General features: G+C 43.5%; 6 protein-coding genes across 12 annotated transcripts in view; 4 read left to right on the forward strand and 2 right to left on the reverse strand.

Moving 5' to 3' along the window:
* Nucleotides 1-11075: 11075 nt before the first annotated feature.
* On the reverse strand, nt 11076-15249 carry LOC306922185 (rheacalcin-1-like; the record flags this gene model as incomplete). The annotated part of the gene is made up of 7 exons (XM_079499581.1): nt 11076-11632; nt 11888-11987; nt 13038-13163; nt 13612-13703; nt 14000-14038; nt 14737-14799; nt 15186-15249. The coding sequence occupies 7 exons, from the start codon at nt 15247-15249 to the stop codon at nt 11559-11561; spliced, it is 558 nt and encodes a 185-aa protein (XP_079355707.1). The 3' UTR covers nt 11076-11558.
* Nucleotides 15250-18558: 3309 nt separating this feature from the next.
* On the reverse strand, nt 18559-25306 carry LOC306922213 (von Willebrand factor A domain-containing protein 2-like). Of its 2 annotated transcripts, XM_079499619.1 has the most exons (5): nt 25180-25291; nt 22025-22098; nt 20750-20883; nt 20050-20159; nt 18559-19101 (listed from the first exon to the last, which is right to left on the reverse strand). In XM_079499619.1, exons 3-5 carry the CDS (start codon nt 20855-20857, stop codon nt 18906-18908), a joined length of 414 nt encoding a protein of 137 aa, XP_079355745.1. In that variant the 5' UTR covers nt 20858-20883; nt 22025-22098; nt 25180-25291; the 3' UTR covers nt 18559-18905. The 2 variants fall into 2 exon arrangements, with proteins under 2 accessions (XP_079355745.1, XP_079355744.1); XM_079499618.1 differs by lacking the exon at nt 22025-22098 and having other exon boundaries at nt 25180-25306.
* On the forward strand, nt 25065-31688 carry LOC306922199 (uncharacterized protein). Its single transcript, XM_079499596.1, has 4 exons — nt 25065-25571; nt 26186-26271; nt 28097-28226; nt 30050-31688. The coding sequence occupies exons 1-4, from the start codon at nt 25256-25258 to the stop codon at nt 31480-31482; spliced, it is 1965 nt and encodes a 654-aa protein (XP_079355722.1). The 5' UTR covers nt 25065-25255; the 3' UTR covers nt 31483-31688.
* Nucleotides 31689-33360: 1672 nt separating this feature from the next.
* On the forward strand, nt 33361-47005 carry LOC306922316 (uncharacterized protein). 3 transcript variants are annotated; one of them, XR_013789896.1, is made up of 5 exons: nt 33361-33956; nt 36077-36213; nt 37118-37229; nt 41922-43666; nt 46870-47005. XR_013789896.1 is itself a non-coding variant. In XM_079499820.1 (5 exons), exons 1-5 carry the CDS (start codon nt 33638-33640, stop codon nt 42962-42964), a joined length of 1575 nt encoding a protein of 524 aa, XP_079355946.1. In that variant the 5' UTR covers nt 33361-33637; the 3' UTR covers nt 42965-43847. The 3 variants fall into 3 exon arrangements, 2 of the variants coding, with proteins under 2 accessions (XP_079355946.1, XP_079355945.1); XM_079499820.1 differs by lacking the exon at nt 46870-47005 and having other exon boundaries at nt 36077-36105; nt 36142-36213; nt 41922-43847; XM_079499819.1 differs by lacking the exon at nt 46870-47005 and having other exon boundaries at nt 41922-43847.
* Nucleotides 47006-49723: 2718 nt separating this feature from the next.
* LOC306922198 (uncharacterized protein) lies at nt 49724-83161 on the forward strand. Of its 3 annotated transcripts, XR_013789886.1 has the most exons (10): nt 49724-50410; nt 59478-59566; nt 61128-61236; nt 61887-62062; nt 72221-72320; nt 72793-72908; nt 78604-79075; nt 80561-80782; nt 81391-83086; nt 83118-83161. XR_013789886.1 is itself a non-coding variant. In XM_079499594.1 (9 exons), the coding sequence occupies exons 1-9, from the start codon at nt 50092-50094 to the stop codon at nt 81999-82001; spliced, it is 2214 nt and encodes a 737-aa protein (XP_079355720.1). In that variant the 5' UTR covers nt 49724-50091; the 3' UTR covers nt 82002-83161. The 3 variants fall into 3 exon arrangements, 2 of the variants coding, with proteins under 2 accessions (XP_079355720.1, XP_079355721.1); XM_079499594.1 differs by having other exon boundaries at nt 81391-83161; XM_079499595.1 differs by having other exon boundaries at nt 72799-72908; nt 81391-83161.
* Nucleotides 83162-87560: 4399 nt separating this feature from the next.
* LOC306922204 (uncharacterized protein) overlaps nt 87561-144179 on the forward strand; it is a 104389-nt gene continuing 47770 nt past the window's right edge. For both annotated transcript variants that reach the window (XM_079499606.1, XM_079499607.1), the window contains exons 1-12: nt 87561-87795; nt 100108-100153; nt 105840-105999; nt 107434-107488; nt 107831-107912; nt 112196-112311; nt 114043-114211; nt 124170-124312; nt 130677-130757; nt 132074-132139; nt 141045-141107; nt 141278-141430. In XM_079499606.1, coding sequence (XP_079355732.1) covers nt 87766-87795; nt 100108-100153; nt 105840-105999; nt 107434-107488; nt 107831-107912; nt 112196-112311; nt 114043-114211; nt 124170-124312; nt 130677-130757; nt 132074-132139; nt 141045-141107; nt 141278-141430 — 1164 coding nt within the window. In that variant the 5' untranslated portion in view covers nt 87561-87765. The remainder of the gene's footprint in view (nt 87796-100107; nt 100154-105839; nt 106000-107433; nt 107489-107830; nt 107913-112195; nt 112312-114042; nt 114212-124169; nt 124313-130676; nt 130758-132073; nt 132140-141044; nt 141108-141277; nt 141431-144179) is intronic.

A 144179-nucleotide genomic window follows, 5' to 3' on the forward strand; every position in this document is an offset into this window, starting at 1 on the left:
CCTCCCATCCACTTGCATTGCATTGCGTCTCGGTTATTTATATATCTATGCTCAAACCGACTGGAAGTGTGTAGGGCGAGTGGCGAGGAGCTAGTTTCAAAAAGGGCCCTAGGCAGGCCATTGCCATGGTAGGCTCCTTTCCTTGCTAACAATGAGTGAGACGTGCATCTGCTGCATGGTGTCTGGAGGTTGCAACAAATCAGACCACTTGACCTGGTCACTTTTCAAGGTTCAAATTTTAAAAACAGCAAAAGTAACAGATCGACAAGCTCAAAACGCTGCAATGCTTGATGGTACGTGATCTTACTTTATGGGTGTTGACGACAGATGACATCTATCTGAAGGAGCTGTCCATGGAGGAACACGTCCCCGACAGGGATTTGTTGTGACGCCATCGCGATCTGGGCTCGAAGTATATCCCAACAGGGCTGGTCATTTTGACCTACAAAACAAAAATGGTGATTAATTATATGTCTGGTTGACCCTCTGCTATCGCGTTGGGTCTCACTACGCCTCTTAGCCATTATAAAATACCCAGTACAATTATTACTGACCGCCGTTAAATCGATGGTCATAGATGCCCATGTTAGTGGCATGGAGTGCCCCCTGCATATTAAGCGTTGTCGCTACATGCATTGGCGGGTTAGCCGTCAGGTATGCTATGATTTGGTTGACGCAATTATTCACCGTATTCCAGTCAGCTGCCGCCATTCTGTTGGTAAAATAGAGAACCTTTGTTATTTTTTACTTTGAGGTAAATGTGAGGGGACCTCTAGGCATGCCATTGCCATGGTAGGTTCCTCTCCTTGCTATTGATTGATTGATTGAAAATGTTATTAACAGTTTGCAGAATTACAGTACATTTCAAGCACAAACTCAATACAAAGGCTGTTAACTGTGAGTGGACGACCCAATTAAGCATTACACTTGTTTACAACAGGGTCCACCATGTTCAATTCATCAAAACATTTAGAGACGTACAAATAGACACTTCTATATAGACAAAGAACAGTACAGGAATTCATCATAATGGAGGTAAAAAAGGAAAAGAAACATATACAGTGAGGGGGAAAAGGGGGGGGGGGGGGGGGGGGGGGGGGCGGTGGGGGGGATTCAGATTTTACGGGGGCCAGTTTCGAATTGCAGCCATCCGTAGGTGCCCTTTGAGAGCGGTTTTGAAGGAGTCAAGGGATTCGCATGTCTTAATGACTGTTGGTAGGGCGTTCCACATTTTGGTGGCATAGGAGCGAAAAGAATTTAGTCCCTTGTTTGTGCCGAATCTGGGTTGAACATGATTCGTTGCACTCCCTCTGGTGTTGTGGGTGTGGACTTCGTTAACATTAAGGAAGTATCTACACAGGTACATGGGTATCTTGGTGGAGTATCGAATCTTGTGGACCAGACCCATTGCAAGATGCTGTACTCTGTCGCCGACCCTAAGCCATGCCAGTCTGTCAAAGTGGGCAGGGGTGAGGTGGGTTCGGGGGGTGAGGCCAAGTAGGAGCCTGACCAGTTTGTTTTGGGAGGTCTGGAGCCTAGTTTTAAGGGCCTTTGCTAACAATGAGTGAGACGTGCATCTGCTGCATGGTGTCTGGAGGTTGCAACAAATCAGACCACTTGACCTGGTCACTTTTCAAGGTTAAAAATTTTAAAAACAGCAAAAGTAACAGATCGACAAGCTCAAAACGCTGCAATGCTTGATGGTACGTGATCTTACTTTATGGGTGTTGAGGACAGATGACATCTATCTGAAGGAGCTGTCCATGGAGGAACACGTCCCCGACAGGGATTTGTTGTGACGCCATCGCGATCTGGGCTCGAAGTATATCCCAATAGGGCTGGTCATTTTGACCTACAAAACAAAAATGGTGATTCATTATATGTCTGGTTGACCCTCCGCTATCGCGTTGGGTCTCACTACGCCTCTTAGCCATTATAAAATACCCTTAATGATTACTGACCGCCGTTATGTCGATGGTCATAGATGCCCATGTTAGTGGCATGGAGTGCCCCTGCATAGTAAGCGTTGTCGCTATATGCATTGGCGGGTTAGCCGTCAGGTATGCTATGATTTGGTTGACGCAATTATTCACCGTATTCCAGTCAGCTGCCGCCATTCTGTTGGTAAAATAGAGAACCTTTGTTATTACACAAGAAATTATGTTTTTGAGTGGTGCAACCACTCCAACAAACAGCAATGTCCGTGTTCACCTACCTATGTGTTCATGGTGTCTGGAGGTTGCAACAAATCAGACCACTTGACCTGGTCACTTTTCAAGGTTCAAATTTTAAAAACAGCAAAAGTAACAGATCGACAAGCTCAAAACGCTGCAATGCTTGATGGTACGTGATCTTACTTTATGGGTGTTGTTGACAGATGACATCTATCTGATCGAGCAGTGCTTGGATCCGGTGCCTGTGAGGGCCTAGTGCTGACACTGCCGCGGTCTGGGTTCAAAGTGAATTCCAATGCTGCTGGTCACCTACAAATGACAAAAATGGTGATTAATTATATGTCTGGTTGCACAGGCACTCCATCTAATGTTTTCATAGCATGAAAATCACTGTTAATTAATCGAGTTAACGGTACACTCCCAATAGGGGGGAGGGGAGGAGAGGCGGTTGATGTCTTTACAAGGTGCTTACACGCCCGCAGCCAATCAGAATCAAGTATTGGGACTAGCCGTTTTAGCTATTAAAAATGTAAAAGGGAGCGTCCCCATGTTCCCCACTCAACTAAAAAAGGTTCCATGTTACCCATTTAGCTATAAAGGTTCCATGTTCCCAGTTTACCTCTGGGAGAAGGTTTAAAAAGGTTTCCTATTTCCCAGGGTAGGAGACCCTCCGCTATCGCGTCGGGTCTCACTACGCCTCTTAGCCATTATAAAATACCCAGTACAATTATTACTGACCTTGACCATAGACATTGGCAGTGGTGCCAAGATGAGCGGAATGGGCTGCCTGTATCATGAGAGCCACTATTGCGTCATGGTTCCCCACTGGACCCATAAGCCTGTTGTACTTCAGGTAGGTCTGGATTTGGCCTACCAAATTCGTCACCGTGGCCCAGTGACCTCCAGCTGCTCCAGGTGGAGCTCTCCCTCCAAGTGGCGCTCTAGCGAATCTAGCTCTCACTGGAGCTGGCGCTCTAGCTCTAGCTCTCACTGGAGCTGGCGCTCTAGCTCTCACTGGAGCTGGCGCTCTAGCCCTAGCTCTCACTGGAGCTGGCGCTCTAGCTCTCACTGGAGCTGGCGCTCTAGCCCTAGCTCTCACTGGAGCTGGAGCTCTAGCTCTCACTGGAGCTGGCGCTCTAGCTCTCACTGGAGCTGGCGCTCTAGCTCTCACTGGAGCTGGCGCTCTAGCTCTCGCTGGAGCTGCCGGTCTAACGCCTCTCATTCTGTAAAATAGAGAACCTTTGTTATTACACAAGAAATTATGTTTTTGAGTGGTGCAACCACTCCAACAAACAGCAATGTCCGTGTTCACCTACCTACCATGGTAGGCTCCTCTCCTTGCTAACAATGAGTGAGACGTGCATCTGCTGCATGGTGTCTGGAGGTTGCAACAAATCAGACCACTTGACCTGGTCACTTTTCCAAGGTTCAAATTTTAAAAACAGCAAAAGTTACAGATCGACAAGCTCAAAACGCTGCAATGCTTGATGGTACGTGATCTTACTTTATGGGTGTTGTTGACAGATGACATCTATCTGATCGAGCAGTGCTTGGATCTGGTGCCCGTGAGGGCCTAGTGCTGACACTGCCGCGGTCTGGGTTCGAAGTGAATTCCAATGCTGCTGGTCACCTACAAATGACAAAAATGGTGATTAATTATATGTCTGGTTGCACTCTGTCACTGACAGGCACTCCATCTAATGTTTTCATAGCATGAAAATCACTGTTAATTAATCGAGTTAACGGTACACTCCCAATAGGGGGGAGGGGAGGAGAGGCGGTTGATGTCTTTACAAGGTGCTTACACGCCCGCAGCCAATCAGAATCAAGTATTGGGACTAGCCGTTTTAGCTATTAAAAATGTAAAAGGGAGCGTCCCCATGTTCCCCACTCAACTAAAAAAGGTTCCATGTTACCCATTTAGCTATAAAGGTTCCATGTTCCCAGTTTACCTCTGGGAGAAGGTTTAAAAAAGTTTCCTATTTCCCAGGGTAGGAGACCCTCCGCTATCGCGTTGGGTCTCACTACGCCTCTTAGCCATTATAAAATACCCGGTACAATAATTACTGACCTAAGTTATTGGCAACGGCACTGGTGCCCAGGTCAGTGGCAGTGGCTGCCAACGTCATAACAGTCACTAGCGTGTTATGGTTCGGCAACTGCTGGTTATTCTCCAGGTAGTGCAGGACTTGGCGGAGGCTCTCTGGCATCAGGTAGGGCCTTCGGTCGTTCCTCTCAAGATCCTCCACTACAAAAAGAAATGTAACCCAGGTCCAGAATATAGGTTAAAATGGGCTAAATCACCCTTTACAATAAATATATAAATACAATGGATTAAAATGGGCTAACTCATCTTCTATATGAATAAATAAATAACTGTTAAAAAGTCCTCAAGTGACAATTAATTAATTCAGTCATATCCCCTCACTACACTGAAATGTACACAGAAAACCCCCTCAGATCAGTTCATCCTATTTAGATGAAAGACATTGCCCAAACTGGTCTGAACGAGTGTCAATTGAGCCTGTTGCCTGTGTGCAGGGACAGCAGGTGAAACAAGTCCTAATCAATGAGAGAGAGCAGAGGGACAGCAGAGTGAGAACAGAGGAGAGCTGCAGACAGAGTGAAAAGCTAAACTTCTGTTTAAGAAAATATAGAATAATAAACGTCATTTGTGTGCAACAAAACACAGCATTAATGACATTAGCTGTTGTGAGGAGCAGCATTGAGTCATCTAAAGCAGCACTGATGTGCTGATTTCATTTGCAAACCCTGGTGAGTGACAAACAGTGTTTGATGCATTAGCTGCTAGGTGGCTAACATGAGTGAAGTCCCAGCACTGCTGTGACTAGTTTGTTTGTTCAAATGAAGAATTAAGTAATGCAACTGTAATTTACTGTTTGTTTGGTGTTCAGCTAAAAACGTTTTTGCACTAAGATGTATTATTTATTTTGGTAAAAAGAATGTTTACTCAATGTCATTAATTTTATTTGTAGTGTCTCACTCACAATTGCTGGACCCTGCAGTTACTAACTTTGAGTGTAAGGAATACAACCACCATCGGTGAGAGGAAGATTTATTTGATTTTGTTTTGTTTGGACTACTGTTGAATTGAATTGTAATTGTTACATTACTGTGTATTTGAAAGGTTGCTGTATTTATTTCCAATAAGTATTTGAAGTGAAACCGTATACAGAATTGTGTAAATTAAGGTATTGTTTTAGACATTAACACAGAGATGCCTCTGGCCTTGCTTTATGCAGGTCAGGTGTTTTGGTTTGGAAACGTTTGTTCTGATTCAGCCCGACTCTGGTCGGCCCAAGGATGGCGAGCTGACCGTGATTGGAAGAACCCAGAACCTGCTGAATTCTCCTTGGGACAGACCCAGAGCCGTAGCCTTGTTTCCCCCCCAGTGTGGTAGGAAATTGTCACACATACACTGCCCTGCAAGGAGCAGTGCAGTATTGGGCGGTGATACACACAGACTACACACACTAGAACTGGACATTGTCATACGCATACTCACTACACCATTCTGCCCTGTGAGGAACAGTGCAGAACTGGACAACACACACTCATACTAAAGTGTAGACACTTTGTGTCTTTTGGACTATTTCATAGCCACTAAGTGGTGTGTAAGGGTTTATTGTCAATTGATGTGTTTTTATTTATTGTCTTGGTTATTGAACTATGTGAAGTGACAGATCGACAAGCTCAAAACGCTGCAATGCTTGATGGTACGTGATCTTACTTTATGGGTGTTGACGACAGATGACATCTATCTGAAGGAGCTGTCCATGGAGGAACACGTCCCCGACAGGGATTTGTTGTATCGCCATCGCGATCTGGGCTCGAAGTATATCCCAATAGGGCTGGTCATTTTGACCTACAAAACAAAAATGGTGATTAATTATATGTCTGGTTGACCCTCCGCTATCGCGTTGGGTCTCACTACGCCTCTTAGCCATTATAAAATACCCAGTACAATTATTACTGACCGCCGTTAAATCGATGCTCATAGATGCCCATGTTAGTGGCATGGAGTGCCCCCTGCATAGTAAGCGTTGTCGCTATATGCATTGGCGGGTTAGCCGTCAGGTATGCTATGATTTGGTTGACGCAATTATTCACCGTATTCCAGTCAGCTGCCGCCATTCTGTTGTAAAATAGAGAACCTTTGTTATTTTTTACTTTGAGGTAAATGTGAGGGGACCTCTAGGCATGCCATAGCCATGGTAGGCTCCTCTCCTTGCTAACAATGAGTGAGACGTGCATCTGCTGCATGGTGTCTGGAGGTTGCAACAAATCAGACCACTTGACCTGGTCACTTTTCAAGGTTCAAATTTTAAAAACAGCAAAAGTAACAGATCATCAAGCTCGGGGGGGGAGTTGCACCACTCAGTTCACACGGGTGTGGTTTTTTAATGTACATGACTTAACACCACTGTCTTTATCATATAAGCCACTTTCAAGCAATTTTACTCAAAATGACTATCGGTGATCAGCAATTTACCGGCAAAACCGATCTTATAAACTATTTAAGTGGTATAAAAGCAGCTGCTACTGTTGCCGGTCATGAACGAACAAATTTTGACATGCATTAGTATACAGACTCCCATTTAATGGCATTTCTATCTCTGGGATTGTAAAATCAATGTTAATTATGTTACAGACCCATAAGGGTCCATTTGGTTCCAAACTATCATTTAGCTGGGGACCCCCTGGAACTCCCTCAAGGACCCCTGGGGGTCCCCAGACCCCACTTTGGGAACCACTGGTTTAGGCTAATTGTGCCGACTTTAATATTTCCTGTGTTTTGTCCATTATTGTTAAATTCAGTGTTGACGTGTAGGGGGCATTTAAGAAAATAAGGAACAAACTGCGTTCCTTATTGGTTCTATAGCGTGTGCCAACGTGTACGTCACCAAGAGGGGGGCGGCGTCTAAAAAGCTAGGGACGGCCCCCTGGTGGGCATTAAATTCTAGCCCGCATCACTCAGAATAGAATGACGGTGGTATGTTTTTATAAATATTGAGCTCGTTCTTGGCGATAACATAGTGAACAAACACCAGGATGGATAGAAAGAACGTCGGGCCCAAATACGTAACATTACAAGGACAAGGAAAATGTTGTGAACAAACACGGCTGTGCTTAGATACTTTGTTGAACGTTATGTCTCTGCGCCCGTGCGCCGATCCAAGTCATTCTACGTCTTTTTGTAAACTCGTCAATCTGGGTTCCTTGATGCTGTCTCCATGCTGGAAAGTTGAACATCTAATTCCGTTTTCTGGCTCATTTCCTCGACGCGACCTGCTGTGGCACTTATTTACTGAGCAAGTCTGCACCATTGTGAGGTCAGTTTAGAAAAAGAACGTATACAAGCATACGGATGGTCGCTCAATGTAAACAAACCAGACAAGCCAGCAAGTATGGCGGAAGCTACCACGTGACACATATGTTGACGCCCTCTCCAGGAGATTTTGTTACACCCTATAAGGGACGCATCATTTAATTCTCAAATAAGGGACTATTCTGTATTTTAAGGGACGGGGGCAACCCTAGCCAGAACGTAAAACTCTCGTCTCTTTATTTGCATTTAATCCATAAAAAAAAAATATATATATATATATATATATATATATATAGCCTATGCTACACGCACACACGTGCTTTTAGACAGCCTCCACACGGATCCGACGGAGTATTGGACTCGAGTCATGATGACTAGTCATTGATTTGACGACTTGCAACTCGACTTGGACTTAAGGGTAAAAACTTGAGACTCGACTTGACTTGGAAGACATGGTGGACCCTGTTGGAAACAAGTGTAATGCTTAATTGGGTCGTCCACTCACAGTTAACAGCCTTTGTATTGAGTTTGTGCTCGAAATGTACTGTAATTCTGCAAACTGTTAATCAATATTTCAATCAATCAGACAATGACTCCAGACTCGACTCGACTTGAGACAAGCTAACTCGGACAACTTAAGTAACCGGCCTGTCCGGCCATTCACTGTTATAAATGCAGGTTTCATGTTCTTGTTGGGTCAAATTGATAAACTGCGTGAGCCACGCATGTTTTACACAGTTGAACAATAAGCTTGTCCGTCGGGTGCAAACTTCCTTTCCTACTTTCCTCTTACCTGTCTTGTTTTATTGTTCCAAATAAATTATTCCATTTGAAAAGTCCTTAATTCAGCAACAGCTTCCAACAACAACAACAACGCTAATTTAAGTTGTGATCATCAAAAAAAAAGGAAAATAATCCACTTGTCCCATAGGCACAGCTGAACATGGGGAGTTGACGACGCGGTCGCGTTGTCTCTCTCACTCTATCGCCTGTAGTCAATTAAACATCGTTAAGCTTCCCAACGTCTTTAAACGGAGAGCGCCGAATTTGTTATGAATCGCATCCACCCAATCACAGCGCTCCGTGGAATGAGGTCTCGCAGGAACCCCGCCCCTCATTGGCTGATGTGGACCAATGGGAAACCGCAGGATTCCAAGGCTGATGATTGATTGATTCATTGATTGATTTTTTTTATTCAGTTAGTAGAATGCCTGGGTAGTGGGTACAGTTCAAACGAAAGTACAGGTCAATATAAAAGGATAAAAACCATCTAGGGTCCTTCATTTTAAATTCATCTGAACATTTAAAGATGTACAAATATACTTGTAATTGTATGGATAAAAATAAAAAAATAAATAATAATAATAATAATAACAAAAGGGAAAATGTGTACAATTTGAAAGAATCGCACCCGTGTGAAGTGAGGGTCGCAGCGGGCGCTAATATATTAAAGTCTAACTCATGTTGATTAGGTGATGTAAAACAAAAGGTGCCAACACAAACATTAAATTCCATTAACAATTAAGACAATGACGTAATGAGTTACATTATGACGCAAGTTTTCCCTTCATTGTCATTGGCGTTTATTAAACAAACATTGAACTACAGGGGCACTTTGGTGCACTTTCCACCAGATGGCAGACACGCTTGCTTGCTTGCTTCACATTACAATCGCATTTGTTTCACATATGCTGCTGTATTGTGAACTAGCTTGTGAATCCATACCGCCCCTGGCAGAGTCAGGTTAATTTAAGGGAAGTACAGTTCAATTGATACAGGGTCTGCTATAAGAGGATTTAAAACCCAAGAAAACCTATGGCTTGTTTCCATTGGGGTCCTTTATTCAATTCATCAGAGAATTAGAGAGTAGAGACTATAGGTTACTACTCAATAAAGTGAGTTGAACTTTGTATCTGCCTCTGCTGGCTTTGGGTCCTATATCTGTTTGGTGACTGAATTATTACTTGCAAGCAGAGCGCGCAAGTACTGCGATCGGCTGGGTATGTATGTCGGTGTTGTCCACCGACCGATAAGTATGTATGCATGTCGGTGTTGTCCACCGGCCAATAAGGGACCACCATTCTTGATGACGTAACTAAGGTATGTTTGGTGATCAGCTGGTTATGTATGTAGGTATGTATGTATGTAGCCTCGCGTTGCGATACTATACCGCTGCGCTGCACTGCGTGCCTCGGGCAATATGCATATGCATTAAGGGCAGATGAAGTCTGGCTGCGCCAGGCTAGTATACAGTATGTATGTATGTATCATGTATGTATGTTGGGGTAAAATGGTGGTCCCTTATTGGCTGTTGATGGTGACATAACTAAGGTACGTTTCAATGGGTCTAAAGCAGTGGTGTCAAACTCATTTTGGGCTGAGGGTCAAAAGGTCACTCAGGTGACTCATTGGTCAAAAGGTCACTTGATGTGGGCCAGAACAAGTTGCGGACACGTGTTCATACACATTTACACACACACACACGCGTGCACACGCACACACATATATATATATATATATAATGAAGTCTACAGCTACTTTAATTATTAACAAACGCAATAAGGAGCCCCAATAAAACGTTTGAAAGTAGAACAATTGAATTTTAAGTGAAGACATTTACATCTGCAAATGTGCACGCCCCGTTGGGCCCAGAGCCATAGAGTTACGCAAACTCCGTTCACTTCATGGGGCCAGTCCAATGGTGGCTCTTCTACATAGACTTCTATTGAGCATGGGGATAACCGGAAGTTTACGGAATGCATTGGAGTCTATGGGCTCGCGCGAGTACATGAACCACGTGACCGGGCTGTATCGCAACTCTTCTATTAGATGGCTCTGGTTGGGCCCATCTAGGGCCCAGGTAGAACCCACTTAAAGCCTATTAGCCAGGCTACTTAAAGCCCACACGGGCAGCCCAAGTGTGAACCATCTGGTGCCCACTGCCATTTCCATTTGGGTCCCATATAGTTAGCCCACCTGGCTCCCATATAGCCCACCTCTAAACCATATGGGACATTAGTTAGTAGCATTACTTGCGTGCTCTGCTTACGCACTACAAAAAAAGCCTACTTGTGTGCAAGGCGCAAGTTGGCACCTCGACAGAGTGCAATTCTAGTTGTTTATTTTTTCTGAAAGCTTTCTGTTCTGCTAAACATGGTGAATCAGATATTGCAGGTTTGGGGTTTAGATGTGTAAAGAGGAGAACAGCTTCACCTCTCATCATTACACCACAAATCTACCTCATAACTTAGTAAAACAATGCAGTGAATTCCATCGTTCACAGTAAAACCTGTGAACAATAATAACACTCAAAGAGTGTTAATTTAACTCTCAGAATTACACAGGATTTTACTGTGCGAGTGGAGTTTGTGACCTTTTGCTTTCAGTGGTTTATAAAACCACAGAATGCAAAAGTGTAAAGTTAAGACATACTGTTGACAAAGAATTAATTTAGAAATAATCCTGCTTTGCACACACAATTAGCCATTAAAACATTTATTAAATCATGTATGGGTCTCATAAAAATACATTGAGAGAAGAAAGTGCAATCTAATTAGGACAAAGACATAGATCAACCTCATGACCTTAAAAAAGAATTTACATTCAAACGAGAGCAACACTTGAAAATTGAAAAACAAGAAACAATAGAGGGTATGCGCATGCATAAAGTGAGTGGCAAAGTTAGTTTAATGTCGTTTAACGTCATTTAATACAATCGGATAGGACTTGTCTGTTTGGATGTATGGGCTGTCAAGGCCAGAAAGTAGTTTTTGCCACTCAGTAGGCGTTCCTGCATAACTTCCGGGTATGATGATGTCACGCGCATATACCCTCTTTACATTAATCAATCATGTCATTGTCTAGAGCAAATACAATCACAACGCATCATCATGAATGACATAAACAAGGCCAGCTACCGCTGGAGCTGTACTAGAAGCAATAGTGGTTGCAGTATAGCAATAGTAGTAGTATTAGTAGCAGCAGCATTAATAATAGTAGTAGTCAAAGTACAAGTACTTTGCACTGGTATCAACTCAGCAGTTGGACCTCAGCTCACAGATGAATGGGAATCGCATCTCGCAGCCATGATTAGACCATCCCTTGGACCCTGCAGAAAATCATCTTCATCATCATCATCGTAGTTATCATCACAAACAAGTACAATAAAACAGTATCATAACACAATAACGAAGGGGATAGTGTGTGAATATAGACCCTGAAAAGTGGTGATGTTTTTGTGAAATGAAATAGATTATTTCTGACCTGCAAAAGGGGGTATTCTTATAATAATCTGCTATTACAAGTAGTAGCAGCAGCAGCAGAAAACACTTTAATAAATAAGAAGAGGAGTCTCTTACTGTACCATCAGAGTTAAGCTGGAGACACTGGTAGTTCTCAGTGGAGGCCTCGGAGTCCCACTTGTTGTAGTCAAACAGCGATCCATCCTCCCACCTCCAAACACCCTGGACACAACATAAAACAATATAAAGTATGATTATGATCACCGAGTTTGCATTTGAGCTGTGTGTGTGGCATGCGAAGCCAGTTCAAGGGGAAAGGAGATCAAACAACAAATGATCTACATATTTACAGTGCGTGAGCATAGCAGCAGATGTATAGGCCTATGTGCATGATACATTGTATTAGCGTGCAAAAATGGCAGTGCGTTTCAACCACATAATCCACATAAGGTACACTGACACTGTATAATCCACCAGTAAGGTCCACGAGGGAGAGCAAAGAAAAAAATATTGGTGGAAAAATTACTCAATATAGAAATACTCTGTTACAAGTAAAAGCCCGGAATTCAAAATGTACTTGAGTAAAAGTCCAAAAGAATTTGTAAATGTACTTAAAGGTAGTCATTATGCAGAATGTCACTTTTCAAAATTTCAAACGTATGCAAATCTTTCGAAAATAGCAGATCTACAAGCTCACAAGCTTGTGAGTAACTAGTTACTAAAGTTTTCAAATAATTGTAGTCGAGTGAAAGTACAATATTTGCCTCTGAGATGTAGTGGAGTAGAAGTAAAAGCATTAGAAATTGGAAATACTCAAGTAAAGTACAAATACCATCAAACTGTACAGTACTTGAAGAGTACATACTAAGTTACTGTCCACCACTGCATTTATACATCATCGCTCATGTTATGAGCTTGCAGATGCGTTAGATTTGGCGTGCGACATTACGAGTGTAAATTAACTCCAATAGATGTTAGAGCCAGACGTGAATTCCTGGCTCTGGTAATCGTGAATCTTGGTAGAACAAAATGTGAATTAATTTAACAATGAATGTTTCCTGCTACTATCCACTGATGTGTATGCTGAGAAACATCACAACAAGCAGAAGCTATAGAGGTTACTCAGTTAGACTGAGGAAATACTTGCCATTAATATAGTGGTTTTAAAGGTTTCAATTGCTTGCCTGAGTCCCGTGGTGGGAGTTCTGGTCTGGTTTTGGTGAATATTAAGTAGTTACACTGTGTGGTGCGCATTTTGAACTTTGATCTAACCTGGAAGAAGTAGCCTCCCATCCAGGCCAGGCTGTGTCCTCCAGTCTGAGTCAGCCTCTGGAGGAAACGGTACTCCCACAAGCTGTGGACCGACGCAAGACTGGCCTCAAACCCTCCACAATAGTCCTGCAGAGAGAGAGAGAGAGAGAAAGTAAACTCCATGGTGTTAATTTAACTCTGAAAGTGTACAAATGGAACCACAGGTCCATTTAAAATCTCCCAAGAGTTAAATTAACAACAATGAGTTACATCATCCAAATGTTATATTGGAGAACATCATTAATTTGATTCAGTGGCTATAATCCAGTTATCATAGCAGTGTTTCAGTGATTCCACATCAGAAAGCAAAGTGTGGATATTAAAAGCAATTGTATTGTTGCTATTGTTAACCTTCTAACCCTAACTCTAACCCAAAATAAATAAGTGACTCCTGCTGAACATTTCTTCAACATTGCAATATGCAATATTTGACTGACAAATATAAAATAATAATAATAATAGTGCACACAATCATCCTGTGTTATCTACAGGTATAAACATTTTACTTTATTGATTTCTTGCTGTGGTGGTTTACCTCCGCACTGTTCCAGGTCTCTGGGCTGTTGACCAGGATGTAACAGTTACCACGGAAGCTATGCCAGCCGTCAAGACAGAAATCTAAACGTGCTGGAAAGACAATGAACAAAATAAATATAGAGAAAAAAAATCACACCTGTGTAAAGTGAGGGGCACTATATATACTATATAGTATCAGACAAAACAAACATGGACAAAACAAACATTAAACTGTGTCCATGTCAATGGCGTTTATAATGTTTGTTTAAGGAAAAACAAACATTAAACCTGTATATAGGAGGGGCTGCTAGAGCCTAGGCTAGCGCCCCTCAAAAATAACGCACGTGCCGGTCTGGTGTATAGGATATATAAACAGCTGATTTGAACCTTTGTATGAAAAATCTCACCTTGCAATAAGGCAGGAACAGCAGCCTCAGCTTCTTGTTCTGAAACACCACAGCAGGCAAAACAACATTGGCATGATAACGAACTAAGTGCCCTCTTTTTTAATAATAACACCTGCCCAAGGAGTTCATCGGATCATAATGTAATGGAACAACGAGCAGATCCTGAATATCAGCGCTTTAATCCTACCTATATCTCCACATAGTGGATAATATGAACATAAGTAGACAGACAGTAGGCCTATAGCAATTTAGAGCCTTCCTCAACTTAAACCCTATATATTTTATTGTATGTCAATAGCAAAAAATAGCCGATCTACAAGCTCACAATGTGTCGTAATTGTGATGCGTTGTGAGCTTGAAGATCGGCAATTTTTGACAGAATTCGCCTTTCTTCTCCAAATGTTTGTCTATTTTGCGGGGTATGGGTGTGTGTGGGGGGTGTCAAGTCATTATTTGAATACACTTTAATCAACCATAAAGTGTGATTGAATAACTTTTTTAATTCACATCCTTATCCATTATTCACTCAGAAGTTTGTTCCTGCTCTGTACCAAATAAAAATACTTTTCAGGATTTAACAAAGGTTTAGGATTTTTAAATCCCTGCACCTGGTCATAGCAGTGGGAAAAAAGAAAAATAATAATAATAATAATAAAAGAAAGAGGGTAGTTGCTGAGGAAACCTGATTGGTGCATACATTAGGCTATAGTAGAAGACAAGGACAGTTGGATACTGACCTGGGGCAGCCAGGGTCCCAAGATACACCTTGTGTTCCACAGCACGAGCCTCTAAAGGAGCAACTGAGGACACAAGAAGTCAAGTCATGTAAGTCACAAGAAGTCAAGTCATGTAATTAGTTGCACTGTTTTACCTTATTTATTTCATGATGACCAATATGAAGATTGAAAATGGATTATCGACTACAAAAATGGTGTCCATCCCAATAGCCCACAGCAATGCTGAGTCTGCTGGATTTGAATGTTTCTGCTAGACATGTCTACCTGCAGTACTGTTAACAAAGTATAGTCAACGTCTCTGAGAAAGGCCCCTTTAACCAAATAAACTCACATGCTTTATTCTTTTATATACTTTTCACAATGTTATTCTTCCCATAACTTGCATAATAGATGCCTGTACAAATCCATCTTTCTTTCTTTCTTTTCTTTCTTGTGCTTGCATGTCTTACCCATGGCAGACCTGACAGAGAACACCATACAGGCGAAGCAAGAGAAGAGCAGGAGAGACCTCATGATGATAATGAACGATGATGACCTGGAGTGAGGCGATGAGATCATTCGAAATTCATGATTCATGATGATAATGCTTATCAATTCATATAGCAAAAAATCTCACGTGTCAGATTGATGCATTAAGAGCTATAGTAGATTGGCTATTTTCGGTCTATTTGAAAATATTACAAATGTAAAAATGTTTGCTTCTAATGCATGCCCAAAATAGGGTTGAAAGTCAGGTTGAAAGTGATTAATGGGCCTGGGCCATGGCTCAGTGGTCCAGGCACCTTGGCTGGTAATCCAGTCTAGCAGTGTGCCGCGGGTTCGACTCCCGATCCCGACGGCCTTTACTGCATGTCTTCCCCCATCTCTCTCCCTATTTCCTGTCAGCCTACTGTCTGTCCCTCCATAAAAAAAATTAAAATAAAGGCAAAAGCCACAAAAAAAAAGAAAAAGAAAGTGATGAATGGAAAGTCTAAAAACCAAAGCGGTAGATCTCTTACCAGATTCAGATGAATATGAGCTCCTGTTGCTGTGGTATCGTATGGGCTTGTGATGGAGTGATGAATATGAGCTCCTGTTGCTGTGGTATCGTATGGGCTTGTGATGGAGTGATGAATATGAGCTCCTGTTGCTGTGGTATCGTATGGGCTTGTGATGGAGTGATGAATATGAGCTCCTGTTGCTGTGGTATCGTATGGGCTTGTGATGGAGTGATGAATATGAGCTCCTGTTGCTGTGGTATCGTATGGGCTTGTGATGGAGTGATGAATATGAGCTCCTGTTGCTGTGGTATCGTATGGGCTTGTGATGGAGTGATGAATATGAGCTCCTGTTGCTGTGGTATCGTATGGGCTTGTGATGGAGTGATGAATATGAGCTCCTGTTGCTGTGGTATCGTATGGGCTTGTGATGGAGTGATGTGAGGAGGCTGTTCTGCCCTTTAAATACACTTGAGCCACGTAATCACTTTATTAACGTACAATAAAACATGTTGGCCTTTGACTTGTGTGTCAATATTATGTTGCAGGAAAACAAATGGTGTCGCAACTCTGCACTCTCCCAAGGAACTTCATGTCAGAATATGTCAGTTAAAAGGGTGACATTTCCTGATTTTTACTCCGGACTGTGCACATAATTGTTTACAATTTAATGAAATGGAAACGTTTTGCCACATTATCGTGATAAGCAATAGATCAACTTTTGACCCGTAAATGTAACATTTGTGTGGAATACCATTAAACGTTTTAATGCAATTCCAGACAAATGTACCATGTTTTAATTAAAACATTTAGAAAACAAAGTTATAAAGCTTAAAAGTTTTTTTTTGTCTAGTCGATTTAGTTAAAGCTGCACTATATAACTTTCCTATTCTACCCCTGCCTGCTTGCTCAGGGAATGAATTGTATCTTGACATGCAGGTCAAAATCCATGTCAAACCAGAAACAGGATCACGTTTATCAAATAATACTCAAATATCACTAATGATATAGCTTTCAAGTGGCTGACATTATTCCTTTTTGTCCTGTGTGATCGTGAGCCAAGTTCATGGCTTTTTGTTCAGCAAGAATACGATCGATGTACAGATGAACAAGTGAAATGTCTGTCCTTTTTTGGGCGCCCAAACTAATTGAAGTTAATCCATGTGAATAAATTTGAATTCATATCTAAAAATTCTACCTCAGAATGGAATTTCCTATTAATAAGACAACACTTTCTTTATACATCTCCTGACAAACAGGCAGCAGTTCTCAAGAGTAAGAACAGTTGCGTATAAATTGAAACGTTAAAACGATCCTGCAGGCTTCTCCAGAAATAGCATGCCGGCGTGTCTTTGAGCAATACACTGAACCCCTAACTTCTCCCAATGAGCAGGTTGGCACTTTGCAGAGCTTGCCATGCGAGTACACATAATGCATACATACTGTAATAATAGTGTTTTGAATGGTGCTATTACACACTGTAGCCCTAAATGCAGTCCATTTACCATTATAAATACACAAAATGTAGCATTCAGTAGTTTTGTACTGGCTGTATTTTATTGCTTTCCAAAGAAAGAAGTGCACAGTTTGTATATGAAAATGCTGTACAAATATTGGCTTGACTTCCAAGAAAGGTTTAGGGTAGGGCAGATACTAAAGTAAAGGCTCTAAGGGTTTGAAAAGGAGTATTACACTGACTCAGTCAAGGAAGCTAGCAATTCCAACAAAGCACATAAAGGTCGCTAACACTTCCTTCAAAGAAGTCCATCTCAGTTCCTCCTCCACCCTCCAGTTACAGTATTGTATAATGACCGGGGTAGACATTTTGAATCTCCATAATTCAACTTCTTTTTTCTTTTTTTAAATAAATGAATGCCCTACAGTACATGTATCCAAGTACTGTAGGGCATTAAAGTAGCGAAAACAGCCAATCTACAATAAGCTCAAGTGTCATATTACTGCACTTGGCTTGTCATACTTCATGTTTATTTTATTCATAAAAGTATCAACTGTAGAGAAAGACTTTGGCACACATAGTGTAAGGTTTAGAAGCAGGTGCGTAGGCAAGTGTGCACATCAATGATACAATTCTTCAGGCTGGCCTGAAGGCGACCGAATCATTGACCTTTCTTAATAAATTATTCTCTTGCACCGAGCAGATAAACAGTGTGCAGGTGTATTTTTCTAAATCATCATATTTATAAAAGTATGAAATAGGGCATGAATGTTAAAACATTTAGCATTATAAAATAAAATAAAACATTCAAAGAATGATAAGTGATAACATTATAGTATGGAACGGAATACAGAAGTGTTGACGGATACTGTCGCCAGTTATCTTGATTTCTTTGTTGATGTCATAGAAAATAGTTTTTGTTATTGGAGAATTTACTCCAATAACAAACCATGGCTTAATAAAGAAATTAAACAAAGCCTACATCAAAAGAAAATAGCATACCGGTATTAGCATTTCTGGAGGGAGATCCAGCAAAAAGTGACAGATCTAGACAAGGAAATAAGTTGCATGATTAAGAAAGGGAAAAACAGACTATAAGAATGGAGAATATGAGGAATGGCAATGTGGGGGATGCTTGGAGGGGACTGAACGCAACGATGGGTATTGGGTAGGGGAAAAAAAGCAGCTCTTCAAAAAAAGTAGGTTCTATGGCCTTTAGCAATTCGCCCACTGGATGGCAGTCTCTCTAGGTCGTCCTCAGACGTTGCTTCCAGTCATCCCGGTTCTCCATACATCTGGCCAGCTCGTTGGTGCTCTACGCCACCTACATATACAGTATAATGTGGGACGTCCTCGTGACCGCGGTGACCGTGTGTTGGTTCTGATGTGGCTAATTTATATACTATGACGGTTGAGGAATAGTAATGACAAAATAACTTTCTCAAGTGGTCTTTATTACACGTATAAGTGGATGTTATTTGACAGATGTGCTCGTGGCAGGATCTTCAAGCAACATATTCCCGGTACTCGGGAATTATTTAACTCCAGAGGTATGTTTTCATATCTATTATACCAAAATCAGGAGAAGGATGTGATCCCTACCCTGAACCAGAACAAAAGAATGTTCCTGGCCAGCCCAGAATATGATTCAACCACATCTCATTCATTCCTACTTTGAGATGCTTCAAAACACCAGAGTAAAATCTTTGAGGCGAACAGAGTAGTACTAGTACATCTTACTCTGGATGATGGATCCCCACAGCAAACACGATAATCCCGCTCTTTCTGGCCAGGAAGGCAGAGTGCCGGATGTTGTCTTGGGAATATCCGTCGGTGAGGAGGAGGAGGATTCTGGGAATGTTGGGTCTTCCTCCAGGAAAGCCCTTCCTCAAGACATGGTACACCGCACTGCCTGCCTTAGTGCCTCCCCCTCTGGGCCAGGAAGAAAAACACCAGTGGAGCTTGTTGTGTGTACAGTATAACAATTATAAAAACTATAAACTATAGGACATTCTGAGGATACGATATATGATGAGGTGTTGGAGGAATTACAGCTTTCAGTTGTCTCCACAGATAAGAATTGCACTTACATAAAGTATAACAGGGACGTGCACACATAGGGCTTCAGCCCCTGCCCTTTTACCCGTCTGTAAAACAACTGCCCTTTCCAGACCACGAATGCAGCATTTACTATAGTGAAAGAAATGCAAATGCCACACGCCTTTCCATGCCATGCCGGGAAGGCAGAATTCAGGAGAATTCTTTTCCAAAGTCTCCTGAACGTGAACACAGTATTTTGCGTTGAACAAATTACTGCCTAGCCCCTTAGATAGCACATTATGTAGACTTAGATAGTATTTTAAACAGACTTATAGCTTGTTACGTAGACAGCTCTAGAATTGCACTTTATGTAGTCATAGCACTTTATAGTACACATGTATAATATATTATATAGTATAGTATGTATAGTTTACATAGATACTCCACTGTTACGTTCTTAGTCTAGGCATGATTCATGATAACTACTTTTTATATATGTGATGTATGCCATGCTTTTGTTATTGCTTAATGTAAGTCGCTCTGGATTAAGAGCGTCTGCTAAATGCCTAAATTGTAAATTGTAAATTGTAAATTGTTTAGAAATCCATGTCGTTACACACCGCATCTCCACTAGCTAAAGAGTGCTGGGTTGCGCCACCAAAAATAGCTGATCTACAAGCTTGCAACACGTCACGGCGCGACACGTTGTGAGCTTGTAGATCTGCTATTTTCGCATCCAAAAGTGCCCTCTTACAGGATTTTAGCCCATGCTGCCCCTCTAACACTCTCTGCACGTCCCTGAAGTATACGGAATGTTAGTGGTAAGAGATATACACAAACCTAAAATAGATCCTCTTGATGGCCTCCTTGGTCTCCTCTCGCGTGGGATAGTCACTCAGAGCAAACTCCAACTTGGTCTTGGAGCTGAACTGCATGAGGCCCACACGTACCTGAGAATGCAAAGGGACCACGAAACGCACCCGTGGAAAAAGTACTCAAATGTTTTACTTAAGTAAAAGTATCAATACTGCAATGTAGATGTAGCAGGCCTACTCCGCTACTAGTAGAAGGCATCAAAATGTACGTAAAGTACTAACAGTAAAGATACTCATATTGCAAAATGTGTACAAAATCTTTTGAAAATAGCAGATCTACAAGCAGATCTGTTATTTTCAAATGGCCGAAAAGTAAATAGGGTTGACGACGTGGTTAATGTATGTTTTCAAATCAAAATTAAAATCTCCAAAGTAACTAGTAACTAAAGTTAATGATGTAGCCTAGTGGAATAGAAGTACAAGTACTTTCCAAATACCTCAAAATTATACTTAAGTGCAGTATTTATGAAATGTACTTCGTTACTTTACACCACTGACGAAATGTGTGAATCCATGGTGAAGTGCATATTTTCACGCTTTTCTCATAAAACCTACAAACTATGTTGTACATAAAATAGGAATTAGGCTACCTGAGACGATAGCTAGGGTTCATGTGGTCAGACAGACGAGACATAACAGAGGGGGGGCGGGGGGGGACAAAGTACCCTGTCAGGATTGATATCCAGAACATCCATCAGTTTTCCAGCGAAGTGTTTGGCGCGCTCAAAGCTGCTTTTCCCCACACTGTACGAGCCGTCCAGGAGTATAAGCATGTCTATCACTGCTGAGCACTGGATTACTGGAGAGGACACACACGCACGCACGCACGTTTTTGTTCATTATTTGATTCCGCAAATTACAATACATTTGACAAGGAAACAAATATAAACGGGGTTGACAGTTCATGTTCCACTTAAGGATACACATGGCACCTCCTCCTCCACACAGACAAACTGCCTATAACAGCCGAAACAGAACAGTAATTGGCAAGTCGTTTGGCTTTTGCTCTTGGCTCTCGCTCTCACACACACACACACACACACACACACACACACACACACACACACACACACACACACACACACACACACACACACACACACACACACACACACACACACACACACACACACACACACACACACACACACACACACACACACACACACACACACACACACACACACACACGCCAATATTAGTCTAATCAGACCCCACACCATTACTGTAAATGTAAAAAGAAGCCTGCACACACCATCTTTAAATGCAAAAAGATACCTTATTGGATAAAATATAATTTTGAAACGTTGTTATATCCCCATGAAAGTATTTTCCTGCATTTCAAGGTTCAAGGTTATTTATTAGTATTTATTATTTATTATTTGAAGTATGCGATTGAAAATATTAGCCCCATAATAAAGGAAGATTTGTGTAAGAAAAATATTCTTCTTTGAATTATTCAAGATTTTCCTTTTGATTTACAAGCTCACAAGGCGGCACTGCATTGCGGCACATTGTGAATTTGTAGATTGTCTATTTTTGAATAGCTTAAGCATAAAATAGGCTAAAACTAAAGTAGTAAAACTGATTTAGATGCTACAGCATAATTAACACATTGTGCTGGGGACCATAGCTGGGGCCCTTCAAGGGCCCCTGGGGGCCACTCTGAGAACCCCTGCTGTAAATGGTGCATCAGCTACAACAAACAGGGAAGCTCAACGCAATCTCAACTGTCACAATGTTGCCCTACCAATGTTGCCCTACCAAAAAAGGAAAAAAGAAAAAGAAAAAACGACATCACTGTAGAGATACTGTGTAAACTGCTCACAAAGAACGAGTTGTTTATTCCATTATGAATGCTGTACTGTATGTCCCCTTTGAAACTATTCCCAGTTCTCTGCTATGGATAAGTTTGTCATAATAATAACAGGGTTCCTTACAGAAGTATTTCAAAGGGCCATGATGTGTGCAGGCACCACCAGAGCACCTCCCAGCAGCACTTCAGCACATATTCCTGTTAACAATTATTTCATGTTTTGAGGGGAAGGCGAGAGACCGTGTGTGTGTGTGTGTGTGTGTGTGTGTGTGTGTGTGTGTGTGTGTGTGTGTGTGTGTGTGTGTGTGTGTGTGTGTGTGTGTGTGTGTGTGTGTGTGTACGGTATCGGTATAGCATATAAGTCACCATATTCATAGAATTACCATATTCAGGAGCACCATCTCAATGTTGTTGCCTAGATGCCTAGATGTTGTATCACTGTGTGATACAATATGTGTGTCCTCGTAATCCGTCTCTGCAGTTCCTCTTATTGTCTCTCTGCAGCCGGTTCCCTCTGGTCTTCCATCTTTCATTAAACTGTTTAGACCTCCTCACACACTGACACAAGCACACGCACGCACGGCACGCACATGGAAGTAACACATTTTCTGAGTTCCGAGTTATGATGGAGTTAAATAAATACAAGTTAACTGCAGATGGAATGTTCGCATCTTTCTTTCATCCTCCACAAATACGAAATGCAATACATGGGTTGAACATGCATTAAGGTTGTGGGGGTTGGCATGGTTTAATTACATTTTAGTTATTGTTGGACACTGTTCGCTTTCTTTTAACTGGCCACGTAGGCCACTGGCCATGACAATATTCTTTAACTGGCCACGTAGGCCACTGGCCATGACAATATTCTTTAACTGGCCACGTAGGCCACTGGCCATGACAATATTCCCTCCAAATTTCTCAGAGACTCAGCCGTCTCCATAGCTCCAATCATCACCCACATAATAAACCTCTCCATCAAACAGGGACAGGTCCCTCGAGATTTTAAACTTGCTAAAATAACCCCCAGGCTGCACAAGAAAGGCAGCAAATGAAACCCCGTCAACTACCGCCCTATTTCTATTCTTAGCTCCATCTTGAAAGTGATGAAAAGAATTGTCTATGAACAGGTCGAAAAGTAGCTTGCCAATAAAAAAACGAATGTACGAATTCCAATCTGGCTTCAGAACATTCCCATTCCAGGGGTGCCTGCTGGCCTAGTGGTCCAGGCACATACTAGCACATACTGATTATGATTACTATATTTTTTTTTACCCAGGGTATCTGGGCTAAGCTCAAGAACTTGTTTCCAGCCAGGCCCTGCTCATAGAACACATTTCATCGTAGTGGTTCAATGCCTTGTTCAAGGGCACTTCAGCGGTGGTAATTTTAACGTGTCGGACCGCTGATTCGAACTGGCGACCTTCCGGTATCAAGACCGCTCCGCTATCCGTTCGGCCACCGCTGCCACGATCTACACACGGACAGTGTGTCGCGGGTTCGAGTCCCGATCCTGACGATCTTTGCTGCATGTCATTCCCTAGCCTGGGTTCCAGCCTCAATCGCTGCGTTCCATGAATCTAAAGACAGATTCAGATTCATGGAATGCAGCGATTCAGGCTGGAATCCAGGCTAGTCATTCCCAGTCTCTCTCTCCCTGTTTCCTGTCTCTCTCCACTAGGTCCTATAAATAAAGGAGAAAAGCCCCAAAAATATCGTTCAAAAAAAGAACATCCAATGACCCATTCCACTGACACATGCCTCCTCTACTTGCCTCCAAAAGGCTTTCGACACTGTAAACCACTCCATACTGATTCATAAGCTTAATGCAATCCTACCTGGAGGGGAAAGAACAGATGGTGGACGTGAACGGAACACTGTACCCCCCCTCCCAGTGAGCTGTGGCGTTCCACAAGGAAGCATACAAGGGCCTTTGTTCCTATATGTAAACGACATGACATCAGCTTGTGACTGCTGGTCTCGGACAGGAACAAACTGCAGGTTGTGAAGGCTGTCAGCTCTGAACTCGGTAGAATCAGCACCTGGCTCGCTGATATCAAACTAGCATTACACCTGGAAGCACTTAATACATTCTCTTTGGATCAAATAGTAAAGTGGGTGACAATAAATTATCACACACGAAAAGATGAAATTACCTACCTAGGTTCTATCCTGGAGGCAGATCTTTCCTAAAATGGCCACCAATGTAATCAAAAAAGTCAACCAAAGAACAAGATTCCTATACTAAACAAAAACACCTTGAAGACCCTAACAGGAGCCCTCATACAAGGTTTCTTCGACTATACATGCACACTTTGCACAGAGGTCTCTTGGTACCACAGCAGCACCTTCCCAAAACAAACTGGTCAGGCTATTACTTGGGCTTACTCCCAGAACCCACCTCACCCCTGCCCATTTTGATAGGCTGGAATGGCTTAGGTTTACGACAACTTGTACAACAACTTGCAACAAGGACAAGGATTACAGGTGGTATAATAATAGCCTACCTGGTTACCCAATGGCTAAGTTATAGAATATAAACAACAACATATGCAAGACAAGTACGGTACATATTTTCTAGACATAGGCCTATTTAATTTGGAGCATAGCCTATACTATAGCCAATCAGCATGTGAGTCATGTCAATGTCAAGCATGTATAATGTTGCAAAACTGTTCATTACAAAGCATGAACGAAATGAAAAATATAAATGAGTTAATAAAAGTTGACCAAATTGACCAAAAATATATATTTAACTTTTTTATTTTATTTTTGGTCACCAGGGGGGGCACTATCCTTTATAACTCTATGGTAGGTGGACTGGTCGGACAGGCAGTTCCCTGATAAATTACAGTCTTTACAGTACTTACACATTATACATCTTGTCTACATTTCACTGAATCAATTGTTATTCATAAAATCACAGGAAAATATTGGAATGCTACATTCAAGTGCCCTTGAGCAAGGCATTGAACCACTACCATGAAATGTTCTATGAGCAGGGCCTGGCTGTAAACAAGTATCTGATGCTTAGTCCAGTTACCCTGGGTAAATATAGTAACTTTGCTTTGCTTTGCTTTGCTTCAAAGATTATATTTGAAACAATCAACATTCTAGGTCGAAAGTGGTACGCACGTTTACAAGCATACTTACGGTAGACCCCGGAAGTAAACAGAAACGTAAGATCCACGAGATCTCGCTCTGAGAACAACAACAAACATCAGTTTGGATTGAAGCTATTGTTATAATTTTTATTGTATCAATATCACTGACTGTACCTACCATGTGACGATCATTTTGAATTAAAAAAAGAAAGCATCACAGCGGTGCAGCTAGGCTCCAGAGTCCAGCCACGAAGATGGCGATCAATACTACCAGTAATTATGCGAGTTTCCACAACCAGCTCGCGTCCATCATGGAGGTGCTGGCCAACGCCGCGGTGGCAGAGATCTGCCAGCTGGTGGACGATGGCTACGGCTCCCTGAGGCTGGAGATCAGCCGGACCCAGAGGGAGAACCTGGCCCTGAAGAGCAAGCTGAGGCTCATGGAGATCCGTGGAGCACGAGCCCCCGACAGGACAGCAGCAGCAGCAGCATCATCATCCACGAAGAGAACACCCACCACCACCCCCGTGCCCCCAACACTGGCGCTGATGGTCACCTGCACCAGGAAAGGTAAACTGTCTGTCACTACTGTCACTGTGTCACATCTCTCGATCTCCAGTGTTAAGCTTGCAAATGTTGCAAAACTGTTTCATGTCCTACGTGGGATTCGATCCTCTTGTAAACTATTGTAATACCTATCCGACACAGGTCTTGAGGGTTCTCAAACTTTTTAATTTCAAGGACCCCCAGTATGGCATTTGACTTTTGGCCATGATATCTCCCATTTGTTCTTAGAGTTTCAGACCCTAACTAATAGTTAGGATAAATGGAACCTCACCGAGGTCTACAGGTAAATTATTGATAGTTAGTAACTATCAATAAATTACTCGTGGGCCCCTCTGAAACCCCCTCAAGGACCCTCATGGGTGACAGGGGTCCCCGGCCCAGACAACACATTGAGAACAAATGGTCCAAATGTCTCAATAACATAGTACGGAGATCACTGCACATGTACTAATATTGTATTACATATGTACTCTTGAGTTGTATCATTAAAATAAATTTAATGAAGAAGACTACACTGTGATTTTTTGTTGTAGTATTAGTCGACAAAATCAACACTGCTTGTTGGGACATTGTTTCTCATTTCATTAATTCACAATGATGTCCCTTCTTATGTCCAGACCATGTTGGAGGAAAACATCCCGCCACTCCGAAAACAGCTGGAAGATCGTCCACACTGGAGAACTCTGGCTCTCACATGCCAAGGGTTAGTGCTGTGATAACATTGTCTCTGTAATATGGTTAAAACAGTCTCTTTATGCTTTACTCTAGCTTTCTCCCCCAAATATTTTTTTGCTTCACATGATGCAGATCTTGTAAATAATTCACCAGCACTTGAATCTTTGTAGAATTATTGATCTGCTGTAAGCAGTTTGATGTACATGCATATACCCTGCTCGGTTTATCACGACACGGTGCTGATCGTTGCTGTCAGGCACAAACCGTGTATCTCCGTATTTCATCTTTTTATGTTTTTTATGTGCATTTATATAGTGCCTTTATCCAAGGCGCTTTACATAGTGTGCATTACATTCACCCATTCACACACACATTCATACACCTTGCTCAAGGACACTTCGACACTAACTCTGGGGGAGCCCAGGTTCGAACTGGCAACCTTGCGGTTACCATCCAGCCACTTTACCCCTGAGCCACCGCCGCCCTACTTTGTCATATGACAGTGTGTGACAAAGTGTTACATCCCAAATGCGTTGTGAGCTTGTATTTGCCTATTTTTTTAATGAACCAATTTAACATAAACTATACGAATAACAGTTTAAGTCCAAACTTTATTTTGACTCCTCCACGAAAAGGCCTAGTTGTCCTGACCCCTTATCCATCATTTATACATTATGGATAATTAGTGTGGACTTAAACTGTTATTCGTCTATAGTACTCAGTGACCTGGCCAAAATAGGGTGGTGAGGTTAAATGTGGTTAGGTTTTGAAATAATAATAACAAGAGCTTCATTGGAACCATTGGAATACCTTTCCTGATTTCCTGATATATAATGCTTTTGGACATGCAAGGCCCGATAGCAACAATATGATAATACATGTAGCACTTGTGGTTGTGAAATGTGCAATAAAAATAAATTGGATTGGATATACAGGGCCTTACTACGAATATTGTGGGAAAAGTTCATTTTCTTCCGTAATATAATTCAAAAAGTGAAACTTTGACTCTGGAATTGATAAAACAGTGATGATTTGTGACCATGTTATCTGAATGGTGTGTTCACACTGGAGTCAACACAGCCATCTAGTTGCCATCAAGCTGTCGCGCCGCAGCACTGGCACAGCCATCTACCAGGATATTTTAGAGCACTTTGTGCTTCAGTATGTTGATGCTTTATGGAGATGCTGATTTTCTTTTCCAGCTCGATTTTGCACCTGCCCACAGTGACAGTGCCAAAACTACTACTAATTAGTGTGTGTAGTGACCATGGTATTACTGTGCTTAACTGACCAGCCAACTGGCCTGACCTGAACCCCACAGAGAATCTATGTTTAATTGTCAAGAGGAAGGTGTGAGACACTAGATTCAACAATACAAATGTTAAACTCATTTGTTGCTATCAAAGCAAATCTGGGCTTCCATAACACCTCAACAGTGCCACAGGCTTGTGACCTCGATGCCACGCCCCATTGGTGAAATAATGTGTTGAAAAGTAGCCCAGACCACGTATGCATACCGAGTGCATTACATTAACATACATTTCAGATGGTCAACATTTCTGTATTGTATACATGTTTTTTAGTGGTCTCATATTTTTATTTTGAGATAGGATTGTTTGATTTTCATGAGCTGTATGCCATCAAGATTAAACCCAAAAAGGTTTTCACTTTATGCGCAATGAATCTAGAATACATGAAGGTTTCACTTTTTGAATTATATTACGGAAGAAAATGAACTTTTCCATGATATTCTAATTTTTTGCATAAAGAAATTCATAATCATATTCACAGTTTTACACAGACGGAAAAGCCCATATTACCACATTGACACTGATGTCTGTGTGTGGTGTCAGTCTGTGGTTGTTGCAGGCGCTCCAGTGAATCCAGATGTGATGGTGATCAAGGAGGAGAGGAGGCTGGAAGATGAGCCCAGCGGCTGCAGCGTGGCAGAAGACCGGCACAGGACACCACCTGGTAGCAGCAGTACGTGTCGTATAGCCAAAGTCAAAGTCGTACGATTAGTCACAGACGTTACCGCAGTGACATTTGTTCTCCGCATTTGACCCATCTCGTGGAGCGGTGAGCCGCAGCGTGCACCACGCTCGGGAATCATTAGTTGATTTGACCCCCAATCCAACCCATTGATTCTGAGTGCCAAGCATTGGAGGCATTGGGTCCCATTTTTACAGTCTTTGGTATGACCCGGCCGGGGATCGAACCCCGACCTCCCAGTTTCAGGGCGGACACTCTAACCACAAGGCCACTGTCTGATCATATATCTGGATATATCGGCCATTATTTCACTTATTTGAAGACATTGGTGTCGGCAATTACGTAGCCGAGGTGTCGTTTCCAAAAATATTTTAACAGTTAATCAAACTAATTGATTTAATTGATTATAAATAATATCAATTTGAATAAAATAAGCGATTTGGCAAACATAGCCGATCTACAAGCTCACGCATTGCAATGCTATGCATTTTATGCAATGCTATGCACTTTTATATCGGCCATTTCACTGTTTTTATTTATTGATCAGAAATCATCGAAATTGTTTCATTAAAAAAAAAAAAAAAAACATGATTCTCAATAAATCAGTAATGGACCGAATAATAAATCATAAAGAAGATAATAGATATTTGCAGCATTAAATCAGGGATTCCTCCTAAGTGAACTCATCAGTAGTTCCAATACAATTATGTGAGACGGGGCGGCAGTGGCTCAGGGGTAGAGTGGCTGGATGGTAACCGCAAGGTTGCCAGTACGAAACCCGGGTTCCCCCAGAGTTGGTGTCGAAGTGTCCTTGAGCAAGACACTGAACCCCTAATTGCTCTCCGCTGATTGGTGCCTTGCCTGGTTTCCGCCGCCATCGGTGCATGAATGTGTGTGTGAATGGGTGAATGTAATGCACAATTTATGTAAAGCACCTTGGATAGAGACGCTATATAAATGCACCATTTACCATTTATTTTACATTTAGACATAATTGTCTATCGTCATCCAAATGCTATTTTAGAGAACTATGATGGCTGATGGACCTGACAGTAGTGTTAGGAGAGGTATTTATGTAAAAAGGATATTTCTTATTTAAATGCAGTGCTGTATACTTGCAGTAATATTGAATAAAGTCAAGTTACATTAATACAGTTATAAGACACGCTAAGACAATGTAGTGTGCCATGGCAAAGTCCCACCCTCACAAAAAGGCTGATGTTAAAGTGGAATTCCACTGACATTTTAATTTAATAATTTTCAAGTGGAGACATAGCTGGTAAGGTTATTACATTTGTATAATTCTTTTGTGGTCAGAGTATGGTGGACAAAGCTATTTCTGCACAGGACTAGTAGGAGCGGTATGAGCAAATTTGTAATGACACTCCTAATGGTATTTTGAGTTCTGGGTTCAATTATTGTCATATGCCTACACTTAACTTTAAAAAAACATCCTTTGTAATGCAGCAAGCTGGAGCGTGTGCAGCAGGTCTGGACTGTAACTGGCTCAATTACTATCATGAACCATTTAAAATAAAATACAAGAGACCCAGAATTGCATTCCCCTTTGATAGTAAGACACAGATGTCTCCCCAGCCAAAAATAGCTGATCACTCACTTTGCGACGTGTTGTGAGCCTGTAGATCAGATACTTTCACTGAATGTTCGCCTATTATGACATGCCCAGAATAGCAATTCTACGGTTCATGTGGTGAACATCCACCACAGAATATCTGAATGTAAATCAAGTGGATTTCCATCATTATGACACACTTTTTTTCAATCTTTTCTTGTTTCCCTCTTGTTCTCTTCAGTTGGACTTCTGAAGGCCGATGCGACCCCAAGCATCAGTGAAACAGAAATGCCCAGAATTAGCCTCTCCGGGCAGTATGAAACGGAGGACTTCACCGAACCCCTGCCTCAACAACGACGAGTTGCGGCAGAGGACGACGATGACAATGATGGCCTGAAAGCTCAGAAGGCCGACAGCGGGTACGACACCGATATACAGCAAACACAACAGCCGGACCGAAACTGTAGACTACTAACAAGGGACTCTGCTCCAAGCTGCGCAGTGTACGGTGGCAGAGCCAGTGAAGTAGCAGACCTGTCGACGTCGCAGCAAGGCGTGGGAGATGTGGTTCTGTGTGACTCGTTCTCTGTCGATGCCATCGCCGCGGAGTCGGGAAGTAGCACAGGGACTGATGCACAGATTCCACTGGCAAAAGCATGTGATACAGACGTGCCAACGCTTAAGACCAAAACTAACGGTTTGTATGGCGCACTGCCGCCGTCTCTAGTGGCAGACTGGAAAGTAGAGGAAGGCACCACAGCTGTTAAAATAGAGGCAGACACGCTGTCGTCTTGGTCAGACGGGAGCACTTTTAGCACCGGCCTGTCCTTAGTTCCCCTTCAGAGAAATGACAGGGACGACATGCAGATGATTCATAGTAAATTAGTGAGTGACAATGATAACAGCCTGTCCTCGCCAAGTCACCACAGAGAAAACGACTCGTCCGGGAGTAGAAACAGCGAGCTGGACACCGGTGGCTTTGACTCCTCTTCCTTCGACGACCTGTTCTCGTCCCCAGAGGTGGCCAGGTCTCTGACGGCTCCTCACAAAGACGCGGACGAGGACGGACCGGAGGAGCGCCTGCCGCCGCCGCAGTCGTCGTCCACGTTTCCGTTCCTGTCCACCTTCGGGAACCCGTCTACCTCCTCCTCCGCCGCCGCCTCCTCTGACTGCCTAGCTGCCACCGCCAACTTTCGCAACCCTTCCTCCTCCGACTCCAGATTCAGGCCGTTCGTCATGGCCAACCCGGAGCATGTGTTTAGCTGCCAGCAGTGTGGGAGGCTCTTCACCAACACCAGGGACCTGCTGGTGCACCAGAGGTCCCACGCCGGGGAGAGACTCTTCCACTGCCCTGTCTGCAGGAAGCCCTTCCTGCACCTGCACCAGCTCAAGACGCACCAGCGTGTCCACACGGGGGAGAAGCCGTTCAGCTGCACGCAGTGCGGCAAGCGCTTCTCCCAGTCCAGCCACATCAAGAGGCACATGAGCGTCCACACGGGCGAGAAGAGGTACAGCTGCGGCCTGTGCGGCAAGCGCTTCTCCCAGTCGTGCAGTCTGAAGGTCCATCAGGCCGTTCACACGGGAGAGAGACCCTATAGCTGCACGCAGTGCGGCAAGAGCTTCTCCGTGCTCGGAAACCTGGTCAGACACCAAAGTGTTCACATCAGGAAGTGAAACCAAGGGACATACTAATATTGTAACAAAAATGGGTTCTACATTATTGATATTGAGTCTTATGCAAGTGTAATGTGTATTAAGTCATTAGAGGTCCTTTATCATCTCTGTTCATATTATAGGGAATGTTTTATGTGTGCCGTCTTTGCTAAATAATGTGTGCTGTTGCAAATGACAAATGTATTTATATGAAATAAAATGCTATTTCAAACATTTACAGTTGTACTTTTTAGGTGCCACAGTTGATGAATAATTGGGATTTCCAGTCAGTGGCGTATCCAGGAATTACGTTTTGGGCAGACAAGATGTGTTAATTGTCGTCTCCTCGCGCACAATCGTAGCACTAAAGGTTTTCAAAGAGATATACCTGCCAGACAGTAGGATACAAAGGCTGAAAGGCATGCATTTACATTCCAATGGGTGATTGAGGGTTGCGCTCTACCGCAACGGCCAATCAGCTGTCCATTAATAGTTCTCAGGTCTTGTTTTTGCCTTTTTTTTCCTCATTGTATGGATTTTGGCCAGGCCAGAAATGGATTTGGACAGGCGGATGCCTGCCCTCGCCTTATTGTAGATACGCCTCTGTTTCCAGTCGTACTTTTGTGTATATTTAAATTCTTATTGCGTTACATTACAATAATGCAGATAAACCTGTAGGTTTCATGGATTTTAACCTGGATCTCACATGAAAGACTTATATCGCTCTTTAAGAGTAAATCCCTTTTAGCCTGGGGAGATATTGTGCTTATGATCTTCAGGCAATATCAATTGTCAACCAGTGTCAAGTGTACCGAGCAATCTTCGTTCCTACTCTCACCTATGGTCATGAAGTGTGGGTCATGACCGAAAGAATAAGGTTCGCGAATACAAGCGGCCGAAATGAGTTTTCTTCGGCGGGTGGCTGGCATCTCCCTTAGAGATAGTGTGAGAAGTTCAGTCACACGAGAGAGACTCGGAGTAGAACCGCTGCTCCTTCGCCTGGAAAGGAGCCAGCTTAGGTGGTTCGGGCATCTGGTTAGGATGCTTCTCGGGCGTCTCCCTAGGGAGGTCCTCGAAGCACATCCCACTGGGAGGAGACCCCGGGGCAGACCAAGGCGCAGTTGGAGGAAACACATTGACTCACTGGCCTTGGAACGTCTCGGGATCCCCCAGGAGGAAGTCACTAATGTTGCTCTGGAGAGGGAAGTCTGGAGCACTCTGGTGGAGCTGTTGCCCCTGTGACCCGACTACGGATAAGCGGTTGAAGATGGATGGATGGAACCAGTATGTGGAAAGGAAAGGAGCCAGCTTAGGTCGTTCGGGCATCTGGTAAGGATGCCTCTCGAGCATCTCTCTAGCTAGACAGGTCCTCGATTCACGGCCCACTGGAAGGAGACCCCCAGCAGACCAAGGATCAGATTCAGATGGAGGGATTTTAGCTCCAAAATGCCCCCCCACCCCGACTACGGATAAGCAGTTGGAGATGGATGGATGAACCAGTAAGTGTCCTACCAAAAATATAGTTCTTTAGAGAATCAGATGTAGTTCGTTATGTAGTTGTTTTGCTATCCTCTACCATGCAATTAAAATAATTATTAGCCTATATAATTTGATATACGTTCAAGAAAGATATGTGTGAACTGTTCATTGTGTGAAATGTACCCAGAGACAATTAATGCAGCTTGCTGCACTTATTTTGGAATTGCACCCACACTAACAAGTTTTGGAAGCATGTATCTCGGTATATTGTTGATAATATTGACTCTGACTTTATGTTTACAATCGCCGTCTTTATTGGCAAAATGTACCAGTTGCTGCACTACTTGACTTGGAATGATGCTGAATAACAAACTGACGTCATCAGACGGCGACTTGTCTCGCACCCCCGAGAAGCGCCGCCAACCAGCCAGCCAACCAACCAACCAAGCAAGCAAGCATCCAACCACAACAACACACAGACAGACAACAGATCTGCAAGCAGGTCGACACATCAATCACTGCACACCGATCAGCTTTATTGTTACATGTAGATCATCCGTGTCTGGGGCCGTCCGCCGTCCCGTCCGCGCACGCCAAGCCAACAACAACAACAACCAGTGTATATGTGTGTAGTGTCTGTGTGCTGCGCACTGTACGTGCATGCTGCACATGAACAGAAGTAGTGCTGGTGGTGGTAATGTCTCTGATGATGGCGGACTGTGTTGGCTTCCAGGCGCAGATCGCCTCCATCATCGAGATCCTGGCCAACTCGGCGGTGGTGGAGATCTGTAAGCTGGTGGACGACGGCTACGCGGCGCTGCGCTCCCAGATGGACCAGGAGAGGGAGAAAAGCGAGAAGGAGAACGACGCCCTGCGGCACAGGCTGCGAGACATGGACGTGAAGATGAGGAGCTACGAGAGGAAGATGAGGAGACGCAACAGCGGCGGCGGCGGCATCGGCGGCAGCCAGCAGCAGCAGCGGGAAGAAGCGGCGTTTATTAACAGGCCGCCAGAAGGTATGGATGGATGGATTTATGATGGATGGATGAATGGATGGATGGATGGTACTGGTAGCAAAGGGGCTTACCTTCAAATTCAGAAAAGGTAACCAAGTGTCCCGAAAGGGGCTAGGATGGATAGATGAGATGGATAGATGGATGGATTGGATGGGAGTTCATGCTCCATGATCTTTATTGCATGTCGACTGACACTGTCTGTACATTAGGCACTTAATGTAAACGAACCCTACCCCGACAACACGCCCTATTCTGAGTGGAACATTAGCCAGAAATAGCTGGCTGTACCGTACACGCTTATGAGCTTGTATTAGTGCTGTGTTTTATGGCGAAGAGATGTTTGGTGTGTAGAAGAAGGAAACGAAAGCAGCAGACCAAGTCAAGTTGCTCCTGGACCGTTTTTTTGCTAACCATTAGAGGGTGTAAGTGGTTATAACAATGTAAATAGATGATGCATGCTATGCTATTAAGTAATAACGCCTTCTAGCCTGTTAGCCAGGGTTTGCTCAGCGCCAGATTGCTCACAAGTTACTGTCTAGCTTGTATCCGTTCTTTTTGGCAAGCGACACCGTAATACTATGGAGTATAAATCCTAGTCCACCCAGCTGGATGCTGACAGCACATGGCCATCTCTCTCTCTCTCTCTCAGCTGTCATCTACCATAGAGCTGGTTAAATTGAATGTGGCAAATGGCCTTGGCACACATCTTTTATTTAATATTAATTTTATGCGTAGGCACGTTGTTGTGAAACCGAGAATCTGGACACCAAATGAATAGCTTTAAATTAAAACCCTCCCACAGTGTTCGAATGGCATGTGAGAGGAGGATGAAGACACAATACAAATGCACACATTTTATTACATCAAAGTAAATGGTACAGTTTCACAATCATGCATTAAATGGCTCCCAGGGGACAGTTTTGAGCACATTGATTAACCCGGCTCCATGACACGCCATTGTGCCTCACTGAGTATAGTATAATGCCTTTAGCCCAAAACTATCATTTAGACTAGAACGATGCAAGTTGGGAATACATGCCCGTTTGTGAAATTCAACATGTTGTCACAAACCAACCTGACTCAAAGCTCTGCCAATCCGTGAAGATGACGGGTCGCATTGGCCAATCAGGGAAGACGTTGCCTAATGCCTGCCCCAGAGCCATAGAGTAAGACAGAGTTACGAAAACTCTGTTCACTTCATGGGGCTTCAGTCCAATGGCGGCTCTCCTACATAGACTTCTATTGAGACAACAAATAGGGACAAGTCCTGGACCGGAAGTATAGGTAGAAATGCATTGGAACCAGGCAACAGCCCAACTTTAATGATCTTAAATCCCTTTATTTTAGATTGTTTTGTAGTAATCGTACAACATAAACATTACAGAGACTTTAGTTGTTACTGTACAATACTTTAAAACAGTTTGCATGTTGCACACATGCCTAAAATTGCTCTTATTTGCGCCGCCCTCGTTGAAAACAATGTATTTCAAACTCCAGCTTGTCCCTTTCCAGGCTGCATGAACAGCGCTCGAGCGCTCGGTTTCTGCCCCCTCAATATCGTAACTCTTCTATTAGATGGCTCTGGCCTGCCCTATTCCCAAACACCCAGCAATTCGTCCTCCATAGTCCCAGCCGGGGACAGACAGATACAGACATTTGTGGGGGGTTTTTTGGTTCTTAGAAACTGTTGGTCCAACCAACTTAACTTACCACTGGGCACTGCAAACCCCAGGGACATGGGACACACTACACATACTGTAAGCCGGGTTTGAGGCCATTCGGTCGGACAGCATCCGAGATATGCCCAGGACACACAGACAGACGAGCAGAGATTCCATGTATTAAATAGATAGAAGTCTAAGACCATTTGCTTGCTTGCTGTCTAGCTGATATGTCGTTATTATTGTACCTGTACTGGCAGGGCTAAACAGAATATGAATCAGCACTTCTGCTCTGAGCTGCGAATGGATAAATACTGTTCCTTTGGTACTACAGGCTTTACTGGAGTATATTGGATATATAGTGCGTGTATTTGAAGATTGTTCATTTTGGGCTACCTAACAAACAGGTCGAGCGCAGTCTTTGTAATGACAGTACTGTACTTTATGTGGACCCTACAGCATCCTGTGGTAATTTCCCAGGGACAGAAGACCATCAGCCCAGGGTGGACCATCAGCCCAGGGTGGACCATCAGCCCAGGGTGGCTCCTCTTCCTGTCGTCTGTGAGGACATCCAGACATTCCAACACATGGCGAAGGTGAAGTCAGATATGGGCTGTGCTTATATTTTTATTATTATGTATTGTTTTTACACACCACTAACTATTAATTTCCAAGTAAGACAGATGATACCTTGCCTTCTATTTGTCGTACATTGCTTAGTACTTACGGTACATACATAACCAATCACGATAAATTGTGTCCTGAGATTGCTGGCCCAACAGATCTTGACCCTCGGTTATCCTGAAGTAATAGATTTAAAACGAGCATCCCTCCAGACAGAGCTCCTGGACGAGTTTGCGTCTGTCATTATAATATTTGCAGTTGCCTCTCTGGCTGTTTGATCACAAACCTTTGTTACCACTCTTATAAATGCTATTCAGGGCCTGGGCCATGGCTCAGCGGTCCAGGCACCTTGGCTGGTAATGTGCCGCGGGTTCGACTCCAGATCCCGACGGCCTTTGCTGCATGTCACCCCCCCATCTCTCTCCCCATTTCCTGTCAGCCTACTGTCTATCCCTCTATAAAATATATATAAAATAAAGGCAAAAGCCACAAAAAAACATTTAACCCATTCTAGACGGGAACCCCTTTTGGTGTTTTAACTAAGCATTATGTTATACTTTAGCTATTGAAAAATAGCGCGCCACTGAGTGGCGCGCTACGAGCTTGTAGATCTGCTATTTTTTTTAAACCCGTAAAAATGCAAATCTTTGAATATATATTCTTTCAGAAGACCTTTTTTTTTTTTAAATGTCGACGTCAGGCCTAAATGGGTTAAAAATAAATAATAATAAATGCTATTCAGTCCGCTGTTGTGCTGGTCTGGATCGTGCAGGTTTCACGTTCAAAGTGAATGGGGGGCAGTGAATGGGGGGGGCAGAGTGAATGGGGGGGCAGAGTCAGACAGATGTGTTTGATTCTTGGACTTAATCTCAACAGGAGGACTCTCAGGCACTGCCGCTCGTCAAGCAGGAGAAAGTAGAGAGAAGCGACTGCAACCTGGACCTCAAAGTGGAAGTCAACATACGAGCAGAGTGTGGCCTGTCTTCTGGTATGTATCTTCTTCTGTCGTATGTCCTTAAACCTTCAGCTCCGTTGCAGCAAGCCAGTCTAGTGTGTCATTGTCTAGGTCAATTAACCCACGAACACCATTTGGTGGCCGGTATATGGGGCAGCTGGTCAGCACGTGACTGTATGTGCGCTATTAACTCAACTGACTTGATTGATGGACTCGACTGAAACTTTAGACCTGTTAGGCTGTTATTATATAACCTATACATTGTTATTGTTATACCTTTCAAAAACATCATTATTCTTTCTTTACATTTTTGAATAAGAAAACGTAGGTTTTAGAAGGCGTTTAAATCGACCTCAGGTCTAAATGGGTTAATAAAGGTTCTGAATCCATCAAATGTTTATAGGACCTAATGATGATATAGCGGCCATTCTCAACCTGTTTATAGTACCTAATGATGATATAGCGGCCATTCTCAACCTGTTTATAGTACCTAATGATGATATAGCGGCCATTCTCAACCTGTTTATAGGACCTAATGATGATATAGCGGCCATTCTCAACCTGTTTATAGGACCTAATGATGATATAGCGGCCATTCTCAACCTGTTTATAGGACCTAATGATGATATAGCGGCCATTCTCAACCTGTGCGCCGTGACGATATTGTATGTGGGTCCTCATATCATTGGTATACAGTATAGAGCGTCGCAGTCCCGCCCCCTACCAGGGCCCAGGAAATGATTCCCTGTTCATTTTCCTCAGACATTTCAAAAAGTATTTATTTAAAGACCTTTTAAGCCTCGTACAAAGCCAACTCGAGTTGTGACAATTGACAGCAAACACAATTTTTCGGGCCGAACAAATAATTAGAAAGAAGAAGAAAACGGCAGGTTACAACACTCTTTTTTTGTTGTTTTTCTTCTTTGTAATTATTTGTTTGGTCCAAAATATTGTGTTTGTTGTCATGATTTGTCACAACTCGAGTTGGCTTTGTACGACGCTAAGTTATAAGGTCTTTAAATAAATACTTTTTGAAATGTCTATGGGAAAAATGCATTGGGAATAATTTCATGGGCCTGGTGTCGTCGTGAAAGGGGGCGGGACTGCGACGCTCTATAGTAGATAGATAGTATAGTACAGGGTACTACTGCAAATAGAAATAGTACGCACATCTCTAAAAGATTCTATAGGTGCTGAACCTAAAAGATACGTAAGATAATAGGCATACAAAGTGCAATACATATAATGTGCATATAGGCTACTGAGACATTACATACAGTACAAGGGTACAGTATATATAGACACAGGCTACATAGATGCATACATACACAGGCTTCCAAGATCTACAGTATGTCAGTGGAAGAGTCGTCAGGCCCGCCAGCGATAATATCTGGCTCGTACAATATCTGACTGACAGTCCCACAAATGTAGGATATGGACAGCTATGGTTATACAACCGAGTAGGATTTCTTTGAATATTACACTGTCAACTTTCCTCTTTAGACTTTTGGATGAAAAACGTACTCTCACGTTTCTTAAAAAACAAACCAAAACCGTTTCACATGCCTGGCAATACATTGCCAGGCGCCAACGCGCAGATAGCCAGTTCCGGCGCTGGAGGCGGGACAATGGGATGTCAATAAGGAAGTCAAGAGAGAATTTCAGAGCTGCCAAAACGGTCTAACAAAGATTAAAAATACTTAACGGCTTCTGCTCCGTTCGCGGGGTGTCCGGTTGTCTCCGTTGTCTCCTATAGCTCTTATATGCTCAGGGCTCCAGCGTGCGACCTATTAGGTCGCATATGCGACTTAATTTATTAAGGGTGATACTTAAAATGTAATGAGGTCGCACAGGTGCGACTTGCTGGAATGATGAGTGGAGGGGAAAAAAACATCCCGCAGTGCTTGCCCGTTCCATTGATTGAAAACATTGGACGTTCGCCTGACGCCCAGTGTTCAAAGAACGATCATTCACAAAAACCCACAAATAAGCCCTTCAGACTTGGATGGTCAGAGCGGCGCGATTACATACAAAGTCAATTCAAAGACGAGAATTGCGCAAACGGGCGCGGTGCGACCTGCCGCGGTACAAACTGGACGAACCGAGGCGAATATATATTCAGGTCTGAACGCAGCTTATCCGACACAAATTAACTAATCTTTCTCAGCTGTACAATTTCACTGGATGAATAGCCGGAACTGGCTATCTGCGCGTTCCTGCCTCTGTCGCAGGTAGCCAGCCACGGTGATGGAGGCGGTACAATAGGATGTCAATAAGGAAGTCAAGGAAGGAAGGAAGAGAGCTGCCAAAACGGTCGTACAAACATTAAAAATACTTAACGGCTTCTGAGCCGTTCGCGGGGGGGGTCAGAGGGTTCGTTGTCTCCTATAGCGTTCATATGCTTCTTTTGGAATATGTCAGCGTGACACCCACAGCGCAGAGATCCGTCGGAGAAGGGGAAGTCAGATTGCATCCCATGTCGCTTGAAGCCGGTGATACCGGACCCTACGGGGTAGGGGTCCAAAGGAGCTCAACCCGGGGGGTCCGGAGACGGGCTACCAGGCTTTATGAGATGGAGATAAAAGTGGGGATGAGGTTAAGTCTTACCTGCATCTATCCTGTGTTTCATTCATTCTTAATGCTATTTTCCGCTATGACACAATTTTAATTTATAAGTTAAGAGGGTTTTTTTTTAGGTTTCTTTTTGTGACATGCATGCACGCACACACACACACACACACACACACACACACACACACACACACACACACACACACACACACACACACACACACACACTGTAATTAGTGTTAAGCCAGTTCAGTTGTGGTAGATCAGCTCAATTGATGTCCAGCACACCTGAAACTCTGATCAGTTTGGTAGAGTGTCTCCAAGTGTGCAGATCTCCTCTGCCCTTTTCCTCCACCTGTGCTTTGAAGAGCCGTTTCTTGTAAGTTTTCATGCTTTAGTTGTACTTATACTGTTGCGTTTCTGTATTTTGTGCGAAAGTGCACTTAAATAATTTGTAATTCATATGGCTTTGAGTTAAAACATTTCATGATGCAGTGGTTAAAAAATCCTAAGCAAAGTTGATTCTTTCTTTTCAAAATCTTTTTATTTCCGTTTTATAACAGTCACAGTTTCATAGTCACAGGTTCATAGAAAAAATAAAATAAAATATCAGATTTAGTATCAGTGACTGAGGTAAACAAACGTAGCCTACTGTATGAATCAAAGAGATCGTGGGCAGACATAATGAAAAGACTTATTGTGCAAAACATGCCCCTTCAAGAAAAAATAAAAACATTTTCTCCCCTTCAAGTCCCAATTTAGTATAGCCAATTCCCAATTCCCCAGCCTCTCTACAAGTACTCCGTCTCTGCTAACCCCCACAATCAGTCATTGGGAGGGTGAAGAAAGCCTCGGGTCTCCTCCGATACCCGGGCCATCAAGCCAACATCTTCTTTACACCCGACAGTGAAAGGTCTCACTAGGGGGGCGTAACGCATGTGGAGGTACACCTCCTCCCTCCCCTGAACAGGCGCCCTGACAGCAAAGTTGATTCTACACGGACACATTTTTTAAAAGTCTGTTGTTTCCCTGTGCCCTGCGGTCGCTTCTCACCCCTTAAGGCGTCTTACTGGTGTTGACATATCTTAGGCTACATTTCACTGATGCTAGGCCCCTCCAATGGGCCATAGTCGTACTGCATTCAAAAGCTATCTCAGTGCCCATACCCGAGGCAGGGTAAAAGGGCCTTTCTGTGTGGAGTTTGCATGTTCTCCCCGTGTCCCCTAGAGTAGGTACCCTCACAAAAAACATGCAGTAATCCTGGTCTCTAAACTGCCTCCCCCTGGCCAGCCGGGGCGCCTGATGGAGGGGAAAGGAACTGGTTGGAATAACGTGTTCCTTCCAGGCGCTACGTCCAACCAGGAAACCCCCCCCCCCCGGTGTAAAGGAGCGACTTGGACACTCATGCATGAAGGAAGCATGAGTTCAAGTCCGTTGCTCTCCCCAGGTTGGCGGAGGGTGTGTAGAGCCCAGGATCACATTGGATAATTCACACTGGGGTGAAATATGGGTTACAAAATCGTGGGATAACCTCAGGGTGGCGCTAGAGGAAAGGCCATGGGTTTCACCAAAATCAGTACAGTGCAATCTCCCAACATGAGTTGTTGATGTGTGCACAGTTAAAGGTTAGGGCGGTACATACAATGTATGTCAATGCAATGCTTAGGGACCGGTTCACCTTCCAAGGAGAATGAATGAGGGAAGGCCACAGGGTCATAGCAGAGCGTGTAGATCGGATAGAGTTTATGTTTTAATCAGTGTCGCCTTTAGCTGTTGAAAAATCTTGAAAATGTGTGCAAACCTTTGAATATAATTATGTTCTTTCCCAGCAAAAGTTTTTAACTCAAATATTTGCTTCTGGGGGCTCCCTGGAACAACATATTTTCAGATAGGGGTCGGTGGCCAATTACTTGTACACCAATTATTTTGGGGGTCCTTGACATGAAATAGTTTGAGCACCACTGATATAGAAACATAGATTTTTCAGAAAACTGTCAAGATTTAGAAGACATTTGCAGAATCAGTTCTCAGATCAAAATGGGTTAAGTGGTTAAGACCAAGTCCAAGATGTGCAAGGTTTTTAAGATTAAATTAAAAGAGGAAAACCAGGTGACCACACACACACTGACGGTTTGTTTCTCTCTCATCCATTAGACTTGGAAGGCAACGAAGAAGCCAACAGCAACGCGAGTCCTCTCTCCACCACCAGTGCCGCCGTGTTGGCCATAGCGCAGACCTCCCCTCAGTCCGCTGAGGCCACCATGGACTTGACCTGCAGGCCCCGGGCCAAACGCAAACACGCCAAGCCCGTCTGCGCTTTGGTCCCCGCTGGCAGCGGCGGTGGTGGTTCGTCCGTGTCGGGCAGGAGCTTGACGGACGTGGCCCTGAAGCCGGACGCCGAGCTGGACGACGACGATGTTACCGAAAACGACCACCAGACGTCCCAGCTATCGGGCGGCTCGTCATCGCCGGACGCGCCCAGCCCCGAGCGCCTCAACAGCCTGGGTCTGGACCTGGCCTGGATGCAGGAGAGGGTCAGCCACCTGGGGGCCGCGTTCGCCGTGGCCCAGCTGGGCCTGGGGAACGTGGACGCGGTATCGGGCGGCCACCCCTCGGCCGCCTTCCCGTCTCACGGCGGGGGAGGAGGAGCTGCGGACAACCTGGACGCCGCCGGCCCGCCCACCATGCTGTTCCCCGGCGGCGCGCACGAGATGGCCGCCTTCGCCGCCTCGTTCGACATGGCGTCGGCCGCGCCCCCTCCGCCTCCCTCCCTCGCCCTCCCGTCGGCTCCCCCCGCCGCCAGCTCCGCCGGAGGCCAGATGCGGCCGTTCAGGTTCAAGTCTGAGAGTGGCGAAGATCCGTCAGCGTGCACGGTGTGCAGCCGCGTGTTCCCCAGCGCCGCCGCCCTGGAGCTCCACCAGCGCGTGCACACGGGCGAGCGGCCCTACAGCTGCCCGCACTGCGGCAAGGGCTTCGCTCAGCCCAACAACCTGCGGGTGCACCTCCTCATCCACTCCGGCGAGCGCCGCTACCACTGCTCCCTGTGTGGGAAGAGCTTCATCTCCTCCAGCCACCTGAAGCGCCACCGCACCGTGCACACACAGGAGAAGCCCTACACCTGCGCGCGCTGCGGACAGTCCTTCAGCCAGATGTGTAGCGTGCGGCGACACCGGCAGCAGTCGCAGTGTGGCCTCTAAGGCCCAGAGAGAGAGAGAGAGAGGGAGAGAGAGAGGCTTGGTTTTATGGTTAGTTTGCGTGCGGGTGACGCGCGCCAATCTATGAGCTCGTATTTTCGATGCATGACACCTGTACACAATCTTAAGTATGAATCCAGTAAGAGAGACGCAGAGCAGGCGCCGCCGGCTTTCCTTGTAAAGGAGGGGCTAACTGTGCCACCGGCGAAAGGGAAATCCACATCACCCTGTAACAGAGTTCCCACGTCTCACCGATGTGGTCTGACGGAGTTGGGAGACAATATCTGTGAGCATGAAAGCAACCTCTTTCCTTATGCTAGAGACCAGGGAACCAAGGTTGTGACATGAACAGATCAAACTTTGAACCCCTCAAAAAAGCGTGGAGAAAAAAAAGAAGAAAGAAAAAGCACTTGTTCATTGAAGTAGTTCTAATCAGTGAATTCTGTTTTAGTGTGGATTATTCCGGTGACCCAAACATTGTTCTTGTTGGCCTGGAAAACATGGCCATCTAGTGTTCGAAAGAGTGCAGTAAAAATGGAATCCATCCTATCATAACAAAGAAAAGTCTTTTTGGAGATGTACGACGCAGAAAATAATCACAGATAGTGGAACACACCAAATGATAACTGTCAGAATGAAGATATTCTACCATCTTGGTTTGATGTTTTTAAAGAAAAACATGGCCGCAGTGAGTTAACATTCTATGTAAGTTTACACTTAAACTTTGAAATTGTGTGTATTCTGGGTAATAGTCAAACAAACAATTGGAAATGCTACAAACTAAGTAAAACATGCTCAATTGCTCGTGTTCTTTCCACATGAGATGTCCCTTCAATTCTGTCCTTGGTTTATATCAGACTGACCACTAAAACCAGATGATTGGTTTATATCAGACTGACCACTAAAACCAGATGATTACTAGATGTAAATTTATTTCCCTTCGGTTTAAGGACGGCTTACACTACAAGATTTCATTACTTTGCAGAGAATTTATTTTTAAGATACAAAGGTTCTGCTATAAAGGTGAATTCATATTTTGTAGTCACACAGTGTGGTTTAAAGCATTTCAGCTTTAGCAAAAATGCACATGTTGAATCATGTCAACATTTTTTTTCAACCAGAAAACATTATGTCACATACCGGAGTATGTGATGGTTCAAAGAGTGCTATAGTTTGTTAGAATTAGGCTCTATACGTTTTTTGGACTATTACTATTATGGCTGCATAACAACTACTTCAGATGAAGACAGTGCTGGCTGCAATATTTTGTTAGATGTACAGTTGTTTCCTTAGTTTAGAAGAAGAGAAAAAATCTGCTGATGCTCTGCAAAATCAGTGGACAAAAATGTGCATTGCATGCTAAAGAAAGTCTTTATTTTTATTCAGACTACTATTGCCATCCAATATTCTTTGAGCACCGAGTAGAAAATTATAATAGGACATGAGCCTATTTGAGCGGTGCCAGACGCTCCAACACGTGGCTTTGTGTTTGCCCCCCTGTAACGTCATGTGGCAGCCAAGTCTATGGACTTTTTACGGAGACATTTATTCCGTACAAACTTTTCAGGCCAAGTCAATGGCAGAATGCATTTAGTGTGACATAGTGGGTGCCACAGTAAAAAGCAATGTATGACTCCATCATACATGATCATCAAGATAAAAAAGCGCTACTCTCTTCACATTGATTTCACAGTGATGTCTTTCCTTTTCATATAGTGAAGTCGGGCGTGGATTTGACCTGTAAGCACTGTGTTCCTACTATCTAGTACTTGCTAGTGGTCAACTGCACACTGGGCCTTATGTTGACTGCAAGCTGATGGTGTGTAAGGTTATGTTCACACTTGCAGACCATATCTGATTATCGGCCTATCCAGATTGACATCAGATCGGTTTATCAAGTCTGAACAGCAAAAAGAAAAGAAAACATGTGGAAAGTGTTTTTTAATAATCAAATTTGAACCACATCCCTACGTGGTTTAGAATGCGATTCAAATGTGACTTCCTAAAATGTGTTTCCAATTGGGATTACAGGGACCTGGAGTGGAAGCCCTGCTTTGATGGTACAGTTTGACTTGTAAAGTAAGAGCACATTAAAACTACGAGGACGCTATAATGACGTGACGGCTGATGGAACCTGTGACATTCCATATTTTAATGGACTGTGTTATCATATCCTGCTGTTAAGATATTGCTTCAGTCGGGCCATCGTGTAAATTCAGCTCACATATACTGTAAGTTGTGGTGTTCCCTTGAAATTCCGGTGAGACGGTACATTTCGGTGCTTTCTTAGTTCATGAAATCTTGTAGTGTGAGTCCATCTCTATGGGGCAGTTTCAGTGAAAAACGCTCCTGGCTTTGCACACTCCCATAGCAGTTCAGTAGGTTTGGTGGTTACTGTATGTATGTATGTACATCGCACTAGATAGTGTAGTATACTTTATATCTTTATTATGCCTTAAGAACAAATCCTGATGTGCTTGTTCTAATATTTTAATATCCATATTGTCACTGGTGATTACTCCACCCCTTACTTCCAGAACATGGGTATTGTCCTTTTTTTGTTTTGTTTGTTTGTTTTTGGAAGGTGAGTTCAAGTATAAATGTCTCAAGTAGACTTGAAGATGAACTGAAATAGATATTTGTGCAGTACAGTGTCAGCTCAGGTGGGTAAAGTTCCAACCCACCACGACAGACTATAGGGTTCGAATCCTCCGTGGTGCATCGGGCTTGGCTGCGCGTTCCGTGGAGGGGGACACTCCTTGTCACTGCGCCGCCAGCAACTTGTATAGGGTTGGTCAAGGGCAGCTGTCGGGACTCGGCAGAACTGTGTTGAACTGCGAGGAATAGAGCAGTGGTTCTCAAACTTCTTCATGTCAAGGACCCCTAAATTAACGAAACTCCTCACTTGCATGTGGAACTCCTCGCTGGCGGCAGGTGAAAAGAAGCGACAAGCCATTCCATGTGTATCACCATGCCATCAGTGTAAAGACCGGCCAGTAGGGAGAACATTGCACATTTGTTGGGGGAAATCAGGGAATTGGCATAAATGACTATTGAAAGAAACCCCTTTTCTTTATAATTCAATATAATTGCGAGTAGCAGCAGAGGTGATGCATTTGGCTGTACGGAACAGATATCTCTTTGGTTTATTTTTCAGTTTTTGTATTCTACTCCTGTGAGAAGGAAGCCAAAGTGCACTCAAAAATCCTTCACTCATAAATGATGACACCTTAATCTCAAGACCACAGCGATCCAAGATGATGGAGGCCATACATGTACTACTTTTGCTAGAGAAACGTATTTAAAGAAAAGTAAATTTTCTTGAGCTATTTCCTCCTGACCTGTTGCCTGGATTTGATAATTTGACATTTTAATGGACAATACTGTCTGTGTGATCAGAAGTGTTTGAGTGCAGCCGTTGGCAGGCATCAGCTCCATGCTGATCAGTCTGTGATTATAACTGGTACAACCTCCTTTTGTCTTTTCAACGTTAAGGCTATCTACCCCCAACATTTTCAAGGTTAAAACCTGAGGGGCAAGAATGCTGTTGTCTGAATTAATGGTTTATCATTAAAGACTTTATAAATGTAAAGAAAAAAACAAAAGTGTTTGTGTAGCTGTATGGAAATATTCGGCACTAGCTGTAGCATTCACAGCCAGAAAACATTTTTGCCTTCTAGTATTATTTGATGACATGTTATAGTGTTTAAAATGTATGGCTATTATTATTAAACATATACACGGTTTGAAGACACCATGACTCTTTTATGGACTAGCCCGGGCAGCATTCCTTTTCAGGTTTATGATCTGGTCGGGAGCGGATGAAATCGGTACGTCATGTTGTAGTCATTGTTTTGTAGTCATCAGGCCGGAACCATTCATCTGGAATTTCCTTTCCCTCCCCATAGGGAAGATTTCATCAACTTAATATAAAAATGGCTGCCGTGTGAATATGATGAAGACACCAGCAGCATAAAGCTGTCCTGGGGCCTCGTGCCAGCTCCACATCTGATTTGATATCTCTGCTGTCGGGCAGAAACAAGCTATAACTCCAAAATGTTTGGAGGAATTGGAGAAAACAAAATGTAATTCTTTCAGGAAATGAAGAAAACCTTATTTTTTTAAACAAAGCAATATTGCCTCATCAAAGTTGGTATTGTGACTATATATTGTCAGATACTTGCATGTGTCATATTTTCACCATTAACACCATCCAGCTCAAGTGGAGTTAGGAGTTTTTGCCCATCAATAAGAACAGCTGACAGTGGATCTCCAAGCTCACAATGCATGGTAACACCGCATGAATTAATGCCCTGATGCTTCATGACTGTTTATAGGCTTGCATTGATTGAAGAATTGACAGTTTTGGAGAATTACAGTACATTTCAAGCACAACTCAATACAAGACTGTTGACTCTGGACGACACCATAAAGCATTACACTTGTTTACAATAGGGTCTACCATGTTCAATTCATCATAAGAGACGTACAAATATACACTACTATATAACCAAAAAATAGGAAATCATCATAGAGGAGGTAAAAAAAAGGGGGGGGGGGGGATCACACCTGTGTGAAGTGAGGGGTGCTAATATTTTAAAAGTAACAAGTTGATTAGTTGATGTAATGGTGATGTAAAACAAACTGTGCCAACACAAACATTAAATGCCATTAACAAAGAGACTAAATTACATGAATAGGGACAAAATTACGTAAATTTTCCCTTTATTGTCAATGGCGTTTTTAAAACAAACATTGAACCTGTATATAGGAGGGGCTAGCGCCCCTCAAAAACATATACAGGGAGGGGAAAAAGGGGTGGTTTGGGGAATTCAGATTTTACGGGGGCCAGTTTCGAATTGCAGCCATCCGTAGGTGCCCTTTGAGAGCGATTTTGAAGGAGTCAAGGGATTCACATGTCTTAATGACTGTTGGTGGGGCGTTCCACATTTTGGTGGCATAGGAGCGAAATTAATTTAGTCCCTTGTTTGTGCCGAATCTGGGTTGCACATGGTTTGTTGAACTTCCTCTGGTGTTGTGGGTGTGGACTTCGTTGAGGCATTCAATAATAAGCAGGACTTTAAATTACAATAACTTCTGCAACAAAGGGTTCACAGAGTTTCAGTAGAACTAGTGAGATAAATCCTGTATATGAACTAATTTCTTGTCACATTGCTCTCAGAAAATACAGATTTTTTAGAGAATGGTTTTCAGTAAGTTTGATTAACAGGTACAGTGTATAGTCACTTTTAACAGACTACAGAGGAAAAACCATGCCTCGTTAGGTTGTTTATCTTCCACAGCTTCATTCATTCATTTATTAATTTGCAATTGTGTGAACGGTATCTAACAGCCACCCCCCTAGTGCTGATCATCTGAGCAGCAATCAGCTGGGTGAAGCTGAAAGTGAATGTTCCCTTGTGGGATTCAGTCTACTTTGGCCTTCCACAAGAGGATAGCATGGCATATTATCCTACAACTTAAGGTGAATTTGCTTAGGACTGAGGCGTAGCCGGTTAAGACAGGTTAGGGTTAGCGACCTACGTGGCCGGTTAAGACGGACGGTTAGGGTTTGGGATAGATGGTCAACCGATGGTGGGTGGACGTCACAAGCGTAACATGTGGACCTGCGAGGGGCACCGTTGCTCCAATCCGCACTAAACTGGGCACCAAAGCTGGTCTGCCATCAGAATAGTCATACCAGGGGTCACGTTAGGAGCCCCTGGGTGCCACAGGGGTTGTTCCGATCTGCACCAAACTTGTCACAAACACTGTTCAGGATCAGGAGTGTCTGGCTGCCATCAGAATAGTCATAAAACGTACAGTACCAGGGGGGGAAGATAAACTTGCAACAACTACTGTCCAGTATCAGAATAGCCACACCAGGGGGCCCATATGGCCACGGTTGGGGGCCTCCGGGGGCCACAGGTACCCCATTGCGCCGATCCGCACCAAACTTGGCACGAACACTGTTCAGGGGTCTGTCACACATCTTCATATAATTGGTCCTCACTGTTAATGTTCACCCGGCACCCAGGAGCAGTATGGGTTGGCGCCCCAGCCTGTGTCTTCCGTGAGGAAGAAGCCCAACAAACCCACGGTGAGGCCTTTAGGAGGGCTATTCAAGCCGCAAGCGGAGCCTGCGGCACCACCATGGACCAGGTGGAGCCTGCGGAACCATTGCAGCTCAAGAATCCACCACTCCTGAATGAAGTGCTGGGAGTCTGGTGCAACGCACAGGTCATGGACCTGGTGAGAGCAGGAGTGGACCTGGTGAGACGTAGGAGGGGCCCGGACAGGAGTCAACCCACAGAGCCTAGTCCTTCCACGCACCAGATTGATGCAATCCTCCCGCATATCCAGTCCGGCAGAGTAGTTCAGGAAAAATGGATTGTGTGGCCCTGGTTTTTCCCTTATGGGACTGATCGAGGGTAGCTACTGGGACGTAAGTCGAGACTTTATCACCTCGGCTGGGTCACCCGAGTGAGGGGTATGATGTTGGGAGACCCGAAACCCTGAGGACCTTGGGATGCATCACTGAGGATACGTCCCAGGTGCATCCATGCAATGTTTTTTAGTTCTGTTCTGATACACAGACTGAGTAGAAAACATTTGTGGTATTTTATCATGAACATTAGTGAGGACTAATTATATATGAAGATAGGTTGAAAAGTGGTAAAGAGGTCCTTTAAAAAACGTACTTTATTTGGTTAATAACCACTGCAATAATGCCATTCCCATCTATTCGGGGCGTTACGGCATTCCTCTCCCCACAACCGGACATGACGCATAGTGTTTGCAGAGAGCGATAGATGGATGGGGGTCGCGCGCACACAGGACAGGAGGAGGCAGGCAGAGAGCAGATGTTTGCATAAACAACAGCAGACAGAAAATAGCCGTGGCGTGGAGAAGAAAAAACACACCAAACAAACCGTCATATAACCGCCTCGGAGGTTATGTTTCAAAATTACACTTCATAGGACGTTCTTCTTGACGGCCGCGCGAATAAACGCGACGGGGGCCTCGTCGGAGGAGGAGGAGGAACCGACGACGAAAAAGAGAGAGCCTCGCCGCCGCGACCGCTCGAGCGTCCAGTAGTCGCTAGTTCAGTTCAGGCGAGTTGTTCCAGGATGGCGAACCGCCTCGCCTTCCAGACGCAGCTGGCGTCCATCATGGAGGTGCTGGCCAACGCGGCCGTGGCGGAGATCTGCAAGCTGGTGGACGACGACTACGCGGTGGTGAGCCTGCAGATGTCTCAGTGCCAGCGGGAGAACAAGGCCCTGAAGAGGAAGAACAACCTACTGGAGCTCAAGATGGCCCGGGGCTACGCCGAGCGGCGGCTGCGGGAGAGCGCCCTGAGCGCCGCGGCCGGTGGCCACCAGAGACCCCGGGTGTCGCTGCACGCCTCCGCCGCGGCGGACCGCTTCAGAGACAACTCGCCCTCCACCGGTAAATAAAATAAATGATAATGCATTTATTTATATTATAGCACATTTCTAGACATGGTCACAAAGTGCTTTACAGATTAGAACAGGGTGAAAGACAACAACATGGTGCCCTCTTGTAAACAAGTGTAATGGTTTATGATGTCGCCCACTCACAGTTGACAGTTTTTGTATTGAGTTGTACTTGAAATGTACTGTAATTCTGAAAACTGTTATAAATATTAATATTATAAATAATCAATCAATCAAAAAGCAACAATAAAAAACTACAGGGTAAAAGACATGTCGGTAATTAAAACAACAGGCACAAAATAAAGGCTTACACATATAATCAATAAAATAGAATAAAGTATGTAAAAAACGAATTTCAGAGAAGGCTTTTATCGTAAAGGTATGTTTTCAGATGTGAAAAAAGTGGTGTGTTACAAGCGATTATAACTCTGTGGCAGTGGTTTTCAACCCTCAAGGTCCCATTATTGATTTGGCATTTGAGCCACAGACCACCATTTGATGACATTATCTAGCCTCTCAGATCCAAAACTTAGAATGTTTTGTTGTCGAATAAGATTTTGTCCACAGTTCCATGTGGTGGTGTTGATGTTGGTACCATAGGTCCAGGAGAGATAACAGGCAAACTTTGATCAAAATAACAATTATTCCACATTCTCTAATTGTGTAGACTTGTAAATGAAGTGATGCATTGCAGATGTTTAACAACAATTTAACTCTTGAGAGCGTAAAATCTTGGTATAAATTTACGCTCTCAAGAGTTAAAGATCTATAAGGGTCCATTTTGTTACCAAATACCAGCATCATTTAGCTGGGGACCACCTGGAACCCCCTCAAGGACCACTGCTATATGGTAAGTAGCAGTTGTAGTGTGTGTGTATAGTAAACCTGCAATTAATGCAGTTCAATGTTTCACTTCAATGGGGCTTTGTTGCCACGCACGACTCGAAGCCTTAACGTTTACAATTCAAAATTTCAATTCAAAGGACCTTTTATTGGCATGAGAAAACAAAGCAAGTGTCAAAATATAATAAAAACAGTTTAAAATCAGGAAAGTATAGGGTACACCGGTACAGCATTTTGTAAACGGCTGTCACATTGCATCGTTGTATAGGCTACATGTTATACAGGGTGTAAAGCTTTTTGTCAGGTGAAACCTAGCCTCGGAAACCCAGACGTTTTTATTTCCAGGGAGTCTGGGGCCGAGTCCACTTCAAATCGGATTGATTTTTTCCCCACAGTTGCTTGCCTGGTTAGCTTATTTCTGTCACGACAGTTGCCAACACTGGCAACAACCCATAACATCCCATCGACTGCACGGCGTGAAGAGTGACAAACTCAACGCATGTCGAGTCACCAGTGTTGTCCCTGAACTGTTGTCAAAGAACGATCGTTCACGAACACGTTCATATTTTGCGTGAACGTGAACTGAACGTACTGTATTACTACGTGATGAACGTCATTGTGGACACGTTCATTTCTGGCGTGTGTGAACGTCACTTTCTCATGTTCAACTTCGTTCAAGAGTGAGTGTTTCCATAGAGCCTTCCAGGCGAAACCCCCGCTAAAACACACCCTAAACATGCCTTAATATCTAGCGGAAAATCCACCAATAAGCCCTTATCCGGCACAAATTAACGAATCTTTCTCAGTCGTACAATTTCACTGCAGCGCGCATCTAACTGCATGATGATCCTGTCATGCACACAGACAGCAGACACAGAACATGCCCCAACCCAAACACTGAGGAGGTAAACGTGTTGTTTGATTATGCATAATGTGCCACGAAAAATAGCTTCCAATAGCTTATTTTCGCGTCGAGGAGGTATGTGTCCAACGGCAACTGTCCATACATGATCGCCTCGAGCGTCCAACAAAACACATTATCCTGATTTATACAAAAAAAAGGAAGTACATGTGCAGCAGTAGTAGTACTAGTAGTGGCAGAACTGGAACAAAACTGTCAAAATAAAGTACTGTTGCTGTTTTGTTGTAGCGCCCTAACGTCATTAGCCTTGGTTCAAGACTGTCATAGGTTTATTTCGGAAACGTCAGACTCACTAAAAAACAGTCTTGATCCAAGGCTACTCTATATCATACTAGCCTTGGATCAAGACTAGATGTATTTTATCTATTTGACATTTGCATATGATATCTACATATGAAAGTAAGTCACACTCGATGAAATACATATCATATCATACAATAGTCAGTGTCACACAAGAGTCGTGAAAATAGCAGACATACAAGGTTGTGGAGCTTGTAGACAGACGGTATATGTTCCACTATTTTAAATCTGTTTTAATAATAAAGTAACAGTTTTGGACTTGCAAGGTTTCAGATTAAATTAAAAGGGAATACACGTGTGCGAACTGAGCTATATTACATTGCAACTTAGGAAAACTTGCTTAAGTTACAAAACCATAAGAATTGTGCATTCGCTGTCAAATAGTTATGTATACCAGTGGTTCCCAAAGTGGGGTTCGGGGACCCCCAGGGGTCCTTGAGGGAGTTCCAGGGGATCCCCCAGCTAAATGATAGCGTGGAACCAAATGGACCCGTAGGGCCGATTCATACTCCTATTTTAGAGCCGAATAAAAGTCGGTTCGGCTCTGTAGATCCTACAATGTGACGTAATTTGAGGTTCGGGGGGGCGGGTACCCTCCTAAAGTCGGCTCTTCGGTGCTACTGAAAATTTCTGACGAGCCGAAACCATTTCGGCACTACAGCGCCGAAACAGTGGTAAAATAGGAGTATGAATCGGCCCTTATGGGTCTGTAATTCTGAGAGTGTACAGATGGAACCAAATGGACCCGTTATGGTCCATTTGGTTCCATTTGTACACTCTCAGAGTTAAATTAACATTGATTTTACAATATAAATTGAGTCTCAGAGATAGAAATGCCATTAAATGGGGGTCCGTAGACTAATGCATGTCAAACTGGGGGTCCTTGAAATTAAACGGGTTGAGAATCACTGCTAGAGCCGTGAACATCTTCTCTTATAGGGGTCCCTGGCATATCTTTTCAAATGGGAGTCCGCGGGATAATTTGTGTCAATTTGGGGGTCCTTGACATGAAAAGGTTTGGGAACCACTGATGTATACAGTACACATACAGTAAAGGTTAATGGCTGAATTCTGTGATTATAATGTGATTTATTGGTTGTACTACATGTGGTATCCAGTTCTGTAATGGCTGATTCTGTGATTATAAGGTGATTTATGGATTGTTCTATATGTGATATGTATCTATGTGGTATATTCCATGGCATTCAATTGAAAGTTGTTAACCCATTTAGGCCTGACATCGAAATTTAAAAAATGTCTTCTAAATTCTGACAGTTTTCTGAAATACCTCATGTTTCTGTATAAGTGGTGCTCAATATTTCATGTCAAGGACCCCATGTAATTGGCCACCAACCCCCATCTGAAAATATGTTGTTCCAGGAACCCCTCAGATGCAAAGATTTGAGTTAAAAACGCTCTGAAAGAATATATATTCAAAGATTTGTGCCACATTTTCACGATTAAAAAAAATAGCAGACCTACAAGCTCATAGGTGGCGCGCTACGAGCTTGTAGATCTGCTATTTTTCAATAGCTAAATTATAACAATGTTTAAAGCACCAAAAGGGGTTCCCGCCCAAAATGGGTTAATTAATATGTGTTCATGTAATGTCTTTCTTTATCTTGTGCTCTGCTCTGGGGGGTTTGTTTGTGATCTCAGATTGTGTATGTTGCACGGGTAATCTGTAATATCACATGAGCCGAGCCACACCGCCAAACTAAATGCAATATCATTGCAATGAATGTCTCAATGAAATAACCTTTCCAGCCATGGTGAGACTACTTGAGGTTACTTATCAGATGCTGTTCGACGGATTTGAGAGAAGATATCTTGTATTTTATGTATTTTAAAAATGCATATTTAATGTTATTTTATTCTCAAATGTATTCTCAAAGTAAACATTCACAAAGGGGACATTTATAAATGAAACACAATGTTAGATGTCAGTGTCACTCCACCTCATCTTGGCTTGGCCACCCTCCGTGACCCTCGGAACAAATTCAACCACAAATGAGAGGCGGAGTTGAGCGGTTCAAATGAGAGGCGGAGTTGAGCGGTTCAAATGAGAGGCGGAGTTGAGCGGTTCAAATGAGAGGCGGAGTTGGGCGGTTCAAATGAGAGGCGGAGTTGGGCGGTTCTTGAGACAGACTTCACTTATATTATCACCTTGCCTCAACTAGTGAATGAAGCCTTGTGGAAATTTCCTTGCCCATTAAAGATGATGTGATAACTAACTACATTAACTAATATAAGCCTAATATTTGATTATTTGTGATGCTATGATCTAATCTATGTGTCAGTATTCTGGTGTCGGTAACTCTGTATCCTGGTGTCAGTATCCCGGTGTCGGTATCAATGTTCCCTCTATGTTTTCATCGGTCTGACTCTGAGCAAACACTCTGAAACCCCCTGAGCGTAACACGATGAAGTGCAGAGCAACATCAGGCATGCCATGTACACTGTCTGGGACCTGGGTAGTAGTGGGTACACTGGGACCTGGGTAGTAGTGGGTACACTGGGACCTGGGTAGTAGTGGGTACACTGGGACCTGGGTAGTAGTGGGTACACTGGGACCTGGGTAGTAGTGGGTACACCGTGGCCACCTTCACCCACCTGCCTAACCCTTAGATCAGTGGTTCTCAACCTGTGGGTCGGGACCCTCAGGTGGGTCCCCACATGATTTGGGGGGGGGGGGGGGGGGGGGTGACAGTGAAGTGACCATTTATTAAGGACTTTCAAGACCTTTTTAAATGCCTCAAAAAAGAAAAAGACGAGACAAAAACCATTACTGCATCAAAAGTAATCAACAAACTTATACTATAAAAAACATTGGTCAAATAATATAAGAAAGAGGGGCGAAGAAGTAAAAACAGCAGTACAAGCTCACAACGCCTCGCATTGCCTTCCATTTAGAAATGGAAACAAATGCCTTCTTAATCCTCACGGTTTTCTGAAAAACGTATGTTGCTATAAGCTATATATATATATATATATGTTTTAATGAGCTAATATATTGTACTGTAGGTCAGTTACAGTGAAATGGGGGGGGGGGGGGGGGGAAGGGGGGGACAGACACAAATTCCTCCTAATATGTAGGAACATACTGTGTAGTCTGTATGTGCAAACTACTAAAACAAACTAAATACAGTAAAGTTAGTATTTATGCTTGTATGAGTCACTTGCATTTTAATTTAATGAATACTTCTGTCAGACTGTAGTCTGTAGATGGCTGGAAGGTGTACATTTGGTATAATTGTTACCCTGTCCAAAGTCTGAGTTTTGTCTCACCAGGCCCGCATGGCTGGGAGTTTCTGTATTGATGGTATTGTGGTTGTAATATTTGAAAGTTTTTTGTGACCATGCCATGCATAGCCACACTCAGGCAGGTATTATATTAAAATAATTGTATACAAGACGTCTAAATATAAAAACATCAAAAGTTTCTGGCAATATTTGAACAAAGTAGTGAACACACTGCACAGATATTGTTGCAATGTGTCTTTAGGCCTTATTGGATGCTTCATCTTCAAATGTGCGTGTGTGAAAGTGTGTGAGAGAGAGGGAAAGAGTGCCCCCTTTTCTTTACTCGCAGAGTGAACAGTCAATCAATGACTAAGTATGTACTGCATGCACCACAGTATTGACCTATATTTTGATTGTAACTAAACCATGTAATTAAAAGAAGAAAATAATCTTCTAGTTACAGCATGTGCTCCGTAATGTGCAACGACGCGACGCAATGCGTTTATTTATAAAGTTAAACTTTACATAGCAGAGTACTTTACTTTACATGTCAGTTGAAACTAGTGACACATTGTTTAGTTTATGGGGAAGACACCGTGGTGGTCGGACCATGTCACCTGACTCTTGAAAATTGAGACTCCTTTCAAGCATGAACTTTGAAAGTTGAAACAGTACTCAAAATGAGTGGAATTGTCTGCATTTCACTGTAATAATATTTTTAGACTGATGTTGAATGACTTCCGGGATTTATTTGAATGAATAAAACATTATTTTAAGCTATCTGAATTAGTGTAGAGTATGCTACATAACTAATATCTGCGATGGACTGTTTGCGGGGGTCTTTATACTCTTCGGTTAAGACATTTAGACCCTGGTGTGCAATGTCTGCTCATGGACAAGCGCCGATTCCCTCTTATCTGAGCGGTAGATGTTTAGGTCTTTCATGCGGGGAAACACACGGGTTCAAATCCAGGACAGGACATAAAAGTTACAGATTGCAACTTAAAGGAGCATTCAGTGATTTGAGTGATTTGGAAAACCACCCAGTCCGCCCTGGTAACAAAATGTGCACATGCACGCTCTACAGTGGGGGGAAGTGCAACAGGCCAACAGCATGTGCATCAAGGCCCGCCCCCACTCGATCATGATTGGAGGAAGGCCCCTCTCATCCTGATTGGATGAAGGCTTTGCCACCCGCCACCAAAACTGAAACTAGGTTTTTTTGACCCCAGGGGCTCACTGGGGACAGGGAGGAACTCCTTATATGGTCAGCACACTCTATAGTAGGGAGGATTGTCCAGAAAAAAAGAAAAAATAAGTGATATTTAGATTAAGTCAAATCACTGAATGCTCCTTTAACCCATGTATGACCTGGCTGAGGCCGATTCTACAAATGCCTTCTTACTCAGTTCTAACTCAGTTCTAACTCAGTTCGCACACTTAAAAAAAGAAAATCCAAATAAATGGCAGATGTACAAGCTGTGGCACGAAGTGAAGCCATGCACTGTGAGCTCGTATAGCTCAGGGGTTCTCAACCCGTGGGTCGCGACCCCTCGGGGGGTCGCCAAATTATTTTAGGGGGTCCCCAAATTATTTTCAAAAAAAAAAAAAAAAGATTTGTTTTTTAATTTTATTTTCACGATTTTTCAAAAATAGCAGACCTACAAGCTCGTAGTGGCGCGCCATGATATAGCTAAATTATAACAATGCTTAAAACACCAAAAGGGGTTCCCGCCCAAAATGGGTTAAGGTTATTGTAGCAGTCAATTTATATTGGGGGTCGGGCGGGGCGGGGGTCCCGAGACGTTGCCAAAGCATTTTCGGGGGTCCCCGGCCAAAAACGTTGAGAACCCCTGTAATAGCCAATGCAAAGATTTGAAATGACACACAGACACTTTCCCTGTTTTAACTCATTTTGGGCGGGAACCCCTTTTGGTGTTAGCATTATGTTATGCTTTAGCTATTGGAAAAATAGCAGATCTACAAGCTCGTAGCGCGCCACTGTCTGCTATTTTTGAAAAGTCGTGAAAAAGGGGGGCGCAAATCTTTGAATATATATTTCAGAGCGAACATTTTTAACTAAAATATTGGCTTCTGGGGGGGTCCCTGGAACAACATATTTTGAGATGGGGGTCCGTGGCCCAATAGAGATAATTCTGGGGGTCCTTGACATGAAAAAGGTTGAGGGCCACTGACATAGAAACATGGGTTTTTCAGAAAAATGTGCACAAAAATGGATTTAGAAGACAATTTTAGAACCTGATCTCAGGTCAAAATGGGTAAATAGTGAGATGTAGCCTCCTACATGGATAGAAACCTTACTTACTTAATAGTGAGATGTAGCGTCCTACATGGATAGAAACCTTACTTACTTAATAGTGAGATGTAGCGTCCTACATGGATAGAAACCTTACTTACTTAATAGTGAGATGTAGCCTCCTACATGGATAGAAACCTTACTTACTTAATAGTGAGATGTAGCGTCCTACATGGATAGAAACCTTACTTACTTAATAGTGAGATGTAGCGTCCTACATGGATAGAAACCTTACTTACTTAATAGTGAGATGTAGCGTCCTACATGGATAGAAACCTTACTTACTTAATAATGAGATGTAGCGTCCTACATGGATAGAAACCTTACTTACTTAATAATGAGATGTAGCGTCCTACATGGATAGAAACCTTACTTACTTAATAGTGAGATGTAGCGTCCTACATGGATAGAAACCTTACTTACTTAATAGTGAGATGTAGCGTCCTACATGGATAGAAACCTTACTTACTTAATAGTGAGATGTAGCGTCCTACATGGATAGAAACCTTACTTACTTAATAGTGAGATGTAGCGTCCTACATGGATAGAAACCTTACTTACTTAATAGTGAGATGTAGCGTCCTACATGGATAGAAACCTTACTTACTTAATAATGAGATGTAGCGTCCTACATGGATAGAAACCTTACTTACTTAATAGTGAGATGTAGCGTCCTACATGGATAGAAACCTTACTTACTTAATAGTGAGATTTAGCGTCCTACATGGATAGAAACCTTACTTACTTAATAGTGAGATGTAGCGTCCTACATGGATAGAAACCTTACTTACTTAATAATGAGATGTAGCGTCCTACATGGATAGAAACCTTACTTACTTAATAGTGAGATGTAGCGTCCTACATGGATAGAAACCTTAATCCTCTTGGTTCCCGGTGGAACGACTATCTGCTTCCATCTGGTCCTATCCTGTGCAGCATGTTGTCCCATAGAAACCTTAGAAGGTTACATAATGTCATCGAATATATACAGTTTTTAACTTCAATAGCTCCATTTGGAATGAATGTCTCAACCATGATCAGGCAAGGATGATTTGTTGTTTTTAATATAAATTATCTGTTTATGCATTGCAGGGTGTGCATGCAAGACCGGGCGGACAAGAAAGAAGTAATTTAAATCAGACTAAATGATGGTATTCATCAGATAGATTATACTAGAGCCTTTCCTCAAGATTAGTCATGGAAAAACATGAACATTGCTATTTCTTTTGTTCGTTTTATGTGACTGCAATGTTTAATGTGAAATATTGCACTTTGTACGTTGTGATGTTTTAATGCGGAAACCATTTATTGTTTGGCCCGACCTTGAACTCACCATCTTTTCTGGGCTAAGAGGAATCGCCCTGTGTTGATGTATGTACTTCGCCCTGTGTGTTGATGTATATGTGCTTTATGTGTTTGCATGCGTTTCCCCAGATGGTGGCCTACATAGACAAATTAACATGGGACTGTGGCCTGGTGGATCGACAACAGTGGCTGTGACCAGTGCCTCCATCCAGAGAAAGGTAAGCTAGCAACAACAAGAGTCAGGACGGCGAAGCCTCACAGATTTTGCCGGGAGGCAGCATTTTAACCTGACGAGGCCTATTTTATATGGTGTCGCATATTTTTTTTAAAGTTTCCCTACAATGACATGCCCAAAATAGGGATGCCAGGTTGAAAGTGGTGGCAAATTGTCTGTACAAATTATTTTTAGCGCAGGTGAGTTGGCGACAAGGCAGTATATGTAGGAGGAGGACAAGCCTGAGGAAGGTCGCAAGACCGAAACGTTGCTCGTATTTACTTAATAAAAGCTCTTGAACCAGCAAATGGCAGTGTGCACCACGGGTCTCCCTCCTCCTACGTCTATATCTACGTCCTATAGCACCATATTCAAAACACTTTACAAAGTGCATTACACTTCACCCAACTTAAGACATCGCATTGTAAGCATGTACTGTAGATTGGCTATTTTTGGTGACGCCACAGTCCTACAACAACTTGTGTTGTGTTTTATTATAGCAAACTAAAGACTGTTGCTAACCCACTCATGCACACTTGCCTGTCGGCCGTTGGGGCGACATGAAAGTAAACTCCACTTGCCCGAGCATTTTAGGCAACAGTTGGTGTGTCAGCCCTGTCAGCACCTGACCACCCAAACACACACAGACTAACCAAATGTCTGAGAAATGGGGATTATTCAAAGTATAATGTGTCACATAAATCTATATTTGCATCGCTCAACCTAGAGCGGTGTGCTGAACAATCACATTTATATCTAATTTGCATTCATGCTCAATTCTATCAGTCACCTGATATGGTTGCATCTGGGCTTGGCTGTCGACCTGGCCGTTGGTGACTGACTGCTGTTTGGTTCAGGACACTGACGCCTTAAACTTTAACAAGTTTACACGTGTTGTATTGGACTGTGTGAAATTCTCTGTACACGCTCCCAACGATTTGCAGTTGCACTTGCAAAATATATGCATAAGAAATAGTGAAAGAAACAAAGTAAAGTCATAACAGGACAACAATATCAAGTGCATTCGTACCCAAAAAAGATATAGTCTCTTGTGCAAGTGAGACATATCACTTGGCAGGAATACCAGAACACTCGCCTCAAACAGTCGCTTCGGTGGAACGATAGAACGGTCTGCTTGGTAATCGGGGGTGGGGAGAAATGACAGTTACCGTGTGGGGGTCCCTCTACTGTACTGTACTGTCACTGTACTGACCCACAGGAACGCCCCCAGGGTGCCGGCCCGATTCGGGCGAGCCGCCCCGCATCCGAAACGGTTGAGAAATGACTGTACTGTACTGGCACACCCGAAATCACCATATATACAGTTAATATGTGCGTTTGTGTGTGTGTTAGGTTGCGCACAGGTGGTGAAAAACAACCATGCTGTTTTCGTGCTCAGACGCACCCACCCAGCCACCCACCCACACACATAGCTCCGTAAGGGACTCAAAAAAACACAGGCCATGTCTTGTCTGATGAAGACACGCAGATAAACACTTAAACAATGTGGTGTGCTTTCCTATATAAGAGCCTGACTCGTGTTGCTGACCATGTGTGTTGTGCAGTCCCCAGATGTGCAGCTGGTGGAGCCTGACCTGGTCAAGGTGGAGAAGGTCGAGGGCGGATTGCTGGGAGATGCAGAAATGGTAGAAGTGCCACTCATTGGAGAGGATGGTGAGTGTGTGTGTGTTGTACCGCAGCTTACAATTAGAAAAATGATCCAATTCTGGTTTTCACAGGCATTTACAAGTCTGGTTTAAGGGTTAGGGCTTAAGTTCTGCCTGATTTATACTTTGTTGTAGACTGGTGTCATGTCATGCCTTGAAAATGACAGATCTGCATGTTCACAATGCATTGCAGTGTGCTGTGCTGTGAGCTTGTAGATTGGTTACTTTTGGTACGTGACACACAGCTTAGGGTTAAAAAAAAAAGTAGTATAGTAATGCAAACTTGTGTGTCTGTGTGTGTCTTGTTTACTTCTTAATCCATTGAGTCCTGGAACGCATCCATGTCACGTTAGCGTTTAACCACATTAACCATTAACCCATTTTGGGGCGGGAACCCCTTTTGGTGTTTTAAACATTGTTATAATTTAGCTATTGAAAAATAGCAGATCTACAAGCTCATAGCGCGCCACCGAGTGGCGCGCTATGAACTTGTAGGTCTGCTATTTTTGAAAAATCGTTAAAATGTGCCTTTTTTCTTTCCAAAAATTGTCATGATTTAGAAAACTTTTTTTTTTTAAATTTCGACGCCAGGCCTGAATGGGTTAAGTGAATAAATAAGCGTCAACACTCTCCATTGGATCTCCCCACGTTGTGCAGGGTTGGTGGAATGTGGCCCTCTTGGAGCTGGAGGACACGGCAGGCCCAGCCTTCAAAAGCAGGACAACCCAGCAGCCTCCAGCCAGAACCAGCCTTCAGCCAGCCTCCCCGAGACCACCCAGCTCTCCAGGGCCAAGCATTCCAGCCGTGGCGGCAACAACAACAGAGGAGTGGAGGTCAGTGGCTCCTCTCCTCTCGTTAAGTCTGAGCTCAGTACCTCTATTGAGGGCAGAGAATTACTGCTTCACACCCCCCCTCTAGAACAACAGGACATACACACAAACCGGGGACACATTATCATTGACAGTGGCGACGACGCCGGCCCACAGTTTGGTGCGTTTTGTGACACTGGGGAAAGTGGCGGCGGCTCGCTGGTCGGGGAGTTTTTCAACGCGACACTGAGGGAAGAGCTCGACGGGAGGGGGAGGCCGTCGTGTTCGTACGCGGCGGCGGCGTTCCCCTCGACGTCATCGACCGCCGGCGTCAACGGTTGGACTCGCGCGTCCATAAGCGACGCCTCCGGTTTCCCTTCAGAGCAACAGCAGCCCGCCGGCGGTGGCGGCGAGCAACACGGCAAGGCTCTCCACCGCACCAGCGGCAAGGAGAGGCTCTTTGTGTGCAGCTTCTGCGGCAAAGCCTTCAACCGGCCGAAGAAGGTGGAGATCCACCAGCGCGTGCACACGGGAGAGAAGCCCTTCCGCTGCTCCACGTGCGGGAAGAGCTTCTCCGAGGCCGGCAACCTGAAGAAGCACCAGAGGGTTCACACCGGGGAGAAACCCTACTACTGCGAGCTGTGCGGCAAGGGATTCGCCTGGATACGGAACCTCAAGACGCACCAGCAAAAGAACCACCCGGATGTTTATAAGGAGGACGTCGCTGAGGACTGAACGGTCTGTTTTCATGAACTTTGTTGGGGGGCGAATCAATCCAACCTCAAGCTGTGTATTTCTAGCAATCCTAAGGCTCCAGTGACTGCTTTTAGAAGAAAGACGGCTCAAGGCTGATGAGGAACCCACTGTGTTTGAGGCGCTTACCATGAAATGAAGACGGCGTATTGCACCCACACAAGCCAACAGAACAGTGGGGAGCGCTACTATCTTACCATGAAATGAAGACGGCGTATTGCACTCACACAAGCCAACAGAACAGTGGGGAGCGCTACTATCTTACCATGAAATGAAGACGGCGTATTGCACCCACACAAGCCAACAGAACAGTGGGGAGCGCTACTATCTTTGCCTTGGGATAGATAGTTTTGCAAAGACCAGTCCACCTTTTCGGGGCGTTGTTGTGGAAAGCGCAGCCTCGAATGCAGTTCAGAGTCGTCTGTCGAAAGTTTTCAGTTGGGTTGAGATCAAGTAAAATTTTCACTGCACATGACTGGACCTGATGAAAGCAATCATTCTATTGTATTCTAATGTAATTGTTGGACCTCACCTAAATAGAGTTCCTGGAATAATATGCATGTCACACATTTTGCAAAACTGCAGGAACACTCCTTTTGATATACGTTATGTACTTTACTGCAGCATATATACAACAATGTCAGTTATACTATTTTTGACTTTGGTCATAAACATTTGATTCATATTGTGAGCATACCCCCCCCCCCCCCCCCCCCTGAATTGATACCTCAATTGATCAAAAAGTATTGTATTGTAGATTCATAGCATGAATTCACAGCATCACAGACAGCAGCTGGAGGGAGCGTACCTCTGTTCCCCACCATGCAAAAAAGGTTCTTTCCCCTCTTAGAATAAACCTAAACCAGAAACCTAACCTAGTAATTTTAGTAATTCTAGTAAGACTAAAAGTATTTTAGCAACTTAGTCTTAGTGTTACTTTTAGTAGCAAATTCTGATTTAAGCTCAGTCTTTGAACAATCCATTGAGCTTTAGGCCTGCCTAGGCTACTTAAACTATCTATTAACACTGGCATAAAATACACTAAAACATAATTGCTCAGACTCTTCAACAAAGATGGCAAAAACAAACATTCCCTGTTCTGTACTTATATATATATATATATATATATATATATATATATACAATAACAATTGTATAGTACAAAACACTGAAGTCCTTAAACCAGAAACCTAACCCTAAGATAAGTGGGGAACATAGAACCTGGGGAACATAGAACCTGGGGAACATGGAACATGGGTAACATGGGGATGATCCTCAGCTGAAGCCAACTTGCATGTGCACACACCAGGCAGACATGAGGTGTAATGTTTCATTGAATGTTTTACAGTACACTGTAACCTGATGCGTCAATGTTTAGCTCAAGTGTGCTCTGGAGCACAGAGGCAAAGTGGGGCTTCTTCATAGTAAATAAAATAAGAGAAGATTCTTCATTTCAGGGCTGTTCATATGTCAACATGATACTAACATGATGCATACTAAATTCTCTAAACGAGTGTTCATGTTTTAAACACACCAAATTAACTATATCGTTACAAACCTTCGCTTTTAAGCAGTGCAGTAAAACATTGTCCTTGTGATCATGCTATTATTATTAATGCCACCATTTTATTAATTTACCTCCAAGTTAAAAGGGAATGCAAAGTTAACTAAACTTACGAGCAGGGCGGTAAAAAAGGTTTAGGTATAGTTTTACTGAGGTTAGGGTTAGGTTTAGGTATAGTTTTACTGAGGTTTGGGTTAGGTTTAGGTATAGTTTTACTGAGGTTAAGGTTAGGGTTAGGCTATCAATCACAGTGACTGGCCAATCACAGCGCATCCTTGCACAACCCGTGTAGGCTTTGGTACAGTATGACGCCTCCAGGACTTGTCTGATAGTAAAAACAGAGAGATGTGTCGGGGTCCGTGGTGATAGCTGATCACCGTGGCGAGTGACGTAATGTTGTAGTTTTCTAACCTTTTAGAAAACTACACCACGGTGATAAGCTATCGCCTCAAACTGCACTATGAATAGGCCTTAAGGAGGGTCGCTTTGAGAGCCAGTGGCGGTAGTTGCCCTAAAGTTCGGCCATTGATGACAAATCACTGAAATCATTCCATGCTTTTTCACAAATTAAATCACACAGCGTTCTATATTAATGGCATGTAATTCAAGTAGAAACGATTTGGTTTTGGGACTCAGGGAAAAAAAAAACTTTATTTTGTTTTTGTCTCTAAATGATAATCCAAGCGGCTAGTAGATTAGTTTACGGCCCTGCTTTCAAGTGTGAATGGTATAAGAAATGTTTCATGCTCCTGTAAATAGGTCAAGAGTGTTCTTAGTTGAAGTTGGTTTCAGTGGTTTCTGCCAGACTTGTGCATCAAACTATATTCCAAGGAAGAACAACTGAATAGTTATAAGTTTATAGTAACTTTCTAAGGAGCGCAGCATACTAATGTGAGCATTTTTAGTGTCTTAACTTTGATGTTTAAATGTTTGCTTTTCCGTATGCCACATAATGTTTTTATCTGTCAGAATAAATAATATTCCATAATCCATTGGAAAGTATGGCTCGGTCATTTCATTGTTGCCGTCGTTTGTTACAAATTATAATAACGACGTGTGAATGAGAACCGGTTTTCAGGTGTTTTAACCCATTCTGGGCGGGAAGTTCCGGGAACCCCTTTTGGTGTTAGCATTATGTTGTGCTTTAGCTATTGAAAAATAGCACCGAGTGGCGCGCTACGAGCTTGTAGGTCTGCTATTATATGTAAAATATATATGAAAAATCAAAGAACGACTGACAGAAACATAGCTTTTTCAGAAAACTGTCAGGATGTAGATGACATTTTTAGAATCTGATCTCAGGTCAAAATGGGTTAAGAGTAAGACACTATTATACAGGAGTCACTAAAAGGCCATTCTGAGTGTTCCACTGAAAAAAAAATAGGCCATCTTCTAGAATCTACAGAGTTGTGCCATGTGTATATCTTATACAGTAAAGGTCCCTGCACACCGGACGCCATTTCGCATTTTTAGCTGCGTTTTTCTGTCTGTTTTCCGGAAAACGCGTGCAGTGTGCAACCACTTTAACAGTACATCATGTGTTATCTACATGGCTACTGGCAAGTAGTTCCCAGGTCGAGACCCCAAACTAATTATTATTTTATTGATGGAATTTCTTAGTTTTTTTTAAAAATGTGTAAAATTATAACAATATTTTATATATTTTTTTACTCAAGTCGTAAAAAATGTGTCTGTGACCCACAAATAGCTCCCGAGTCCGACCCAGTGTTTGGGTAAACAACAGTGGCTTAGAGTAGGGCTTTAAACAACTAGTCGACTATTCAACTAGTCGACTAGTAAATCCACTAGTCGACCTTGTTGGTAGCCTACTAGTAGTTGACTAGTTGATAAAGAAAAAACAATCCGCATTTTGTAGGCCTCAAGATCAGGTAGATTATAGTTATAGTCACCAATGTACACAGTTTTAGTGTACATTGGTACACATTTTTACTAGTCGACTAGTCAACTAGTAAAAATGACTAGAAGTGAATGTCCTAGCTTAGAGCAGAGTGGGAGATTAGTCCACATAGTGAATGTCCTAGCTTAGAGCAGAGTGGGAGATTAGTCCACATAGTGAATGTCCTAGCTTAGAGCAGAGTGGGAGATTAGTCCACATAGTGAATGTCCTAGCTTAGAGCAGAGTGGGAGATTAGTCCACATAGTGAATGTCCTAGCTTAGAGCAGAGTGGGAGATTAGTCCACATAGTGAATGTCCTAGTTTAGAGCAGAGTGGGAGATTAGTCCACATAGTGAATGTCCTAGCTTAGAGCAGAGTGGGAGATTAGTCCACATAGTGAATGTCCTAGCTTAGAGCAGAGTGGGAGATTAGTCCACATAGTGAATGTCCTAGCTTAGAGCAGAGTGGGAGATTAGTCCACATAGTGAATGTCCTAGCTTAGAGCAGAGTGGGAGATTAGTCCACATAGTGAATGTCCTAGCTTAGAGCAGAGTGGGAGATTAGTCCACATAGTGAATGTCCTAGCTTAGAGCAGAGTGGGAGATTAGTCCACATAGTGAATGTCCTAGCTTAGAGCAGAGTGGGAGATTAGTCCACATAGTGAATGTGCTCCCTCTACTGTTAGAGGGCCTACATGCAAGACTTAAACAAAGTGTTATAATAATTATGGCATTCTCATAATACCCTACTTTACACACACTCAAGGCTGTGATGTCGGGAGTGGAAGAAGATCCAACCTGGTTAAAGTCAACCCAGGTTCCCTGTAAACAAATACAAGGAATACTTAACAGTATGTCATCTTGAATATAATGGTACAGTTGAAGGGGTTCCAGAGGATTTGCGCAAATATATCTGGTTTTGAACGCTAGACGGCCTAACGGTACATAATCATTTTCCACATAAAAGACCATTCACACTGAGCACTATAACTATTACAAAACGTTCTAAGTCAAGTGAATGACCAAGTGCACACCAACTAAAACAAATACAATTATGATATAGTTATTATAACGAAGCCAGCTCAACGTATTTGTAGATTTTGTAGTAGCTACAAATGTCTGATGTATCTCTCCATGTCGCTGTCTTCCATTGGAAATGAAAGGTAGACATACATTATGTGAGCACAGCATAATAGTTACAAAGTCCCCTTTCCACCGGTTGGTTCCCAATGGGAACCAGTTCAAAGTCCCCTTTCCACCGGTTGGTTCCCAATGGGAACCAGTTCAAAGTCCCCTTTCCACCGGTTGGTTCCCAATGGGAACCAGTTCAGTTCTTTACAAAGTCCCCTTTCCACCGGTTGGTTCCCAATGGGAACCAGTTCAGTTCTTTTAGGTTCTTAGTCCATGAGCCATAGCTCCAAAATTGGTGGGAAAAACTAGACCTATATTCAATTGTTTATAGGATCAATACAAGTAAATTAATACATGATAACCCTCAGTAGTAGCTTGTTCATATTTTCGATTATTTTGCATATTTTCCTACATAATGCCTCATTTGCATATTTAAAAATGGGGCCAAAGAGAGAATCAACCAGGTGCTCGATGGAGGTGCAAAAAAAGTTTAAAAGTGGACTGGTGCTTCGAAGATCACCAGTCCGCATAATAGTTATAGTGCTCAGTGTGAACGGACCTTAAATATGTATATTTAAAAAGCAGCTGATATTGTTGTCTAGATATGTGGTACTATGTAGAAAGTTGTCCCATATCATCATAAGCCCTATATACTTGTACGTCATATACTTGTACGCCGAATAGCCAATCTTCAAGCTCACAATGTGTCACATTGCAACGGGTTTAGAGCTGCTATTTTTTTAATTTTGGTTTAAAAGATAAAACATTTTCACTTATTATGACATGGCCAAAATATGGACACCAGGTTAAAGGTGTTTAAAGTGTCCTCAGGCCTCTGTTTAAAAACCTTTCTCCAGGTTAAAGGTGTTTAAAGTGTCCTCAGGCCTCTGTTTAAAAACCAGGTTAAAGGTGTTTAAAGTGTCCTCAGGCCTCTGTTTAAAAACCAGGTTAAAGGTGTTTAAAGTGTCCTCAGGCCTCTGTTTAATATGGACACCAGGTTAAAGGTGTTTAAAGTGTCCTCAGGCCTCTGTTTAAAAAACAGGTTAAAGGTGTTTAAAGTGTCCTCAGGCCTCTGTTTAAAAACCAGGTTAAAGGTGTTTAAAGTGTCCTCAGGCCTCTGTTTAATATGGACACCAGGTTAAAGGTGTTTAAAGTGTCCTCAGGCCTCTGTTTAATATGGACACCAGGTTAAAGGTGTTTAAAGTGTCCTCAGGCCTCTGTTTAATATGGACACCAGGTTAAAGGTGTTTAAAGTGTCCTCAGGCCTCTGTTTAAAAACCAGGTTAAAGGTGTTTAAAGTGTCCTCAGGCCTCTGTTTAAAGTGTCCTCAGGCCTCTGTTTAAAAACCAGGTTAAAGGTGTTTAAAGTGTCCTCAGGCCTCTGTTTAAAAACCAGGTTAAAGGTGTTTAAAGTGTCCTCAGGCCTCTGTTTAAAAACCAGGTTAAAGGTCTTTAAAGTGTCCTCAGGCCTCTGTTTAAAAACCTTTAAAGGTGTTTAAAGTGTCCTCAGGCCTCTGTTTAAAAACCTTTAAAGGTGTTTAAAGTGTCCTCAGGCCTCTGTTTAAAAACCTGTATATGGACACCAGGTTAAAGGTGTTTAAAGTGTCCTCAGGCCTCTGTTTAAAAACCTTTAAAGGTGTTTAAAGTGTCCTCAGGCCTCTGTTTAAAAACCAGGTTAAAGGTGTTTAAAGTGTCCTCAGGCCTCTGTTTAAAAACCTTAAAGTGTCTTCAGGCCTCTGTTTAAAAACCAGGTTAAAGGTGTTTAAAGTGTCCTCAGGCCTCTGTTTAAAAACCTTTCTCCAGGTTAAAGTTGTTTAAAGTGTCCTCAGGCCTCTGTTTAAAAACATTTAAAGGTGTTTAAAGTGTCCTCAGGCCTCTGTTTAAAAACCAGGTTAAAGGTGTTTAAAGTGTCCTCAGGCCTCTGTTTAAAAACCAGGTTAAAGGTGTTTAAAGTGTCCTCAGGCCTCTGTTTAATATGGACACCAGGTTAAAGGTGTTTAAAGTGTCCTCAGGCCTCTGTTTAATATGGACACCAGGTTAAAGGTGTTTAAAGTGTCCTCAGGCCTCTGTTTAATATGGACACCAGGTTAAAGGTGTTTAAAGTGTCCTCAGGCCTCTGTTTAAAAACCAGGTTAAAGGTGTTTAAAGTGTCCTCAGGCCTCTGTTTAAAGTGTCCTCAGGCCTCTGTTTAAAAACCAGGTTAAAGGTGTTTAAAGTGTCCTCAGGCCTCTGTTTAAAAACCAGGTTAAAGGTGTTTAAAGTGTCCTCAGGCCTCTGTTTAAAAACCAGGTTAAAGGTCTTTAAAGTGTCCTCAGGCCTCTGTTTAAAAACCTTTAAAGGTGTTTAAAGTGTCCTCAGGCCTCTGTTTAAAAACCTTTAAAGGTGTTTAAAGTGTCCTCAGGCCTCTGTTTAAAAACCAGGTTAAAGGTGTTTAAAGTGTCCTCAGGCCTCTGTTTAAAAACCTTAAAGTGTCTTCAGGCCTCTGTTTAAAAACCAGGTTAAAGGTGTTTAAAGTGTCCTCAGGCCTCTGTTTAAAAACCTTTCTCCAGGTTAAAGTTGTTTAAAGTGTCCTCAGGCCTCTGTTTAAAAACCTTTAAAGGTGTTTAAAGTGTCCTCAGGCCTCTGTTTAAAAACCAGGTTAAAGGTGTTTAAAGTGTCCTCAGGCCTCTGTTTAAAAACCTTTCTCCAATACTTGCGGGAAATGTCCTCTATTCTGCTATTCATTGTGTACAGAACATACCATTTATACAAACTTAACAATCACACTTCAATTGACATTTTCAGTGCGATTATGGTAACTTCAGAACTCAATTACTTTGTTTCGTTTGCAGAAAAACAAGCCAATTTCCAAAAACATCAATTCATCCAAATCAGAGAAATTATAATTCTATTATGTTTTTAAAATAAATGGTGTGAGCATTGAAAGCCAAATGATGTGACATCATGCGATAAAACCACTGAATAGTTACTATCAGCACACTCATGGAACATGAACCACTGAATAGTTCCTATCAGCACACTCATGGAACATGAACCACTGAATAGTTCCTATCAGCACACTCATGGAACATGAAGGTAAAACCACTGAATAGTTACTATCAGCACACTCATGGAACATGAACCACTGAATAGTTCCTATCAGCACACTCATGGAACATGAACCACTGAATAGTTCCTATCAGCACACTCATGGAACATGAACCACTGAATAGTTACTATCGGCACACTCATGGAACATGAAGGTAAAACCACTGAATAGTTACTATCAGCACACTCATGGAACATGAAGGATAAAACCACTGAATAGTTACTATCAGCACACTCATGGAACATGAAGGATAAAACCACTGAATAGTTCCTATCAGCACACTCATGGAACATGAAGGTAAAACCACTGAATAGTTACTATCAGCACACTCATGGAACATGAAGGATAAAACCACTGAATAGTTACTATCAGCACACTCATGGAACATGAAGGATAAAACCACTGAATAGTTACTATCAGCACACTCATGGAACATGAAGGTATAACCACTGAATAGTTACTATCAGCACACTCATGGAACATGAAGGATAAAACCACTGAATAGTTACTATCAGCACACTCATGGAACATGAAGGATAAAACCACTGAATAGTTACTATCAGCACACTCATGGAACATGAAGGTTAGTTACTATCAGCACACTCATGGAACATGAAGGTATAACCACTGAATAGTTACTATCAGCACACTCATGGAACATGAAGGTAAAACCACTGAATAGTTACTATCAGCACACTCATGGAACATGAAGGATAAAACCACTGAATAGTTACTATCAGCACACTCATGGAACATGAAGGTAAAACCACTGAATAGTTACTATCAGCACACTCATGGAACATGAAGGATAAAACCACTGAATAGTTACTATCAGCACACTCATGGAACATGAAGGTAAAACCACTGAATAGTTACTATCAGCACACTCATGGAACATGAAGGTTAGTTACTATCAGCACACTCATGGAACATGAAGGCCATTTATATGAATAGTTACTATCAGCACACTCATGGAACATGAAGGCCATTTTTATATTTTAGTTTTATATTTCGAAATGGGAAGTCTACAAGCTCACAACACGCCGCATCGTGATGTGTTCTGAGCTTTCAGATCTGCTATTTTCACAGAAAATCTACTTCTTAGATTATCTAGATTCTTCCTGACACTTCCCTCACCGACATCACTCGCATATTAACTGTTAAACACACACAGTCTAGCCAAAATGCAGATTCATACCATTTGGTTCAATTGAATTGTACAGCGTGTGTGTGTGTGTGTGTGTGTGTGTGTGTGTGTGTGTGTGTGTGTGTGTGTGTGTGTGTGTGTGTGTGTGTGTGTGTGTGTGTGTGTGTGTGTGTGTGTGTGTGTGTGTGTGTGTGTGTGTGTGTGTGTGTGTGTGTGTGAAGTGTCTTCTGTGAAAGCATGCTGCACATTTTTAAGAGGAAAGAGTGATCGCACTAGCAATAGAAGCATCTTCCATAAACATATATGGTCTCAGAAATGTCATAAAAGCAAAGAGGTTAATGCCTCAAATCTGTGATTTATTCAACTGGTTGGCTGTTAGCAGCAACAGTAGGTTTTTATAATGGTCATACCTAAACATCATGATTACATTTTCAGTCATGAGATTTTATTGTGTGTGTGTGTGTGTGTGTGTGTGTGTGTGTGTGTGTGTGTGTGTGTGTGTGTGTGTGTGTGTGTGTGTGTGTGTGTGTGTGTGTGTGTGTGTGTGTGTGTGTGTGTGTGTGTGTGTGTGTGTGTGTGTGTGTGCGCGTGCGCGCGTGTGCAGAGCACAGCGGTACAGGATGAGGATGCTGACCTGGTGCTGGTCAAGGTGGAGGAGATGGAGGGCGTCACAGAAGAGCAGTCCAGCCTCAGAATACAGGAAGGTGGGCAGCACTTTCTTGGTCGCTATACAGTGGGTCGGGATCCATGAGAGGGTCGCGGACACATTGTTATGCGTCCGCTTAGTTTTTAGTTTCCTACATTTGGATTTGTCTTATTATTATTTCAAAACATTGTCAATTTGCAATTTGTGGATTTTCCAACAATACGTATGCTGGGGTTTTAGTGCTTAAGGCTAAATGGTGGACTTAAAGGGATATTCCACTTTCAAACATTGAAAACATCCATCCTTGGTTCTAGTGACTGATATTGTCCTTCTAATGCGTGATAAACATCCATCCTTGGTTCTAGTGACTGATATTGTCCTTCTAATGCGTGATAAACATCCATCCTTGGTTCTAGTGACTGATATTGTCCTTCTAATGCGTGATTTTTCCATTACGTTTTTTCAATATATTTTTTATTTGAGAGTGAAGTCTCCCTTTAACCCTGTTGCTTCCTGTGCTCTTGTGTAAGGATTAGTGGAGTCCAGTACAGATGACTACAGAGCCGTGCTGCCGTTTGAGGACGACGCGCAAAATCCCACCAATCGCCTTTCAGATCTCCAAGAGTCTGGCCAGAGCTTCTCAGAGGTCAGCTATGGCCATTCGTCACTGTGGACCAATGGGGGGGATGATAGCTATTGCCATGACAACAGCATGCCGGGGCCGTCCTCACACCGCGCGCCCCTCTCGTACCCGCCCAGCACGCTCTTAGTGGTGGAGCCCGGCGGTTCCGGGAGGGGATTGGCTTGTTCGGCCGGGGGGGGATTGGCTGCCGATGGCGGCGATGGATTCCAGTCTGCGTCGTCGTCATCGGCGTCGTTCGAGCAGGCCGGCGTTATCGACCTGTCGGACGAGTCGAGTCCCGTGCGGGTCGAGGGTCAAACGCAGGTGGGACCATCGGAGCGCTTCCTGTCCCAAAGGCAGGGTCAGAGCGGCTTCGCCTCTGGCACTGGCGCCGCCGCCGCCAAAGGGAAACAGAAAGTGCCGCGCAAGAGGGAATGCATCTGCCCGTTCTGCGGGAAAGGGTTCAGCTCGCCGGCCAACCTGGAGTCCCATCTCAGGACCCACACGGGAGAGCGGCCGTACGGCTGCAACATCTGCGGCAAGAAGTTCACCCAGTTCTGGAACCTGAAAATCCACCGCAACATCCACACGGGGGAGCGGCCCTACCAGTGCCCCATCTGTCCCGAGAGGTTCTCGGACCCCAGCAACCTGAAAAAGCATCAGAAGCGACATCACACTGATGGGTCACAGACATGAAAGCCTGAGTTTGTAACCGCACTCGGTTAGTGTCACACACCGACAAATAGCCCATCTACAAGCTCACAGCGCCTTGCTGCCGCGTCGTGAGCTTATAGATGGGCTATTTTTTTGGTGAACGATGCCGTTTTAGGTTGTAATGTCTCATTTCAAGCTACGTCACTCAGCGGTGTCCTTGCTGGAGAGAACAGACTCAACGGGTTGTTAGTTTGAAGATCTGTTCTCTCCAGCAGGTGACACCGTTGGGAGATGGCTTATGCATAAGCATTGAGCTCAAGGGGGCGGGGCTATGTCAAAGGATGAAAAAGGGGGTGTGGGTCCTGAGATGGGGCTCCAGGTTGGCTGGGGAGCTGAACCCTTTCATCATTAAACCAAATTGAAGACTTTCCCCTTTTTTAACTTTGAGTCCTCGGATGTCCCCCTTTTTTATCTGATGTTTTGTCCCGACTGGTCCAGGAGCACTTTCTGTCTCCGGTGAGCACCTGCTTGTCTCTTCGTCTCTGGGCTATATCAAAAGTTGACTTCATGTAATTATACCTGAAAGGGCATCCTGTTTTTTTCTGTTTTTCTCTTTTCTTTTTGTTTTACCTGGGCCCTATTTTTGGATCATTTGGACCACAAACAAAGAAAGGGTGGGTGTAAAAACGATTTTATACTATACTATACACGTTAGACTTAAACTATTGGAATGTGTCCATTCGGTCGCGCGCTGAATGTTTTGCATCCGGAGGGGTAATTTTTTATTTTCTTTTGCACTTACCTTTTTTGTCTTTACAACCAGGGACCCACTGGAATAAGGGTTTGTCTTTACAACCAGGGACCCACTGGAATAAGGGTTTGTCTTTACAACCAGGGACCCACTGGAATAAGGGTTTGTCTTTACAACCAGGGACCCACTAGAATAAGGGTTTGTCTTTACAACCAGGGACCCACTGGAATAAGGGTTTGTCTTTACAACCAGGGACCCACTAGAATAAGGGTTTGTCTTTACAACCAGGGACCCACTGGAATAAGGGTTTGTCTTTACAACCAGGGACCCACTGGAATAAGGGTTTGTCTTTACAACCAGGGACCCACTGGAATAAGGGTTTGTCTTTACAACCAGGGACCCACTGGAATAAGGGTTTGTCTTTACAACCAGGGACCCACTGGAATAAGGGTTTGTCTTTACAACCAGGGACCCACTGGAATAAGGGTTTGTCTTTACAACCAGGGACCCACTGGAATAAGGGTTTGTCTTTACAACCAGGGACCCACTGGAATAAGGGTTTGAGATAATAAGCCTGACACAAAACTAAAAACCCGGCATAATCTTTATTGAAACGATCAAAGGCGAAAAGACATACCTATTATTTTTACGCCCAACCTTTTGTGGTCCAAATGTTGGACAATATCAACTCATTATTGGTTATAAAAAGATCCTGGGTTTGAGGCAGAGGAACACAGCTTATAGACTGCTGCTAAAATATGCAATAAGAAAATACTAGCTTCCTGGGGCCTATAATCACAGAAATAATATTTTTGATTGTGTTAAGTAACTTAAGTTATGTCCTCAAATACCTGTATGGAGAAGCATAGTATGTCACTCCCGGGAGCCACTTTATGGCCCATAATTGTCCACTGAAATGTGAATTTGATCAAACTTGTCAAACAACCACACCACAGAGGTTCAGTTCATGAATCCGAATGTGAACAAAACAACAAGCATGTACTACAACATAACCACAGGATATCGTCTGTCTGGTGGAAACTAAATATGTCCAAAACTGTTCGGGATTCAAATTTGAAAAAAAATCAAAAGTAGCCGATCGACAAGCGGCGACGCGTTTCGAGCTTGTAGATCTGCTACTTTTGATACTTTTGTGTGACGCCTTAGTATGATCAAGTTGGGCATTCATTTATGAGAAAAAACTAAAACGTACAAATATGGAGTTAAGAGGTTTCTGCCTGACAGAAACGATATAACATAGGCACTAACAACCACACCTGGCATCTATCAAGGTATATGTCTGTAGTGTACAAGTAAAAAGACCCAAATAGCCCAACAAAATTACCTCAGCCCCAAGAAATGATCAAGGACACTTCAGTCCCACTGTGTATTTTGATCCTAAATGGCTTTGCTCAGCAGAATGCACTGAAAACGGAACCACCACATTATGGCCCTCATTTATCAATGTGTGGTGTACACCCAAATTACACCCGGTGTACCCAAATTACACCCGGTGTACACCCGGTGTACACCAGGTGTACACCCAAATTACACCCGGTGTACCCAAATTACACCCGGTGTACCCAAATTACACCCAAATTTGGGTGTACACCACTTTGATAAATGAGGGCCTATGGGTCCCAATGTTTAGAATGAATCCCAACGACTTCACTCCGTCATCGGGAACAGAACAGGTACTTTATACTGGGGAGAATGTCCTCAGTGAAATCCCAAAGCAAAGACTGTCACTGTACAAAAACATGCCTTTCAACCGTAAAGGAGCAGACATGGTTTCAGGAAATGATGGGTAAAGCACCCTGTATGCAGATTTGTGTATATTATTATTATTATTTCAATCTTTCAATGTTCTTCCAGTGAAGCTTATGGATGGAAAGCAATGGGTTTGTTAAAATTGAGCAAGACATTTAGCATTTTGTTTTATCATTATTTTTGTATCCGCCTACAACTTTTTTCTTTTTTTTAATGCGTGTTGGTTAAGTGTGAAAATACTGTGTGAAATATTGTAGATTTTTGTTACATGAGACTAGCTTTTTTATTGTGTCACAATTTGGTCAAAAGAATCTGCTTGATGTCCAAATCCTTTGATTAAAAAATATTTTAAAACTGAATTTGTGGTCTTCATTATTATAATTTTTATAGCATTATTTAGTATTAGTGATGTAGTAGTTAGTACTTCAAGGATAGAAGGCAGTGAACTTACAAAATTGTGACACAGTAGTCTCATATAGAAGCACTAATTCACATAGTAGTCTCATAGTAGTCTCATAGTAGTCTCACAGTAGTCTCATATAGAAGCACTAATTCACATAGCCTGCACCTCACACACACCTGCCATGAAGTATAAAAGATGATGCTTTTGAACAGCAGGAAAGGATATGTTCCTCCTTATATAGTCTGTCAGCTGTGTCTCCAGTTATGCCTAAATGTAATACTTAATTGCATTGGTTCTTTGATGTGCGACAATAGCCGATCCACAACTTCACGTGGGCGTCGCATTTGAGATTTGAGCTCATAGATCTGCTTTTTTTTGTTCCTGCAGTGCCCACATAAATTTAGCATAAGTTATTCACATAAACATCAATACCCTGGAGTAGCAGTTTAGGCAGGGGACGGCTGGTTTAAATAGTTAAATAATATCGTTGCTGTCGGGAGGAAACCACCTAACTTTTTGAGGTTTTTGATTTTTCTTAATTGATTTTTGCTTAAATCAGTGCTATTGAACACCCGTTACGTCTGTGTGTTTCGAAAATATTGAACAAATGAAAAGTAGCAAAAAGAGATTCGGACAAAACCTCTTAATCAAACTGTCTGCTAAAGCAACTGCCTCCACCACCTCTCCCCCTCTCATGCAAGTCATTGACAATATATAAAGTCACACCACCAACTTTGATGAGGCAGTATGATATATCATAATACAGATACAGGAGTGTGGTGGTTTTGGGATGTGATGGTTGAGCCCTCCGGATGTATGCACCTGTGCTCATCAATTGAACACTGATGGGATTTACACACACATGACAACGGAGCAGGTTTACAGGTAGACATGCGCACACCCACCACCACCACCACCACACCCACACCCACCACCACCACCACCACAGCAGGTCAAATAGCTAATGGGGTCACACAGTGGCAGCCAAAACAAGCATGTTTGACGGTCCTAGAAATGCTGACATATTTTGAGGTGCAGGTGCTCAAGTGAAACAAAAAAGTGCACCTTGTGCGGTGCATGGAACCGCCAGCTGCCTTAACCCATTTTGACCTGAGATCAGATTCTAAAAATGTCTTCCACATCCTGACAGTTTTCTGAAAAAGCTATGTTTCTATGTCAGTCGTTCGATTTTTCAAAAATAGCAGACCTACAGGTACAAGCTCGTAGATCTGCTATTTTTCAATAGCTAAAGCATAACAATGCTAACACCAAAAGGGGTTCCCGTGGGACATTTATAGATTTTGGGGCATAAATAATATATTAGAAGATTTGAATCCAGAATTGATCAGTGACACCATGGGCCACATACTGTACACTGTACAAAACAAAGAAAATGAACAACCTGCGCCCTCAAAACGGCACATTGCTGTCCAGAGGGCAAAAGGGCAGGTGCTTTAGAACAGTGGTTCCCAAACTTTTTCATGTCAAGGACCCCCAAATTGACACTCATCAGCCCGCGGACCCCCATTAGAAAAGATATGCCGGGGACCCCCATAAGAGAAGACTTTTACGGCTCTAGCAGTTATTCACAACCTGTTTATTTTCAAAAACCCACAGTTTCACATGCATTAGTCTACGGACGCCCATTTCATGGCATTTCTATCTCTGGGACCCCAAATTTATATTGTAAAATCAATGTAAATGTTACTCTTGAGAGTGTACAAAATGGAATAAAGGGTCCATTTGGTTCCATTTGTACACTCTCAGAGTTACAGACCCATAACGGTCCATTTGGTTCCAAACTATCATTTAGCTGGGGACCCCCTGGAACTCCGTCATGGACCCCTGGGGGTCCCCGGACCCCCTGGAACTCCGTCATGGACCCCTGGGGGTCCCCGGACCCCACTTCGGGAACCACTGCTTTAGAAGTACATCTAACCTAAAACTCATCAATCATTTTCTGTCAATGTTTTTTTTAACAAGACAAAGCAAATTATTAGATTCGTATTTACAATCGTGGCCCGCAAAAGGCAAGGCCTCTTGTGGACATGGGGGATATGCGGCTAAAATACATCAACATGTAAAAAAAGACATAAATCAGTTGTGCTCATCTCCTCTCCCTCTCTTATCTGTTAACACAGTCTGCGGTGCCAGAGGCCGACCCACTGATAACAGACGACTCCTGCAGCATCATCTCTGTCCAGACGAGGGCGCCAGACGCCAACAACACACCGGCCCACAACTCCAGCCCACATCATCAGCAACCACACAACAGATCCGGCGGCAATAGCGGCTCGCTCAGTTCAGATTACTCTCTGTTTGAACTGGAGACTTTCTTCACACGCTGGGCCCCCGACAGGGACTCGGCATCGCCCTCCGGCGGCCATCACGCGGACGTCTCCTTCGACAGCGTAGCGGAGCAGGAACACGATGGGGTTATCATCGTGGAGCCAGAGGAGGAGTCCGATGATGATCCCTCGCTCCTGATGCAGCCGCCACAAGCTTCCACCTCCTCCTCCTCGTCGGCCGCCAGGATGGCCGGGGCAGAAGGAGGCCAGAGTTTCTCCTCTGTACAGCGGCCCAGAGTTCATACTCAGGGAAATGTTCCACAAGGTACAAGAACAGAAGTGAACGATAATCACCTCATCAATTATCCCAAAACATTCTCCTACCAAATCAAATCAAATCACACTTTAATTATAGAGCACATTTACAAAGACCAGAAGGTCAACCAAAGTGCTGTACACGATCATAAAACAAGCATACAATCAACACAAATAGCATAGTAAAACAACATCGAAGCAACACAAGTATTTTAGACAGGTTAATTAGGTCAAACAACATTGAAAGCCAGGGAGAAGAGATGTGTTTTAAGTAAAGACTTAAAAGCCTCTAAGGAGCGGGCAGACTTAATATGTAAGGGCAGACCTACCAGAGTTGTCTCTTCTGGTCTCTTCATATTAGGCTAAAAAAACAAAAATAACAGATCTGCTATTTCTGTCTGCTATCGATTGGTTGATTGAATACTTTATTAGTCAGAAATGTAAACTGCAGGAGATACAGTCAGACATTTAGGCTAAAATGATATCAAACCATAAAAGTCCTGGGGACTTGTTTCCCTTGATTATGAAAATGTATGGACTTGATCGTGTCCATGTTCTACAGTACACTGCAGGACAGGGATATCCAAAACCTTTTTTTCCCCAGCTCCAGATCCAGGCATTTCCCTTTAAAACACTTCTGGGGTAACTTTAACATCTTCTCAGGCTTCTGTGTGCACCTCGTACAGTTTTCAAAGTAGCTGGTTTCAATATTTAGATATTTATTTTATCAGACACACACACACGCCTCTTTTATAATTCCATTCATTGAAGTTAAAACTAAATTGTAACCATGTTGGACTCATTGAAACCACACGTCCCTGGTTCTGGTGTGAGTCCGGTTTGAAGTTAAATGAGCTTAAATAGGGGATCTGATCTAATAAATATCTAAATATTAAATTGAGCAACTTAAAAATGGTCTGTGGTGTTACACATTAAATGGTCTGTGGTGTTACACATTAAATGGTCTGTGGTTTTTACACAAAAGCCCAGGTTCCTATGTATGGGAGTCACGTGGTTATCAAGCGTCCGACATGCCGCAACTCGCTCCTCCGCCCCTTCCCCCCCGATGTGGCAGGTTGAACACTCCTCCGCCCCTTCCCCCCCGATGTGGCAGGTTGAACGCGAAAATAATTGTAACCTGGCCCGGGCTGGCCTAGTGGTCCAGGCACTGTGTGTCGCGGGTTCGACTCCCGATCCCGACGACCTTTGCTGCGTGTCACACCCCCACCCTCCCATCTCTCTCCCGCCATTTCCTGTCAGCTCTATTGTACGCTATCAAATAAAGGCAGAAAAAGGCCCAAAACTATCTTTAAAAAATAAAGAAAATGAATGGAACCTGAAGTTCCCCCGCTCCATCCCCCGCGGCTCCGACACATTGTCGTGCGCTCGCGTGCGCTCGTTGTGAGCTTGTAGGTCGCCTGTTTCTCGACACGCAACGAAGTATGAACCATGCCTTAACGTTTGCACCTGCCTGCCTCACCACCACTGTCACCAGGGTCATCATCATCGCCTGCATCGGGGCCTGTGAAGATGCTACCCTGGAGTCGAGCGGCGGTCATGATGAGATCCTCGTCGCAGAGCCACTCCCTGCTACAGCATCGGCGTTACGCCAACAACAGGATCACCCCGCGGCAGATGCGCGACATCCACTCCCCGCACATCACCCTGAGCGTCGGCAACGCGGACGGCGGTGACGGCTCGAGTCTCACCGCGGCCGGTAGGACCGAGGGGTGGGCGATATGGTGATAAATATCGTATCGTGATACGATATTCAGAGATATCATGTCGTGATACAGTGAATGCACATTCTATGATTTGCAGTTCTATATGTTAATGTATACTTTTGTAGAACGACGGTTTTGTTAGCCAAAATGAATGATTGAAGTATTTTGGTGTAAATGTTCTGTTACTGTTAAATAACTTGAACAATAAACCTAAAAAACGCATGAAAGAATATCGTGATAATTAGGGATGTCCCGATCAGGTTTTTTTGCTCCCGGTTGGATTCCGATCATTTGAAAATTACATGATCGTTTTTCTTGTTTGTTTTTTTTTTTTCCAGAAAAAAAAAATAAAATAAAATGTTGTAACTTTGGTCACCCTTGAGAACATGGGAAATATACCTTTATGTAGTTGTTCATTATACTTGTACACGATGACCAAAATAAAAACATAATTTCAAAAAAAGAAAATTACGTGATCGGCCCCCGATTTCCGATCACCCGATCCGATTGGGACAACTCTAGCGATAATATCATGTATCGTGATACTGCTTGGAAAACAATATTGTGATATTATATTTTTCCATATCGCCCACCCCTCTAGGTAGGACCGTGCATCCTCAGATCAGCCTAACGGCGAGGGCCTCGTCATCCGGCGCTGTCCGTGGTCTGGCCAACGACACCGCCGCTCTCATCACTCAGCAGCAGCAGCAGCGAGCCGCCGCCGGCCAACTGAACGTCAGCCAAGCCCTCGCGGCCGCCGCCGATCGGCGGAGGAAGAGCTACGTGTGCCGCGCCTGCGGCAAGGCCTTCACGGGCCTCTCCAACCTGGAGGCGCACCAGCGCGTGCACACGGGCGAGAAGCCGTTCCGCTGCGCCACCTGCGGCAAGCGCTTCTCGGAGGCCGGCAACCTCAAGAAGCACCAGCGGGTCCACACCGGGGAGAAGCCGTACCGCTGCGAGCACTGCGGCAAGCGCTTCGCCTGGATCTGCAACCTGCGGACGCACCAGCAGTCCGCCACCGGCTGCGGCGCCGGCCAGCCTCAGCAGCCCATGGGAGGGGGAGGGGGAGGCGTAGGGGGCATGGCTCACTTAGACCTGCAGCACACTGCTGACGACCAGGACGATAGAAAGCCTGTGGTTTCTAGCTTGGATTCCCCGACGATGATGTCACTGGCAGGCAGGTTTCCCAACGGTCCACAGTCCAATGAGTAGACAAAAATGGTACCACATTTACATGCCGCCTGTCTGTGTGTGTCTGGCGACAGACACAGAGGACATCTCTCTCTTGGTCACTGCCTTGCCTTCAGGACGGTGGTGTTCGTCGTGGTCGCTCAGACAGGGATTATAGAGGTGTGTGTACCTCCTGGAGCTCTCTTCAAAACTGACCACGGTGCATGGCTGGCAGATTGTAGAAATAAAACATTTTTGATGTCACAATGAGTTGTCATTGTGATACCGATATACATAGGATTTGTTTCTTTTGATCCAATGCCGGAACGCAAATAAACATGCTCTGAAAATACTGTACACACGGCCCACCCACCTGACCACTCAACCACTGTGGTGACGTTCGGCTAGTGACTAGTCGGAACATCATGGAGGTGAAAGAATTTCCGGAAAGGTCGAGGTGTTTGCTTGTGTGCTCCTCAATGATGTCATTTTGATCTTATTTACCCGCCAAAAAGTTTTTACTTTGTTTGGAGTATGCTGCTGACTTTAGGTGGTGTGTGTGTGTGTGTGTGTGTGTGTGTGTGTGTGTGTGTGTGTGTGTGTGTGTGTGTGTGTGTGTGTGTGTGTGTGTGTGTGTGTGTGTGTGTGTGTGTGTGTGTGTGTGTGTGTGTGTGTGTGTGTGTGTGTGTGTGTGTGTGTGTGTGTGTGTGTGTGTGTGTGTGTGTGTGTGTGGCTCACCACCTATTTTATCCTATGTTACAGGATGGTGTCTCTTGCCGTTGCCAACGAGAACTAATCTTTAAGCTAACCATGTCACAATGAATATAATGTTTGGCTGTTGACTGTTCATGGCCTCTTGTAGAGGTATACTGTGTGATTAAAGGTAAATAAATTATATTTATATATGATTACTATTAATGACTATAATTGACTACGAGTCTACGACACTACTGTGGTTTCTCACATTCTACATGAACTGGACATTACATTTCACGGACGTAATGTACTGATAGCGAACCCACGTACACTTGCATCATACTTTTATATTGTTGTTTTGTTTTACTACTATAAACTATTGGTGCCCATAACAAAGTAGTCCTAAGCACTTACACATGAAGGACAGGTGTGTGTGCTAATACTTTTTTGTGTCCATGAAAGGTAGACTGTAAAAAGTGAAGAAATAAACTCTTAACACATTTTAACTTGTCTAATGTAACCTGTTTGATTATTTTCAAGTAGTAGTTTGTGTCTTCCAGTAAAATATGCATTTGGCTCCTTTTATGGTGTGATTCTCTCTGTGTGTGTGTGTGTGTGTGTGTGTGTGTGTGTGTGTGCAGGAAAGTCTGCAACCAATGAAAACAATGATTATTATATTTTAATTGTGGCTAAAACTACAGCAGACGTACTACTGGGCGTGTAACAGCACGGGAATGCAGTCTCATGCAGTGCCAGTGACTGCCCAGTCTTACAGGTGCCCACATTTCCCGGTGCACAATCTTCTTTAGTGCCCATGCAGTTTCCCCTAGTGCCCAGAATGTTTTGATCCCTACCTGGAATAATAATAATAGTGGAATACCTCCACTATATTTTTTCTACGTAGTAGATGTGTTCGTAGTAGATTTGTTTATTAATTATAGCCATTCTGATCTGAACTACCACTCCACTTGCCTGGCATTGGCTGGTCATTGCATAAAGTCACCATCTCAAAGTGGGACAAATACACCAATATTTGCCAAGCCCTGCTGTGTACCAAGGTCCAAGCTTAAAGGTTTTCACCCATTGGCAGAAGAATTGGCAGCCTATTATTTTCATATACTTCCTAAAGGTTTCTGTGGCTATGTGTGTGCCCCTGGCCTGGCCTGCACATGGACATTGGTGTGTGTGTGTGTGTGTGTGTGTGTGTGTGTGTGTGTGTGTGTGTGTGTGTGTGTGTGTGTGTGTGTGTGCGTGTGCACATGACAGGGATAGGCAGCAAAGTTCCTTGTCTATCATGGTGAATTAAGTCGCATTTATTGTGGTCATGTAACAGATTTTCATACATGTCCAGTTTGTGATTTCATGTGAATTCATCCACCACCAGACAGTGTAATTTAGTAGAGCTGTCTGTGCCTGCGCATACACCTGGCCCCAAAAAAGGCCGACAACCACTGCTCTAGCAATGATCAGAAGATAGAGATTCTATTATTTATTATTTTAATAATAATAATAATAATAACAATAATAATTTGCTGCATGTTTTGTAAATATCACCAAAAGGTTTAACTTTTTGGGGAATTATTTTAATGCCAAAATATTTGTGTTACATGACCACCATCTATTGGAAGCACTTGGTACTGCTAACTGCTTGGTGTTGACAACTTGACACAGACAGCAGTCTAAAGAAATATGACAAATCAATCATCCTGCATTTTTCGTGAATACTTATGAGACTGTTCTATATTATAATTCCAAAAGAGCTCACCATTTTTGTTAGGTTCATTTTTGAGTGGTGCTAGCCACTCCAACTACTACTGTCTGGCTGCCCCCATGTATGTCTAAATTAGTACGGCAATAGCGTTGGTTGACCACCAAGTGTCACTGTTGAGCAGCCTAACGCACACGCACACACACACACACACACACACACACACACACACACACACACACGCACACACACACACACACACACACACACACACACACACACACACACACACACACACACACACACACACACAGCACCACTCAGTTCAGACAGGCCAGATTTTTAAGTTTACGTTCTAGGACTGCAGAAACAATTGGCAACAAGTTGAGACGAATAACAGTTTAAGTCCACACTAATCATCCATAATGTATAAATTATGGATAAGGGGTCAGGACTCAGGACAGCTAGCTTTTCGGGGGAGGGGTCAGAATACATTTTGGACTTAGACTGTTATTCGTCTCAACTGCTCTAGCAAAGTAAAAATGTTACTTTGCTAGAGCAGTTGAGTCGAATAACAGTCTGGATTGATGTTATCATTTAATGATGTGGTGCAAAGCAAATAAAGCATCAGCGACTCGAGTCAAATGCCAATGCTTTTGTACTTTTACTTGAGTACATTTTGAATACCAGACTTTTACTATGTTTTAACAGAGTATTTCGACATTGCAATATTGATACTTTTACTCCCTGGTGATGACATCTGAGTTCTACTCACCATGGACAGGACAGGTGTGCATGTGAGACAGGGGTAGAACAGTGTGCTTATGTGACAGAAACAATGAAACTGATATCCTATTACACAATGCTTATATAGAATATCTTCACTCACCCATCTCACTATTTTCTCCCTTTACGTTTTCCTCTTTACACTCTCTCTCTCTCTCTTTCTCTCTCTCTCTTACCAGGCTCCCTCCAGGATGAAATGACTGAGGGGGCAATTGAAAATGGCGAGGGGGCACATCTCATTGTTATATAAAACCAGGGAGTGTGTGTGCAAAGTTTGGCATGGATCGGGCCAACGGTGCCGGAGATTAGCTGGTAACGGACGGACACGCACGCACACACACACACACACACACACACACACACACACACACACACACACACACACACACACACACACACACACACACACACACACACACACACACACACAGAGTTCAAAACATACTCTCTCCCCATGCCTTCGGCCTGGTGGAGACAACAATATGTACGTATACAACATAAACTGAGGGGGCAGAATTTGCAACTGAGGGTGCCAGACCCCCTCTGGCACCCCCTTGGCACTGAGCCTGACTCTTCCCCCCCTCCTCTAGCAGGGAAGGGGCGAGCAGTCTCGTATTCTATAGCATTGGCAGATAGGCCTACAATTTATATCATTTGTTTGTCTTCTGTTGTTAGGAGGCAAATAATGCCAGTAAGGAATGACAATGATGTCATGAGTTCTCCCCCCCCCCCCCTCTAACTCTCCCTCTCCCTCTCTCTCTCTCCCTCTCTTTCCCTCTCTCTCCAATTCAATTCAGAGGAGCTTATTGGCATGAGAAAACATATACGTTTGCATTGCCAAAGCAAAAGTGGAACAACAATCAAGATAAATCAATGTATGTACGAATAAATATTGCATATAAATAGGAATAAAATAAAGATGTGTAAGTGAACAGCTGTAAACAGAGCTGTCTCTCTCTCTCTCTCTTTCACACGGCAGGCAGGCAGGCAGGCAGGCAGGCAGGCACGCACGCACGCACGCACGCACGCACACACTCACACACCCAGGCAGAAGAAAGAAACAGTTTGGTAATTAACTAATTATATGCAAATTATAGCCCAGTATAAAAGCCAAGGCCTACACAATACAACGCTACTGATTATAGAACTGTTATTTTCAGTGGTGAAAAGTAATAGCCTACATTTAATTAAGTTATTATTTACTTTACTTGATTATTCTCAATTTCCAGTACTTTTTTTTTTACTTACACTACATCTCAGAGGCAAATATTGTACTTTTACTCCACAAGTAAAGTAGTATATTAAGTAATACATAAATAAAGTAATAAAGTAAATAAAGTAATACATAAATAAATACATAATTTATTTTATTAATGATGTATTAATGACTATTAATTTATTTAAGTAATAAATAAATAAAGTAATACATTAAGTAAAGTAAAGTAATAAATTAAGTAAAGAAAAAAATACCCCACCACTACCCCACCACTATTTATTTTATTTTGAAAATATTTTTTCGCCGGAAGTGTGTTGCTGGTGGTATTGACGGTAGCGGGGTTACTGGTTACTGGTCCAGCTGCTGTGCTGTGCTGTGTGTCACTGGAATAAATACACTGTGGAATATAACAAATCTAATCTGCAACATCTGGATCGATTATTCACACAGCAGCAAGGTAAACAAATATATATATCCATGTCAAACTTTTAAGACTGGGCTGTTGTGTTGTAGCTTAATGCAGTTTGGAAGGGTGGGAAATTAAGTCTAGATTTTTACTCGCAATAAACTGCGCAATAATTAATTGCTTTTCTTACAAGTCCGCCGGGGTTTCATTTATTTTGTAGTTTTGATCCATGCATGGTTGCAGGACCGGTTTGTGTGCTTGGGGGGGTCTCTGGACTCAGTGGACTGACTGCATGCATATCGGGGGGTCCAGGCAGGCAACCGCGTTGCGTGCAAAAACTGTATGGAATGGAGGGTGTGAGTCAGTGAGTGTGTGTGTGTGTGTGTGTGTGCGTGCGTGCGTCTGCTCGAGTGTGTGCGTCTAAACTGGACGGATCTCATCTCATGGTGGTCTCTCTCTCTCTCTTCTCTTCACTTCGTCCCAATGTGTGTACTGTAAATCCCTCCTCAGAATGAGAAGATCCACTGTAAACTATAGGCGTTCTTCCAGTTCCAGCGTGTAATGTGAAATTAAAAGGCAACGGTCGGGCGGGCGGTCGGGCGGGCGGGCGGGCGGGCACAGTGCTGTGGCATTCGGCCCGGGCGTGTCTCTCTCTCTCTCTCTTCGGTCTATCCTTTGTTATTTAGTTATGTGTCCTGAGATGCCGTCTGTGCTCTGTGGGGAAGGAACCGCCCTCTTTTATGATTGCAGGCAGGCAGGCACATAGATATATATCTATGGGCAGGCAGGCAGGGGGCCCTACCTACTGGAGGCGATGCCTATTTATTATTGTGAATATGAAATGTAAGGAGAGAGAGGAGAGGCAAGAAGGAGCCATGATAATAACTCGGCGTTTCCTAATGGGCTGAGTTGTGCTGCTTAGTGCCCCGGTCGGTGGACACACACACAACACAGGCGTGTTTGTTTTTTAATCACAGGCAACACGGTGCAGAGGATGGTGTGTTTCACCCATTGTTTTCAACAGGTAGGCTGCAGTAAAAAATGCCATGTCAGTAAAGCGAGGCTGTGGGCCACCCAGGCTGTTGAATTTGTGAAATATTTTCGATATACAATATTACTGATATAGACAATTGTTATTTTTTTTAAATAATGTTTTTAGTCTTGTTTGGTTTGTTCATGTATGGTTTCTATAGGCTTATTATTATTATTATTATTATTATTATTATTATTATTATTATTATTATTATTATTATTATTATTATTATTACTACTACTACTATTAGGCCTATATGCTACAATGACAAACATAACATTCATGTGAAATAATTAACTATCAGCTCATTCATCCATGTATTGATGTATATTACATATGGTTCTGTTTTCATAATCGTGCTTTCCTGTGTAATCTATAGCCTATACTATAGAGTGAGGAAACGGTGGTTGTGGTTGTATATCAAACTGCATTGACCTCACCACATTGTAAGTGCATCCTTCAGCACTGCTCCTGAATATTTCAAAAAAGGGCTTTCTTTTAAGATGAGCAAACGCCTGTCCTAGTCAGTCCTAATAGTCCAATGTCTAGTGGTGCCATAACTATTGTATTCTTTACTCCTATAGGACCAAAAACATGTTCAAGTAAATGACAGCAAAAAGCTAAAAAATACACACCCATTGTTTAAGTTAGTGGTTCTCAAACCTTTTCATTTCATTTGGACCCCCGGACAAGGAATTCAGAGTTTCCCTGGTACAACATCTTTAGTCTACTCTAAAACATGGCATTTTTAAGTGGCAGCCCAAGGCTCTTGGGATATTGTAGCATTCACCTCTATTTGATGTCCCAGGCCAGACTACTAGACTCTGCTGTCTTGCCCAATAAAGAACGTTGGTGCGCTGGCATTGGCAAGGGAGGCCCAGCCCGATCTCACCCAAGCAATTGGCAATTCCGTACATACACCCCTAGAAAAACCCCAAATCCGTACATATTATACTACTACTGTTTTTTATTTTTTCAAATAATTTTAAATTCTCTGTATGAATGAATGGACCATTGTAAAACACTTTGAGTAAGCACGTAGTGCAGGGTTCCCCAATAGGCAGACCGCGGGCCGCCTAAAGTTTTTTTTCTTTGAGGGGGTCCCAGATATAAATGGCATTACATGGGGGTCAGTAGCCTATGCATGTCAAACTGGGCATCCTTTTCAAATGGGGTCTTGCCCTGAAAGACCTCGTGCGTGCGGACTCGGCACCCAGCCTGGTACCCTAGTCAAAATATGGCCCTTGAGGAAACTTAATTGAGGAACCCTGACGTAGTGCATAGAAAAGCGATATAAAAATGCAATCCATTATTATTATTATAAATTATTGGACTACATTATTTTTGTTCCTTTTTATGAAAAACAAGAAGAAGAAAGGAAAGAAAAAACAGACAAAAAGAAAACCCTGAATCCCTCCCACCCATACTGCTCAGTGACACCGCATAGAATAAAATAGTAAGATGATGAAATACTGTCATGGAAAACATGATGAGGATTAAGTGCTACTCAAGTAACGGACAAGGGGCAGCCAAACCTTATCAAATTGTCTCTCTTTGCTTTTCAAGAAGTACCTTATTCTCTCAAGGTGAACTGCACTAGTCATTTCTTTTAGCCTATGTTTAAATGCAGGAGCCGCCTCCGTTTTCCAGTGGGTCAAATATGTTTTTTTCCCCTATAATCAGACCATATGAGATGAGTTGTTTCTGTGCTCTCGTCAACATAGAAACCCAGAATAATTAGTACAGGATCGGGTCAATATGAATATTCAAAATATCAAAGAATGTCTCAAATATCTTAATCCAATATCTCTGTATCCGAGGGCAAAGGGCAAGGTGAAGAAGATTTTCATCTATTGCATTACATTTGTCAGTGTGAACTGTGAAGAAATATCTGGGAATATCTTATGTACTTTTGATTTGGAATAATGGAGTCTAATGTATGACTCGAAAGGCAATGTCTGGAGTTGATAGAGCAAGTATTAACTTCTTCAAGACTGTCTTCCCAGAGCTCATCTGAAATTTGAGTCCCCAACTCATTTTCCCATGCCAACTTAATTGATGATGTATACTACTACTGTTTTGACCGCAACGGAGGCGTGGCTTTATGGTATGTACGGAATTGCCAATCCGTGCCATTTCACCATGTTTAGGTGAGATCGGGTTTGACGTTATTTACGATTCTGTGCTATTGGGTTACATTTCGGACGGGGCAGAGTCGGCTCTACCGAACATCGCAACGTTCGACACTTTAGCGCGCTCGGTGTTGTCTCTCGTGGCTCAAGTTTGGTAGAGAGGGCGCCCCGCCGTCACAGTCTCTCGTCATATGTACAGCTTTTTGTGTATGTACGGAAATGCCAATCCGTGCTATTTCACCATGTTTGGGTGAGGGCTACAAGACTCTTGGTGGCCTAGTATCCACAGTATCCACCTTCCCCCAAAATGACTGAACTACTGTATTTGGGACACTTGATTCAATGGGGTAGGGATTATGTATTGAACACTGCAACATGACACACACTGTGCATCGCTCCTTAAAATATACGGTTAGATATTTTAACCAAATCAAAAACATTAAAACTCAAGATATTTGAAATATTCTCTGCATCTCTCTGTTGCTTCTCCATAAGTCTCTCAAGTCAGACGAGATCACTTCCACAATCTCAAATAGTCTGTAATTAAGCCTGGTAATTACAACATTTCTGCTATTTTTGGAACCACTAAAAAATAAATCTACATGGAATTGATGGAAAATGCTATTATGACGATTATAACTATTATACAAAATAATTGTGATTATCGGTATCGCAAATAATTACGATTAGACGGTTATAATTGTGACAGGCCTAGGCGCAGTGTTCACAAAAACTATTTTCAATTTCCATTTCTGCTAAAATAGGCTTCGACTAATTTGGTGTCTAGGAGTCAAGAGTTACCTGACTGCCGTAGTAGAGCTCGAGAGATTTTTAGGTCCAATGCACTGTCGACCGATACTGATTTTGTTTTTGTAGAATCTAGTCTACTCTAGACTGTTTGGAAGTCACTGAACGGCCCTGCGTACCACCTGTTTCGCATTTGCACATAATGCAGGAGGCAGCAGCACGACCCGTTAATAAAAACGAGTGCTTCCAAACTCCAACACTTAGAAAAAGAATCAACTGCAGACTGCAGAAAATGTCTTGACAGAAAGTAGCTCATAACATGTCTACGGTGGATTTTTATGAAACAAAAGCTCGGCAGATTGAAAGAGGATAATTCAAGCTTGCCCTATAGCTGCAATGTTGAGTTTAACGTCGTTTAATACAAGCAGATCGCAAACGCAAATTGGATGAGTGGGGAGCCAATGGAGGGTATTGCAACTCTAGATTCATCCCATTATAAAAACAATCTAGAGTTGCAAATTGCCTTGCGGCTAGGGAAATCAGTACCACTACCAAGTACCAATCATCCAACTGCCAAACCATCCAGCAAGTTAAATAATGTTCCATATATCAGCCAAACAGATAGTTATTAGTCAGGCACTATACAAAACTGAAGTGGGGAAATGCCATGGAATCCGCTTTATTTCCATTTATATAGTATTAAACATTAAGAAGGATTATTTCATTACAGAGATATGGAGGCTCGTTGTTGAACTGTGATCGAAGTTTAGTGAAAGCAATGCATTGCAACATGCCACAATAGCACAAAATTATATTCTCAATAACTTCAGAAATAGTCGATCTTCAAGCTCCAATGACATGCCCAAAATTGGGACACCAGGGTTATAGTAGTCTCGCGTTACCAGACTGTTGCCTCTCGCAATTTCCAAATGCTTTCATCATACAGTCTGGACCAACGGAAGAGCCGCCATGAGTAAACTATAAAGCGGAAGTGGAGCCTCCTCGCCACTTCCGTTTCGTCTTTACAGTCGCGCACATTTATCCTAATATAAATAGAAATCATCTAAGCATATATAGCTTTTTGCTTAGCAGAAAAGGAAATAACAAAATAAGCTCTAAAGATATTTTCAAATATATTTTCGTGAACGAAAATGGCAGCTTCCTTACTCGGATTTCGGGAGCTGTAGTTCCAGACTCTATATAGCATTCCTTACTCAGCTCATGGAGCTGTAGTTCCAGACTCTATATAGCATTCGGAGATTGTGGTAATAGTTGTCTGGCTACACAAGACTATGTCTTAATTGTCTCTCTGGTGGTTACTTGCTGGAAAGTTGAAAGAGGAAATGCATGTTGTGTCTTGTGTTTATCTCCACACACTAGGTCTGTCTGTGTTAATAATTTAATGCTGGCTCGGCTTTCATGCCAGTACCAATTATAGCAAACTCCTCGTGTAAACCTCATGCTAATATTTATGTCATAACAAATTCATATTCTGACGATTAAATGAGTCACACAGAACCACCAAAGAACAAACAGGCAGTGTGACAGCATTTCCCAAAGCTTATTAATGACTGTTACTAGTGCTTAAATAGTTGACAAGGTTATCTCTTATCTCTTCACCTTTCTCTCTTTATCTTTGGCTCCATGCGTAAATGTTTAGACAAAGAAGCTAGTCGTTCGACTGCTATCTTATAAAATCAACATAACGGGAGCTGGTCCTTGGGTGTGTTTGCCTGTCTTTGAGTGTGTGTGTGAACGTACTACTATGGTCCTTGGGTGTGTTTGCCTGTCTTTGAGTGTGTGTGAACGTACTACTATGAGTGTGTGTGTGAACGTACTACTATGAGTGTGTGTGTGAACGTACTACTATGAGTGTGTGTGTGAACGTACTACTATGAGTGTGTGTGTGAACGTACTACTATGAGTGTGTGTGTGAACGTACTACTATGAGTGTGTGTGTGAACGTACTACTATGAGTGTGTGTGTGTGAACGTACTACTATGAGTGTGTGTGTGAACGTACTACTATGAGTGTGTGTGTGAACGTACTACTATGAGTGTGTGTGTGAACGTACTACTATGAGTGTGTGTGAACGTACTACTATGTGTGTGTGTGTGTGTGAACGCACTACTATGAGTGTGTGTGTGAACGTACTACTATGAGTGTGTGTGTGAACGTACTACTATGAGTGTGTGTGTGAACGTACTACTATGAGTGTGTGTGTAAACGTACTACTATGAGTGTGTGTGTGTGTGAACGTACTACTATGAGTGTGTGTGTGAACGTACTACTATGAGTGTGTGTGTGAACGTACTACTATGAGTGTGTGTGTGAACGTACTACTATGAGTGTGTGTGTGAACGTACTACTATGAGTGTGTGTGTGAACGTACTACTATGAGTGTGTGTGTGAACGTACTACTATGAGTGTGTGTGTGTGTGAACGTACTACTATGAGTGTGTGTGTGAACGTACTACTATGAGTGTGTGTGTGAACGTACTACTATGAGTGTGTGTGTGAACGTACTACTATGAGTGTGTGTGTGAACGTACTACTATGAGTGTGTGTGTGAACGTACTACTATGAGTGTGTGTGTGAACGTACTACTATGAGTGTGTGTGTGAACGTACTACTATGAGTGTGTGTGTGAACGTACTACTATGAGTGTGTGTGTGAACGTACTACTATGAGTGTGTGTGTGAACGTACTACTATGAGTGTGTGTGTGAACGTACTACTATGAGTGTGTGTGTGAACGTACTACTATGAGTGTGTGTGTGAACGTACTACTATGAGTGTGTGTGTGTGTGTGAACGTACTACTATGCTTGCAAGAGTCAAACGCCTACAGTCAAGTCGCGGACCTCCGTGGTGGACAGGACAGACAGGACAGACATACAGGACAGGACAGACAGGACAGACAGGACAGACATACAGGAATGTAAATGTTTTAGACGATAAACAGATCAAATAAACAAACTGCTTCACGTGAACAATGTTGGTGTAATTAAAAGGTTTGGGCCTGTACAGATTGCCTTGCTGTCCGTACTCCGTGCACCTAGGCTCCAATAGGAGCCTGGCGGCGTTCCGCTGGTTCAAATCCTGATCCTGACGGCCTTTGCTGTGTGTAACTCCCCATATCTCTCTCTCCCTATTTCCTGCCTAACTTCTTACTTCACTTCACTATCAATGAAGGCATAAAAAGCCCCCCCCACAAAAAATGTACAGGGGATATACTGTATGTTTTACATACTGTATAGATTTGCAAATTAAAGAGCGTCGGACAGAGTTCATGCCTTAAATTACAACCTGGTATCCCTGTCGCATAATTACTCTCATTACTTTAATTTTGTTTTGATTAGTTGAAAGGCGGCCCTTCTGTCCCAAACAGAGAAGAATGGACATTCTATGGCATTGAACTTGGTGTAAAAGTTGGTTGTGGCTGTTGCTTCATAACCGGAGCAGTAGGAATTTGTTACTTAAAAAGAATTGTAGCTAAGAAAACGTTGGTGAACTGAACCGGTACACATGCAAAGAGATTGCTTTAAAAACAACTTTTGTGTGATCGGGGCGGAGACATGAATGAAAGAGACAAGAGGCATGAAAGTGAGTGACAGCCAGTGACCGCCAGTTTTGTGAACCTGTCACTGACAGGTTCACAAAACAGGCAGGCGTGCGCACACCCTGCGCTTTTTCAGCCCCGAGCCAAAGTTTCGGTCTGACCTTACCCGTAGGCTTAAAATGAGCAAAAATATTCAGGTTGGGGTAAGGGTTGGACTGTAGGAATTCTGAGGTTAGGGGGTAGGGTTGGATTTATATGGCTGATTTATACTTGGTTGCATGCCAGTGTCATGCACTGAAAATCGCAGATATATTCTTTAGTGTTAAAACGGCCATAAATTAAAATGTTTAAATGAAAATGTATATAAGTGTGTGTGTGTGTTGGGGGGAGGTGGGTGCGGTGCGTGCATACGTGATTATATGTGAGACTGAGACTGTTCCCATTTAGACCTGATTATATGTGAGACTGTGAGACTGTTCCCATTTAGACCTGAGGACGTTTCTACAAATGCCTTCTAATCAGTTTGTTTCTATGTCAGTCGTTCTCAAACATTTTCATGTCAAGGACCCCCAAAAATATATGTAATTAGCCGCCGAAACCCATCTAAAAATATGTTGTTCCAGGGACCCCCCCAAAATAAATAGCAGATCTACAAGCTCGTAGCGTGGCACTTGGTGCCGCGCTACGAGCTTGTAGATCTAAAGCCAAAGTATAACATAATGCTTAAAACACCAAAAGGGGTTCCCGTTCTGAATGGGTTAAGGCCTACAGAATTCCCTCTGCTAGCCAACAGAGGCATTCCTCGGAGTCCCCTCTGGCATGCCTTGGGCACACACTACAATAGGGGAAGGACAAACATGCTGACAGACTGGCGGACACACACCCAAACACACACAAGGAGCGAGGTGGGCATTGGCAGATTCCCATGCGGTGCAATACAGGTCAGGGGTTCTCAACCCGTGGTCCTTGAGGGGGTTCCAGGTGGTCCCCAGCGAAATGATGGAGAGTTGGTGACCAAATGGACCCTTTATAAATCTTTAACTCTTGAGAGTGTAAAATTAAACCAAATGTCATTTGGTCACAATCTTGTAGATCTGCTTTTTTATTTTCAAAAGATTATTATTATTATACATTTGAAAAATTGAAATGAGACATTCTGCACAATGAGTACTTTCTACTTTTGGTACTTTTAAGTACATTTTGACGCCAATACTTTTGTATTTTTACCTTGATACATTTTGAATTCTGGACTTTTTTTGTTTTTATTTTTTACTTGTAACGGAGTAGTTCTACATTGCAGTATTGACACTTTTTTTCTTAAGTAAAACATTTGAGTACTTTTCCCACCACTGAAAATGACATGCCATGGAGACTAGACTAGATTAGAATGACTGATGGTGGTCACATGATGGTCATGTGACCATTGGCCTGTGGTTGGTTGCCTGGGTCCACCCCTGTGTGAGCAGAGCGTGCGTTGTGTCGATTGTGTGGTGTGTGTGTGTGGCAGATTAATTACACATGATGACGGCATGACTTTTATCAGAGGAATGGATGGTGGCAGGGCTGGCCTGACTTCAAATTAGTGATGGGAGATTAATCGGCAAACACATCGGTATCGGCTGTATATTAATCGGCATCGGTTTGAAGTAACAGCTTGAACAGATCTACAAGCTCACGATATAAATATGGTATTTATGGTAAGGTATTTAAGTTAAATCTGACTTGCCTAAGCCTGCAGTGCAGATACGCTGTTACAGTACATGTATTTTTCAGAATGGACAAAATTATTATAATTTTTCAATACAGAATGGTATGATATATCGACATCGGTAATATCGGTTATCGGCCATAACGGCAAGTAATTATATCGGATATCGATATCGGCCAAAATGTCTCATCGGCACATCCCTAGCAATGTTATCTCAAGCTTTGTTTGCCTCAATTACAATGAATGATTTAATGATTATTCTTTTTTTAATAAATTGTGAAAATAGCAGCTCTACAAGCTTGTGGTGGTATCACATGGGTTAGGGTTAGGGTTAGCTTGTGGTGGTATCACATGGGTTAGGGTTAGGGTTAGGGTTAGCTTGTGGTGGTATCACATGGGTTAGGGTTAGGGTTAGCTTGGTGGTGGTATCACATGGGTTAGGGTTAGGGTTAGCTTGTGGTGGTATCACATGGGTTAGGGTTAGGGTTAGCTTGGTGGTGGTATCACATGGGTTAGGGTTAGGGTTAGCTTGTGGTGGTATCACATGGGTTAGGGTTAGGGTTAGCTTGTGGTGGTATCACATGGGTTAGGGTTAGGGTTAGCTTGTGGTGGTATCACATGCTTGGTGGTGGTATCACATGCCACTGTTGTACACCATGTGTATAAATAGAGATGCTCCGATAATCGTGATCGGCAATAACCCTATCTGGAGAAACCGATCTTTTACACCATTAAGTGGTATAATGTCAATCAGATATATAGTATAATATCATTTAAGTGGTATGTCAATCAGATATATAGTATAATATCATTTAAGTGGTATAATGTCAATCAGATATATAGTATAATATCATTTAAGTGGTATAATGTCAATCAGATATATAGTATAATATCATTTAAGTGGTATAATGTCAATCAGATATATAGTATAATATCATTTAAGTGGTATAATGTCAATCAGATCTATAGTATAATATCATTTAAGTGGTATAATGTCAATCAGATATATAGTATAATATCATTTAAGTGGTATAATGTCAATCAGATATATAGTATAATATCATTTTGCATCTTTGTGACAGGCCTAAACATTCTCCCCTTCCTCCCCACACACAGTTTTGACGTGGGTTTTGATATATAATGATTTGGGAAATATTCAAATTTGCCTCTTACGCACAATATCGGTATTGGTATCGGCCTATCATGAGAAATACTATCGGTTATCGGGATCGGTCCCAAAAAACCTGATCGGGGCATCCCTAAAAAAAAACTGTGCTTACGGTCCTATCCTTTTCACCAGATGAGCTGGGTGTATTTACAGGTGGTGACACATTGTGATTCGAATTAGAATCCGATTAAATTGATCTTGACCCTCCTAGTCCCCCCCCCCCCCCCCCCACACAGACCTGTTCCTATGAATAATTAACTATCAAAAAACGTCATTCAAAAGCTTAAGCTACACACAGTGAGTGCATAATATTCAACGTGGATAATATTGTAGGTCAAAGAAAGCTTCTCATCCTGCAGGCCTAGAAACGTGTTTTATTTAAAAAAAAAATTAAGGACCCCCAGTTTGGCTTGCATTAGGCCACAGACAGTGGTCCATTTGGTTCCATTTGTCCACTCTAAAGCCCTAACCACCCCAAAGAGTCACCATGCAACTCCTTCCGTCCAAACGGTTGCAAGGAGTTAACGCTAAAACCATCTCTTGACCCTTTGGTGTGGTTTGGGCCATTGAATTCCATGCGTTGAATCACTAGGGTCAACGTGGGTCAATGTGCCACAAGACATATCACACCGCAGGGAGGGACAACGCTAAAACCGTCTTGACCCTTTGGTGTGGTGGGCTTAAGAGTGACAGACCTTTTTTTAAGTTCCTAATCGCGTTCCTAATTTTCCCAATCCCCATTTGGTTCCTAAATCCCCATTTAGCTCATCACCGCCTGGAACCTGCTCAAGGACCACTGCGGGTCCCCATACACCCACCCCCAACGTGGGTTTGCAAGTTTTTATGACAAGATCATTGGAAAGAGAATGATTTGATTCAAGGAATATTCTATCATGATGTATACTATCAGTGACACCAATTGCCTGCATGCTGCATCCTTAGACCCACTAAATTGAGAAAGGGCGATTGTGTCACCCTCCGGGTGTCCTGGGAAGCCTCCGGGTTCCCTCCGGGTGTCCTGGGAAGCAATACTGTACTCGGCACTGTATGTAACAAAATCACACCCGTGTGAACTGAGTGGTGTAAGGTCTTATATAGACTGATCAGCTGTGGTCTGACGTAATGTCTGACGTAATGAAATCACACCCGTGTGAACTGGGTGACCATAGCAACCATGCTCATTTTTGAGTGGTGTAAACCACTCCTACAACTGGCTTTTGTGTGCAGAAAAAAATGAGCATGGTTGCTATGTTCAAAATAATTTCTGACGTAATGAAATCACACCCGGGTGAACTGGATGACCGTAGCAACCATGCTCATTTTTTCTGCACAAAAAAAGCCAGTTGTGAAATCACATCCGGGTGTGATTTCATTACGTCAGACATTACGTCAGACCACAGCTGATCATGCTATATAAAACCTTACACCACTCAGTTCACACGGGTGTGATTTTTTTTGGTACGGACAGACACGTAAACGGACAGACACGTAAACTAACAAAGCCAGTTGTAGGAGTGGTTTACACCACTCAATAACAAAGCCAGTTGTAGGAGTGGTTTACATCACTCAACAGTCAACAATAACAAAGCCAGTTGTATGAGTGGTTTACACCACTCAAAAACGGAGTACTTTCGCCACCACTTTGCATAGCTTCAGGGCCACGCGGTGCAACCTGCAACATGGACCTACCCCGCTGTGGATCAGGGCCACGCGGTGCAACCTGCAACATGGACCTACCCCGCTGTGGATCAGGGCCACGCGGTGCAACCTGCAACATGGACCTACCCCGCTGTGGATCATGCAAAGATTATAAATCAAACCCTCACCCAACAGACTCTAATGGGCATCTGGCTCCGGTGAAGTTGCTCATGAATAATATACTAAGTGAAATGTGTGTTGACGGACGGTGACATTGATGTGCTGGCAAACCGCAGTAGTTCTGGCAGTAATGAGTCACTGATTCATTACAAACCCAGTCCGGCCGGACTACCAGCCCACCCCACCCCTCCCCCATCTCTTGTCAGCTGTTGCACGCGCGCATCTGCTGCTATGTACCGGTCCCAGAGTCGTATAGATGAGAGAGTTACGACAACTCTGTTCACTTCCACGGGGCCAGTCCAATGTCTCTTCTACATAGACTTCTATAGAGCGTCGCAGTCCCGCCCCCTGCGAGGGCACCAGGAAACAATAAGGGCCTTTCTCGGCCCCACCCTTCTCCCATTGTTTATATTGTGTTTAGTTTCCAATATGGCCGCAGCACCTGGAGGGGGTGGACATTACTGGGCTGCATTCAAGACACTTGCCTTGTGTCTGACACCTGACTTGTGTCTGAACACAGCTTTGATGGATGTGTTCTGCCCCCCTCCCCCATCAAACACAATGTTTGGTCAAACCATATGGGCTTCCATTGGAAATGCATTGGAGCTGCCATTAAACACAGACACAAGACAAACGCAAGACCGGTGTCTAGAATTTGTGAATGCAGCCCAGTAAGGACATAATGTCGAGCTGGGAAACTGGGAAAGTGTCTTTTTAGATTTTTCTATTTAAAAACTGTGTTCTGTTTGTAATCATTGTGCCCTGTGTCCGAGCACGGAAATAGCATATTGTCACCACCAAGTGTCACTGTTGTGCAGCCTAACACACAGAGGCCAGGGAGGAGAGCTAGTACAGTACAGTACAGTACAGTACAGTACAGTACAGTACAGTACAGTACAGTACAGTACAGTACAGTACAGCAGGGGTTCTCAATGTTTTTGGCTGGGGACCCCCGGAAATGCTTTGGCCATGTCTCGCGCCCCCAGCCGCGCCCCCGCCCCTGATTGTTGATTTATTTTCGTCGCCTTTCCCCTCAGCCTCAAGAGGCCTCGCCTTTTTCCAGGCCGTCGGCAAATAGGAAATGATTTGTTGTAATCCAGCTTTGCCTGGTTAAATATGGGTTAAACAAATGAATAAATAAATAAACTAACTCTCTCTCTCTCTCTCCAGATGATGTGGCGTCTTGTGATCCTGCTTGGCATTGCGCTGAGTGTGGGTAAGTAGGCTATCATGTCATCTGTTCCGCCCTGAATCTGACTGGCCCACTGCTCTTTTCTCACAGTTTGTCTTTGTTCCCTCAGCCTCCACACACACATACTGCACACACACACAGTACGATCCAGAGTGTAAATTTAACACGCACGCACGCACGCACGCCCGCGCACACACACGCACACACACGCACACATGTTTTTCACACAGTTCTCCCTCAGTGACCATAGTTAACTCTACACCAGTGGCTCTCAAACAATTTCATTCAAGGACCCTCACATTACGAACGAAGATTTGTTCTTTTGTGTTATTAAAAACTTAAAATCTAAATTATTCAAAATCAACGTTTGCAGCAAAGAGCCTTGGCTCGGATGCGGGAGGGACCGTTCTTATTTATTCATGTGGTACTGTAGTACGCACTCTAACTCTGACCTGATGAAGATCCTGTGGTACTGTAGTACGCACTCTAACTCTGACCTGATGAAGATCCTGTGGTACTGTAGTACGCACTCTAACTCTGACCTGATGAAGATCCTGTGGTACTGTAGTACGCACTCTAACTCTGACCTGATGAAGATCCTGTGGTACTGTAGTACGCACTCTAACTCTGACCTGATGAAGATCCTGTGGTACTGTAGTACGCACTCTAACTCTGACCTGATGAAGATCCTGTGGTACTGTAGTACGCACTCTAACTCTGACCTGATGAAGATCCTGTGAGATCCAAACGTTGTCGCTACAATAAAGTAAATCCTTTGCCTGAAACTGGTGGAATCTTTGTAAGAACCGTCCTTTTGCAAGTAGGGTTGGGATTCGTTAGGATTTTAACGGTTCCGGATCCTTCCCGGATCCCTCTTAACGGTTCCGGTTCCTAACGGTTCCCTTAACGGATCCTAATATTATTTTTTCCCCTTTTTTTCTGACATAGATTATGCTTATATTATAACTAACCTAACCAAGTACATAATAAAAACACATTCATTAATTCAATTATTGAAAATACACTTTTTACGAGGTGGCAGTGTGGCACTATTATTTAAACTTCACCACCACCACCACCAGCTAGACACCACAACAATATCATTGTTGCAATTTGTACTGTATATTGCAATTTGTACTGTATATTAAATATAGCCTACAGTACACATTGCAATAATGATATTGTTGTGGTGACAAATGTTGTCTTTAATGTTCAGATTAATTTAATATGAAGGACCCCTTACCCTAATGGAAACAAGCCATAGTGCTTTCTTGGATTATAAAATCGTTTTAGCAGACCTTGTATTGAACTGTAGGCTACGTTCCTGTGCTTTTTTCTGCAAACTGTTCATAAAGTAATCAATCTATGGAGGTATGCACCTAAACGCTGGGCTCTCAACAGCCACGCGATTAATTTAGAACCAAATCAAAAGCAGTTGAGTTGCTTATAAGTGCAGACAAATTGATTTGGCTCTATACTATAGTTAACGTGATTCATAAAATATCAGACAGAAAGACGTCGAGTCATTGGCGTTCTAAATTAACACCATTAACAACAGTTGTACAATACGCCGCGGCCTAATGAAAAGCTCTGTAGACGACAGTAGTTTTTATTTTCTATTACGTTACTAGCCTGGGGAAAGTGAACGAGCCTTGCATCATCCTCGTCCCCCGCCGGCTAGCTGTGGTGGAGTTGCGGGGAGAGCGGGCACGGCTTTCCGCATGGCTCACAAACGCGATGTGCCTAGATTATTCTCGTGAGTTGTGGACTCGTGTAGGCATATTGATTTTGAGATGTTTCCTCAATGTGGACGTGGTGCAAAACTGCAACTGGTACAAGTTGCAACAACCTTTGCAGCCAGGGAACTATAGCATCGCATTTATTGCACTTGCGTGCTCAGCCTCAGAGTAATTTCCCTCTCTGTTAACCACACTTTGGAGATCTCTTCAACATACTGTCCCAGTCGCTCCGCGGCGGTCGCTGAATGCACAGAATAGTGGGCGTATCCTCCCCGACCCCACTAACTCACTCATGTAGGTTGGGTGACGTCACCCCAGTAACTTGGCTCTGCTTGCATGCATGCACAGACACAGCGGAGCTAAATGACGACTGATGAGATCCGTTTGGGGAACCGTTAATAAAAGAACGATGGAACCGGCTCCGGATCCGCAATGTCGGAACCGGGTCTGAAATGGACCCGATTCCGAATCCCAACCCTATTTGCAAGGTGCTTGAAAAGCGCCTGGACTACATTTGCTAATTACGACTGTAGTAGACACTTTTTCACGATTTTCTTTTGCCTCATCTCTAGGCTGCCTCTAAGCTAATGGGAGACCTACGCATAAAACCCATAGTCTGAACGGCGTAAAACCCATACTCTGAATGGAATGCATGAAGCTGTGAGGCAGACTCATTATACTGTGGATGTTCATAAACGAGAGCACCTGGCAGTTATGACTGAGTCATCCTTGTTTTTACATGAACCACTTCAACACCAGCGTCCCTATTCTGAGGGGAACATTAGCAGAAAAATAGCAGATCTGCAAGCTCACAGCGTGTGTTGTGTTGTGAGTCAAAGGTCAAGTTTGGTAAGAATTGAGGGTTTTAAGTAGATAAATGTCTGAAATAAACACAAAACATGAATTGACACAACACTGATGATAAATACTAGTGCTGTCAAACAAGTCTATGAAGCTATGTATGAAATCTATGAAAAAGTTTAAACTGCAACACAATTTTACACAATATGTAGTGGGGGTCCCTGCTTCAGCTAAGGGGGTCCTTGGCCTGAAAAACGTTGAAGACCCATGTGCTATTAAGCTTTTATTTGCAGTGCTACTGTAGTTCATTCTTGCTTCAGAATCATTTGAAGCAAGGCTGCTTGCACATTTTCTGTGCAAGCATGCTCTTCTGGGCACAGCTGAAATCAAAGTCAAATCAATTGAAGGCAAGACTGGCAAACTTGGCTTGGCGTCCTGAATCTATGTGACGTAGGGCCCCGCCCCTTTAGAAGTAGGTCATGAGTTTATGAATTCACAATGGGAGAAGTGAACGTGAACAGATTAGGTTTCCCTCGTTGGTCACTGTGGTGAGTAAATATAGGACACCATTCTTCACAAGAGCCACATATTTTCAAAACAGGTTGACATTTAAAACGTCCTCCCGTGTGATCTGCTGCCTCCTGGGGTTAAATGAGTATAATAAACCATAAATCCTACTAGGTGGATCAAAGTGACTGTTTAAATCCTACTATGTGGATCAAAGTGACTGTTTAAATCCTACTATGTGGATCAAAGTGACGGCCGGTAATCTTTTCTCAGAGACTATTTCTGCCAGAACCGTGCATCCAAATAAATACTGAAATACTCGTCTGATGAGTGCTTGAGTGCACTATAATAGAAGCATCTTCCGTAGACGTGAATGGTCTCAGACATGTGATAAAAGCAAAGGTTTAACCCATTTTGGGTGGGAACCCCTTTTGGGTAACGTAACGTTATACTTTAGCTATTGAAAAATAGCACATAGCAGAACAATAGCAGATCTACAAGCTCGTAGCGCGAGTGATCAGTAGGCTCGAGCTTGTAGGTCTGCTATTTTTGAAAAATCGTGAAAATGCGGCACAAATCTTTGAATATATTATCTCAGAGCGAACGTTTTTAACTCAAATCTTTGCTTCTGAGGGGTTCCTGGAATAACATATTTTCAGATGGGGGTCGGCGGCCAATTACATATATTTTTGGGGTCCTTGACATGAAATATTGAGCACCACTGCACTGATACAGAAACATGAGGTATATCAGAAAACTGTAAGAATTCTCGACGGCAGGCCTAAATGGGTTAAACTAAAGCCTCAAATATGTGATTGCTTCAACTGGTTGGCTGTTAGGTGGAACGGCAGCAACAGAGAATGATAATACCTAAACATCATTAATAACCTGTTAGGTGGAACGGCAGCAACAGAGAATGATAATACCTAAACATCATTAATAACCTGTTAGGTGGAACGGCAGCAACAGAGAATGATAATACCTAAACATCATTAATAACCTGTTAGGTGGAACGGCAGCAACAGAGAATGATAATACCTAAACATCATTAATAACCTGTTAGGTGGAACGGCAGCAACAGAGAATGATAATACCTAAACATCATTAACTGGTTGGCTGTGGAACGGCAGCAACAGAGAATGATAATACCTAAACATCATTAATAACCTTTAGGTGGAACGGCAGCAACAGAGAATGATAATACCTAAACATCATTAATAACCTTTAGAATGATAATACCTAAACATCATTAATAACCTTTAATAACCTGTTAGGTGGAACGGCAGCAACAGAGAATGATAATACCTAAACATCATTAATAACCTTTAGGTGGAACGGCAGCAACAGAGAATGATAATACCTAAACATCATTAATAACCTTTAGGTGGAACGGCAGCAACAGAGAATGATAATACCTAAACATCATTAATAACCTTTGATGATAATGATAATGATAATACCTAAACATCATTAATAACCTTTTATAGAATGATAATACCTAAACATCATTAATAACCTTTAGAATGATAATGATAATGATAATACCTAAACATCATTAATAACCTTTGATGATAATGATAATGATAATACCTAAACATCATTAATAACCTTTAGAATGATAATACCTAAACATCATTAATAATAATAATACCTAAACATCATTAATAACCTTTAGAATGATAATACCTAAACATCATTAATAATAATAATACCTAAACATCATTAATAACCTTTAGAATGATAATACCTAAACATCATTAATAACCTTTAGAATGATAATACCTAAACATCATTAATAATGATAATACCTAAACATCATTAATAATAATAAAACCTAAACATCATTAATAACCTTTAGAATGATAATACCTAAACATCATTAATAACCTTTAGAATGATAAAACCTAAACATCATTAATAACCTTTAGAATGATAATACCTAAACATCATTAATAACCTTTAGAATGATAATACCTAAACATCATTAATAACCTTTAGAATGATAAAACCTAAACATCATTAATAATAATAATACCTAAACATCATTAATAACCTTTTCAGTCGTGAGATTTTAGTTTTGCTTTATTCCAGTTGTTCCCAAAGTGGGGTCCGGGGACCCCCAGGGATCCTCCAGGGAGTTCCAGGGGGTCCCCAGGGGTCCGGGGACCCCCAGGGATCCTCCAGGGAGTTCCAGGGGGTCCCCAGGGGTCCGGGGACCCCCAGGGATCCTCCAGGGAGTTCCAGGGGGTCCCCAGCTAAATGATACAGTAGTTTGTAACCAATTGGACCCTTATGGGTCTGTAACTCTGAGAGTTACAGACCTGTTAGTAACGGGTCCATTTGGTTCCATTTGTACACTCTCAGAGTTAAATTAACATTGATTTTACAATATAAATTGGGGGTCCCAGTCCCAGAGATAGAAACACCATTAAATGGGGGTCCGTAGACTAATGCATGTCAAACTGGGGGTTCTTGGAATTAAAATGGTTGAGAATCACTGCTAGAGCCGTGAAAATCTTCTCTTATCTTCTCTCCCTGGCATAATACTTTCTAATGGGAATCCGCGGGCTGATGATAAGTGTCAATTTGGTGGGTCCTTGACATGAAAAAGTTTGGGAACCACTTGCTTCATTCCATGTCTTCTTCTTCTTGCCCTTCTCCAGACTCCTATGGCATCCACGAGCGCGACGAGCACGAGCGCTTGACCCACGGGCGCCAGCTGAAGATCTACCTGCCCAAGAACGTGGCTAGGCTGGAGTTCATTCCGGCCGGGAGCTATCAGATGAACACGCTGTGGGAGGAGAGCGACAGGCACACTCACAGGTCAGATGAACACGCTGTGGGAGGAGAGCGAAAGGCACACTCACAGGTCGGCCACCGCGTTCTCCATTGTCACTCTGAAGAGGCAGTGTTCTTTTCAAAATCATTTTATTTAGGTTTTATAACAGAAGCCCAAGGGCAAGTATGAATGTCATCAAGTCACAGGTTCTTAGAAGAAAAAAAAACATCAGATTTTACACAAGAGTACAGCCTTCAGTGGTCAAATGTAGTCAGTTACATATTATAAGGAATAGGTTAAACCGCTCTTAAGTATCAGTGACTCAAAGAGTTAAACAAACATATCAATCTCAGAGATCATAGGGCAGACATAATGAAAAGACTATGTTGTTGCGCAAAACATGCCCCTTCAAGACAAAAGAAAAAACATTTTCTCTTCTTCAAGTCCCAATTTAGTAAAGCCTCTCTAACCCCCACAATCAGTCAAATTGAAGAAGCAGTGTTGATTTTGAAGCACATTTAGATTTTAGTTTTTAGTCATAGTCGTCTTGGAATAGTTTTAATTTAGTTTTAGTCACATTTTAGTCAGCCTGGAATGTTTTTGTGTTAGTCTAGTTTTAGTCTACTAAATATCATAAGATTTTAGTCGACGGGAAGCATGAGTTCAAGTCCGTTGCTCTCCCCAGGTTGGCGGAGGGTGTGTAGAGCCCAGGATCACAATAGATAATTGACACAGGGGTGAAAATGGGTTACAAAATCGTGGGATAAAAATTAAAAGAAAGGAAGATTTTAGTCGACTAAATCTACAGTTGATTTAGTCGACTGAAATGTATTTTGGCGGGCCTTGATGCCGTCATAATGGCTGATTTTACACTTGCTCAAAATAGCAGATCTACAAGCTCACAACAGCCTCACACGTTATACTAGCGTCCTCATTTTTTATTATTATTTTGTTTTTAGCTTGCTACCCAACTGACCCTTATAAAGAATGGTTGGAACACATTTAAAACATGTGATTGTTTGTGTGAAGCTACTTGTATTCTATTAGCTCTGTATATTTGTTGTTGTTCTGTATGCAAAAACATACAGATAATGTTGTACTAGTATGTACTGTATGCCAGGGGTTCTCAACCCGTGGGTCGCGACCACTCGGGGGGTCGCCAAATTATTTTAGGGGGTCCCCAAATTATTTTCACGATTTTTCAAAAATAGCAGACCTACAAGCTCGTAGCGCGCCACTCGGTGGCGCACTATGAGCTTGTAGATCTGCTATTTTTCAATAGCTAAATTATAACAATGCTTAAAACACCAAAAGGGGTTCCCGCCCAAAATGGTTTAAGGTTATTGTAGCAGTCAATTTATATTGGGGGGCGGGGCGGGGGTCCCGAGACATTGCCAAAGCATTTCCGGGGGTCCCCGGCCAAAAACGTTGAGAACCCCTGCTGTATGCTAAAGTACTTCTTGTCTTGGTGTCTTCAGAGGAAGAGGCAGAGTTACTGGAGATGGCAGCGACAGACGCTGGTACCTCGACAAGGTGACCATGAATCCATTCAATCCATGAATCCATGCCTTCAGAGCATTTTGTAGAAATCAGGCCTGGGCAATATTATGACCTCAATCAATATCATGATTAACACTTGTGGTTTTTCTGGTTTATCCTCGTAGCAACCAGCTAGATTTTGTATTGACCTGTACTTTAGTTTGAACTGTACCCAAATGTACTACAAATTGAATAAAAAAATTCAATCAATCAATGTGAAGGTAGCAGATCTACAAGATCACAACGTGTTGCGATGCAACGTGTTGTGAGCTTATAGATCTGCTACTTTTGTTATTTTTACTCGGCACCAACAATACGCTGCATTCTGTGTGTCAGGTGACATTTGAGGACGAGGGAACATACACACGAAAAGACTTCTGGAATAAAGAAATCTCCAATGTCAAAGTGGTAATTGTAGGTAAGTGTGCAGTCCTGTTTTCAGTCTATAAAATAGCAGGATTGTTGAGTGGTAAAAAAAAGCCCTGATGTTTACCCTAGAAGGTGGTATGACATTGGTACGATAATTACATTTAATGCTCAATTCAAACTGTATTCCAAACACTCAGGTTCCCATAGAGTTATACATTATATTATTAGACAGAACACACAACATAAAATAACTAAACAAGCTAAAAATCACAAATAGAGGCTGACTCTAGTCTCCAGTGTTTATGCAGCCTGGATGAGGACCGGTGACAGCTCTTCCTAGGATTAACTATATCCTCAATAATACTACAGGCCAGATGCTCAATTGCGTTATGTTGGAAAAATGTCAATGCCCCTACGATCGACCAGTTTGGCACATGAGAAACTAACTGTAATTAGGAAGAAACCTGCTGTATTCTATAAGATTTGGGAGAGGTTCTTAGACTTCATTAAGTGAGGTGATATTGAAGAGGCTTTGGATGTATAGTGGTTAATTGGAGTAGTCAGCTGTAGGGTGGGGGTAGGGAACTGTGATGGGGACATTGTGCATTTGTTTGTTTAACAGTTTAAGGGCCCCAGACGGAGATCACCGTCAAGTTCACGGTCAGTTGCCCGAGACGGAGATTGATAAATAGGACGGAGATTAATGATATCAAAACCAGTCGCATCGCTCCACAGCCTAGGAGCGCTTGTTGCCCAATCCTCGGTGTTGCACAACAGTGACACGTCATCGAAAATGTTCCCTGCCTGTTTAGCGGACGAAAACGAAAATCTTAAAACGTTCATAACTCGCGATCTAAATCATCCCGTCTAATTATGAAAAAAGATCCTGTGTTAGACGGCGCTCCGCGGTCCAGTCGCTAGTCGCGATAGATTTATTTTTTGCTTTGTATTTATGGACATATCCTGATGTTTCCTTGAAGATTTTGTTTAGTGTTTGTGCTGCCATGTGGGTGTGGGGGGGGGAAATATATGTGAATAATTGCTTTGCAAATACTATGTTTTAAAGAAATATCAATAAACACATAATACTATTCCAGGACTCATATAAGCAGGGCATGAATCCATACATAAGAGAGCCTCACGTGTCAGGAATCAGGATGTAAAAATCTGCTAAATGACATCGTGAATGTCATTTGATTTAATCCACCCAAAAACTGGGATCATCTTGTTATTAGCATTCTAACATCTGCGTTCCCATAGACGGCATAAGACCAGCGGATTTTCCATTTCCGCTTTTTTTCTTTTCAACGGACCGTTACCGGAGTGTTATGAGCGCATACAGGACACAGTTGATCATCGTAATTAACTGATATTAAAAAAGGCAATGTCGGCGCCGAGCGCCATTAGAAAACGCGATAGGTTGCTGCGATTTCGGCGATAAATTAGTTAACGAATTTGGCTGCAGGCATACACAGAACTCGGTTCAGCTTAGCATATCAGATACGTATTTGTAGGTAAACACCTGTAGCTGATGCTCTCACATGGCCACAATCTGTAGGTAAACACCTGTAGCTGATGCTCTCACATGGCCACAATCTGTAGGTAAACACCTGTAGCTGATGCTCTCACATGGCCACAATCTGTAGGTAAACACCTGTAGCTGATGCTCTCACATGGCCACAATCTGTAGGTAAACACCTGTAGCTGATGCTCTCACATGGCCACAATCTGTAGGTAAACACCTGGAGCTGATGCTCTCACATGGCCACAATCTGTAGGTAAACACCTGTAGCTGATGCTCTCACATGGCCACAATCTGTAGGTAAACACCTGTAGCTGATGCTCTCACATGGCCACAATCTGTAGGTAAACACCTGTAGCTGATGCTCTCACATGGCCACAATCTGTAGGTAAACACCTGGAGCTGATGCTCTCACATGGCCACAATCTGTAGGTAAACACCTGTAGCTGATGCTCTCACATGGCCACAATCTGTAGGTAAACACCTGTAGCTGATGCTCTCACATGGCCACAATCTGTAGGTAAACACCTGTAGCTGATGCTCTCACATGGCCACAATCTGTAGGTAAACACCTGGAGCTGATGCTCTCACATGGCCACAATCTGTAGGTAAACACCTGTAGCTGATGCTCTCACATGGCCACAATCTGTAGGTAAACACCTGTAGCTGATGCTCTCACATGGCCACAATCTGTAGGTAAACACCTGTAGCTGATGCTCTCACATGGCCACAATCTGTAGGTAAACACCTGGAGCTGATGCTCTCACATGGCCACAATCTGTAGGTAAACACCTGTAGCTGATGCTCTCACATGGCCACAATCTGTAGGTAAACACCTGTAGCTGATGCTCTCACATGGCCACAATCTGTAGGTAAACACCTGTAGCTGATGCTCTCACATGGCCACAATCTGTAGGTAAACACCTGGAGCTGATGCTCTCACATGGCCACAATCTGTAGGTAAACACCTGTAGCTGATGCTCTCACATGGCCACAATCTGTAGGTAAACACCTGTAGCTGATGCTCTCACATGGCCACAATCTGTAGGTAAACACCTGTAGCTGATGCTCTCACATGGCCACAATCTGTAGGTAAACACCTGTAGCTGATGCTCTCACATGGCCACAATCTGTAGGTAAACACCTGTAGCTGATGCTCTCACATGGCCACAATCTGTAGGTAAACACCTGTAGCTGATGCTCTCACATGGCCACAATCTGTAGGTAAACACCTGTAGCTGATGCTCTCACATGGCCACAATCTGTAGGTAAACACCTGTAGCTGATGCTCTCACATGGCCACAATCTGTAGGTAAACACCTGTAGCTGATGCTCTCACATGGCCACAATCTGTAGGTAAACACCTGTAGCTGATGCTCTCACATGGCCACAATCTGTAGGTAAACACCTGTAGCTGATGCTCTCACATGGCCACAATCTGTAGGTAAACACCTGTAGCTGATGCTCTCACATGGCCACAATCTGTAGGTAAACACCTGTAGCTGATGCTCTCACATGGCCACAATCTGTAGGTAAACACCTGTAGCTGATGCTCTCACATGGCCACAATCTGTAGGTAAACACCTGTAGCTGATGCTCTCACATGGCCACAATCTGTAGGTAAACACCTGTAGCTGATGCTCTCACATGGCCACAATCTGTAGGTAAACACCTGTAGCTGATGCTCTCACATGGCCACAATCTGTAGGTAAACACCTGTAGCTGATGCTCTCACATGGCCACAATCTGTAGGTAAACACCTGTAGCTGATGCTCTCACATGGCCACAATCTGTAGGTAAACACCTGTAGCTGATGCTCTCACATGGCCACAATCTCGGGCGCTCGTCCCGGAATCGGCAGCTGATCTACAAGCAATGCTGTTGCGCTTAGGGGTGTTACAGCTGATACATTGTAACAGCGATACGATACGTATCACGATACATGGTTGACGATACGATACATGGTTGACGATACGATACATGGTTGACGATACGATACATGGTTGACGATACGATACATGGTTGACGATACGATACATGGTTGACGATACGATACATGGTTGACGATACGATACATGGTTGACGATACGATACATGGTTGACGATACGATACATGGTTGACGATACGATACATGGACGATATTGGTTTATTATGGCGATACGATACATGGACCATATTGGTTTATTATGGCGATCCGATTCAATGATTTGAAATCGATACAGTAACTATTTAAAATACATTGACATTATTTTAAACTAAGTAATTAAACCCCTTTTTCTCTTTTTTCTTCTAAAAATTGCTAAATACCACGCACAAAAATGTAGTATCGATTATCTGCATAGCAACCGATTCGATACCGATTATTTTGAGCATTGCAAAACAATACGATACGATACATAGTCAATGTTGCTGTTTTCATTTCGATATACTTCGATTCTTGAAATTAAAATCGATTTTTCGATGCAGTTGCTATATCGTTACACCCCTAGTTGCACTGCTTTGTGAGCTTCAAGACCGATTATTTTCGGTGAAAGAGATTTGGTGTAAGAGGGCAAAAATTAGGGAACCAGGTCTGTATTCTGTAACTGTGAGAGTGTACAGTATGCATTTGTACTCATTGAAATTAAAAACGTTTAAAAGAAAACACAGATCTAGTCTCACATCACAGCTCTAACGTACAGTAAGACCAAAATGTCCACCATATGAAGATCTTCAGTGGTACTGTGTGTATGTATGTATGCCATGTTGCTTTGCTGCTGAATAACAAGTGCAATTGATGAATCAGCCAGTCTCTTTCTCACCCCCCCAGCCAGGAGCGTGTATTCCAAGTGTATAGCAGGAGAATCGCTCAAAGTTGACCTGGAGGGCTTGCGTCTAGAGGAGGCCAACCTTGACTTCTCTTCGGAGGGAGGAAATTATACACTGGTAGGATGCATGGATGGATGGATGGATGGATGGATGCATGGGTTGTTATGGGTAAATGTATTGATGAGGGGGCATTCTGAGAGATGTATGGAATACTGCAGCATGCCCCTAGTAGGGATGTTAACCCATTTTGACCTGAGATCAGATTCTAAAAGAATCTTCTAAATCCTGACAGTTTTCTGAAAAAGCTATGTTTCTATGTCAGTCGTTCTTCGATTTTTTCAAAAATAGCAGACCTACAAGATCTACTTGTAGATCTGCTATTTTTCAATAGTTAAAGCATAACATAATGCTAACACCAAAAGGGGTTCCCGCCCAGAATGGGTTAAAACAAAAAGCATCTTATCGTATCTGTGTCATTTTAGATTTTAGCGTTGTCTGTTCAAAAACAGCGGATCTACCAGCTCACAGCATGTCACTTTGTGCCGTGCTGCGAGCTTGTATATCTGCTATTTTTGAGCACCTTCAAAATGTTTGAAAGTGTGAGAAGTACTGAGTTAGAAGGCATTTGTAGAATCATTTGTTAATGAATATTAACATTTATTATTAATGCTATAAACACAATCATTGTTTTTCTTCTATCATTGTCTGTCTTCCATACTATGTATCAAGGGCTTCAGGATAAAAAATAAAAAAGGCGGTATTTCTCCAATAAATAATCGATCATTTCAATTGTAAGAGCTTCAAAATGTCTTCTAAATCTGGTCAACATGGCCTGCAGTAGGCTATGCACTGGACAAATGTGCATGACATTATAGCAATAAACTAGAAATACGAGGAAATGTTAGAGGGAGAAACCGTATCCAACTCAATCAACTTTAACGACTGCCCGACAGGAGCTTTCATGTAATGCACGGAAAGACTACCAGTGAGACGCCCTGAGGGCGAGAAGTCTCATGCACGCATCCGCCTGGGTGGCGGCAGACTGCTGGGTGAGCACTGGTGCTTTGGCATGGGGGGGTCGCATCCGCCTGGTTGACGGCAGACTTCTGGGTGAGCACTGGTGCTTCGTCATGGGGGGAGTGCTCAACATATGGAATGAATGTTGTACTGGCCATATATGGAGCGTGTCTTGAGTGTACAGGATTTTATGAGGTTAGATCAACATATGGAATGTCAGAACAGGAAGGACGGATAGGGAAGGATCAACATATGGAATGTCAGAACAGGTCTGCTCCATATATGCAGATCTAGGTGATCAACCGTTTCGGACGTGGCGTGGCTCGCCGGAACCGGCAAGCGGGCGCCCTGTGAATTATTATTGCTTGGGTGATATTACATGTGTGAAATGAGGTTTCAGAAAGAGTAAATATGCAACAGTGGTTCTCAAAGTGGGGTTCAAGGACCCTCAGGATTCCTTGAGGTGGTTCCAAAACTAGTCCAAAACAAAAACCTTTCAGGTGACTAAAATATGACTTAACCCATTCTGAACGGGAACCCCTTTTGGTGTTAGCATTATGTTATGCTTTAGCTATTGAAAAATAGCAGATCTACAAGCTCATAGCACGCCACCGAGTGGCGCGCTACGAGCTTGTAGGTCTGCTATTTTTGAAAAATCGAAAAGACGACTGACATAGAAACATAGCTTTTTCAGAAAACTGTCAGGATGTAGAAGACATTTTTAGAATCTGATCTCAGGTCAAAATGGGTTAAACTAAATGCATTTTTATTCAAAAGACTAAACAAAATCAAAATTATAAACCCCCTCCTGCACTCTCTTCTTCCCCCCAGGTGAGAGATGGTGCGACAGTGTCTCAGGACCTGGCCGACTACTTTGACCGCGTCAGGACCCACTCGTCCAACATCGAGATCCGACACGTCAACACCACCGACGAGGGCCGCTACTACCTCCGGGACAGGAAGGCCCGCCTCGTCTCTGTCACCAGGATGGACCTGACCGGTGGGTCACATATATATACTCAGGCGTTGACACTAAGGGTGGGGTTTACTTTCAGGTTGCCTGACCGGGCAAGTGTTCATTTGAGTGAGGACGCAACCGCCTGTAAACACAACACAGGTTGTCTGTCTAATCACCTGAACGTGGCCAGAGCGCTCTGTCTTCTGGTCTGCATGGAATGTAAAATAAGAGCACTTTAAGGTTCTGTTTTCACTGTTGTTACACTTAATATAAAATAAGTGTAAACCCATAGTCATATTCATAGCTATGTAGGTATTTGGCATAAAAAAATAGTTATGACATTTTTTATCACACATCCCCAGAAAGTAAAAAAAACAAAAAAAAACAGGTGTTAAATTGAATGGTAATTCAAATTGTACCTATCATTTTATAATGAACTATTTACTTTTCGGGCAAGTGGGCCTGACACGTGGGCAAGTAGAACATGACCTGTACTTGCCCGACGGGCAAGTACAGGCAGAGTCTGAGCCTCTGAGACCTTAGTGTCAACCCCTGCATACTTGGTTGGTTGTTCTGACATTGTTGCAGTGTAGAGTTGACAGTCACAGCTCCGTCGGACTGCATATTTGTCCTGGTTAGGCCTGTCCTGTCAGTTAACCAGTGATGACATGGTCACACAGCTAAGCTGCTAGACTGTGGACAAAATGACACACGCCCATTCAAGCCAACTGTGCAAAAGGCCATGTACATATAGTCCATTGGAGACACACACACATGCATGCAATCACTTAAACAGAAACACATGCTTGTGTGTTACTGATATAGTAAAACATAAGACTTTAAAGGCATATTATTCTTGCATTTTCTTCCCCCTCTATCAGTAAATCTGGGGCTTGCGTTTCCCCGATGGTGTGTGTTGAACTTGAAGGCAGTGCTGTAATGGTGATTTTTTTCCCCCGGTGGTACAGCATTTTATAATGACCTAACGTGTGCGCATGTGCACAGAACAGCTCATAGCCTAGTAGTGTAGGAGAGTTTTAGATACACAAACGCAAAAGTACACTTAAAATAATCAGACTACTTCTTTACTGCTTTGCTTTGGACAAATCTCTTCTTTGATAGAGGATGAGGCATTCTTGTTGCGTGCAAACCGAACACCACAGATGCAGTGGTCTACTCCTGGAGCCATACTGCAGTGTTGCTTTTAGACCGTAAATGGTAAATGGTGCATTTATATAGCGCCTTTATACAAGGCGATTTACATAGATTGTGCATTACATTTATCCATTCATACACCGATGGCGGCGGAAACCATGCAAGGCACCAACCAGCACATCAGGAGCAATTAGGTGTTCAGAGTCTTGCTCAAGGACACTTCGACACTAACTCTGGGGGAGCCCAGGTTCGAACTGGCAACCTTGCGGTTACCATCCAGCCACTCTACCCCTGAGCCACCTGTATGAGACCGTTAAACCTGTTGTTATGCAAAGTAGCCATTTGATTTGATTTTGGTACTTGACACGCCGTGAATTAGCCATTTGATTTTGGTAGTACTTTACACGCTGTGCATTAGCCATTTGATTTGGGTACTTCTAGTGCACTCACCGCCAGTAAACATGTTATGCAAGTAACCACTGGAGTTGGGTAGGCTATACTTGGTGCGTCTTCTCTTGAATCTAGGGAGACGCGTTCTAACGTGCACGCGCGTTCACCGTACCGTGCCGTACCTGCGCATGCACGTCAGGGTTTTTTGGTACCATGCTGTGGCACCCCGTGCAACAAGCATGACACCACTGGTTGAAGGACAATCTGCAGACGAGGAGCAACGCTGAATTGGGAATATGTATTTAGACAAGTAAGTCTCTCTTTCATAGTGTTTCTTCATATAAAACGTAGCGCTCTCTATGTAAACCAACAAGTATTGTAAATTCACATTTAGCTAAGCCCCGCCCTCTCCCACTTAGACACTCCCACTTGGACACTTTCCAGCCAGGCTCATCCATTCCAATGTAAATATGATGGATTTTACACATGAAATACTGGTTCATGGTTTGGAACCAGACCTTCAAAATCTCTTCCAAATCCATCAACAAGGCCTGCCATATGCAACTGGAAAAATATGTGCGTGACATTTCTTTCATAAAACAATGTTTTATCATATAAGAAAACTATTGGTGGAGAGGTTTGTCTAACCCATGTTATGCTTAGCTGTGATTGGACCATAGCAGTTTGGGGAGGGGCTTAGCTATAGGTCAATTGTGCTCGTCTTATTGGGCACAGCCTCATGAAGCTTTTATCCTGCCAAAGTGTATTTGAAACAGTACGTTTTAACAGCGGGAGACCTTAGAGACCCATGGCGAGCGTCGCTTGAATTTCATTGGCTATCGCCCAATGGCCCACTATCGCCGGGCGACGTCGCCCAAAAGATTAATTATTTTTATCTTTTCGGCCGACGTTCCTCCGCCCACTTTTCGACCATCGCCTGCTATCGCCTCTATCTCCAGTAGTTGCCAGTAGGCAGTGGCGTGCACAGACATTTAGAGGGGCAGGTGCTCAAGTTAAAAAAGGGCACCTTGTGCAGCGCGTGGAACCGGCCGGTTGCCTTAATCTATTTTGGGGCGGGAACCCCTTTTGGTGTTAGCATTATGTTATGCTTTAGCTATTGAAAAATAGCAGATCTACAAGCTCATAGCGCGCCACCGAGTGGCGCGCTACGAGCTTGTAGGTCTGCTATTTTTTTTTCTCAAAAGGGCACATTGCCAAAAGGGCAGGGGGTGCTCTAGCACCCCCTAGTGTCTATCTGTGCACGCCACTGCCAGTAGGGTCCCATTGACAAATAATGCACTTCCGGAAAATTCCTCTGGCCGTCGCCCGCTGTTAACACGTACTGTAACAGATGCTAACGCTCCTGTTAACACGTACTGTAACAGATGCTAACGCTGCTGTTAACACGTACTGTAACAGATGCTAACGCTGCTGTTAACACGTACTGTAACAGATGCTAACGCTGCTGTTAACACGTACTGTAACAGATGCTAACGCTGCTGTTAACACGTACTGTAACAGATGCTAACGCTGCTGTTAACACGTACTGTAACAGATGCTAACGCTGCTGTTAACACGTACTGTAACAGATGCTAACGCTCCTGTTAACACGTACTGTAACAGATGCTAACGCTGCTGTTAACACGTACTGTAACAGATGCTAACGCTGCTGTTAACACGTACTGTAACAGATGCTAACGCTGCTGTTAACACGTACTGTAACAGATGCTAACGCTGCTGTTAACACGTACTGTAACAGATGCTAACGCTCCTGTTAACACGTACTGTAACAGATGCTAACGCTGCTGTTAACACGTACTGTAACAGATGCTAACGCTGCTGTTAACATGTACTGTAACAGATGCTAACGCTGCTGTTAACACGTACTGTAACAGATGCTAACGCTCCTGTTCTTTGCAAACATGTTCTTTGACGTTACTTAGTGTAGCAAATATTAAAAAATGTAACACTGTACCCCGTCCCCTTTTCACCCATCTCTTTTTAACAGACCCGGACGAACCAGCGGCGTCGGAATGGAATATCGGGATGTTCTTCCTACTGTCCAATATTGCTCAGTGGCTGTTCCCTGACACAGTGGCTGTTCCCTGACACAGTGGTTGTTCCCTGACACAGTGGCTGTTCCCTGACACAGTGGTTGTTCCCTGACACAGTGGTTGTTCCCTGACACAGTGGTTGTTCCCTGACACAGCGCAGACCGAATACAGCGAACGTTTTTAACTAAAATCTTTGCTTCCGGGGGGTCGCTGGAACCACATATTTTCAGATGGGGGTCGGTGGCAAATTACATATAATTCTGGGGGTCCTTGACATGAAATATGGAGTACCACTGATACAGAAACATGAGGTATTTCATAGGGATGTCCCGATACACTTTTTTCGCTTCCGATCCGATCCCGATACCTCAATTTCTGTGTTCGCCGATACCAAATACCGATATCAGTGTAGTGATCTCATGTTGTGTTTATAGCTATATCTCATGTTGTGTTTATAGCAGACTCATCACTCAAATGTGCACTTGCAGTTTGGGCAACTCCAAAGCAAACTCCACATGCCCCAACATTTTATTTACCTGCCATAGTGTCAACCCCTTACCCCTGTGTGGGATCTGTGGTTAGACTGACATATTCGCCGATACCGATATGACCCGATATGACAAATAAGGGCTGATCCGATACTTTTCCCAATACCGATACAGTATCAGGACATCTCTAGTATTTCTACTATTTCAGAAAACTGTCAGAATTTAGAAGACATTTTTTAAATTTCGGCGTCAGGCCTAAATGGGTTAATCATTCAATCTACATTTTATAGCATTATATTACAATTATGCATGGCATATGTTCTGTGTACTTTATAGAGACAGTGTATTTTCTAAAATCAACCTGATAATAAACATATGACTGCAAAAAGTCTATTGGAGACGTGTGTATACATATGTAATGATGTGTTTGCATTTGTTTTGCTCTCATCACCAGCACCTGTCGTACATATATGTATTTATGCACATGGTTACAAGCTATTAAAAGTGTTTCTCATTCATTGATTACTTCATTGACCGGGTTATGACATTATTAGGTACCATACATTTGAAAGCAATGTGTAAATTAGGTTTTTATTAGCAATAAGACATTATAAATGAAAACAAAACAAAAGTAGTATTAAGTAAGTAAAGAAAATTGTGCAAAAGCAGTTATTGCAAATGAACTTATATGAATTAATGGTGGAACTCAATGGCTGTGGTGGTTCAGCAGATCCAGGTATCATCAACGTGGCAGCGGTGGCCGAACGGATTGCGGAGCGGTCTTGATACCGGAAGGTCGCCAGTTCGAATCAGCGGTCCGACACGTTAAAATTACCACCGCTGAAGTGCCCTTGAGCAAGGCATTGCCTTTTGCTAGCTAGTGCTTTAGAAAAATAACATCCAACGTTATCTGTCCGTTCTTTCAGACAGTCATGAACCTACACCATAAACACACGATAAAGGCACAATGTGTATTACAAAATGTAGAATATACCACACTCATTGTCCACCAGCTTCATATATCCTGCTTTGGGTGAGATGCTGTAGGTCTGTCATCTGGTGTGCGTCCATGCGTGCGTGTGCACGCCGCATGCACCGTTTGGGACAACAAAAAGTAATTTGGGAGGGGGGGCCGGGTGCTTCAGTATGACTATTTTAGAGGGGGAGAAGTGGGGGGAGCGGGCCGGAGGGGCAGGGCCAAGTTTGAATTCTGTATGCCAACAAACTTCCTTCTGTGTACAAAACACTGCAAGTTGCCTAGTATTACTTTAAAGTGAGTTAAAAGCACTGTCTGCAACAGCTAAAGCAAACATGCTCGTGTCAACATTTGGATCAACAGGAAGTTAATAGTACTTACCAGTAGTACTGGGATTGGTGGGTAGTACCAGTAGTACTGTGGGTACTACTGTGGGTAGTACCAGTAGTACTGTGGTAGTACCAGTAGTACTGGGATTGGTGATGCTCTATATTGTCTGAATCAACTTTGTTTGTGTTTGATTACATACTAAAAGTGTGACAGAGCTGTTTCAGCGTACAATGCACATTTTGAATTATCAATTTCTAATCACTGGAGCAATTCTTTTTGATTTCTTGTCCACATTTGGCGTTACATCATGGCAAGGTAACTACCCAACCCAAACCTTGAGTACTCGGGTACTCAATGTACTACATTGTTACAATATTACAATAATATTATGACATGTTTTGTTAGCCATGGCCCTAAAATTCTGGCCAAAACGATCAGGCCCAGACACACAGATCAGCTTGGGTGTTGGTGTCATTCTGTGAGACCTCCCTATCAAAAACAAACTTGATGTCAAATTGAATTTAGGTGTCACATGTGGGTATTGAATTAGCTTTATTTAGAGAATGACACTGTGTGGACATTTGACTTGAAAGTCTGCCAGGGCGAACTCTATTTTTAACAATAAAGCTACAGAGCTAAAGCCAACAAACTGGCCTATTTTTAGCTTTCCTGCACCCCACTCTCTTTTTCTCTCCCCTGGCTACGTGCCCTCCTCTCACACCATATTTTTCCTGAGTGTTAAATTCAATCTGGGAGTGCAGAAAATGGTACCAAATGGACTCGTAACGAACGGTCCATTTGGTACCATTTGTGCAATTCCAGAGTTGCAAGATAAGGGTCCATTTGGTTCCACTCTCACCTCTTTGTGCTCTCTCTCTCTCTCTCTCTCTCTCTCTCTCTCTCTCTCATCCTCCCACCCCATGCCGCCTTAGCCTTGTGTGGCCACGCAGGAATCTGCAGAGGGAAATAATACCCTGGCCAGTGTCGTGTGAGGCTATTGCCGCCTGTCCCCAGTGTCGTGTGAGGCTATGGCCGCCTGTCCCCAGTGTCGTGTGAGGCTATTGCCGCCTGTCCCCAGAGGACCGCATACCGACAATAATTGTCAGTAAGTGACAGTGACATCTGGGCTTTAACACACACATATAGACACGTGTAAAGTTTCCACACAAAGAGCTTCCAGTTCCAGTTTGACTATAGGATTAGAAGAAAGTTTTTGGAATGCAATATGGCGACGGAAAATACCCAAAACAAATTTCCGTAAGCCCCTTCCCACACCACTGAGCGAACACGCCTCAACGGAAAATGTGCATAATACTCGTGTATACAAAGAAAGAATGAGCTAACAGGAGGCAAACATCTATTATCTACTTTTCTCACGTCCATCCAGACCTCCACAAAGTTAGCGGAAATTCACTCAAACGCTCTTGTATAAAATATAAAGCGCAGTGAAGTAAAAAAAAAACATTAAAAACAATAAAGACAATAAAGCCTCAACATTTTGAAAGGGCCTTTCAATAAAAGCACGTTTTAACGACTTGAGAGAGTAACATAGCCGAAAATAGCCACTCTACTAGCTCACGAGTCACAACGTATCGCATGGTGACAGGTTGTGAGGTGAGCTTGTAGATTACCTATATATTCAGCAAAGAGATTTGGCTTAGAGGGGAAAAAACACACAAAGTCCAACTCAGGTCTCTTTTACTTACTAAGTCCACTGCCAACTCAGGTCTCTTTTACTTCCAGTAGGTATAGAGGAATTAAGTGGTCAAGAAGTGATACAAAAAGACAGTGATGTTCAAGAGTGGAGGATCTCAGGCTGCGTACTGACTGAGTTAATGACGCAAGAATGTAATTATGGGGCCAGCCCATGAAGTTCCTTCCTAAACAGATAGGCAAGCAATCAGAGAAGTATTAGGAGTCATTTATGTTCTCTCCTGCTTCTAGTTCAAAATCTAGTACCAGCGTTCTGCCCAATTTGGAACCTATTGAGTGTTTTCTTTTTTTTTGTAAAACACTATTTCCAAGGCAAGCAAGAAAAAATAGCATGTGGGATTATTTGGGTGTCATTTAAAATTTGAATCTCAGAACGAAAATACATCGCCTGGATGCAACTGGGTGTCATTTAAAATTTGAATGATCCATCTGATCATGGATGTTAATAATTATGTTACTCAGATGATTAAAAAATGTCTGAACATGTTTGTTTATGTGGCTTTACGAGTTTAAGCTGAGATCAAATGAGACGCCACGTTTTCTTGGCAACATGTGGGCCACTCATGAGAATTGATCTGTAGATCAAAGGCTACACCACTGCTTCCCAACCCTCTCTGGAAAAGTGCCCGCTTGAAGATCTTGAAAGCATTCACGGTCCACCCATCTGACTGTTAAGTGGTCTGATTGGCCCGCGGTTTTAAGCCAATCTTTCAAGGTTTTTTAATACATAAAATCCATAATTTATGTTTTATATTAATGTTCTATCATCATCAATGTTATATCATTCCCGTCCACACGATCTTCCTCGTACGGTGCATCTGTAGTTCTCAAACGTTTTCGTGACAAGGACCCCCACATTGATATGTTTGGCCGCGGCCCCGTGACAAGGACCCCCACATTGATATGTTTGGCCGCGGTCCCGTGACAAGGACCCCCACATTGATATGTTTGGCCGTGGTCCCCCATCTGAAAAGGACCCCCTTAATCCAGAGCGATTTACATTAAGCAAGAACAAAAAGCATGGGAATACATCACATATATATAAAAAGCATTTATCTAAGGGCTGCAGGGACCCCCTGGAACCCCCACTAAGGGACCCCCTGGAACCCCCACTAAGGGACCCCCTGGAACCCCCACTAAGGGCTGCAGGGACCCCCTGGAACCCCCACTAAGGGACCCCCTGGAACCCCCACTAAAGGACCCCCTGGAACCCCCACTAAGGGCTGCAGGGACCCCCTGGAACCCCCACTAAGGGACCCCATGGAACCCCCACTAAGGGCTGCAGGGACCCCCTGGAACCCCCACTAAGGGACCCCCTGGAACCCCCACTAAGGGCTGCAGGGACCCCCTGGAACCCCCACTAAGGGACCCCCTGGAACCCCCACTAAGGGCTGCAGGGACCCCCTGGAACCCCCACTAAGGGACCCCCTGGAACCCCTACTAAGGGCTGCAGGGACCCCCTGGAACCCTCACGAAGGGACCCCCTGGAACCCCCACTAAGGGACCCCCTGGAACCCCCACTAAGGGCTGCAGGGACCCCCTGGAACCCCCACTAAGGGACCCCCTGGAACCCCCACTAAAGGACCCCCTGGAACCCCCACTAAGGGCTGCAGGGACCCCCTGGAACCCCCACTAAGGGACCCCATGGAACCCCCACTAAGGGCTGCAGGGACCCCCTGGAACCCCCACTAAGGGACCCCCTGGAACCCCCACTAAGGGCTGCAGGGACCCCCTGGAACCCCCACTAAGGGACCCCCTGGAACCCCCACTAAGGGCTGCAGGGACCCCCTGGAACCCCCACTAAGGGACCCCCTGGAACCCCCACAGAGGCTGCTGGGGACCCCCTGGAACCCCCACTAAGGGCTGCAGGGACCCCCTGGAACCCCCACTAAGGGCTGCAGGGACCCCCTGGAACCCCCACTAAGGGACCCCCTGGAACCCCCACTAAGGGACCCCCTGGAACCCCCACTAAGGGCTGCAGGGGGGACCCCCTGGAACCCTCACAGAGGCTGCAGGGGGGACCCCCTGGAACCCCCACTAAGGGACCCCCTGGAACCCCCACAGAGGCTGCAGGGGGGACCCCCTGGAACCCCCACAGAGGCTGCAGGGGGGACCCCCTGGAACCCCCACTAAGGGCTGCTGGGGACCCCCTGGAACCCCCACAGAGGCTGCTGGGGACCCCCTGGAACCCCCACAGAGGCTGCTGGGGACCCCCTGGAACCCCCACAGAGGCTGCAGGGGACCCCCTGGAACCCCCACAGAGGCTGCAGGGGACCCCCTGGAACCCCCACAGAGGCTGCAGGGGTACACCGAACCCCACTTTTTTGAGAACCACTGCCTTCTTACAGTACTGTATACATGTTTGTTCCCCAGACCATACGTGGTCAACCGGTGGCCCACGGGCCACATGCGGCCCACACCTTCACTTAATGTGGCCCTCAGGTTAATAATATCAAAATATACTGATATATTATTGATTTGCAAACCTGACCCACTTTAATTACTTCAGTAGCTTAATGAGTAGTATTAAAATATTGTCTTTTTTTAATGTCCATTGTATTTATATTTAGTTTATAAAGTTAACATAACTATAATTAAAGGCATTTGAAATTAAATAACAATTGTACTTTTCAGGATTCCAATTGAAAAATAGCAAAAACGAATTCAGGATTTCAATTCAAATAATAGCAAAAATAGCTGATCTACTAGCTCAAAACGCGTTGCAGTGCGTAGATCGGCTATTTTTGCTACAACAGTAATATGCAATGTGGCCCTCTGGAGTGAGTGTGGAAATATAGTGGCTCCTCTCCATCGTCAAAGTTGCCCACCCCTGCAGGCCCAGACCATCATGATGGCATAGGGGGTAATAACCCTCATGTGTGTTCCATCCCCAGACCATCATGAGGGGTTCGGGGGTAACCCTCTCATGGCGCTCCTCTTGCTCCTGGGGATCCCCGCTGGAGTGTGCTGCTGCTGTCGGAAGAAGATCTTCAAGCAGAAGTCGTCCGCCACCACCACGCACACCACCATCGTACAGGTACTAACAGTGTACTGTATTCACCACCATGCACACCACCATCGTACAGGTACTAACAGTGTACTGTATTCACCACCATGCACACCACCATCGTACAGGTACTAACAGTGTACATTCACCACCATGCACACCACCATCGTACAGGTACTAACAGTGTACTGTATTCACCACCATGCACACCACCATCGTACAGGTACTAACAGTGTACTGTATTCACCACCATGCACACCACCATCGTACAGGTACTAACAGTGTACTGTATTCACCACCATGCACACCACCATCGTACAGGTACTAACAGTGTACTGTATTCACCACCATGCACACCACCATCGTACAGGTACTAACAGTGTACATTCACCACCATGCACACCACCATCGTACAGGTACTAACAGTGTACTGTATTCACCACCACGCACACCACCATCGTACAGGTACTAACAGTGTACATTCACCACCACGCACACCACCATCGTACAGGTACTAACAGTGTACTGTATTCACCACCATGCACACCACCATCGTACAGGTACTAACAGTGTACATTCACCACCATGCACACCACCATCGTACAGGTACTAACAGTGTACATTCACCACCATGCACACCACCATCGTACAGGTACTAACAGTGTACATTCACCACCATCGTACAGGTACTAACAGTGTACATTCACCACCACGCACACCACCATCGTACAGGTACTAACAGTGTACTGTATTCACCACCATGCACACCACCATCGTACAGGTACTAACAGTGTACATTCACCACCATGCACACCACCATCGTACAGGTACTAACAGTGTACATTCACCACCATGCACACCACCATCGTACAGGTACTAACAGTGTACATTCACCACCATCGTACAGGTACTAACAGTGTACATTCACCACCACGCACACCACCATCGTACAGGTACTAACAGTGTACATTCACCACCACGCACACCACCATCGTACAGGTACTAACAGTGTACATTCACCACCATCGTACAGGTACTAACAGTGTACATTCACCACCACGCACACCACCATCGTACAGGTACTAACAGTGTACATTCACCACCACGCACACCACCATCGTACAGGTACTAACAGTGTACTGTATTCACCACCATGCACACCACCATCGTACAGGTACTAACAGTGTACTGTATTCACCACCATGCACACCACCATCGTACAGGTACTAACAGTGTACATTCACCACCACGCACACCACCATCGTACAGGTACTAACAGTGTACATTCACCACCACACACACCACCATCGTACAGGTACTAACAGTGTACTGTATTCACCACCATGCACACCACCATCGTACAGGTACTAACAGTATACATTCACCACCATCGTACAGGTACTAACAGTGTACATTCACCACCACGCACACCACCATCGTACAGGTACTAACAGTGTACATTCACCACCATCGTACAGGTACTAACAGTGTACATTCACCACCATCGTACAGGTACTAACAGTGTACATTCACTACCACGCACACCACCATCGTACAGGTACTAACAGTGTACATTCACTACCACACACACCACCATCGTACAGGTACTAACAGTGTACATTCACTACCACGCACACCACCATCGTACACTAACAGTATACAATCACCACCACACACCACCATCGTACAGGTACTAACAGTGTACATTCACCACCATCGTACAGGTACTAACAGTGTACATTCACCACCATCGTACAGGTACTAACAGTGTACATTCACTACCACACACACCACCATCGTACAGGTACTAACAGTGTACATTCACCACCATCGTACAGGTACTAACAGTGTACATTCACCACCACACACACCACCATCGTACAGGTACTAACAGTGTACATTCACTACCACACACACCACCATCGTACAGGTACTAACAGTGTACATTCACCACCATCGTACAGGTACTAACAGTGTACATTCACCACCATGCACACCACCATCGTACAGGTACTAACAGTGTACATTCACCACCATCGTACAGGTACTAACAGTGTACATTCACCACCATCGTACAGGTACTAACAGTGTACATTCACTACCACACACACCACCATCGTACAGGTACTAACAGTGTACATTCACCACCATCGTACAGGTACTAACAGTGTACATTCACCACCACACACACCACCATCGTACAGGTACTAACGGTGTACATTCACCACCATGCACACCACCATCGTACAGGTACTAACAGTGTACATTCACCACCACACACACCACCATCGTACAGGTACTAACGGTGTACATTCACCACCATGCACACCACCATCGTACAGGTACTAACTGTGTACTGTATTCACCACCATGCACACCACCATCGTACAGGTACTAACTGTGTACTGTATTCACCACCATGCACACCACCATCGTACAGGTACTAACAGTGTACATTCACCACCACACACACCACCATCGTACAGGTACTAACGGTGTACATTCACCACCACGCACACCACCATCGTACAGGTACTAACAGTGTACATTCACCACCATACACACCACCATCGTACAGGTACTAACAGTGTACATTCACCACCATCGTACAGGTACTAACAGTGTACATTCACCACCATCGTACAGGTACTAACAGTGTACATTCACCACCATCGTACAGGTACTAACAGTGTACATTCACCACCACACACACCACCATCGTACAGGTACTAACAGTGTACATTCACCACCACACACACCACCATCGTACAGGTACTAACAGTGTACAATCACCACCACACACACCACCATCGTACAGGTACTAACAGTGTACATTCACCACCACACACACACCACCATCGTACAGGTACTAACAGTGTACATTCACCACCACACACACCACCATCGTACAGGTACTAACAGTGTACAATCACCACCACACACACCACCATCGTACAGGTACTAACAGTGTACATTCACTACCACGCACACCACCATCGTACAGGTACTAACGGTGTACATTCACTACCACACACACCACCATCGTACAGGTACTAACAGTGTACTGTATTCACCACCATGCACACCACCATCGTACAGGTACTAACAGTGTACATTCACCACCATCGTACAGGTACTAACAGTGTACATTCACCACCATCGTACAGGTACTAACAGTGTACATTCACCACCATCGTACAGGTACTAACAGTGTACATTCACCACCATCGTACAGGTACTAACAGTGTACATTCACCACCATCGTACAGGTACTAACAGTGTACATTCACCACCATCGTACAGGTACTAACAGTGTACATTCACCACCATCGTACAGGTACTAACAGTGTACATTCACCACCATCGTACAGGTACTAACAGTGTACATTCACCACCATCGTACAGGTACTAACAGTGTACATTCACCACCATCGTACAGGTACTAACAGTGTACATTCACCACCATCGTACAGGTACTAACAGTGTACATTCACCACCATCGTACAGGTACTAACAGTGTACATTCACCACCATCGTACAGGTACTAACAGTGTACATTCACCACCATCGTACAGGTACTAACAGTGTACATTCACCACCATCGTACAGGTACTAACAGTGTACATTCACCACCATCGTACAGGTACTAACAGTGTACATTCACCACCATCGTACAGGTACTAACAGTGTACATGCACCACCATCGTACAGGTACTAACAGTGTACATTCACCACCATCGTACAGGTACTAACAGTGTACATTCACCACCATCGTACAGGTACTAACAGTGTACATTCACCACCATCGTACAGGTACTAACAGTGTACATTCACCACCATCGTACAGGTACTAACAGTGTACATTCACCACCATCGTACAGGTACTAACAGTGTACATTCACCACCATCGTACAGGTACTAACAGTGTACATTCACCACCATCGTACAGGTACTAACAGTGTACATTCACCACCATCGTACAGGTACTAACGGTGTACATTCACCACCATCGTACAGGTACTAACAGTGTACATTCACCTGCTGTACTACTTACACCAGGGCTTCCCAAACCTTTTTGCTCCAGTTCATTCGATGTTTTCCCCAAACCCCAAACTAAGTTAAAATAGCCGATCTGGGTCCTGAACAGGGGTGAGCTGACGGTATAGGGCTGTCCTGGGCGCCACCCTGGTAGTTTTGCAGATGCACGCAAGCCTGCAGTGGCCATTCACAGTTTGTGAATATTATCAACATATTATCAATGGTGATGGTCCATCCATTGTGTCGACCTGCTAAGTAGCCTACTGTAGGTGTTCTGTCTGAAGCAGTCTAAAGAGTTGACGTTTGCAAGGTAAATGCATAATTAATTTACGACAACACTAAAGTCTCCCCATTGTGCAAGTAAATGTAATACATTTTGATATACAATACAGTAGCCTATATTGTGGGTTAATAAATAGGTCTACATTTAAGAGGTTATTTAAATGGGGAAACATCTGACCAAAAGGCAACATTTGACGTGACTGTTTCCCCCGTCGTCGCGTCATTTTACAACGTCCCGATAATCCCGTCCACACGATTTACAGAATCGTAAATCACGGGGCACCCGCTGGCCAAGTGGTCCAGGTGCATGCCACATAGGCTCATGGCGACCTTTGCTGCATGTCTCTCCTCTTCCCTCTCTCTCTCTTTCCTGTCTATCTTCACTTGATACTATCAATAAAAGCAGAAAAGCTAAAGACAAATCTTGTTGGCTATTTTCTGTGTGCGGTGTCATTGTACAACAAAATATAAATCGGGCTTTAGCCAGTCTAGTGCTGAGTCACATCATCTGAAGATGTAATCTTTCAAATGCAATACAGCAAGGATTTGCTCCACTATAATAACCCCGCCCAAATGGAGAGGGTATCGTTATCGCCTGGTGTGTCTGTCTGCCCTACAGGAAACAGACGGGCTATAACTTTACAGGAAAACTCTGAAGCTTTGCACAGAAAGACACAAAACGAAACTTTCAGGAAAAGTGGCCAACAACAGTCCCTAGAATATAGCCTGATGCTCTGCCTGCATTTACATTTTGTTTTACTCCATTATTCAGTCTGAAAGCACTCCCCATTTCACTCATTTTCCAAGATGGGTGTTCCTGAAGAGGGAGTGATGTCATTCTCAATCGATATTGGTCAGCTGGTAACTAACTAGATAGATACAGTTACTTAAAATATGTCGGTCAATATAGTGAAAACATATAATTTGTGTAAAGAAAATCAAGGTATGCAAGCTATGTTTGTTTTTCCTTGGATTATATATACTGTAGCTACTATTATATATAGCTTATAGAATAGCTACATCGATACAACTTTACAATGTAGTCATTTAGCAGATCAACGCTCTTATCCGATATGATGGGATAATGTTACCGCCACAGTGGTCTGGCACCAGTGGCGTGCACAGATAGACACTAGGGGGTGCTAGAGCACCCCCTGCCCTTTTGGCAATGTGCCCTTTTGAGAGAAAAAATAACATTTTTTTTTTTTTTTTTGATTTTTCAAAAATAGCAGACCTACAAGCTCGTAGCGCGCCACTCGGTGGCGCGCTATGAGCTTGTAGATCTGCTATTTTTAAATAGCTAAAGCATAACATAATGCTAACACCAAAAGGGGTTCCCGCCCAAAATGGATTAAGGCAACCGGCCGGTTCCACGCGCTGCACAAGGTGCCCTTTTTTTACTTGAGCACCTGCCCCTCTAAATGTCTGTGCACGCCACTGTCTGGCACAGTTGTATTACGTCATCCCATTCAGAGGACACTGAGACAATCTGACAGGAGCTACGCCTGTCAGATTGAGAGGACCGCTCGACAGCGGGGCGCGATCCCCTGACACTGTCAGTGTTCATGCTTGTCTCACGCACACGCACTCACACACACACACACACAGACATCCACCTTCTGCTGTTTTGTCTATGCGATGTGTAGAAATCTATTCACAACAGGAGCGATGTGAGTACGCAGGCACAGTGTCACTGTGTCTGTGCAACGACCATAACCACGGAAAGTAAGTCAACTTTACCCGAGTTGGCTCTGTACCTGATCCGCTCCTTTTTCAGTCTACACCAAATGTCGTCGACAAAAACAGACAATATACAAGCTCACAAGACGTTGCATCGCGATGTGCTGTGAGCTTGTAGATCAGCCGTTTTGCGCAAATGTCTAAAATAGGGAGGCCAAGGTTCACTTACATGATCAAATAGTCAAATCAGCCGTTTACCTGTTCAACTTAACTTCTACATCAAAGTACTTTATTTTTCCTTTCGGAAATCTCTTTTGTGAGGTGGTTAAAAGACAAGAAGAAATCACAATACATAAGTACAAAAATGCTGTTCTCTCTGTCTCTCTCTCAACAGGGCAGTCCGCAGATGGTGCACCCCGATCCACATGGCCCTGGTGTGCCTCCACCCGACTACAACACTCCTGGGCCCGGAGCGGTAAGGGGGTGGGGGTGGTGGGGGGGGGGGGTATTTAGGACCCGGAGCAGTAAGGGGTTCGGGGTGGTGGTGATATGGGGGGGATGGAGGACCCGGAGCGGTAAGGGGGTGGGGTTGAGGAAAGGTGAAATGCTACGGCACAGAGAAGGGTGGAGAGGAAGAATAGATGTGAGGAAAGAAGGGCCTCAAGAGGCGTGTGGGAGAGACAGAGAGAGAGACAGAGAGAGAGACGGAGAGAGAGACAGAGAGAGAGACGATGGCCCTCGTTTATCAATCTGAGATCCGACCACAGGAATCATCACGTGTGATTGATTTGTGAAACGGTCATGTCTCACCAATCAGAGCGTAAGAAAGGTCGGGTTTATTTCTTTACCGTAATTATGTTTATGAAAATAAATTCTCAGAAACCGGTCTGAGAAGCAGGAAGTAAAAAAAAGACAGAGATGAAATTTCATGCTGGCTGCCCACGTACATTTGGATAGTTTTTGGATGTCCTTTTTTTTTAAAGTATATACTGGTATATATATTTTATATATTAGTCATATTATTGTTATGTGTGTGTTGTAACGACTGATATTTTCTGAATATTCCATCAATGTTAATTACTTCTACCTACTTATTCTTAACCCATTTTGGGCGGGAACCCCTGTTGGTGTTAGCATTATGTTATGCTTTAGCTATTGAAAAATAGCAGATCTACAAGCTCATAGCGCGGCATCGAGTGGCGCGCTACGTCCTTGTAGACATTATCCTAAACTCCACAAGGACCTGGAGGAGGTCCTTGTGGACATTATCCTAAACTCCACAAGGACCTGGAGGAGGTCCTTGTGAACATTATCCTTTCCATGCATAATGTTGAGATGCCTGTCGGATTCCCTGACGGTTAGGTATGCTGCGCCGCAAGTCCACTCTGACAAACCTGATTTTGCTCGGGTCAAAACGCTGACAGATTGACAGATGCCGAGCATTGCATTGTGATGACCGCACAACCTCCCACACAGCCTAGTTACAGAAATGAGGGCGAGAGAGAGAGACAGAGAGACAGAGAGAGAGAGAGAGACAGAGAGACAGAGAGAGAGAGACAGAGGGACAGAGAGACAGAGAGACAGAGAGACAGAGTAGAGTAGAGTAGAATGTGTAGGAGTGGAAGGAATGAGATCAACAGGGCATGATGGCGAGGGAGCAAAACGAAGGAGGAGTTGATGAATTGATGGACAATGTGTTGTGTTCATGATTAGATTGAAAACACACTGACTGAAGTCATTCTATGGATGCATGGAATCATTGATGTTGCTGCCGTTTCTCTGTGTTTCTAGATGTACTACCACGGAGGCCCTGACCCCAACGTGAACTACCACGGAGGCCCTGACCCCAACGTGACGGTATGCAACACATGACATGCATAATAGTGAACAATCGGTGTGTGTGTGTGCGTGTGCGTGTGCGCGTGCGCGTGCGCGCGCGTGGAGGGGGTTTACCTCGATATCCTATAGTTTCAATGTAGAGATTGTTATTTTGGTTGTATATTAAGCCCAAACCACACCAAAGGGTCGGGTCGGGACAAAACGTATTTTAAGGTCAACCACACCAATGCAACTCATTGAGTTGGTGTGGTTGACCTTAAAAACGTTTTGACCCGACCCTTTGGTGTGGTTTGCTCTTTAGACTGATGCTACTATAGGTCCTTGGTTTACCTGGGATCGCAGTTTCTTGAGGCACTACTACACTGTCTCTAGTCGACATTATGTGATTACCTTACCACTACTACACTGTCTCTAGAGACACTACTACACTGTCTCTAGTCACTACTACACTGTCTCTAGTCACTACTACACTGTCTCTAGTCTCTACTACACTGTGTCTCTAGTCTCTACTACACTGTCTCTAGAGGCACTACTACACTGTCTCTAGTCACTACTACACTGTCTCTAGTCTCCACTACTACACTGTCTCTAGTCTCTACTACACTGTCTCTAGTCACTACTACACTGTATCTAGTCTCTACTACACTGTCTCTAGTCTCCACTACTACACTGTCTCTAGTCACTACTACACTGTCTCTAGAGGCACTACTACACTGTCTCTAGTCACTACTACACTGTCTCTAGTCTCTACTACACTGTCTCTAGTCTCTACTACACTGTCTCTAGTCACTACTACACTGTCTCTAGTCACTACTACACTGTCTCTAGTCACTACTACACTGTCTCTAGTCACTACTACACTGTCTCTAGTCTCTACTACACTGTCTCTAGTCTACTACACTGTCTCTAGTCACTACTACACTGTCTCTAGTCACTACTACACTGTCTCTAGTCTCTACTACACTGTCTCTAGTCTCTACTACACTGTCTCTAGTCACTACTACACTGTCTCTAGTCACTACTACACTGTCTCTAGTCACTACTACACTGTCTCTAGTCACTACTACACTGTCTCTAGTCTCTACTACACTGTCTCTAGTCTACTACACTGTCTCTAGTCACTACTACACTGTCTCTAGTCACTACTACACTGTCTCTAGTCACTACTACACTGTCTCTAGTCTCTACTACACTGTCTCCAGTCACTACTACACTGTATCTAGTCTCTACTACACTGTCTCTAGTCACTACTACACTGTCTCTAGTCACTACTACACTGTCTCTAGTCACTACTACACTGTCTCTAGTCACTACTACACTGTCTCTAGTCACTACTACACTGTATCTAGTCTCTACTACACTGTCTCTAGAGGCACTACTACACTGTCTCTAGTCACTACTACACTGTCTCTAGTCACTACTACACTGTATCTAGTCTCTACTACACTGTCTCTAGTCACTACTACACTGTATCTAGTCTCTACTACACTGTCTCTAGAGGCACTACTACACTGTCTCTAGTCACTACTACACTGTCTCTAGTCACTACTACACTGTCTCTAGTCTCTACTACACTGTCTCTAGTCACTACTACACTGTCTCTAGTCTCTACTACACTGTCTCTAGAGGCACTAGTACACTGTCTCTAGTCACTACTACACTGTCTCTAGTCACTACTACACTGTCTCTAGTCTCTACTACACTGTCTCTAGTCTCTACTACACTGTCTCTAGTCACTACTACACTGTCTCTAGTCACTACTACACTGTCTCTAGAGGCACTACTACACTGTCTCTAGAGGCACTACTACACTGTCTCTAGTCACTACTACACTGTCTCTAGTCACTACTACACTGTCTCTAGTCACTACTACACTGTCTCTAGAGGCACTACTACACTGTCTCTAGTCACTACTACACTGTCTCTAGTCACTACTACACTGTCTCTAGTCACTACTACACTGTCTCTAGTCTCTACTACACTGTCTCTAGTCACTACTACACTGTCTCTAGAGGCACTACTACACTGTCTCTAGAGGCACTACTACACTGTCTCTAGTCACTACTACACTGTCTCTAGTCACTACTACACTGTCTCTAGTCACTACTACACTGTCTCTAGTCTCTACTACACTGTCTCTAGTCTCTACTACACTGTCTCTAGTCACTACTACACTGTCTCTAGTCTCTACTACACGGTCTCTAGAGGCACTACTACACTGTCTCTAGTCACTACTACACTGTCTCTAGTCACTACTACACTGTCTCTAGTCTCTACTACACTGTCTCTAGTCTCTACTACACTGTCTCTAGTCTCTACTACACTGTCTCTAGTCACTACTACACTGTCTCTAGTCACTACTACACTGTCTCTAGAGGCACTACTACACTGTCTCTAGTCACTACTACACTGTCTCTAGTCACTACTACACTGTCTCTAGTCACTACTACACTGTCTCTAGTCTCTACTACACTGTCTCTAGTCTCTACTACACTGTATCTAGTCACTACTACACTGTCTCTAGTCACTACTACACTGTCTCTAGTCACTACTACACTGTCTCTAGTCACTACTACACTGTCTCTAGTCACTACTACACTGTCTCTAGTCTCTACTACACTGTCTCTAGTCTACTACACTGTCTCTAGTCTCCACTACTACACTGTCTCTAGTCTCTACTACACTGTCTCTAGTCACTACTACACTGTCTCTAGTCTCTACTACACTGTCTCTAGTCACTACTACACTGTATCTAGTCTCTACTACACTGTCTCTAGAGGCACTACTACACTGTCTCTAGAGGCACTACTACACTGTCTCTAGTCACTACTACACTGTCTCTAGTCACTACTACACTGTCTCTAGTCTCTACTACACTGTCTCTAGTCACTACTACACTGTATCTAGTCTCTACTACACTGTCTCTAGAGGCACTACTACACTGTCTCTAGTCACTACTACACTGTCTCTAGTCACTACTACACTGTCTCTAGTCACTACTACACTGTCTCTAGTCACTACTACACTGTCTCTAGAGGCACTAGTACACTGTCTCTAGTCACTACTACACTGTCTCTAGTCACTACTACACTGTCTCTAGTCTCTACTACACTGTCTCTAGTCTACTACACTGTCTCTAGTCACTACTACACTGTCTCTAGTCACTACTACACTGTCTCTAGTCACTACTACACTGTCTCTAGTCTCTACTACACTGTCTCCAGTCACTACTACACTGTATCTAGTCTCTACTACACTGTCTCTAGTCACTACTACACTGTCTCTAGTCACTACTACACTGTCTCTAGTCACTACTACACTGTCTCTAGTCACTACTACACTGTCTCTAGTCACTACTACACTGTATCTAGTCTCTACTACACTGTCTCTAGAGGCACTACTACACTGTCTCTAGTCACTACTACACTGTCTCTAGTCACTACTACACTGTATCTAGTCTCTACTACACTGTCTCTAGTCACTACTACACTGTATCTAGTCTCTACTACACTGTCTCTAGAGGCACTACTACACTGTCTCTAGTCACTACTACACTGTCTCTAGTCACTACTACACTGTCTCTAGTCTCTACTACACTGTCTCTAGTCACTACTACACTGTCTCTAGTCTCTACTACACTGTCTCTAGAGGCACTAGTACACTGTCTCTAGTCACTACTACACTGTCTCTAGTCTCTACTACACTGTCTCTAGTCTCTACTACACTGTCTCTAGTCACTACTACACTGTCTCTAGTCACTACTACACTGTCTCTAGAGGCACTACTACACTGTCTCTAGAGGCACTACTACACTGTCTCTAGTCACTACTACACTGTCTAGTCACTACTACACTGTCTCTAGTCACTACTACACTGTCTCTAGAGGCACTACTACACTGTCTCTAGTCACTACTACACTGTCTCTAGTCACTACTACACTGTCTCTAGTCACTACTACACTGTCTCTAGTCTCTACTACACTGTCTCTAGTCACTACTACACTGTCTCTAGAGGCACTACTACACTGTCTCTAGAGGCACTACTACACTGTCTCTAGTCACTACTACACTGTCTCTAGTCACTACTACACTGTCTCTAGTCACTACTACACTGTCTCTAGTCTCTACTACACTGTCTCTAGTCTCTACTACACTGTCTCTAGTCACTACTACACTGTCTCTAGTCTCTACTACACGGTCTCTAGAGGCACTACTACACTGTCTCTAGTCACTACTACACTGTCTCTAGTCACTACTACACTGTCTCTAGTCTCTACTACACTGTCTCTAGTCTCTACTACACTGTCTCTAGTCTCTACTACACTGTCTCTAGTCACTACTACACTGTCTCTAGTCACTACTACACTGTCTCTAGAGGCACTACTACACTGTCTCTAGTCACTACTACACTGTCTCTAGTCACTACTACACTGTCTCTAGTCACTACTACACTGTCTCTAGTCTCTACTACACTGTCTCTAGTCTCTACTACACTGTATCTAGTCACTACTACACTGTCTCTAGTCACTACTACACTGTCTCTAGTCACTACTACACTGTCTCTAGTCACTACTACACTGTCTCTAGTCACTACTACACTGTCTCTAGTCTCTACTACACTGTCTCTAGTCTACTACACTGTCTCTAGTCTCCACTACTACACTGTCTCTAGTCTCTACTACACTGTCTCTAGTCACTACTACACTGTCTCTAGTCTCTACTACACTGTCTCTAGTCACTACTACACTGTATCTAGTCTCTACTACACTGTCTCTAGAGGCACTACTACACTGTCTCTAGAGGCACTACTACACTGTCTCTAGTCACTACTACACTGTCTCTAGTCACTACTACACTGTCTCTAGTCTCTACTACACTGTCTCTAGTCACTACTACACTGTATCTAGTCTCTACTACACTGTCTCTAGAGGCACTACTACACTGTCTCTAGTCACTACTACACTGTCTCTAGTCACTACTACACTGTCTCTAGTCACTACTACACTGTCTCTAGTCACTACTACACTGTCTCTAGTCTCTACTACACTGTCTCTAGTCACTACTACACTGTCTCTAGTCTCTACTACACTGTCTCTAGTCACTACTACACTGTCTCTAGTCACTACTACACTGTCTCTAGAGGCACTACTACACTGTCTCTAGAGGCACTACTACACTGTCTCTAGTCACTACTACACTGTCTCTAGTCACTACTACACTGTCTCTAGTCACTACTACACTGTCTCTAGAGGCACTACTACACTGTCTCTAGTCACTACTACACTGTCTCTAGTCTCTACTACACTGTCTCTAGTCTCTACTACACTGTCTCTAGTCTCTACTACACTGTCTCTAGTCACTACTACACTGTCTCTAGTCACTACTACACTGTCTCTAGTCTCTACTACACTGTCTCTAGTCACTACTACACTGTCTCTAGTCACTACTACACTGTCTCTAGTCTCTACTACACTGTCTCTAGTCTCTACTACACTGTCTCTAGTCACTACTACACTGTCTCTAGTCTCTACTACACTGTCTCTAGTCACTACTACACTGTCTCTAGTCACTACTACACGGTCTCTAGAGGCACTACTACACTGTCTCTAGTCACTACTACACTGTCTCTAGTCACTACTACACTGTCTCTAGTCACTACTACACTGTCTCTAGTCACTACTACACTGTCTCTAGTCACTACTACACTGTCTCTAGTCTCTACTACACTGTCTCTAGTCTCTACTACACTGTCTCTAGTCACTACTACACTGTCTCTAGTCTCTACTACACGGTCTCTAGAGGCACTACTACACTGTCTCTAGTCACTACTACACTGTCTCTAGTCACTACTACACTGTCTCTAGTCACTACTACACTGTCTCTAGTCTCTACTACACTGTCTCTAGTCTCTACTACACTGTCTCTAGTCACTACTACACTGTCTCTAGAGGCACTACTACACTGTCTCTAGTCACTACTACACTGTCTCTAGTCACTACTACACTGTCTCTAGTCACTACTACACTGTCTCTAGTCTCTACTACACTGTCTCTAGTCTCTACTACACTGTATCTCGTCACTACTACACTGTCTCTAGTCACTACTACACTGTCTCTAGTCACTACTACACTGTATCTAGTCACTACTACACTGTCTCTAGTCACTACTACACTGTCTCTAGTCTCTACTACACTGTCTCTAGTCTCTACTACACTGTCTCTAGTCTCTACTACACTGTCTCTAGACACTACTACACTGTCTCTAGTCTCCACTACTACACTGTCTCTAGTCACTACTACACTGTCTCTAGTCACTACTACACTGTCTCTAGTCTCCACTACTACACTGTCTCTAGTCACTACTACACTGTCTCTAGTCACTACTACACTGTCTCTAGTCTAGTCTACTACACTGTCTCTAGTCACTACTACACTGTCTCTAGTCTCCACTACTACACTGTCTCTAGACACTACTACACTGTCTCTAGTCTCCACTACTACACTGTCTCTAGTCACTACTACACTGTCTCTAGTCACTACTACACTGTCTCTAGTCACTACTACACTGTCTCTAGTCACTACTACACTGTCTCTAGTCTCTACTACACTGTCTCTAGTCACTACTACACTGTCTCTAGTCACTACTACACTGTCTCTAGTCACTACTACACTGTCTCTAGTCACTACTACACTGTCTCTAGTCACTACTACACTGTCTCTAGTCACTACTACACTGTCTCTAGTCTCTACTACACTGCCTCTAGTCACTACTACACTGTTTCTAGTCACTACTACACTGTCTCTAGTCACTACTACACTGTCTCTAGTCACTACTACACTGTCTCTAGTCTCTACTACACTGTCTCTAGTCACTACTACACTGTCTCTAGTCACTACTACACTGTCTCTAGTCACTACTACACTGTCTCTAGTCACTACTACACTGTCTCTAGACACTACTACACTGTCTCTAGTCTCCACTACTACACTGTCTCTAGACACTACTACACTGTCTCTAGTCTCCACTACTACGCTGTCTCTAGTCACTACTACACTGTCTCTAGTCTCCACTACTACACTGTCTCTAGTCACTACTACACTGTCTTTAGTCTCCACTACTACACTGTCTCTAGTCTCCACTACTACACTGTCTCTAGACACTACTACACTGTCTCTAGTCACTACTACACTGTCTCTAGTCACTACTACACTGTCTCTAGTCACTACTACACTGTCTCTAGTCGACATTATTACTACTACACTGTCTTTAGTCACTACTACACTGTCTCTAGTCACTACTACACTGTCTCTAGTCGACATTATTACTACTACACTGTCTCTAGTCACTACTACACTGTCTCTAGTCGACATTATTACTACTACACTGTCTCTAGTCACTACTACACTGTCTCTAGTCGACATTATTACTACTACACTGTCTCTAGTCACTACTACACTGTTTCTAGTCGACATTATTACTACTACACTGTCTCTAGTCACTACTACACTGTCATTCAGTGAGGAAACTATTCAATGGTGTAAATCCCTGTGGAATTTATGTCATTTCTGTTCTGTTCACCTCTGCTGTTTCACCTCCGCATTTATGTTCTGTTCACCTCTGCTGTTTCACCTCCGCATTTATGTTCTGTTCACCTCTGCTGTTTCACCTCCGCATTTATGTTCTGTTCACCTCTGCTGTTTCACCTCCGCATTTATGTTCTGTTCACCTCTGCTGTTTCACCTCCGCATTTATGTCATTTCTGTTCTGTTCACCTCTGCTGTTTCACCTCCGCATTTATGTCATTTCTGTTCTGTTCACCTCTGCTGTTTCACCTCCGCATTTATGTCATTTCTGTTCTGTTCACCTCTGCTGTTTCACCTCCGCATTTATGGCATTTCTGTTCTGTTCACCTCTGCTGTTTCACCTCCGCATTCTGTTCTGTTCACCTCTGCTGTCTCTAGTCTCCACTACTACACTGTCTCTAGACACTACTACACTGTCTCTAGTCACTACTACACTGTCTCTAGTCACTACTACACTGTCTCTAGTCACTACTACACTGTCTCTAGTCGACATTATTACTACTACACTGTCTTTAGTCACTACTACACTGTCTCTAGTCACTACTACACTGTCTCTAGTCGACATTATTACTACTACACTGTCTCTAGTCACTACTACACTGTCTCTAGTCGACATTATTACTACTACACTGTCTCTAGTCACTACTACACTGTTTCTAGTCGACATTATTACTACTACACTGTCTCTAGTCACTACTACACTGTCTCTAGTCACTACTACACTGTCTCTAGTCACTACTACACTGTCTCTAGTCACTACTACACTGTCTCTAGTCGACATTATTACTACTACACTGTCTTTAGTCACTACTACACTGTCTCTAGTCACTACTACACTGTCTCTAGTCGACATTATTACTACTACACTGTCTCTAGTCACTACTACACTGTCTCTAGTCGACATTATTACTACTACACTGTCTCTAGTCACTACTACACTGTTTCTAGTCGACATTATTACTACTACACTGTCTCTAGTCACTACTACACTGTCTCTAGTCACTACTACACTGTCTCTAGTCACTACTACACTGTTTCTAGTCGACATTATTACTACTACACTGTCTCTAGTCACTACTACACTGTCTCTAGTCACTACTACACTGTCTCTAGTCACTACTACACTGTTTCTAGTCGACATTATTACTACTACACTGTCTCTAGTCACTACTACACTGTCTCTAGTCATTATGTGATTGCCTTGCTTATCGCTCTGGATAAGTGCATCTGCTAAATGCTCCAGATTGTAAATTGTGTGTGTGTGTGTGTGTGTGTGTGTGTGTGTGTGTGTGTGCGTGTGCGTGTGCGCGCGCGTGTGCGTGCGTGCGTGCGTTCTGATAGGGTCCTATGGTACACCCACCCCCAGGTGGACAGGGACAGTGGAATGGCCCTCCCCCCAGCCCGGTTAGTAACTCTGTCTGTCTGTTATATATCTACAATGTCTACTAGCTGTAGTGATGGTCGTGCAGAGGCAAACGATGATACCTTTTTCGTTTTTAGATAATATCATTATGACGAATGTTTGGCAAACCTCTCTCCGTCTCTCTGTCTTTTGTCTTTTTGTCTCTTTGTAGGGTTTCAACCCCACCTATCCCCCGCAGAACCCCATGTACCCCCCTAGCGGTCCAGCCATGTACCCCCCTAGCGGTCCAGCCATGTACGCCCCTGCCCAGCCTCAGCCGCAGTGGAACGGTCCACCGCCTGGCCAGTACGGACCTGGGCCAATGGTATAGTCCAGTGATTCTCAACCTTTGTTGTTTTTTTTTATTTCAAGGACCCCCGCTTTGATATGCACTGACTGGGGCCGCGGACGGACCCCCATTTCACAGGTGGAAGCGTAACGTACAAGTGTAGCGTACATTTGTACACTCGAGTTAAGCGACGATTACACCAAGCACGATATCTACAACATCACATGGATCACTTTCAGAGTGATTTATTGAACGATAGACTGCCAATCAAAATCCATTGTATCCAGAATACAATACTGCCATACAATCGGTCTTACCGTTGGAATCAGTGGTAGTTTACTGGTTTTATTATGAAGGGAGATGAGGAGACTATTATGAATAGCGAACGCTAGCCGGTAGGGCGGTAGTCTATAGCTGGCTTCACCAGGCTCAGACAGCCTACAACTATCTCACCTCCTTTTAATTAATCATCACAGTCATATTATCCATAGTGTCTTGCGCCACAGAGGTGGAGAATTCTCTCTCTCTCTCTGCTCTCTCGTTTACAAAACGTTCAATTCAATGTAATTTCAATACAATTTTATTTAAGTGTCAAATCACAACAAGTCGTCTCAAGACACTACATGTAGAGCAGAAAACCGACAGAGATCCCACCCAATCCAAGCAATTGGGTGGACGGCCATCTTCCTCGACCGTGTCGGGGAAGGGAAATGGAAAGAAGAATAGAGAGAGAGAGAGAGACAGGGAGGAGATACGGCAAATACAAGTAGTAGCAATAGCAATAATAATAAATGTAATGGTGTACGATAATCTAATATGGTATAACAATGATGTCAGATAATATTATAATATATAAGAATGTTAACGTTCTCATTCAACAGTGTGGACACAAATCATTATCGTTCTAGTTATCGTGCTTGGTGGGAACGGCCCTTTACAGACCCTTAAGGGTCCATTTGGTACCCCTGGTGGTCCCTTTACAGACCCTTAAGGGTCCATTTGGTACCCCTGGTGGTCCCTTTACAGACCCTTAAGGGTCCATTTGGTACCCCTGGTGGTCCCCGGACCCGACGTTGAGAAACAGTGTTCTAGTCCAGCTCTCTGACTTAATTAACGGGGAATCACTCCCACTTTTTAATAACCGTGTGGTACTCTGTGGTACTCTGTGGTAACCTTTTCTTAGCAATAACCGTGTGGTACTCTGTGGTAACCTTTTCTTAGCAATAACCGTGTGGTACTCTGTGGTACTCTGTGGTACTCTGTGGTAACCTTTTCTTAGCAATAACCGTGTGGTACTCTGTGGTACTCTGTGGTAACCTTTTCTTAGCAATAACCGTGTGGTACTCTGTGGTAACATTTTCTTAGCAATAACCGTGTGGTACTCTGGTTTGTTTGACTAAGTATATCATCTGTTTTATAGTAACAGTACCACAGACGAAAAACAGTCTCAGTCCAAATTTCAGACTGACCCCTCCACGAAAAGGCCTCGTTGTCCTGAACCCTTATCTATCATTTATACATTATGGATCAATAGTGTCCTGAACCCTTATCTATCATTTATACATTATGGATCAATAGTGTGGCATTCAGTGAGGAAACTATTCAATGGTGTAAATCCCTGTGGAATTTATGTCATTTCTGTTCTGTTCACCTCTGCTGTTTCACCTCCGCATTTATGTTCTGTTCACCTCTGCTGTTTCACCTCCGCATTTATGTCATTTCTGTTCTGTTCACCTCTGCTGTTTCACCTCCGCATTTATGTCATTTCTGTTCTGTTCACCTCTGCTGTTTCACCTCCGCATTTATGTCATTTCTGTTCTGTTCACCTCTGCTGTTTCACCTCCGCATTTATGTCATTTCTGTTCTGTTCACCTCTGCTGTTTCACCTCCGCATTTATGTCATTTCTGTTCTGTTCACCTCTGCTGTTTCACCTCCGCATTTATGTCATTTCTGTTCTGTTCACCTCTGCTGTTTCACCTCCGCATTTATGTCATTTCTGTTCTGTTCACCTCTGCTGTTTCACCTCCGCATTTATGTTCTGTTCACCTCTGCTGTTTCACCTCCGCATTTCTGTTCTGTTCACCTCTGCTGTTTCACCTCCGCATTTATGTCATTTCTGTTCTGTTCACCTCTGCTGTTTCACCTCCGCATTTATGTCATTTCTGTTCTGTTCACCTCTGCTGTTTCACCTCCGCATTTATGGCATTTCTGTTCTGTTCACCTCTGCAGTTTCACCTCCGCATTTATGTCATTTCTGTTCTGTTCACCTCTGCTGTTTCACCTCCGCATTCTGTTCTGTTCACCTCTGCTGTTTCACCTCCGCATTTTTCAATACGTTGTTTTATTCTCTCTACTGGACTTTACACCATGTTGTGGTTGACTGAAGGTTCTTCTTTTACACCATGTTGTGGTTGACTGAAGGTTCTTCTACACCATGTTGTGGTTGACTGAAGGTTCTTTTACACCATGTTGTGGTTGACTGAAGGTTCTTTTACACCATGTTGTGGTTGACTGAAGGTTCTTCTTTTACACCATGTTGTGGTTGACTGAAGGTTCTTCTACACCATGTTGTGGTTGACTGAAGGTTCTTCTTTTACACCATGTTGTGGTTGACTGAAGGTTCTTCTTTTACACCATGTTGTGGTTGACTGAAGGTTCTTTTACACCATGTTGTGGTTGACTGAAGGTTCTTCTACACCATGTTGTGGTTGACTGAAGATTCTTTTACACCATGTTGTGGTTGACTGAAGGTTCTTCTTTTACACCATGTTGTGGTTGACTGAA

The sequence above is a fragment of the Electrona antarctica genome, assembly GCF_951216825.1.
Source record: "Electrona antarctica genome assembly, chromosome: 4".
Classification (NCBI taxonomy): domain Eukaryota; kingdom Metazoa; phylum Chordata; class Actinopteri; order Myctophiformes; family Myctophidae; genus Electrona; species Electrona antarctica.

Coding starts and splice junctions, on each gene's coding strand:
- LOC306922198 (XM_079499594.1), top strand. CDS start 50,092: ATGGCGAACCGCCTCGCCTTCCAGACGCAGCTGGCGTCCATCATGGAG. Junction 62,063..72,220: donor ACAACAACAGAGGAGTGGAG/GTCAGTGGCTCC, acceptor GCGCGTGTGCAG/AGCACAGCGGTACAGGATGA. Junction 79,076..80,560: donor TCAGGGAAATGTTCCACAAG/GTACAAGAACAG, acceptor CACTGTCACCAG/GGTCATCATCATCGCCTGCA.
- LOC306922213 (XM_079499618.1), bottom strand. CDS start 20,857: ATGCTTATACTCCTGGACGGCTCGTACAGTGTGGGGAAAAGCAGCTTT. Junction 20,160..20,749: donor TGGATATCAATCCTGACAGG/GTACTTTGTCCC, acceptor TTGCATTCTCAG/GTACGTGTGGGCCTCATGCA. Junction 19,102..20,049: donor ATCAAGAGGATCTATTTTAG/GTTTGTGTATAT, acceptor TTCCTGGCCCAG/AGGGGGAGGCACTAAGGCAG.
- LOC306922199 (XM_079499596.1), top strand. CDS start 25,256: ATGGCGATCAATACTACCAGTAATTATGCGAGTTTCCACAACCAGCTC. Junction 25,572..26,185: donor GGTCACCTGCACCAGGAAAG/GTAAACTGTCTG, acceptor TCTTATGTCCAG/ACCATGTTGGAGGAAAACAT. Junction 28,227..30,049: donor GACACCACCTGGTAGCAGCA/GTACGTGTCGTA, acceptor TGTTCTCTTCAG/TTGGACTTCTGAAGGCCGAT.
- LOC306922316 (XM_079499819.1), top strand. CDS start 33,638: ATGTCTCTGATGATGGCGGACTGTGTTGGCTTCCAGGCGCAGATCGCC. Junction 33,957..36,076: donor TATTAACAGGCCGCCAGAAG/GTATGGATGGAT, acceptor TGGACCCTACAG/CATCCTGTGGTAATTTCCCA. Junction 37,230..41,921: donor AGAGTGTGGCCTGTCTTCTG/GTATGTATCTTC, acceptor CTCATCCATTAG/ACTTGGAAGGCAACGAAGAA.